The sequence below is a fragment of the Nycticebus coucang genome, chromosome 18 (assembly GCF_027406575.1).
Source record: "Nycticebus coucang isolate mNycCou1 chromosome 18, mNycCou1.pri, whole genome shotgun sequence".
NCBI lineage: Eukaryota > Metazoa > Chordata > Mammalia > Primates > Lorisidae > Nycticebus > Nycticebus coucang.
This window is the reverse complement of record NC_069797.1, coordinates 68,369,611-68,513,789: the sequence shown is the minus strand read 5'-3', so window position 1 is coordinate 68,513,789 and position 144,179 is coordinate 68,369,611. Positions and strand designations below refer to the sequence as shown.

Here is a 144,179-nt window from a genome sequence, read left to right as displayed (position 1 = left end):
ATAAAGGAGACACCTGTATAAAGCCAATGACTTTCTTTTATAAATTCAAAGTTGGTGACCATAAGTAAAAATATTAAATCACGATTACGCATAAATCAAATTAACATTTAAAACAAGAATGAAATAGTAAAAATATTACAAAATTCAACATTATATGTCAGTTTATGATAATTTTTTTTTTTTTTGCATTGCTGTTTTTGTGTTGACACTGGTGCTTTAAGTAGGAATAACTTAGTCTATGTAGTAACTTTTTTTCCTGTTCATTTTAGGAGGTGGTTTTTTTTTTCCTGGTGGTTTTTAGGTCACTCATTTATCCCTTGTCATTGCATTCAAAACTTTCTTGATCCACCAGTAATTTTAATCACTGATAAATGAATTAGTTCATTTAAAACTATCTCTCAGTTTTCACTGGCACTTCCTTTTTGTCTTATGGAAAAGAAAAAAAAACAACAACTATTCCTTCTCCTTTTCAAGGCTATTTTATAATTTTGCTTCTGAAATAATCCTCTGTTATTCTCTCCCCCACAGAGCAGCATTCCACCCGTTGATTTTCCTATGTTTTCTACATCTTCTGCTTCACTTGCTTTCTAAATGTTGTTTTTGAATAAAAACATTCTGCGAACAACTCATTTGGACTATCACTCAACTGATGACTTTTCTTTCATTACTGAGCTTCCTGAAAATAAATAAATGATACTATGATACTTTTTGTTTCTGCTTCCCCACCTCACATTGAACCTTGTACATTTAATATTAAAACATAACATATTGAGTAACTTTCATGTTCCAGGAGATCTGAAGTGTGCAGCAGTAAAGAACATCTGAAGTGTTCAGGTGTTTACCACTTGTGCTGAGAACAAATGAGGAGCATAATTATCTTAAAATACAGTGAGGTGCGTACTATAATAGCAGTAACTATGGTGTGCTAACCACAGGAGCGGCTGGGGAGCATGCAATCCACATGGGACGAGGGTAGGAATGCCTCCATGGGAAAGCAGAGGTGAGAGCTGAAACCCCAGGATAAGTAGGAATGAGACAAATAGATGTGGTCACGGAGGGAAGGTGAGTTGAGAGCTGGGGCTAGTCCCAGGAGAGCACAGTGAGGTGAATGAGACCATGAGGCATTCATTAAAAATTAATCATGCTAAGTATGGCTAGACACACTTAAGGATGGGGACAAGGCAAGGGGGAGGGTGAAGACCAAAGCAGGAACCAGGCAATAAAAATCCTTGCAAAGAAAGCAGAACACAGTCAAGGCAGCGATGGGAATGATGCAATGAAATTGTGGGTCAGAAAGATTATTTATATGCAGTGTAGAAATGAATTACTTTCCCATTTCAAGATGACAAGTGAAGGATAGACACAAGGACTGCAGAGCTCAAATATCTAGTAAACTTCCTAGAAGAAAGCACAGGAAGACTACAGGGGAAGCAACATTTGACAAAAGTATTAGCTAAAGATTTCCCAGAACTTAAAAAAAATAAGACACAAGTTCTTTGATCGCAAGTGACCACAAAGTGCCATGTTGCACAAAAGTCAAAAGCAAATTGTTGGCGGGGCACGTGGTGGCTCACGCCTGTAAGCCTTTGCTCTGGGAGGTCAAGATGGGTGGATTGCTCGAGTTCACAAGTTCGAGACCAACCTGAACAAAAGCAAGACCCCCATCTCTACTAAAAAGAAAAAAAAAAACTGAGGCAAGAGGATCACTTGACCTCAAGTGTTGGAGGTTGCTGTGAGCTTTGATACTACAACACTCTACCCAAGGAAACAGCTTGAGACTCTGTCTCAAAAAAAAAATGAATTGTACACCTCAGCACACTGTTGTGAAACTTCATACACCTATAGTAAAGAGAAAACCATAAAATATCCCACTGAGAAAAACAAAATACCTCAAATTTATGAGTACCAAAGTTATGTGAGCATTCTTACTGGCAAAATTAGATAGGAGGAAGAAATAACATTTAATTTTTTTTTCGTTTTGCAGTTTTTGGCCGGGGCCGAAACTGAACCCACCACCTCTGGTATATGGGGCCGGCACCCTACTTCTTGAGCCACAGGCGCCGCCCAACATTCTATTTTTAAAGTGAAAAATCTAAGACATTTTTCAGTCAGAGCCAAAACCAACAACAACAACAAAAATCCCAAACTAAAAAAATAGTAATAGAACAACAGAGAAGCAAAAATAAAGATAGAAAAAATGAACAGAATCTTTTGACTGTAATAAGTCCATTTCTCTGGATTTTTGGTCATTGCATAAGTTTTTTGAGAGAAGTGGATTTATTATAGTAAAAAAAAAAAAGTACACATGACCAAAAATTATATTAAAATGTGCTTGGCATCACAACTAATCTAAGAAATGCATGTTATTAAGGTAATACTATATTTTTATCAATCAGGTTGGTAAAATTTAAAAAAAGCTATTCCAGTTTTGACATGGCCCTGTAGACTGTAATCACTAGTATTTACTGAGAAATCCCTCATCACTAGTTACCATGCTAAATACTTTATATGTGTTGTTTCCTTAAATCCCTACCATCCCCTGCACCACAAATTTAAAATTTTTAAATTCTAAAATGGCATTTGACAGATACTGTTATATCCTCTGTACTTCACAGAGAAGAAAATTGAGGCTTCTGGGGTAAGTCACTTACCCAGGATGGCACAGTCAGGAAGGAGTAGAGCTAAAGATGTTAGTTCTAATATGCTAGAGGATTTATGCCAAATGGAGCAGGAAGGTGGGGGAGAAAGAAGGGTAGAGAGAAAGGCTGATTTTTCCACTTGCCAGAGTAATGTAGAGTCACGTATGTTTGTTGCCATTTGCAAATAGGAATCAGTAGGAGCTCAAAATATCAATCCAGAACTTTCTGGATGAGAGGTGGGGAAAAGGGAACCTAAAAAAGAAAAAAAGGAACAGAGAACACACAATCAATGTGGAAATGGAGAAATGGAAAACAACAGGGAAGCTTCATTCAAAGAGTCAGTAAAATAAGGAGGCTGGAGGAAGGGATTGCTCATCTTAGGGACCTACAACCCGCACCTTGAGAAAAGTGCCATTTTACTATTTTTAAGACACACCCTGGAGGTAGATGATACCTGATATCAAACTCCACCTGAGAAAGAGCAAATGAAACGGAGGGCAGGAATATATCACACGAAGGATATTTCAAGGCAAAAAAGCACAAAACAGGATCAAATAGAATTTATTATATTTTTAAGAAACAAAGAGAAAATTCTGGAGGGTATCTGAGAAAACCCTTGTGCAGACTATGCAGCTGCGTCTGAGGAAAGACAAAAAGCAAGAGCAGAAAGGCCCCGGACACAGCAGCCCTGGCAGGTCTCTCTTTATCGGGCAGCTGGGCTGCTTCATTCTCTCTGCACCGGTCAAGTTCTCCTGCCTCTGCACACAGCATGAGAAGAGCTGCACACAGGTCCCAGGGTGACCAGTACTCTGCAAATACCCAGCAATGCTCCCAAGAGGAAGGTTTTAGCCTGATGCAAAACACATCATATGAAATTTCTAAGGCAACTGAGGAACGTTGCTGCAAAATACATGAAGCAAAAGGCAAGGGAAGATGTAAATTGTGTGCAGCTAAGGAGAACTCTGGGCATTGTCTAGGGCCCTAGACTGAGCCGCTGAGCCGGACAGAGCTTATAGTGTTCGGCTTGGGCCGCAGGGAGCCATTGTGAAGGAACTGCCCCGGCAAGCTCCACCCTCAGGGTTGAAGAGCAAAAATTGGGTGGGAGCTAGTAACCTAGTGACTGAGCAGCCTAAAGGTGGGGACTGAGCTGCCTTATAGCCTTAACACTCAGGGGCAGAGTGAGACCGGTTTTGGCACACTGGAGCCTCGGGCTATGCTCTGGATAGAGTGCGTGGCATCACAGCTCACAGCAACCTCAAACTCCTGGGCTTGGCACTGCTCAGACCTCCATAAGAGCTGCACCGTGACCCCAACCAGCGACCGGCACCGGCTGGGCCTCCGCATACCCTGACTAGGAACGGCGGGAACCACGCAACCCTGTGTCCTCCCTCCTGTATCCTCTGTGCCTCCGCACTGGCCCACTCATCTGGCCTCGGACTCTGGTAGCTGCATGCCCTCCAGAGCCCTCCCTGCCTCTGTGCAGAGCCCTTCTCCTGGCCAGAGACTGCTGGAGCCTTGGGGTCTCTGTGCCAAAGTAACTGGGCACCAGGCACTCCCAGAACCGTGCGCACCACCTCCCACCCTGTTGCTGGACCCGGGTGTGTCACACTCCAGAGCTGCTTCCACAGCCAGAACTCCCTGGCCGGGGCATCCCCAGAGGAACTACACAGGGCCACTACCTACAAAGATCCAGCAACAATAGGGTGATCCCGCTGGGGTCTAATCTTGGAGAAACACTTCACCAACTCTGAGGACAGCCAGAGACAACGATGAAAAACAATCATGAGGTGAAATCAACAGAAAAACTCTGGAAACATGAATATTCAGAGTAGTCAACTCCCCGAAGGATCAATAGGGCAGACACAGCACAAGATCCCATACACAAACAAATACCTGAGATGTCAGAAATCGAATTCAGAATCTAGATAGCAAATAAGATCGAATTAGAATTCCAAGCAGTAACCAAAAAGATATCTCAAGAATTCAATAAATTCAAAGACCAAATGACCAAAGATTTTGACACATTGAGACAAGAAGTTACAGCCCTCAAAGATCTGAGAAACACAGTAGAATCCCTCAGTAACAGAATGGAGCAAGCAGAAGAAAGGATTTCTGACATTGAAGACAAAGCTTTCAAATGCTCCCAAACTCTCAAAGAGGAAGAGAAATGGAGGGCAAAAACAGATCACTCTCTCAGAGAGCTCTGGGATAATTCAAAGAAAACCAATATTCGTCTTATATGGATCCCCGAAAGCAACGAAATGGTTTCACAAGGCAAAGAGTCTCTTCTTCATGAGATTATGAAGGAGAACTTTCCAGACATGCCAAGAGATTCTGAAATTCAGATAGCAGACAGTTTCAGAACTCCAGCACAACTCAACCCAAATAAGACATCCCACAGACACATCATAATCAACTTCACTAAAGTTAATATGAAGAAGAAAATTCTGAAAGCAGCCAGACGAAGGAAAACCATCACCTACAAGGGGAAGAATATTAGAATAACTGCAGATCTCTCTGCTGAAACCTTTCAAGTAGAAGAGGATGGTCATCGACTTTTAATCTCCTAAAATAAAATACCTTTCAACCCAGGATCCTGTACCCAGCTAAACTGAGGTTCATTTATGACAGAGAAATTAAATACTTCAATGACATTCACACGTTGAAGAAATTTGCTATAACTAAGCCAGCTCTCCAGGATATTCTCAGACCTATCCCCCATAAAGAGCAGCGTAATCCTCCACCACAAAAGTAAACCCACCCAGAAAATTTTGATCAAATTCTAACTTCCACAGTCGCAAAAGGATTAAAAATGTCTACTGGACTCTCAAAAGGCTTATCAATATTCTCAATTAATGTGAATGGTTTAAACTGTCCTCTAAAGAGGCACAGGTTGGCTGACTGGATACAAAAACTCAAGCCAGATATCTGCTGCATACAAGAATCACATCTTACATTAAAAGACAAATCTAGTTCAAGGTGAAGGGATGGTCATCTATACTCCAGGCAAATGGAAAGCAGAAAAAAGCAGGCATTGCAATCCTATTCGCAGATGCAATAGGCTTTAAACCAACTGAAATAAGGAAGGATAAGGATGGACACTTCATTTTTGTTAAAGGTAATACTCAATATGATGAGATTTCAATTATTAATATTTATGCACCCAACTAGAACACACCTGAATGTATAAGAGAAACTCTAACAGACAAAAGCAACTTGATTTCCTCCAGATCCATAGTAGTTGGAGATTTTAACACCCCTTTAGCAGTGCTGGATAGATTCTCCAAAAAGAAGCTAAGCAAAGAAATTTTAGATTTAAACTTAATCATTCAACATCTGGACTTAACAGACATCTACAGAACATTTCATCCCAACAAAACTGAATACACATTCTTCTCATCAGCCCATGGAACATACTCCAAAATCAACCATGTCCACGCCACAAATCTAACCTCAGCAAATATAAGAAAATAGAAATTATTCCTTGCATTTTTCAGACCATCATGGAATAAAAGTTGAACTCAATAACAACAGGAACCTGCATATCCATACAAAAACATGGAAGCTAAACAGCCTTATGTTGAAGGATAGATGGGCTATAGATGAGATTAAGAAGGAAATCACCAATTTTTTGATACAAAACAACAATTAAGACATAAATTACCAGAACCTCTGGGATACTGCAAAGGCAGTCCTAAGAGGAATTTATAGCACTGCAAGCCTTCCTCAAGAAAACAGAAAGAGAGGAAGTTAATAACTTAATGGGACATCTCAAGCAACTGGAGAAGGAAGAACACTCCGACCCCAAACCCAGCAGAAGAAAAGAAATAACCAAAATCAGAGCAGAATTAAATGAAATTGAAAACAAAAGAATTATACAACAGATCAATAAATCCGAAAGTTGGTCTTTTGAAAAGATCAACAAAATAGATAAAACTTTGGCCAACCTAACCAGGAAAAAAAAAGCAAAATCTAAACGGTCTGTGAAGCTAGTGAATGATGCCCCATGATCATATCAATGTACACAGCTATGATTTAATAAAAAAAAAAGAAAAATCTCTAATTTCATCAATCAGAAATGATAATGATGACATAACAAAAGACCCCTCAGAAATTCAAAAAATCCTTAACGAATACAACAAGAAACCCTACTCTCAGAAATATGAAAATCTGAAAGAAATTGACCAATACCTGAAAGTACGCCACCTACCAAGACTTAGCCAAAATGAAGCAGAAATGTTGAACAGGCCTATATCAAGTTCTGAAATAGCATCAACTATACAAAATCTCCCTAAAAAGAAAAGCCCAGGACCAGATGTCTTAATGTTGGAATTCTACCAAACCTTTAAAGAAGAACTAGTACCTATATTACTAAACCTCTTCCAAAATATAGAAAAAGAAGGAATATTACCCAACACATTCTATGAAGCAAACATCACCTTGATCGCCAAACCAGGGAAAGACCCAACAAGAAAAGAAAATTATAGACCAATATCACTATAGCAATATTGATGCTAAAATACTCAATAAGATCCTAACAAACAGAATCCAATAACACATCAAAAAAATTATACACCACAACCATGTGGGATTTATTCCAGGGTCTCAAGGCTGGTTCAATATACGTAAATCTATAAATGTAATTCAGCACATAAACAAACTAAAAAATAAAGACCATATGATTCTTTCAATTGATGCAGAAAAAGCTTTTGATAATATCCAGCATCCCTTCATGATCAGAACACTTAAGAAAATTGGTATAGAAGGGACATTTCTTAAACTAATAGAGGCCATCTACAGCAAACCCACAGCCAATATTGTATTAAATGGAGTTAAATTGAAATGATTTCCACTTAGATCTCGAACCAGGCAGGGTTGCCCATTGTCTCCATTGCTCTTTAACATTGTAATCGAAGTTTCAGCCATTGCAATTAGGGAAGAAAAGGTGATCAAGGGTATCCACATAGGGTCAGAAGAGATCAAACTTTCACTCTTCACAGATGATATGATCGTATATCTGGAAAACACTACGGATTCTACTATAAAACTTTTAGAAGTGATCAAGGAATACAGCAATGTCTCAGGCTACAAAATCAACGCCCTTAAATCTGTAGCCTTTATATACACCAACAATAACCAAGCTGAAAATACAGTCAAGGACTCTATTCCTTTCAAAGTAGTGCCAAAGAAGATGAAATATTTGGGAGTATACCTAACAAAGGATGTGAAAGATCTCTACAAAGAGAACTATGAAATTTTAAGAAAAGAAATAGCTGAAGATGTTAACAAATGGAAAAACACACCATGCTAATGACTGGGAAGAATCAACATTGTTAAAATGTCTATACAACCCAAAGCAATATATAATTTTAATGCAATTCCTATTAAAGCTCCATTGTCATATTTTAAAGATCTTGAAAAAATAATACTTTGTTTTATATGGAATCAGAAAAAACCTCGAATAGCCAAAACATTACTCAGCAATAAAAGCACAGCAGGAGGAATCATGCTACCAGACCTTGAAACTGTACTATAAATCGATAGTGATCAAAGAAGCATGATATTGGCACAAAAACAGACAAGTAGATGTCTGGAACTGAATAGAGAACCAAGAGATGGATCCAGCTACTTACTGTTATTTGATCTTTGACAAGCCAATTAAAAACATTCAGTGGGGAAGATTCCCTGTTTAACAAATGGTGCTGGGTGCACTGGCTGGCAACCTGTAGAAGACTGAAACTGGACCCACGCCTTTCACCATTAACTAAGATAGACTCTCACTGGATAAAAGATTTAAACTTAAGACATGAAACTATAAAAATACTTGAAGAAAGTGCAGGAAAAACTCTTGAAGGAATCGGCCTGGGTGAATATTTTATGAGGAGGACTCCCCAAGCAATTGAAGCACTATCAAAAATACACTACTGAGACCTGATCAAACTAAAAAGCTTCTGCACAGCCAAGAACATAGTAAGTAAAGCAAGCAGACAGCCCTCAGAATGGGAGAAAATATTTGCAGATTATACCTCCGATAAAGGTCTAATAACCAGAATCCACAGGGAACTCAAACGTATTAGCATGAACAGAACAAGTGATCCCATCTCAGTGTGGGCAAGGGACTTGAAGTGAAACTTCTCTGAAGAAGACAGACGCATGATCTACAAATACATGAAAAAAAGCTCATCATTCTTAATCATCAGAGAATTCAAATCAAAACTACTTTGAGATATCACCTAACCCCAGTAAGAGTAGCCCACATAACAAAATCCCAAAACCAGAGATGTTGGCATGGATGTGGAAAAAAGGGCACACTTCCACACTGCTGGTGGGAATGCACACTAATACGTTCCTTCTGGAAGGATGTTTGGAGAATACTTAGAGACCTAAAAATAGACCTGCCATTTGATCCTATAATTCCTTTACTAGGTTTATACCCAGAAGACCAAAAATCACAATATAACAAAGACATCTGTACCAGAATGTTTCTTGCAGCCCAATTCATAATTGCTAAGTCATGGAAGAAGCCCAAGTGCCCATCGACCCACGAATGGACTAGCAAATTGTGGTACACGTATACCATGGAATTTTATGCAGCCTTAATGAAAGATGGAGACTTTACCTCTTTCATGTTTACATGGATGGAGCTGGAACATATTCTTCTTAGCAAAGTATCTCAGGAATGGAAGAAAAAGTATCCAATGTACTCAGCCCTACTATGAAGCTAAATTTTAGCTTTCACATGAAGGCTATAACCCAACTATAGCACAAGACTATGGGGAAAGGTCCAAGGAACGGGAAGGGAGGGGGTGGTTTTGGTGGAGGGAGAGTAATAGGTGGGGCCACACCTACAGTGCATCTTAGAATGGGTACAGGCGAAACTTACTAAAGGCAGAATACAAATGTCTACGTACAATAACTAATAAAATGCCATGAAGGCTACGTTGAACAGTTTGATGAGAATATTTCAGATTGTATATGAAACCAGCACATCGTACCCCTTGATTGTACTAATGTACACAGCTATGATTTAACAGTAAAAAAAGAAGAAAAAAAAGAATAATTGGACAAAGAATCACATTGGCAGGATTTATTTTTTAAATGTATAAATTTGTATGAATTACAAAATAGCGTTTTTAATTTATGCTCACAGACTCTGGAGACGATCTGGGGTTTAATCCAGGTTCTGCTACTCACCAACTGTGTGAATTTGGGCAAGTTATTTAACGTCTCTGGGCCTCCCTTTCTTTTCTATAGGATAAGGATGATTACAACAGTGCCCATGTCATGGGATTATTATGTGAATTAAATGTGTTAATATTTAAATTGCCTGTGCATAACAAATGCTGTATTTGGTTGCAAAATATATATGCTGTGCTATAAAAGACCCTTTCATATTCTAAAATGTGTTTGAAGAGTAAATGCATGTGCTTTAAGAAAATGTTGAAAGGAAGATTGCTGAGAGTGACCTTGCTCTGTTAGAGTGCCACAGACCTTACAGCGTGTCAGGTGTGAGAGCTGAACCTGTTTAAGAAAACAAAAACAAAAACAAAAAACAAACAAACCAAAAAAAAAACTGCAAAAGCAAACATGGCCTAGGCTATCATTCATGCACTCTAACCTAGACACAAAATTTTTCTAGGAAATGAGTTACTGGAAAAAAATCCCTAAATTTTATTCTCTGTGCACAAAGTATTAGCAGTGTAATTGAATATGATCATTTTGTATCTTCTAGAGATGGCAATAGATACAGAAACAATCAGAAGTCTTTTTTTTTTAAAGTTTGACAGTCTTAGGGATTGATGAGTTCAGTCTGATTCTCCAGACTTTGCTTGCTGAATAATTTCCCAATCACATGTAATTAGTAAAATGGTAACTATTATTGACTAAATGTTGAGAAAATGGGGCATAGGTAAGGAAGATTTCATGTGATTACATTGGCCAAGGAGACCCAGATGAATGTTTGATTTAAGAATTATTGGCTTGTCAAAGATTAAATAATGGTAATTAGCTGGATTCATCACTTGGTTCTCTATTCTGTTCCAGACATCTACTTCTCTGTTTTTGTGCCAGTACCATGCTGTTTTGATCACTATTGATTTGTAGTATAGTCTGGGTCTGGTAGCGTGATTCCTCCTGCTTTGTTTTTATTTTTGAGTAATGTCTTGGCTATTCGAGGTTTTTTCTGATTCCATATAAAACGAAGTATTGTTTTTTCAAGATCTTTAAAGTATGACAGTGGAGCTTTAATGGGGATTGCGTTGAAATTATATATTGCTTTGGGTAGTATGGACATTTTAACAATGTTGATTCTTCCCAACCATGAGCATGGTATATTTTTCCATTTGTTAACATTCTTAGCTATCTCTTTTCTTAGAGTTTCATAGTTCTCTTTATATAGATCTTTCACGTCCTTTGTTAGATAAACTCCCAAGTATTTCATCTTCTTTGGCACTACTGTGAATGGGATAGAGTCCTTAATTGTTTTTTCAACTTGACTATTTTTGGTATATATAAAAACAGATTCCCTATTTAACAAATGGTGTTGGGTGAACTGGCTGGCAACCTGTAGAAGATTGAAACTGGACCCACACCTCTCACCATTAACCAAGATAGACTCTCACTGGATTAAAGATTTAAACCTAAGACATGAAACTATAAAAATACAAGAAGAGAGTGCAGGGAAAACCCTTGAAAATATTGGGTTGAGCGAGTTTTTTATGAGAAGGACCCCCCGGGCAATTGAAGCTGCTTCAAAAATACACTATTGGGACTTGATCAAACTAAAAAGCTTCTGCACAGCCAAGAACACAGTAAGTAAAGCAAGCAAACAGCCCTCAGAATGGGAGAAGATATTTGCAGGTTATGTCTCAGACAAAGGTTTAATAACCAGAATCCACAGAGAACTCAAACGCATTAGCAAGAAAAGAACAAGGGATCCCATCGCAGGCTGGGCAAGGGACTTGAAGAGAAACTTCTCTGAAGAAGACAGGCACATGGCCTTCAGACATATGAAAAAATGCTCATCATCTTTAATCATCAGAAAATGCAAATCAAAACTACTTTGAGATACCATCTAACTCCAGTGAGACTAGTCTATATCACAAAATCCCAAGACCAGAGATGTTGGCGTGGATGTGGAGAAAAGGGAACACTTTTGAACTGCTGGTGGGAATGCAAATTAATACATTCCTTTTGGAAAGAGATATGGAGAACACTTAGAGATCTAAAAATAGATCTGCCATTCAATCCTGTAATCCCTCTACTGGGCATATACCCAGAAGACCAAAAATCAGACCATAACAAAGATATTTGTATCAGAATATTTATTGCAGCCCTATTCATAACTGCTAAGTCATGGAAAAAGCCCAAGTGCCCATGGATCCACGAATGGATTAATAAATTGTGGTATATGTACACCATGGAATATTATGCAGCCTTGAAAAAAGATGGAGACTTTACCTCTTTCACGTTTACATGGATGGAGCTGGAACATATTCTTCTTAGTAAAGTATCTCAAGAATGGAAGAAAAAGTACCCAATGTACTCGCCCTTATTATGAAACTAATGTAGGACCTTCACATGAAAGCTATAACCCAGTTACAACCTAAGAATAGGGTGAAAGGGGAAAGGGAGGGGAGGGAGGGGGGAGGGAGGGGAAGGAGGGGGATTAATGGTATTACACCTGGGGTGCATCTTACAAGGGTATATGTGAATCCTAGTAAATGTGGAATGTAAAGGTCTTAGCAAAATAACTAAGAAAATGCTACGAAAGCTATGTTAACTAGTGTGATGAAAATGTGTCAAACGATCTGTGAACCAAGTGTATGGTGCCCCATGATCATACTAATGTACACAGCTATGATTTAATAAAAAAAAAAAAGAAAAAAGAATTATATGCATTTATTGTTCAGAACGAATTTATAGTGCAGAAGAATTTGACAGACTTACTGGCTATAGGTTGAAAGACAGTGGTTCTTTTTCAATTTTTTCTTCAGCCAAGGACAAACTCCACAAATCACAACAATTTTGTAACTGCTTTCTACTTATGAGATGCCCACATGAGATGCTTAAAAAAAAGAGAATAGCAGGTATTACCTGTTAAAAATGTTTCTCCACAATACTACAAAGCAGGACATACTAAAAACCAATGATTACTTGCAGAAAAAGGAGTTTTCTGGCACCTGTTACTAAAATGACAAGCCTGCAGGGATGCAGGGGGATTTATGTGACATTGCTCTCAGGATCCTCTTGTTTTCAATTCCAAGAAAGATGCTATAATCAGCACACACCCACGTGCATCTGAGATGCAGGTGAAAATGCTGAGTTTACTTTGTGACTGTGAAAAAATTACATTGCTTCAGTACCTGATTTCCAGATACAGGTTTGAAGAACCTGTGCAAGGTTTAGAGGTACTTTCTGACCTAATTTTTATGTTTCTATCTGTCATTAAAAAGTATATATTTATTTTCTTTTCTACTTTGCTGTGCTCTTCTCTGACCCAGCTTTTTACTTATCTTGTTTAAAAGATTGTGTTGGGGTCAACTGTCCCATCCGGGCCTTATATGAAAAAGCTGGCTGAGAAAGACTAGACCCTCCCTGGTTCAATGGTTGCCAGTATTATGAAATGTCCAGCCAACCAAACATCTGCAGCTACAAACTCCCTGCTGAGAAACTGGCAAGACACAAAGAAATGGAAATCAACAAAGGAGTCGCTCTGAAAACGCAAGAGCTTCTGGCAGCCTCACTGACCGGAGACCATATCCCCTTCAGAAACCAGTTGAAAACAGGACTATTTACAATGAACACGAAATGAAAAGCATGCTGTAGTAGTGACCCAGAAGGAATGTGGCTTCTTCTCCAGGACTCAGAGACCCGTGGATGGACTGTGCTTCTAGATTTTACCTCCAGCTTCTCTGAGAGTAAGTTAACCTCAGAAATCATGGCTATTTTGCCTCTAGAAATACATAATCTGACCCTAGAAATAGAAATACCAAACATTTGGATGGAAACCACGAAGTGCAGTAAGTTATTCCAGGGTTGTTTTAACTTTTTAAATAATATGAGTCTTTTACTTTGTATAACTAAATAACCAGTTGAAGAACCAAGATGCGTGTTTTGACAAATAGCATATATTACTTAATAGGCTGATGGGTGAATGAAAGGAATGTAACTTTACGTTGCTTCTTTGCAAGTACAAACTATTTTCAAAGTTATTTGAATTACTTATTCTTTCTTGTTCATTTTAAATTTTACTGGCAGAGGAATTATAAGAATTAGATGCATGATTTTTGACTTTTGAATTGCTTTTAACTGGCTTGAGAATATCCTTGAGAAAGCTTTGGGAAACACTTTTATTGATCTTGCTTACTATACTAATTACATAAAGATTTTGATCTAATTGGTTGTGCACTGCATTTGTTCTCTGAATAACAAGAATTCTATCCAAGAGAGACATGACTTGCTTTTTATAATCAATTTATTATTTCTAAATTACACAATTTCCTATTTAGGGTGATTTAAGCCAACCAGATGTTTGTGCTATTATGGTGAGCAGTATTGTTTTCCCCTGATATTTACACCAGGATATTCAGTGGTTAAAAAAAATCAATCTTAGTAGTCAGAAACAAATAAGCACATTCATGACAATTAGATTATGCACATTTTTATTTATAAATATTTTCCAGCATACACATTAATTCACTGACAGAAAGAAGAGCAGCCATGGGGCACTATGTTTAACCTTCCAGATACTGAGGTTTGCCACAGTCTTGATTTCTTAGTTGAAAATTGTTGTAGTTTGGTTTGAGCCAGAGTGTCTGGGCTATTACAGCCTGCTTGATGGCATTATGATCAGGAGCTCACCTGCATTGCTGCTGAACCTCTTTGTTAATGTTTGGACTTTTTTTTTCTTTTGAGACAATGTCTCACTATCTGTGCCTCCGTATAGTGATGTGGCGTCACAGCTCACAGCAACCTCCAACTCTTGGGCTTAAGCGATTCTCTTGTCTCAGCCCCCCGAGTATCTGGGACTATAGGCACCTGCCACAGTGCCCAGCTGTTTTTTTTTTTTTTTTTTTTTTTTAATTGCAGTTGTTGTTTGGCTGGCCTGGGCTGGGTTTGAAACCACCAGCTCTGGTGTATGTGGCTGGCGCCCTGGCCACTGAGCTACAGATGCTGAACCATTTTTGGACAATTTTTAAACAAAAGTTCCTGCCTTCCTTTGTTCCATGAATGGGATGCTTCATAAAATGAACTTTTTTCTGTCCTAAAGCCCTTGTCCCTTCTTCCAGTCTTGTTCTCAGTCCTAGAGTCTCAGACTCTGTTTTTCTCTGCCTCACATTAACTTTCCATTGCTGCTGTCCTAAATGGCCACAAACCTAATGGCTTATAACAAAGCAGATGTATCAGCGTACAGTTCTGGAGGTGAGGAGTGTGGTGTGGGTCTCACTACAAGGAAGGTGTTGGTAGGGCTGCACACCTTTCTGGAGGCTGTAGAGGAGAAACTGTTCTTGACGTTTGCAGCCACTCAAGGTTCCCTGTGCTCTGTGGTTCATGGCTTTCTCCTCCAAAGCTGGCAACAGCAGCTCAAACCCTTCTTATACATCTTCAGTTGATCTCCCCACCTGCCTCCCTATTTCTCTTTTTAGGATCTTTGTGTAACATATTCACAAGTTCCAGGATTAGAATGGGACCATCCTCTTTCCCTTCAACTCTTCCTTAACTTTCAGGAAATAAATAGCAGTACAGCATTCCTTGCAATAACATGCAGTTAGGCTCCCTCTCTGGCAGCACTGCTGGGGCTGCCTTGAGTAAGTCACCTTCCCACTTGAGCTTCCTCCTAATACCAGAAGGGGTCAGCATCTTCATGGCTTGTTTCTGCCCAGTGACTGAACCATGAAGCTTGGAACCAGGAGCAACTAAAACCACTGCAGAGAAAACAGCAACGCTGTCATCTCCATCCCTTTTCAGTATGTCACTAAAGGAGGAGACCACGGCCTTGGCAAGCCAGGCCCTCTCAGTCACCTGGGCAGAGGCCAGCTGTATCGTATTGCTGAGTTCCGATTTGATTTTCTACCTGCTGGTCTATTTTCTTCTCTTGAAATAATTTCTTCAAACATTTCTTGCAAAGCAGGCAGGCTTACTGGCAACAAATTCCCTTAATTTTTTTTTTTGTCTGAAAAATTCTTTATGATTTATTCTTTGTGGATACGACAACAGGATTCAAAATTTAGATTGGCGTAATTTTTTTCTCCCCTTGACACATTAAATACTTCATTCTGTTCTCTTCTTATTGGCATGGCTTCTGAGGAGAAGTGATACATAATTCTTATTTTCGCTTCTCTAAAGGAAAGATGTTCTCTTCCTCGGGGTTCTTTGAAACATTTTTTTCTTTAGTCTTGCGTTTCTCAGGTATCAAACAATATTCCCTGTGTGTTTAGCAAATGTTGTGCTTGCTGTTCTCGGGCCTAGAGTCCGGCATTAATCTGGGACAATTCTCAGTCTTTTGTTTCAAATATTCCTTTTGGTATTTCCATCAGGCATTACGTCACCCTCTTTCAGTCGTCCCACAGTTCTTAAATCTGATTTTTTCCAGTCTTTTTTGTTTACTTTTCTGTTTTGGATTCTTTACTGTGTATAATCGACTAATAAGCTCATCGAGGGCATTTTTGATTTCTGTTACAGAGTTGTTGTTAATCACAGGCATCTCTTTTTATTTCTTTCTTAGCATTTTGATCTAGGTGCTTACCTTGCCGTCTGTTCTTCCATGTGGTGATGTCTAAGACATATATACTTAGTTTCTGCTCCTGGCAGAGTTTCAGTTCCTGGCATGGAGCTTCTAAAACCCTTGTTCCTTCCTGAGTGATAAGCATGATTTGAGCATCTTTTGGTATAGTATTAATATCTGCGTATAATATTTGGTTCCTGGTTTCTGATGCAAAACTTCTAAGACTGGGAGTCTCTGGAGTGGTAAGAGTGTCTCTTTGTGTGTTAATGAGATGACTGGTGGCTAAAAGCCCCGAAATGTCTTCCCAACAGGGGCCAGTTACCACAGGAATCACCCAGGTGATTAGAAGGTTGAAACTTTCAGCCCCATCTCTGGGCCTCCAGGGAGAGAAGCTGGAGTTTGAATTCATCACCAATGGACAATGATGTTATTAATTGTGCCCATGTCATGAAGCCTCCATAGAACCATCCCTGAAGGGGTTAGGAAGACGTCCGGGTTGGAAAATGCATCAAGGTCTGGGGAGGTGGTGCACCCGGAGGGGCTGTGGAAGCTCTGTGCCCCTTTCTGCGTACGTTGCTTTGTGCGTCTTTTTCTATTTGGCTGTTCTAGGGTTAAATACTTGATAATAAACTGGTAATCATATGTAGACTGCTTTCTTGAGTTCTGTAAGTCATTCTAGCACGTTTTCAAAGCCAAGAAGGAGGTTGTGGGGCGGCGCCTGTGGCTCAGTCGGTAAGGCGCCGGCCCCATATACCGAGGGTGGTGGGTTCAAACCCGGCCCCGGCCAAACTGCAACCAAAAAATAGCCAGGTGTTGTGGCGGGCACCTGTAGTCCCAGCTACTCAGGAGGCTGAGGCAAGAGAATCGCTTAAGCCCAGGAGTTGGAGGTTGCTGTGAGCTGTGTGAGGCCACGGCACCCTACCGAGGGCCATAAAGTGAGACTCTGTCTCTACAAAAAAAGAAGGAGGTTGTGGGAGCCTCCAATACATAGCCAGCCTGTTAGACATACCACAGACCCAGACTTGTGATTGGCATTCGAAGCTGGAGGTGGGGTCTTCTCTTAATTTGTGGGATCTGCAGTAACTCTGTGTTGACAGCATCAAAATTAATTGAATCAGAGGTGGTGCCCACAGAGAACTGGAGGTTGCTTAGTGGGAAACCCCACATGTTTGGTGTCAGAAGTATTGTGTAAGGAAACTGTGATTTTTTTTTCCTTTTTACATATTGTCTAGTTTATCCATTAAAGCCTTTAGCGTTTTAATCATAGTTGTTTCAAATTCCCAGTCTGCTGATTTCAACATCTCTGATGTATCTGAATCTGTTCTTCTGCTTTCTCTCCTTAAATGGTGTGTTTTGCCCTTTAGCAAGTCTTGTAATTTTTTCTTGGTTGCTGGACTGCCCGACACCATGTTCTGAGTGAAGGAAACTACTGTAAATAGGCGTTTAGTAATGTGGTGGTAAGATGTGAGGAGAGGGAAGCCCGTCTATGGTCCTCTGAATCAGTCTCTGTCTTGTAGTGAGCCCGTGACTCTGGACTGTGAACATCACACATGCTTCTGTTTCTAGAACCTAAATTTCTGGGGTTTTATCAGAGCTTAACTGACGGTGGGGAGGGGAAATATCCATCTCCAGCCCCATTCCCCTGGGCGAGGAGGCCTAGAGTGGACGTCAGTGCCTCTGGAAGTGTGAGTCACAGAAGTGTGCAAACGACTGGGTCCCCTGGGGTTTTATCTCCTGGGCTTGTCCACAGTGAGTCTCCAGCAAGGCGTCAGTCACAGCCCAGGTGCCCCTGCCCTGGCACAGGGTGCCACGGGGGTTTCTCCTCAGGGTTTCTGCTCCAGTAAGTTGTGCTTCTCCGTATCTGCCCGTCTGTCTTCTCTAGTTGGGGGCAGTGATCTGCCCTGCGGTCTCACCCCCTTTGGGATCTAAGAAGAGCTACTGCTATTTCAATGTGTTCAGCCTTTTACTTGTTGGTAGGATGGAGTAGTCAGCCCCAGGTTCCCTCAGGCCAGAGCGGGAACTGCAGCCCACTGCTCTTTGACATTATCAGTGTCTGAGCTGGCAGGGCGCTGGGTGACAGTTTTATGTCACCTTTGCCTTTAACTCTGGCAGGGCTTCAGCATCCAAGCAGCATGAGAATGCACGGGGCTTCAGGGCTTCTGTCTATTTGGGGGGCCCTCTTTCACTAGTACTTTTTTGGAGAATCCAAGGTGGCTGTAGGTGAAGGAAAAATTGTATTATTATATTTTTTTCTTTGCACTTTGGGCTCTTTTGGATTTCACTGTTATACCAGCCCATCCTATTATCTAAAGTTTATTTTTTCTCCTTGTACCTGCATATACTCTGTATGGTGGACTCTCCTTCTCTGTCACCCCCAAGTACAGAAACAAGGTGAAGATGGTGGCCTTCCTTCCAGCTATCATGGGCTTGCTTTTCTTGGGAATTCCGGTTACCAGAGGTACCTTGCATCTATTAAATTTTGCTAGTGCCATGGGAAACATGGTTTTAATCTTATTTGGATTTTTTTTTTTATTAAATCATAGCTGTGTACATTGATATGATCATGGGGCATCATTCACTAGCTTCACAGACCGTTTACCAAGTTTCACATATACCCTTGTAAGATGCACTGCTGGTGTAATCCCACCAATCCCCTTCCCTCTATGCACCTCCCCCCTCCCTCCCCTCCCTTTCCCCCTTCCCCCTATTCTTAGGTTGTAACTGGGTTAGCTTTCATGTGAAAACCCTAAATTAGTCTCATAGTAGGGCTGAGTACATTGGGTAATTTTTCTTCCATTCTTGAGACACTTTACTAAGAAGAATATGTTCCAGCTCCATCCATGTAAACATGAAAGAGGTAAAGTCTCCATCTTTCTTTAAGGCTGCATAATATTCCATGGTGTACATATACCACAATTTATTAATCCATTCATGGATTGATGGGCACTTGGGCTTTTTCCATGACTTAGCAATTATGAATTGGGCTGCAATAAACACTCTGGTACATATATCTTTGTTATGATGTGATTTTTGGTTTTCTGGGTATATGCCCAGTAGAGGGATTACAGGATTGAATGGCAGATCTATTTTTAGATCTCTAAGTGTTCTCCATATCGCTTTCCAAAAGGAATGTATTAATTTGCATTCCCACCAGCAGTGCAAAAGTGTTCCCTTTTCTCCACATCCACGCCAACATCTCTAGTCTTGGGATTTTGTGATATAGGCTAGTCTCACTGGAGTTAGATGGTATCTCGAAGTAGTTTTGATTTGCATTTCTCTGATGATTAAAGATGATGAGCATTTTTTCATATGTCTGAAGGCCGCGTGCCTGTCTTCTTCAGAGAAGTTTCTCTTCAAATCCCTTGCCCAGCCTGCGATGGGATCCCTTGTTCTATTCTTGCTAATGCGTTTGAGTTCTCTGTGGATTCTGGTTATTAAACCTTTGTCTGAGACATAACCTGCAAATATCTTCTCCCATTCTGAGGGCTGTTTGCTTGCTTTACTTGCTGTGTTCTTGGCTGTGCAGAAGCTTTTGATCAGGTCCCAGTAGTGTATTTTTGAAGCTGCTTCAATTGCCCGAGGGGTCCTCCTCATAAAATACTCACCCAGCCCGATTTCTTCAAGGGTTTTCCCTGCACTCTCCTCTAGTATTTTTATAGTTTCATGTTAAGTTTAAATCTTTGATCCAGTGAGAGTCTATCTTAGTTAATGGTGAAAGGTGTGGGTCCACTTTCAGTCTTTTACAGGTTGCCAGCCAGTTCACCCAGCACCATTTGTTAAATAGGGAATCTTTTCCCCACTGAATGTTTTTAATTGGCTTGTCAAAGGTAAAATAACGGTAAGTAGCTGGATTCATCTCTTGGTTCTCTATTCTATTCCAGACATCTACCTCTCTGTTTTTGTACCAATACCATGCTGTTTTGATCACTATTGATTTGTAGTTTAGTCTGAGGTCTGGTAGCGTAATTCCTCCTGCTTTGTTTTTATTTCTGAGTAATGTCTTGGCTATTCGAGGTTTTTTCTGATTCCATATAAAACGAAGTATTGTTTTTTCCAGATCTTTAAAGTATGACAGTGGAGCTTTAATAGGGATTGCATTGAAATTATATATTGCTTTGGGTAGTATAGACATTTTAACTATGTTGATTCTTCCCAGCCATGAGCGTGGTATGTTTTTCCATTTGTTAATATTTTCAGCTATTGCTTTTCTTAGAGTTTCATAGTTCTCTTTATAGAGATCTTTCACGTCCTTTGTTAGATAAATTCCCAAATATTTCATCTTCTTTGGCACTACTGTGAATGGGATAGAGTCCTTAACTGTTTTTTCAACTTGACTGTTGTTGGTATACATAAAGGCTACCAATTTATGAGTGTTGATTTTGTAACCTGAGACGCTGCTGTATTCCTTGATCACTTCTAAGAGTTTTGTAGTAGAGTCCCTAGTGTTCTCCAGATATACTATCATATCATCCACGAAGAGTGAAAGTTTGATCTCTTCTGACCCTATATGTATACCCTTGATCGCCTTTTCTTCCCTAATTGCAGTGGCTAAAACTTCCATTACAATGTTGAAAAGCAATGGAGACAATGGGCAGCCTTGTCTGGTTCCTGATCTGAGTGGAAATGATTCCAATTTAACTCCATTCAATATGATATTGGCTGTGGGTTTGCTGTAGATGGTCTCTATCAGTTTAAGAAATGTCCCTTCTATCCCAATTTTCTTAAGTGTTCTGATCATGAAAGGATGCTGGATATTATCAAAAGCTTTTTCTGCATCGTTTGAGAGAATCATATGGTCTTTGTTTTTTAATTTGTTTATGTGCTGGATTACATTTATAGATTTACGTATATTGAACCAGCCTTGAGATCCTGGGATAAAACCGACTTGGTCATGATGTATAATTTGTTTGATGTGTTGCTGGATTCTGTTTGTTAGGATCTTGTTGAATATTTTTGCATCTATATTCATTAGTGATATTGGTCTATAATTTTCTTTACTTGTTGGGTCTTTTCCTGGTTTGGGGATCAGGGTGATGTTTGCTTCATAGAACGTGTTGGGTAGTCTTCCTTCTTTTTCTACCTTTTGGAACAGGTTGAGTAATATAGGTACTAATTCCTCTTCAAAGGTTTGGTAGAATTCAGACGTGAAACCATCTGGTCCCGGGCTTTTCTTTTTAGGGAGGTTTTGTATGGTTGATGCTATTTCCGAACTTGATATGGGCCTGTTCAACATTTCCACTTGATTCTGGCTAAGTCTTGGAAGGTGACGTGCTTCCAAGTATTGGTCAATTTCCTTCAGATTTTCATATTTCTGAGAGTAAATTTCTTGTAATATTCATTAAGGATTTTTTTGATTTCTGAGGAGTCTGTTGTTATTTCGTCTTTGTTGTTTCTGATTGATGAGATTAGAGATTTTACTCTTTTTTTCCTGATTAGGTTGGCCAAAGGTTTATCTATTTTATTGACCTTTTCGAAAAACCAGCTTTTTGATTTATCGATCTGTTGTATTATTCTTTTGTTTTCAATTTCATTTAATTCTGCTCTAATTTTGGTTATTTCTTTTCTTCTACTGGGTTTGGGGTTGGAATATTCTTCCTTTTCCAGGTGCTTGAGATGTCCCATTAAGTTGTTAACTTCCTCTCTTTCCGTTCTCTTGAGGAAGGCTTGCAGTGCTATAAATTTCCATCTTAGAACTGCCTTTGCGGTGTCCCAGAGGTTCTGATAGTTCGTATCTTCATTGTTGTTTTGTTCCAAAAAATTGGTGATTTCTTTCTTAATCTCATCTCTGACCCAGCTATCATTCAGCATAAGGTTATTTAACTTCCATGTTGTTGTATGAGTATGCAGATTCCTGTTGTTACTCAGCTCAAGTTTTATTGCATGGTGGTCTGAGAAGATGCATGGAATAATTTCTATTCCTTTAAATTTACTGAGGTTAGACTTGTGACCTAAGATGTGATCGATTTTGGAGTAAGTTCCATGGGCTGATGAGAAGTATGTGTATTCAGTTTTGTTGGGATGAAATGTTCTGTAGATGTCTGCTAGATCCAAAAGAATCTAAGATTTCTTTGCTTAGCTTCTTGTTGGAGGATCGATCCAACACTGCCAAAGGAGTGTTGAAATCTCCAACGATTATGGAGCTGGAAGAAATCAAGTTGCTCATGTCTGTTAGAGTTTCTCTTATAAATTGAGGTGCATTCTGGTTGGGTGCATAGATACTAATAATTGAGATCTCATCATATTGGGTATTACCCTTAACAAATATGAAGTGACCATTCTTGTCCTTCCTTACTTTTGTTGGTTTAAAGCCTATTGTATCTGCAAATAAAATTGCAACACCTGCTTTTTTCTGATTACCATTTGCCTGAAATATGGACTACCATCCTTTCACCCTGAGTCTGTATTTGTCTTTTAGGTTAAGATGTGATTCTTGTATGCAACAGATATCTGGCCTGAGTTTTTGTATCCAGTCAGCTAACCTATGCCTCTTTAGAGGACAGTTTAAGCCGTTCACATTAATGGAGAATATTGATAAGTCTGGTGAAGTTTTGGGTATCGAGTTTTTCAAAAGTCCAGTGCCCATTTTTAATCCTTTCACCAGTGTGGAAATTGGAGTTTGATCCAAAGTTTCTGAGTGAGTTTACTTTTGTGGTATAGGTATGGGTTGGTCATTATGGGGGATAGGTCTGAGAATATCCTGAAGAGCTGGTTTGGTTATGGCAAATTTCTTCAACATAAGAATGTCATTAAAGTATTTAATTTCTCCATCATAAATGAAACTCAGTTTCACTGGATACAAGATCCGGGGTTGAAAGTTATTTTGCTTTAGGAGATTAAAAGTCGGTGACCACCCTCTTCTGGCTTGAAAAGTTTCAGCAGAGAGATCTGCAGTCATTCTAATATTCTTCCCTCTGAAGGTAATGGTTTTCTTTCTCCTGGCAGCTTTGAGGATTTTCTCCTTCGTATTAACTTTAGTGAAGTTAATTATGATATGCCTGGGGGATGTCTTATTGGGGTTGAGTCGTGCTGGGGTTCTGAAGCTGTCCGCTATCTGAATTTCAGAATCTCTAGACATGTCTGGAAAATTCTCTTTCATAATTTCATGTAGAAGGGCCTCTGTGCCCAGTAAGGCCACTTCATCTGTTTCTGGAACTCCTATGATTCGGATATTCGCCTTCTTCGAATTATCCCAGAGCTCTCTGAGAGAGTGATCCGTTTTTGCTCTCCATTTCTCTTTCTCTTTGAGAGTTTGGGAGCGTTCAAAGTCTTTATCTTCGATGTCAGAAATCCTTTCTTCTGCTTGCTCCATTCTGTTACTGAGGGATTCTACTGTATTTTTCATATCTTTGAGGGCTGCAAATTCTTGCTTCAGTGTGTCTAAGTCTTTGGTGGTTTTGTCTTTAAATTCGTTAAATTCTTGAGACAACTTTTGAATTTCTCCTCGAATTCCTAATTCCACTTTGTTGATCTTGTCTGCAATCCAAATTCTGAATTCGATTTCTGACATCTCAGCCAGTTGTTTATGAATGGGATCTTCAATTGCATCTGCCATATCTTTCTTTGGGGGGGTTGATCTATTCTGGTTATTCATGTTACCAGAGTTTTTCCGCTGATTCCGCCCCATGGTTGTTTTACTCCCTCTGATTTTTTCCCCTGGGGCTTTGTCGAGGGCCCATACAGTGTTGTGGCCTGAGAAACTGGGGCCCTGTCTGGTGTGGTGGGGCTAAATGGTTCTGTCTTGTTTTCAGCTGGTTTCTGTTCCACCCTAGTGAAACAGATACTTTGGATTGAAGTCTCAGCTGTGGAGAAATATCAGCAATTAAGTCACCCCGCCCCCCACTGGCAAACAATTGGAAAAGAAAAATCAAACCTTCCTACCACCGTGCACCTAGGGCACCACCTGATTTGTCCTCAGGTGATTGGTTCAGTTCAAAAATGTCCAAATCAATTGTCTCAGTCTGCACCTGTCTCAGGTGAGAGAGTTTAAGAGGTCTCGGGGAAGTGGATCACAGGGGTCTGGTCTTATTTGGATTGTTGTTGTTGTTGCCATTAATATCAAGGTGTTTCTCTTATGCTATGCCCCACCTTTGGTGTTGAAGGAAACAGAGATATTTTTGAATTTTTTGATTTTTTTTCATTGTTGGGGATTCATTGAGGGTACAAGAAACCAGGTTACACTGATTGCATTTGTTAGTTAAAGTCCCTTGCCCCCATGCCCACTCTGCCTCACGCACGCCTCCCCGACATCCCACCACATTGGTCAGACCCCAGGGTTCTGTCCTGGCCTCTGTCACCACAGGTGATGGCATGTTTAGGGCTGTTGTATTAGGGTTTCAGTGCTTTCCAAATAATTTTAGATTAATGAGCACATTTTCATCAAAAGAATTGAAAAAACTCCCATGAGTATTTTCTTTAAGTTGAGGCAAATTTAAACAATTTGTCTGACATTTGTGTACACGTGTGTGTGTGTGTGTGTGTGTGTGTGTGTAGGGAGTGAGTCTGCAGTCCATGGTTAAAGTATTTTCTAATTTTCTTATAAATGGATATTTCTTCTTTTTAAATTTTGTCCTTTTCAGTGCACTTGTAAGGAGGAAATTGAGCAAATCACACGTTTTCACTTCCACCTTAAAGCTAGCAGGCTGCTTTCCGTTTCTTTGCAAACTGTTTCCTTCCTCCTGAATGCCACCCTTCCCAACTTGGTTCACAGAGACATTTTCTTTTACTCTCAAAATGTCATTTTTTGCTCATTGTATCTGACATTTGGATAGCATTTTTTGGAGACGCATACTATTGTATCTTCTTACCTTTCTGAAAGATTAATTTTCATTGTACTTTTTACAATGTGTTTTCGTCAATGTATTTTCTACAACATATTTCTCTTGCAATTGTATTTTCTTTTACAAGAGTATCTCATTACTAAACACATTACTTTGATTTTTTTTGTCTATTATAATTATTTTTATTTCTCGTTATTTTCAAGTGTGTTCTAATTTTCTTTGAACATTTGGGAGGCTTACAAAATTTCTCTCTCTTTTGTTGGCAGATTTTATTTATTTACTGACTTTGATGAGCATTTTAAGTGATATTTGCTTTTCATTTTTTTCTTTCCTGTATTTTTTTTTTTAGGTATTAAATGCAAAATTTGAAAACATTTCTCCTGATTATCACAATGAAGTTTTCTTTCTAATAATTCTGTATTTTCTCTTCCTCTTGAGTGTAATCTCTTTTCTTATGTTCCAGCATCTTAGGGCTCCTGATAATGACAGCGCACACTGATGCCTGTGAATAAACAGCCAGAGATGTTTGTAGAAATCTGTGCCCTTGCCCTGAATGGAGAATCGCCCTGCACATTCCCTCACTAACTTCCTATGCCAGCATGGCACATTGGTTAAGAGCGAGGTCTCCGGAGTTACAGCCCAGCTTCTGCCACCATTAGCTATGTCTGGTGAGTCACTTTGCCCATCTCTGCCTCATTTTCCTCATCAATGGGGAGAACAATAGGATCTATGTCAGAGGGTTAAACTTATTAATTTTTAGAAAACTTTTAGAATTACCTGGATGACAGGAAGTCATCCTCAAATGTTAGGTAGTATTTTTCCTCATTTTCTTGTATTCAAACTACTCCAATCTCTTGGTTCCAGTCAGACTGAACAATATGAAATTCTCTGAAATTCCCATGATGTTTTCTCCCTATTTGCCTTTGAGTTTTGTTGCTTTTGTGTTTATTGTTTGGGAATTTTTTTCTCTTTTATGATTGTGTTGGAACACTTTGGAACTTCAATTATAAAAGGTCAATAAAAGGTTGAGTTAATTATAGTCTTGAGTTCATGGCACACAAAACGTTTGGTTTAAAGAAAGCTCCTGTCTTATTTTGGTTATTTATTTTATTTCAAATTCCCGCTTTACACCCACCCTCCATTCCTGTTTCCTCCTGCCAAACATAACAGCTTCATCATATTTGATGGTGACCCTTTAGTTCCTGGATATTTTTGAAAAACATGTATTGTATGTAGTGTGGATTAATATAAATAATATTGTGATATAATTCTCAGCGTTTCCTTTTTCCTTCTTTTTTTTCTTTTTGAATTGGCACTATTTTTAAGTTTTTAAGATCTCTTCCTATGGATGGTAGATTTCAATTCATGGCTCCTGCATCCTACAGAGTACTCTTTGGACTAAATCCATCAAAAATTGTTCTGTGGCACCTGCCATATGATTTACATTATAAAGCACATCCTTGCACAGGTCCCCTCGTGAAGCCACATGAACATTTCCTTGGGGTACATACTCAGGAGCAGGAGAGATCGGTGGGCGAGTATTGCTAGGTAATAATGAATTAGTAATAAGTCACCAAAATGACTGGGGGAGTTTATCCCCCACCATCAGTGCAGAAAGCTGCTTTCCCACTAGACGGTTTAACAATGTCAGGTGTTGGGGGGACGAGAGCCCTTGACACTATTCACTCCTCTGCTTTTTGCCAGTCTAGTGAGAGAAAAATCATAGCTCATAATTGTTATAATTGTTATTTATTTTAAGACTGAGTGTCTGTTCCCATGTTTTGTTTTAATCTTTTGGCTTCCTTCTTCTCTGGACATGTAACTGGAAACAGCTGTTATAATGTTTCATTTTGGTTGGATTTTACAGTATTTTCTGCTTCAGCCCTTCACATTTACTTCCTTTCTCTTCTCTTGTTAAAGGAAACAGGTCAAAATGAGCAGGAGACACATGAGTGTGGTTCAGCAAACGTGGGCTCTTCTCTGCAAGAATTGTCTTAAGAAGTGGAGGATGAGAGGAGCCACCTTCTTGGTAGGTTTCAGGGTCTAGTGTTCTCATATCCAGAGGGTGAAAAAGCATTTCCTCAGGCAGCACCAATACTTCGTCTTCATTATTTCTTTTTTCACATGGGTATAGTCTAATTAGCAGGCTTTTTACTTTTCAAGTTCCGGGATTTGCTGTTTTTTTCAAATAAAATTTAAAATATATCACTATTATTTGTCCTACTAGAGGGGTTGTTAAAGAATTCATATTAAGATACTCCCTGGAAGATAAGGCCATATCCATATACTGCAGAGATAAAAATTCTTAACACCTGGGCTCATTTGAATCTCGTGAAGACACAGGCATAGACGTTCAGGGCTGAAGAGCTGAAGATGCAGACTTTAATCCAGAATTAATTCAGAAAGTGTCCCAGAATTTAGATAACATAAAGACAAATCGTAGTACTTACATGTAGGTATAGACAATGTCTGTTTTTAAGAAATAATGGGCATCAAACAAACTGGAAAATAAATTATTTTGAACTTTCACTTCTATTAAAATATCTTTTTCTGAGCATAAGAATGATGCAATGTACTTTACGTAGAAAAATTTAGTAAACACAGAAAAATTTAATAAATAAGTTAAAGTTATTTATTTAAATACTCATAGTTCAAGAGTTTGTATATTATCATTAGATCTTATAAATGTTTGTGTGTGTGTTTATTCAACAAATATATATTAAATGCTAGGATTTGGAGTGAATAAAGTGTATAAAATTTCCTGCATGGAGCAAGGATTGTATAAAAAGAAATATAAGAGTCAACATCCTATTGTATATACAGATAGATGTTTTACTTCCAACCTTTTAACCCTTTTCAAAAAATAAACATTATATCTATGTTTCTTTGTAAATAGATGTAGACATAGACCAACGCCTATAAATCAAAGAGGATCATATGATGAGTCTAATACATAACCCCTTTAAAAAGATTTGTGTTTAGACTTATAGCTAAATAATAAGGTGAGGACTTGCCACTGGGCTTCCAAGTCCCTTTGCTGCATTTCCAATTCCAGGATACGGTCACAGCGACAAAGCCTTTTAAAATTCTTTTTATGAGCAATATGGTAGGACTCTCCTCTTCCACATGCAGCAAGCAGAAGTTAAAAGTACAACTTCGATCTTGTTGATGGAAGCTAGATACCTTTTCCATGACCCCTATCATTTAATTATCATTGTCACTAAGGTTTTACGTGGCTGTAAAATACTGGGCATTCATGATGCAATCTAGTTTTTGTGACTTGCATAAAAGCATGGTAAACTTAGATCCTCAATTATAACTGGGAATTGTACATAGTTCGGTGTGGGAAGACAATGCAAATATTTCAACATGTGCACTATGAAGGATAAGAGAAAAATCAAGAAATTTAAAAAATTGACAGACAGACCTAACGGAATGCAAGCTACCTGTTTTAAATCATTTGTGAGTGATCAATCTGTGGTCGAATTCCTATCAATTTGCTTCCTTTTTCTCTCGTTGTCTGCAGGAATGGCTTTTCTCCTTTCTTCTAGTGCTGTTTGTACGCTTAATTTCCTTTGATTTACACCAAGTTAATGACTCTCCTCACATGCCTGCAAAGCATCTGGGACGTGTAGATCATTTTAACGATTCTGATTATGTTATTGCATTTGCACCCAAATCTAACACTACCCAAGAGATAATGGACAAAATGACTTCAGCCCCATTCATGAAAGGTCAGTTCTCTGCCTGTTCATAATGGTTTTCTTATTTGCAAAAGACACAAATTCATTTTGAGATTTCCTGGATAAGTTACATTCGATGTTTAAGTTTCTAGAGTTTATTGACTACTTTAATATGTATTCCTCTTCCGTCTCCAGGAGGTTTTCCTGCTGTGTTTCCTAGGGCCCCATGTTAAAGCACTTGTCTTCCTTATAGTAAATGCCAAAATGAGATCGACCAGGGTTATTTAAATGTTTGTGACACGATTCTGGAAATATTAGACAGTGTTTCCTTAAAAAAATCTCTTCATGTACAAAAAAATTGAGAAACTCAACAACAATATCAAAAATGCAAGGGCAATATTTAAGACAAAACCAAGAGACAAAGTGTTTCTTTGTATTACAAAATCTGCCTGGATGGGGAAGAAGAACTAAAAGCCACAAGATCAGCACAAGACCTCTCTCTAGGGGTGGGAAGGGTACATGTGGGGTTATCTGAACATCCTGAGGGCAGCCCCTTAAGAGTTAACAAGTAACCACTGGAAAGCAGAGATGGCAAATTTGAGAACACAAAGTAAATCATTTTCAGCAATTATATCGGTAGATGTTTTAGTATTGTACTACCGATATAATTGCTGAAAATGATTTACTTTGTGTTCTCAACGGGTTCAAACCCAGCCCAGACCAAAAACTGCAAAAAAAAAAAAAAACAGGTCTCAGAGACTGTTAATTGTGTACAGTGAAGTAGATCAAATAAGTTGTTCCAAAATGCACTCCAAGTCCAGGATGATATAGCAGATGGTAAGTCTTCCTTTTGAAGTTTATAGAACACACTGTAGTAGAATTCACCAGAATTGCTTTATTAGTGTTTTAAAGATCAGCTCTCCATGATTTTGCATTCTGTATTATAATTCCTTTCATGATCAAGCATGTTTTCTCTTTGAGCTTTGCTCTTCTGTTGCTTGTGCCAAGAAACCACTCAAAACTTTTTTTAAATGTTTGGAAATAATTTTAAAAAAGGATGAAAGAGATGTCTGAGACAGGTAGTTTGCAGGGTGAAGGGTCTTGTCATTCCAGACAGGGAACTAGTAAAGTTACGTCCAAAGGTCTCAGCAGCCAGCTTGGCACCAAGCAGGCTTCAACAAGGGCAATGATTTGAAACTTATCAAATATTTACTTCCATGCAGTTATAATTTTATTTAAAAAGATAATATAACTAAATTTCTACTGTTAGAGGCTGATATAGGGTTGAATATGCCTTATCCAAAAATCTGAAATCCAAAATTCTCCCCAAACTGAAACTTTTGAGTTTTGACATGAAGCACAAGTGTAATGAATACTCAGAGCTTACCTTTTGTACTGGGTCACAGTCAAAACACACTCAAAACTTTGTGTCATGCACAAAAATTATTGAAAGTATTGCATAAAATCACCTTCAGCCTATGTGTAACTTATATATGAAATATGATTGAATTTTATGTTTATACCTAGGTCCCTTCCCCAAGATTTGTCATTACAGATGCAACTATTGCAAAATCCCAAACCATCCAAAATCAGAGACACTTCTGATCCCAAACATTGTACATAAGAGATATTCAACTATAGTAAAGAGTTCTTATGAAAAGTTGTAAATAAAGAGGAAATATCAGCATGTATTGGTGGCATCACAAAATAGATAATGGAAATGTACTATTTAGAAATGTTTTCTACTAATAAAGTTTTTAAGATAACAGAACACTGCTGTTTTGAAACCCTCATTGGATCAATGGACTTGTGCACCGGGCATCAACATCTGTTAATATCTCAAAAAAAGAAACAATGGAATTTATGCAGCTCTGGGTAAAACAAAGCAGCAGCGCCTGAATTCTGGTGAGAAGGATTTCCAGCTGCTGGATTGAAGGAACCACAGAAGACAAAGGAACACACTGAATTGCACCAGGAGTGTGCACTCAGCAAAATTCAGGATCGGAGAAATTCTCATGAGAAACCCAGGCTTCAATGACCTGGGTTTGATCAGTGACATTCAGCCATTTATTGTAGAATAAACAAAGCCTCTTAAGAAAATATTTTCCAAATGTAACAGTTTATGCTATCTTTGGAAATTTAGCCACATTAAAACTATTGTCAAGTGGAAAATACATAGTGTTATAATAATATAGAATTCAATTAGATGGGTCTATCTGCACATGAATTTAAATGGGTGCAATTGTATTATTATTTCAAATTCATTGTACTTTAACTTATTGTTTAAAAAGTTCATGTGCAGGCTCGGCGCCCATAGCACAGTGGTTACAGGGCCAGCCACATACACCGAAGTTGGGGGTTCGAATGTTGGCCCGGGCCAGCTAAAACAACAATGTCAACTACAACAAAAAGTAGCCAGGCATTGTGGAGGGTGCCTGTAGTCCCAGCTACTTGGGAGGCTGAGGCAAGAGAATCACTTAAAGCCCAAGAGTTGGAGTTTGCTGTGAGCTGTGATGCCACAGCACTGTACCAAGGGCGACATAGTGAGATCCTGTCTCAAAAAAAAAAAGCTCATGTGCAAGGGCAAAATATATTTGCAATAAAAGTATCTACCATGTAACACTTCTGATTTTTATGGAGAATATTAGAAATTTGAGCTTCCCTCACCTCTGCCCTCCCTGGTCCCTGATCCAATACTGCCCAAGGGAAGAAATACCTTTAATATAAAACACCTTTGACATAATTGTATATGGGATGGTGTCTCTGGGCCACAGAGAAATCATCTTACTTAACTACTTTCTTTTTTTTACTTTGCAGGAAGAACAATCATTGGGTGGCCTGATGAAAAAGGCACGGATGAACTAGATTTAAACTACTCTGCGGATGTTGTGAAAGTCATCTTTACTGATTCTTTCTCATATCATCTGAAGTTTTATTGGGGACGTAGAATCCCCAGGATGAAAGAACACAGGGAAGAATTCAGGTAGATTTCCTAGTAGAAAATGCATTTTTTTTCTTTTGCTATTATACCTGTCACTCCAGGGGGCACATGTGGGAGCAGAAGTGAAATTAACTGCACATACACCCGACTTACACTTCTTAAACTTAAGAAGGTTCATCTTGATTAAATAATACTTACACTCTTAATTTCATTGTCTTATTAAGAAATTATTATTTACTATTTTTTTATGCCGCTCCAAAGTGAAACTTTAAAAGGGCTCTTGCGCAATGATTTCTGAACATTTAAAAAAACATTTTGAGTGGTTTCTTGGCACAAACAACAGAAGAGCAAAGCTCAAAGAGAAAACATGCTTGATCATAAAAGGAATTATAATATTGAATGATAAATCGTGGAGAGCTGATCTTTAAAACACTAATAAAGCAATTCTGGTGAATTGTCCTACAGTGTAGTCTATAAACTTCAAAAGGAAGACTTAACATTTGCTATGTTATCATGGACTTGGAGTGCATTTTGGAACACTTGAAATCTTGATTTTTTTTTTCCTATAACCAAGAGTATCCTATCTCATAACAGTGGGTATGTTCTTTTTCTAAAGCTCATTGTCAAGTAACGGGTGAACAAATCACATGTAAATCGTCAGTGTTCTGGGAGGAAGGCTTTGTTGCTTTTCAAGCTGCCGTTAATGCTGCTATTATAGAAGTGAGTATTAAGGAAAAGGAATCTAACTGCATCAGTAATTAACTTTTGGCGGGTGGTGGTTGAGTTAATCTGTTCGCATTGCTACAAAAGAATACTTGAGACTGGATGATTCCAAAAGAAATTTATTTGGCTCCCGGTTCTGCAGGCTGACAGGAAGCTTGGCACTGGCCTCTGCTACCAGCGAGGGCCTCCGGAAGCCTCCACCTGTGGTGGACAGGGAAGGGGCAGAAGCCAGAGACAGGGAGAGAGGGCACCACGCTTTTTTTTTTTTTTTGCAGTTTTTGGCCGGGGCTAGGTTTGAACCCACCACCTCTGGCATATGGGGCCAACGCCCTACTCCTTTGAGCCACAGGTGCCACCCCAGGCACCACGCTTTTTTAACAACTAGTTTTTGTGTGAACTATTTATAACAAAATGATTAATGCAATCATTCTCACAAGAAGGGCGCCAGTCGCTTCACAATTTCAGCAACATAATGGATGTCTTATTCTATCATGCATTCATTTAATTCATAAGATGTAAAATATTGAACAATTCTATATTCAAACCACTATGCTAAGTACTAGGACTCAGAAAATAAGTAGAACTCAGACTCTTTTCTCAGAGATACTGGGAATGGGGGAGATGGAAATATGGATATGTAATCACAATAAGATTTTAGGTTCTATTATAGAATTTTAAACTTTTTTCAGAGACAGGCTCTCACTGTTTCACCCATGCTGGGTGCAGAGGCATGATCATAGCTCACTGCAGCCTCAGACTCCTTGGCTGAAGCGATCATCCTGGCTCATCTTCCACAGAAGCCAGTGGCCCACGCCACTCCATTCAACTCTACCATAGAATTTTAAATGGTGCACCAGGCAAATAATGAAGTAGGAGATTCTCTGATGAGAAATATCAGGGAAGACTTGCTAACCGATCTGCCATTGTAGCTGGTTATAAAACCTAATAGCATTTTGTCCAGCGAAGATGGTAAGTAGGTATGTTCTAAGGAGTCAAGACAAAATCAGGAGTATTTTGGAACTACAAGAGGCTACAGATACACATACACAGAGGGTGCCCCAAAATGTATACATTTAAGAAAGGAAAAATCTCTACTGAGTTTGTAACACTTCAGTCACATTTGACTTCTGCAATTACAATAGGCGGTTAGCACGACTTGGGTTTATTTTTTTGTTTTCTACATATATTGAATGTTACAATTTTAATACAGTTTTTCCTTTCTTAAAATGTGTATACCTTTTTTAGCACCTTCTGTGTGTGTAAAATGTAAGTGATTTCTTAGAATTTAGGAAAAAAGCCTCATGTTATAATTAGATCACGGATAACCATTTGTTCATTGATATTTTTCTTTAGATTACAACAAATCATTCAGTGATGGAACAGCTGATGTCAGTTACTGGTATAAATATGAAGATGTTTCCTTTTATTGCCCAAGGAGGAGTTGCGACTGATGTTTTGATTTTCTTCTGTGTTTTGTCTTTTTCTGCATTTATATACTATGCCTCAGTTAATGTTGCACAAGAAAGACAATACATCAAGTCGCTGATGACAGTGATGGGACTTCGTGAGTTGACATTCTGGTAATGGCATGACTACAATCCCTCGTGTAGTGTGAATCAACAGACTGTCTCAGCTGCTTGGATGCTCAGGCCTAGAAAGTACTATGTTTAAACTTTCTTCTTTCATAAAGCAGTTCATTATAAATGAATGGCGCGGATGAACATATAGGCTTAGTAATCACTAAACAACACTTTTCATACCTCTTCGACTTAAAGCCTGTCCTGCAGGTGTCTTCCAGCCCTCAGGACACTAACAATACAGCTGATGATCTCAGGTGCTAGTCACCACGTGTGGGTGAACTCAAATATACAAAAAATTGAAGTTTCCAGTGTTCAATAGAATGTATGTTTTAAGATACCTTATGTTAGAAGTTGTGGCTGATTTTGACTCAAGGTTGAATGAGTCATTACTTTCATTAGACCAAAAAATGGCTCCTGTTATGCTCTCTCTTTCTATACCGAGACGTCTCAAGTGGAGGCGACGCAGCAGAGTCGTGAGAATCCAGGCCTGGGAGTCAGAAAGCCACGCATCTTTTCCATCTCAGCATTTTGTAGCTGAGATGTAGAAAAATTAGAAAAATTAGTTTAACTCTTTAAACCTCAGCTTTCTTTTCTGTAGAAGATTGGTAATAATATCTTATGAGTCATAAGGGTTAAAAGAAAGAGGAATATTTAAAGTGCTTTACCTAGTGCTTAAAAGTAAAACTCAATATTAGATATCAGGTGATAAAACTTTGGGAAGTGTTATGGCCTGAGGGGACAGTAAATGCAAGTTAGAAAACCATGGTTTCAATCATCAATAATGGAAGAATTTTTTTTTTTTTTTTTTTTTTGCCAGGGCTGGGCTTGAACCTGCCACCTCGGCATAGGGGACCAACACTCTACTCCTTTGAGCCACAGGTGCCACCCATAATAGCACAATTTTTTAATGAGGTTAACCCAGTGATGTGTTAAAGAAAGATTGTGGTAAAAGTGTGAGTTCTGGAATCAGAAAGCAATAGTTTGAATCTTGAATTTGTCCTTCACACTCTGTGATATTATTCTCAATGTTAAACAAGATCGTGCAATGCGCAGAAGAGTCCTTGGTGGGTGCTGCGCAGCCTTGAAGAGAATGGTAGACAATGTTGAGTAGGAAAACAGCACAGTTTTAATGTTGCTAATCTACACCAGATATATTTATTTTTCAACAGAAATGTTCAATACACTGCATGTAAAAATAGAGAAGATGGATTTAATGGTTTAGTTTAGAATGAGAATTTTTTTCTGGTTTCCTTTCTGTAATAAAATTGGGTAACTCGATACTGATGAAGATGTGGTCACTATGTTTAAAAAATCATAAAGTGCCGGAGAGGTGGAGCAAGATGGCAGCCGAGTAACAGCTTCCTTGCATCTGGGCACCGTGAGTCTGGGGATATAGGACTCCAGGCATCTCTGGCTGGTGGGATCTGCCCATCATCACCCCTGAGAGGATACAGGGAGTCAGTGAGAGACTTCTGAACCCCAAGAGGAGGACTAAAACTGGAAAACCGGCAAGTGGTCATGTGTGTTCAATCCGTCTAAACCCGCCCGCAACTGTAAGTTCAGTAGCAGCGAGACTGCAAACCAGAAAGGCCTTACCTGTGAACCGTTTTGGTGTCTTTGGACTTGGCACTCAGCTGAACTGCCTTGGGGAGAGCCTGAGCGGGAGTGCGGAGAACTTTGGCCTTTGTCTAGGGCCCCAGTCTGAGCCGCTGAGCCAGATGGAGCTAATAGTGTTTGGCTCTGGGTCACAGGCAGACATTGTGAGCGATCTGCCCCGGCAAGCTCCGCCCTCAGGGTCGCAGAGCTGGAATTGGGTGGGAGCTGGTAACCCAGCGACCAAGTAGCCTAAGGGCGGGGTCTGAGCCGCCTTGCAGCCCTAACCCTCGGGGGCAGAGGGAGACCAGTTTTGACACACAGGGTAAGTGGATAGCCACTTCAGCAGTGATTCCAGCGACAAGCACTTCCCTGAGAAAGCTTCTACTCAGTAAGTGAACAAGTTCAAAGTGCCTTTTAAGTGGGCTGAAGAGAGATTTAGGGTGTCTACCTGCTGAGGTTTGAGAAACTAGCAGCCTCCAGTCGTATCAGAACTGTGATTAACATCTCATACCCCAGAAGACCACGTGTTGCCCAGACAATATTCAATAACATATACATACTGCTTTGTTTTTGGTTGTGTTTTTTTTTTTTTTTTTTTTTGGTTTGGTTGGTTTTTTTGTTTATTTTGATATTGTGGATTGTTGTCTTGTTTTTTAAGTTCAACCTTTTCCATACAGATCGTTTTTCTTTCTCAATTTTTCTAGTTTAATTATAATTTCCTATTGCTGCCTATTTCAATAATTAGAACTTCATTTTTGTTAGTGTTTCTACCACTATTATTTGGTTTTTCCAGCCAATTTTATCCCGTAAAGTTTTCTGTTTGCTTGTTTTGGTTTGATTTATAGCATTTTTGTCTTTCCTCTCTACTTGGTGGAGGTGGGGTACTGTGTCTGATCAGGTTAGCAAAGAGCTGCTGACCTCAAGGGAACCACCCCACTGTGCACCCCCAGAAGGTGGTTTTTTTTTTAAGGTTGTATCAAAGTACCCTACTGTACACTTATATTGCTCTGTCTCCCTCTTTCTGTGCCTCTCTTCTTTTTGTCAATATTCCTTTTACCCACCCCCTCTCCTTTCTCTATTTTTCTTTTTTTTTTTTTTTCATATCACTCGGTCCTCCTTTCTTTCATCCCTTTTTTGCTCTTAAACCTTCTCACCCTTCTGGTCCTGTAACCCTTAGTCCACAGGCACGAGAACTTAAAGAGCAAGAGGAAGTGAAAGGAAAATTAGGGCAAGGAAACAGATAAAAGAAATCACCCATGAGGAAGAATCAGCAGAAAACTCCAGGCAACATGAAGAACCAGTCCAGAACAACCCCGCCAAGGGACCATGAGGTAGCTACTGCAGAGGATTCCACCTATACAGAAATGTTAGGAATGACAGAAAGGGAATTTAGAATACACATGTTGAAAACAATGAAAGAAACGATGGAAACAATGAAGGAAACTGCTAATAAAGTGGAAAATAACCAAAAGGAAATCCAAAAACAGAATCAAATAAGAGATGAATGATATGAAGAATATAAAAAGGATATAGCAGAGCTGAAGGAACTGAAACAGTCAATCAGGGAACTTAAAGATGCAATGGAAAGTATCAGCAACAGGTTAGACCATGCAGAAGAAAGAATTTCAGAGGTAGAAGACAAAGTTTTTGAGATAACTCAGATAGTAAAAGAGGCAGAAAAGAAGAGAGAGAAAGCAGAACGTTCACTGTCAGAATTATGGGACTTTATGAAGCATTCCAAAATACGAGTTATAGGAATTCCAGAAGGGGAAGAAGAATGCCCCAGAGGAATGGAAGCCATACTAGAGAATATTATAAAAGGAAATTTCCCAAAAATCACCAAAGATTCTGACACACTGCTTTCAGAGGGATATCGGACCCCAGGTCACCTCAACTCTAACTGAGCTTCTCCAAGACACATTGTGATGAACCTGTCCAAAGTCAAGACAAAAGAAAAGATTCTGCAAGCTGCCAGGAGTAAACGCCAGTTGACCTACAGGGGCAAACCCATCAGATTGACTGCAGACTTCTCTAATGAAACTTTCCAAGCAAGAAGACAATGGTCATCTACCCTTAATCTACTTAAACAGAACAATTTCTAGCCCAGAATTCTGTACCCTGCTAAGCTAAGCTTCAAAATTGACGGAGAAATCAAATCATTTACGGATATACAAACATTGAGGAAATTCGCCACAACAAGACCAGCTCTACAGGAAATACTTCAACCTGTTCTGCACACTGACCACCACAATGGATCAGCAGCAAAGTAAGAACTCAGAAATTAAAGGACAGAACCAAACCTCCACACTGATGCAAAAGATAAAACTAAGCAATGGACTCTCACCAAATAAGATGAATAGAATTCTACCACACTTATCAATTATCTCAATAAATGTTAATGGCTTGAATTCCCCACTGAAGAGACATAGATTGGTTGACTGGATTAAAAAACACAAGTCATCCATTTGCTGTCTGCAAGAAACACACCTGGCTTCAAAAGACAAATTAAAGCTCCGAGTCAAGGGTTGGAAGACAATTTTTCAGGCAAATGGAATTCAGAAGAAAAGAGGAGTTGCAATCTTCTTTTCAGATACATGTGGATTTAAAGCAACTAAAGTCAAAAAAGACAGAGATGGTCACTTTATATTGGTCAAGGGAAAAATACAACAAGAAGACATTTCAATTCTAAATATCTATGCACCCAATTTAAATGCCCCCAGATTCTTGAAACAGACCTTACTCAGTCTGAGCAATATGATATCTGATAATACCATCATAACAGGGGACCTTAACACACCTCTTACAGAGCTGGACAGATCCTCTAAACAGAAATTAAACAAGGATATAAAAGACTTAAATGAGACCCTAGAACAACTGTGCATAGGCACATATAGAACACTCCATCCCAAAGATAAAGAATATACATTCTTCTCATCACCCCATGGAACATTCTCCAAAATTGATCATATCCTGGGACACAAAACAAATATCAACAGAATCAAAAGAATTGAAATTTTACCTTGTATCTTCTCAGACCATAAGGCACTAAAGGTGGAACTCAACTCTAACAAAAACGCTCGACCCCACCCAAAGGCATGGAAACTAAAAAATCTTCTGTTGAATAACAGATGGGTGAAGGAAGAAATAAAACAGGAAATAATTAACTTCCTTGAGCATAACAACAATGAAGACACAAGCTACCAAAACCTGTGGGATACTGCAAAAGCAGTTTTGAGAGGAAAATTCATCATTTTAGATGCCTACATTCGAAAAACAGAAAGAGAGCACATCAACAATCTCACAAGAGATCTTATGGAATTGGAAAAAGAAGAACAATCTAAGCCTAAACTCAGTAGAAGAAAAGAAATATCCAAAATCAAATCGGAGATCAATGAAATTGAAAACAAAAGAATCATTCAGAAAATTAATGAAACAAGGAGTTGGTTTTTTGAAAAAATAAATAAAATAGATAAACCATTGGCCAGACTAATGAGGAATAGAAAAGTAAAATCTCTAGTAACCTCAATCAGAAATGATAAAGGGGAAATAACAACTGATCCCACAGAGATACAAGAGATCATCTCTGAATACTACCAGAAACTCTATGCCCAGAAATTTGACAATGTGAAAGAAATGGATCAATATTTGGAATCACACCCTCTCCCTAGACTCAGCCAGGAAGAAATAGAGCTCCTGAACAGACCAATTTCAAGCACTGAGATCAAAGAAACAATAAAAAAGCTTCCAACCAAAAAATGCCCTGGTCCAGATGGCTTCACTCCAGAATTCTATCAAACCTTCAAGGAAGAGCTTATTCCTGTACTGCAGAAATTATTCCCAAAAATTGAGGAAGAAGGAATCTTCCCCAACACATTCTATGAAGCAAACATCACCCTGATACCAAAACCAGGAAAAGACCCAAACAAAAAGGAGAATTTCAGACCAATCTCACTTATGAACATAGACGCAAAAATTCTCAACAAAATCCTAGCCAATAGATTACAGCTTATCATCAAAAAAGTCATTCATCATGATCAAGTAAGCTTCATCCCAAGGATGCAAGGCTGGTTTAATATACGCAAGTCTATAAACGTTATCCACCATATTAACAGAGGCAAAAATAAAGATCACATGATCCTCTCAATAGATGCAGAAAAAGCATTTGATAAAATCCAGCATCCTTTTCTAATTAGAACACTGAAGAGTATAGGCATAGGTGGCACATTTCTAAAACGGATTGAAGCTATCTATGACAAACCCACAGCCAATATTTTACTGAATGGAGTAAAACTGAAAGCTTTTCCTCTTAGAACTGGAACCAGACAAGGTTGTCCTCTGTCACCTTTACTATTCAACATAGTGCTGGAAGTTCTAGCCAATACAATTAGGCAAGACAAGGAAATAAAGGGAATCCAAATGGGAGCAGAGGAGGTCAAACTCTCCCTCTTTGCTGATGACATGATCTTATACTTAGAGAACCCCAAAGACTCAACCACAAGACTTCTAGAAGTCATCAAAAAATACAGTAATGTTTCAGGATATAAAATCAATGTCCACAAGTCAGTAGCCTTTGTGTACACCAATAACAGTCAAGATGAGAAGCTAATTAAGGACACAACTCCCTTCACCATAGTCTCAAAGAAAATGAAATACCTAGGAATATACCTAACAAAGGAGGTGAAGGACCTCTATAAAGAAAACTATGAAATCCTCAGAAAGGAAATAGCAGAGGATATTAACAAATGGAAGAACATACCATGCTCATGGATGGGAAGAATCAACATTGTTAAAATGTCTATACTTCCCAAAGCAATCTACCTATTCAATGCCATTCCTATCAAAATACCAACATCGTGCTTTCAAGATTTGGAAAAAATGATTCTGCGTTTTGTATGGAACCGGAAAAAACCCCGTATAGCTAAGGCAGTTCTCTGTAACAAAAATAAAGCTGGGGGCATCAGCATACCAGATTTTAGTCTGTACTACAAAGCCATAGTGCTCAAGACAGCATGGTACTGGCACAAAAACAGAGACATAGACACTTGGAATCGAATTGAAAACCAAGAAATGAAACTAACATTTTACAACCACCTAATGTTTGATAAACCAAACAAGAACATACCTCGGGGGAAAGACTCCCTATTCAATAAATGGTGTTGGGAGAACTGGATGTCTACATGTAAAAGACTGAAACTGGACCCACACCTTTCCCCACTCACAAAAATTGATTCAAGATGGATAAAGGACTTAAACTTAAGGCATGAAACAATAAAAATCCTCCAAGAAAGCATAGGAAAAACACTGGATATTGGCCTGGGGAAAGACTTCATGAAGAAGACTGCCATGGCAATTGCAACAACAACAAAAATAAACAAATGGGACTTCATTAAACTGAAAAGCTTCTGTACAGCTAAGGACACAATAACCAAAGCAAAGAGACAACCTACACAATGGGAAAGGATATTTGCATATTTTCAATCAGACAAAAGCTTGATAACTAGGATCTATAGAGAACTCAAATTAATCCACATGAAAAAGGCCAACAATCCCTTATATCAATGGGCAAGAGACATGAATAGAACTTTCTCTAAAGACGACAGACGAATGGCTAACAAACACATGAAAAAATGTTCATCATCTCTATATATTAGAGAAATGCAAATCAAAACAACCCTGAGATATCATCTAACCCCAGTGAGAATGGCCCACATCACAAAATCTCAAAACTGCAGATGCTGGTGTGGATGTGGAGAGAAGGGAACACTTTTACACTGCTGGTGGGACTGCAAACTAGTACAACCTTTCTGGAAGGAAGTATGGAGAAACCTCCAAGCACTCAAGCTAGACCTCCCATTTGATCCTGCAATCCCATTACTGGGCATCTACCCAGAAGGAAAGAAATCCTTTTGTCATAAGGACACTTGTACTAGACTGTTTATAGCAGGTCAATTTACAATCGCCAAAATGTGGAAACAGCCTAAATGCCCACCAACCCAGGAATGGATTAACAAACTGTGGTATATGTATACCATGGAATACTATTCAGCCATTAAAAAAAATGGAGACTTTGCATCCTTCGTATTAACCTGGATGGAAGTGGAAGACATTATTCTTAGTAAAGCATCACAAGAATGGAGAAGCATGAATCCTATGTACTCAATTTTGATATGAGAACAATTAATGACAATTATGGTTATGGGGGGGGAACAGAAAGAGGGAAGGAGGGAGGTGGGTGGGGCCTTGGTGTGTGTCACACTTTATGGGGGCAAGACATGATTGCAAGAGGGACTTTACCTAACAATTGCAATCAGTATAACCTGGCTTATTGTACCCTCAATGAATCCCCAACAATAAAAAGAAAAAAAAGGGAGAAAAAAAAAAACAAAACAGAAAAACCACCGGTGCTCGGTAAATCTTGCTTCTTATCATTATTGCTGCTAACATTATTTTTCCTGGGAATGCATCAAAAGAAGCCTCTATGGAAAAAATTTAGCTTTGACTAGATCATGGGATCAGCTGAGCTAGAAGCAGGAGCGGTTCTTATCTCAAATAAGCTCCCAGCCTGCTCAGATGCTGTGAGCAGAATATCCAGGTGGGGCAGGGCCTAAGTGACACCGCAAGATGGGTGGAGGTGGGCTGACTTGCTTCTTATTCCCCTTTAGGGTCTAACACCTTGTCGTAGAAAATGGGGAGTATGGGGAATGTTCCAGCTCTGAAACTCCCCCCTTTCTTTCCCGTCTGAGTCAAACACTGCTGGTGCTGGAGGCAGAGAGAAGGATGGGAGGTGGAGGTCACCCTGTGGAGATGGTACCAGGAGACATCCGTGCTTTCTCTAGTTATATCCACTCTGGTGGCCTCTACTGACGTGGTCACCACAGCCCAGGTGACCCGTGTGAGTGTCCTGACCCCAGTCCCTCCTGGGGATGAGGGCACACTCATGGTGGGGGAGCAGAGTTTCCTCAGGCTGCTGCAGAGAAGCTCACACCATCAAGCTTCCTCCAGCCTACATTGCTCATTTTCCACGTGGCCCTCGTCCAGGGCATTCCACGATTTCTGCCCTTGCTTTAACCTCTGTTGCTTCTTCAGAAAGAGCTACGAGAACTGCTGTGTGTTTCTTGGGTGCTGTCTGCTGTCCAGTGTTTGGGGGTGTGAAGGGGGTTGGCACATCTTCTCCAAAGCACATCATACTCTGTCCTTTCAAACCACATTTCAACAGTCCTCCTTCCTCCAAAGATCTCTTGGGCAAAACCAGATATTTACCTTGAGATTTATATGTATTGGCATGTTTAAATGCCCAAACAGGATGTTCAGTTAGTTGTTATTCTTTTTCTTATTATAGTCTGTATATCCTTTATTCAAAATACTTAGCACCAGAAGTATTTCAAATGTTGGACATTCTCAGATTCTGGAATATTTACTTATACCTAATGAGATATCTTCGGGATAGGAGCCAAGTCCAAACACAAAATTCATTTATATTTCATATATCCCTTATATAAATATACTGAAGATAAGCTTGTACAGTATTTTTAATAAAATATTTTTAAGAAACTGCATGTTGTACCACTGTATTTTGACTGCAACCCATTATATGAGGTCAAATATGGAATTTTCCACTGTGACATGATGTTGGTGCTCAAAATGTTTGGATTTGGGAGCATTTCAGATTTGGGATGCTCAAGATCTATTATTATTATCAGACAGCTGAGGAAACTGGAGGATGCAGAGGTGCCAAATGTGTTTTATTATCTGTTAGACTCATGTGGACTGGTCCATCATCTGCATAACCAATTACAGGACATTCCCAAAAATGAGCAAGCAACCTGAGTTGCCTCACATACAAAATATTTGCTACTCATCAGCCCAGCTGACCTTGAGCTCAGATGTAGATACATTCTCTGTCTTTGAATTGCCAATGCTGGTTTCCCTACCTGGGACTTGGTATTCTCTTGCAATTCTACTTGAACCTGAAGCACAGGCTTGCTATAACCCAAAGCTTTGCTTCCGACCCCACTTGAGGATTTTCACCATTTATCAGAGTGTGCTAAAATGCTCCCACCTGGTCACTACCTGTTGCAGCCACTCATCTCATATATTTGCCTGTGGACACCTGCCCAAACTACCCAGTTGGTACCAAGTGTCTTTCTGTGGGTCTCCTTCAGGCTGAGCTGCATCAGACTCTGACTGTGGGTGGGTAAAATTAAATGTGGACATAATATATTGTTTATGAACCAAGCCACGGATAGGAGACTGGCTGTTGAGACGCATTGTGAATTTTCCATCCCCAGAGACCTTTCAAATCAAGAAAAACACCAGTGGTGTCCTCAAGCAGGGATATGAGATGGGTCTTTCGTGCCCTTTTCTCCTCTTCCAGAGCCTTATTCACCACATCTACGACTTTATTCAAGTAACTCTCATATGCTATAAGATCTCAGAGGGGTGCCAGGTTGTAGGAAGAGGTACAAGGAGGGAGAAATATGGAGACTGAAAAACTCATGGTAGAGGTGACTTGGATGTGGCAGAACAACTGGTCATAGGCAAGGCTTGCTGCAAAACTCAAGGTTCTCCTTAACATGCACAGGGGTTTGGTTTTTTTTTTTTTTTTAAATCAATGCCTTTATGTGGATCACATGTTGACCATTTTTCTCCAAGCTACATTACTCTTCTTTCCTAACATCTTCCTACTCATTCATTGTTAATTTATGGAAGCATCAGTACGGCTGTACACAGCAGCGCATGTGGTACGGCAACCACAGGCCAGGGAGTGGCTCTGGTTCCATGCCTGCCTCACACATTGTTAACTGTGGACATTCGCCAATTCATATCACTTTCTTGACTTTGCTTCTTAGTAAGTAAATCAGGATACATGTTGAAAATATCCAAGTTGCTACAACACAGGACTGAAAAAGCACACGGGTAAGAAGTTACACCTAGGAGCTCGGGAAGTGCTTTGAGTGGTTATCGCAATTCATTTATTTTAGTAATTGAGTTAAGAAAGTACAACTTTGTTGGACAAAGTACAACGTCAGCTCACCACGTTCTATTTAATTTCAGAAGGATGCTGGGTATGTCTAGCTGACTCACGCCCTCTTCTGGATCCCCCTGGCAGCCTGCTTCTCCCCGTACATTGCAATGAGCAGCGTCACTGACCACAGCGTAAGAAGCATTAATGAAGTCTTCATATGTTTTCAATGTCCCTTCCCCACCCCAGGGCCATAAATCGACATGCAAATGGTAGAGCTAATTTTTGTGCTTGATCTAGTAAATAATCAAGCACTTTAATAATAAATGGCCAGATATAAAGAAAATGCTATTTTTCTTAAACAAATGTGAGACCTCAGGAAGGACAGCCTCGTGGATCTCACCCGCTAAGAGAGAATGGCAGCTTTTAATTGTGTAGCCCTCAGAATTTTATTTATGGGCACTCGGCCACTGACATAATCACCTCCCGTCTCCCAGTGGTGGTTTCCACCTTCCAGATGGTGGGAAAGCTGCTTTGTTTAATAGCTCTAACTAACTCACCACAGCACTTTGAGTTATTCTTGGGAAAAAATTGTTGCTATACATCTTTATTTTTTGTGATTTTTTTAATGTAAAATTCAAGAAGTCCATCATTGACTCTTTCTGCCTCTCTTTGGTACTTCTGATGCCACTGTCCCAAGCCTCTGAGTCCTGGACATCATCAGCTGCTGTGCAGGAGACATTTCTGAAGGGCTGAATTCATTTTAATTTATTCTGCTCTTTATCTGTCCCCATCTTCAGCAAATTTTTTCATGAGAAACACAAAAATAATATTCTTTCTTTACCACATATTCACCTTTTTCTCCCTATAACTCTTGTCACTTTTTCCTCACACATTGTTCTGAGTTAAACTTCCCTGAGTTAAATCCTGAATCTTCCCTTGTCAGGCTGTGTGAACACTGATTAATCCCCCTATGCCTCATTTTTATCACCTGCAAAGTAGACATAATAGTTTCACCTATTAGTAAGGGATTTCTGAGAGGCTGTGGTGGAATAGTACCTGTGAGTCACCTGGAGCCATCCTTGGCGTACAGTGACCTCCTCACGGATGCTGGTGCTTGATGCCCAGGTATCCAGGGTTTGGTCCTAGGGCATCTCCATTCTCCACATGGTGACAGCGTAACGTCTTAGGAGCACAGAGCTGACCATGTTGGCTCCCTGCTAAATCCCTTCAGGGGCTTCTCATCATGTGAAGGAGCAAACAAATAATGTTTTCATAACTTTTTTTGTATGTATTTTGGTGAAAATGTATATAAGTACTTTGAGGTATAAACCTAACAATGGAATTTTTATGTCATAAAGTACTCAACTTTATGGTTAGCTTTAGTAGATATTACCAGTTTTCCAAAGTGGTTATACTTACAGCAGGGTAAGATAATTCCAATGGATTATCTGAAGGATGCTTCAAATCTGCCCAGATTTGGAAGAATGTAAGATAAAACACAATGAGTAAAAGCAAGTTATAAAACAAGGAAAGACATTGATTTTTTTATTTGAGTTAAAAAATTGAGCTCTATATTATTTATAATACATCTAAATTATCAGCAATGACTTAACAGGCATTTTTTTAAAAATAAGAAAATTATAAGTGGCTACACAAATAACAATGAAACTTGAATTCAAGACCTAGCTCTTAAATATGGAAAAAGAATATATTGACAAAATGTGAACTCCATGAAGAAGATGGAAAGCTCACATTCTGTTAGTAAATAACACACATCGAAATACATAACACAATCATCTCTAAAAATCATTTGTTTGAGAACTGAAAAATCAGGTGGGAAAAAATAAGTCAGCATTTAGAGACTTAAACATTACACCAGTTTGATTTGGTTATATGTGCAGACAGAGAACATCTTTACAAGTAGAGCTAGGTAGAACAAAATAAAGAAAACCGAAGTAGAAATGTGGTGGCCAAGGAGAGAAGTCACTGACGTGGAGTGACAACTAACTCCACTTCCGCCCCTGACAAGCAATTTTAATGAAGAAAGTTAGTTGATAAAATATTGACAATTAGCTCTGAAAAGAAGTATTAGAGTGCCTGAGTTGACATCCTAGGCAAAGGTAAACAAAATCCATTAGGAGGAGATGTCTTACCTGGAGAGAGGGATGCTGAGGCTTGCTACTTTACAGGACTCTGAACTGGAGTGTGGTCCAAGGACCAAGAGTGTGCACACCCTTTGAGATGCACTGCCTATTAACTAGATAAAGTGAAAAGTGAATCAAAACATTGGACATGACTAACCGCATAAAGCCAGAAGTCCCACCCAGCCCAGGTTTCAAAGATGTTAATGGAAAACTACACCTTACATCAAAATATCTTGAAGGAAAAGATAAGTAGATGATTGCTAAGAAAGCAAAGGTGTTCGAGAGAAATCATGAATCTATTTGAGTAAATAGACGGTCTTAGTAGAGCCGCATATGCTAGAAATGTTCAACCTAAAAGATCGTCTATGACAACTCTCAAACACACAAAGCAACATAAAATATCCAAAGTTAGAGGAGCACTAATGACAAAGAAGCAAACAACGATATTCAAAAAAGGCGCAGAGCAAATTAATCTCCACTGGAGCTTTTTCTGTAGTTTTGAAAACAAGCATGAATTTAACAAGACAAAAGCTTAGTTTCATGATGATAGAAACCTTGAATGGAAAAAAGAGATTTCAGAGCTGCATAAGCACACTAATCATCAGTATAATTTCTGAAATAATTGTGAATTCTAAAAAACGGCTAAATATCTAATTATAGATATGAAATAAAGAATTAAGATAATCCCCCATGAAATCCAAAAAATAAATGCAAAAATAAAGCTGATCCAAGAAAATAATGATCAATTTTAATGTAGTGAGCCCATTAGGTATATATATATAATATAATTCTTTAAACATAATTTAATTCTATGTATGAAATTATAATAGAGAAAATATCCTCTAAATTAAGAAAAACTCCTATAGAATGATCATCACTCATCAAGATAAGAAATTTCAAAATGAAGTCATCCAAGAAGTAAATAGATATCAAGCATGAAAGAGAAAATTTCAAATTCTCAGATTTATTTCTTATAGTTTTGCATGTCAGCTATCACAAGCCTGTGGAAGGCAAATGAAATCCTCCTCTGAAATTAAATGTACCCAAGTTGTAGTTCTAGGAAAGATTAGACTTAACTGAAATATGAACTCTGGAAATGAAGCTTTACAAAGCCCCTTAAAAAAAATCACACAGTCTACTTAAAAACCTACACACGGATGTTTATAGCAGCTTTATTCTTGATTGCCAAAACTTGGAGCAACCAAGATGCCCAAGGTAATGAACTGATGCTATATATCCAGACAAGGGAATATTATTGAGTGCTAAGAAGAAATGAGCTACAAAGCCATGAGAAGACAATGGAAAAAACCTGAGTGCATGGAAACAAGTAACAGAAGCCAGTCTGGAAAGCCTGCTACACACTGCATAGTCCCAACTGCATGCCCATCTGGAGAAGGCAAAACTATGCAGACAGTAAAAATGTCAGTGGTTTACAGAGGCTGGGGGAGGGAAGGATGAGAGGTGGAGCACAGAGGATTTTTAGGGCACTCAAACTGCTCTGTATGACACTAGAATGGTGGATACATATCATTATACATTTGTCCAAACCCACAGAATGTACAACAAGAGTAGGGTCTAAGGTACATTATGGACCCTGAGTGATAACCATGTGTCAACAGGTTCATTAACTGTACCCACTGCTGCCCTCTCTGGTGTAGGATGTTGATAACCAGGAGCCTGTGCATGTGTTGGGGTGGGGGCAGGTGGGGAAGTTCTGTACTTTCCACTCAGTTTTGCTATGAAGCTAAAATTGCTCCAAAATAACACTCAATTGACCACTGCCCCCCCCCAAAAAAAAAAACGGAGGAGAAAAAGAAAAAAAACACTCAGGAACAAATATAGTTCTATGAAAGATGAACTACTTGAGATTAAAATGAAAAAAATCAGCACATTGGACCCCATAAATGCACTAATGTGCATAGTTATGATTTGATAAAAGAATAAATAATTAAATAAAAAATATAAAATTAATCCATTTAAGAAATAAATTAAAATAAAGAATTTAAGAAAAGAACATTTGTTGAAACACTGGTAGGAGCCACAGAATTCAGTTAAATACTTATGAAGATTAAATAACTTTCAGATTCATGGTTGTAGTATACTTAAATATTTAAGTGGAAAATATTTTTAAAATTGAATAGCTCTTTTTATAAGCAGGCATAACTTTAATAATAAAACCTAAGAAAGCTTAAAAAAGATCCCATTGATAAATTCACTTGGAAAAATTAAAGACAACTCTCTAAAGATATAGCTGAGCAAACACTGAAATAAATTAAAAGAACAATAATAAAAACTAGTCAGATATGAGTTATTACAGAATGTAATGATGGGCGACTTTTAGAAGCTATCAAACTCAAAGAGGAAACAATCATCGGTCAAGAAAATACCACATAGGTCCTTAAAAATGCCTCATAAAAGAAAATATGAATAAAGGAAGGACAAATGACCAGCACCCAATGGTAAATATCATATTAAATGATAAATGGTAAAATTATATCAGATTCTTTACCTACTGTCAGCAAGGACCCTTCCTGTAATTAATTATGACATCCTGTGTCAGTGAGGCATGCAAAATGGTCACTCTGATTCACCTCACTTACTATTTGGGAGACAAAGGATGTCTATGGTCTACTGTGAAATGAAAAAAGAAAAATGCAGAATAATAGGTAATAATATCTTCCTCTAAATCCGGATTTTACCAAGAACTCCATCTGATTTGTGAAGTCATTGAGTTTGAGAAGCACTGTTGTCTCTTTGAAAACATTTGTAATCGATCCCATTCAAAATGGTAGCACAATCCCATGTTGCAAAGAAAGAGAAGTGACGGCAATACTAGCTTGGGGGATGACGTTGAAAATAAGAAAATCTGCAAGACCAATTTCTACCCTCTTGAAAACGTTCTGAAGTTCAGATAGTTACAATTTAGTGACACTGTGTTATGCTTTTGTCTTAGGTCACCATCTTCACCATATTTGCTGTTGATATAAATGGAAATGGGTTTCTAGGGATATTTTTCAGCACAATATTAATGCCAACATACACATTGATTGGCACTTATTTCATTTTTTCTAAGGTAAATAGTCCTATACCTGTCCTACAGTCATGAAAAAGCCTTTTGAGGAAGCATTGAATATTGAAAAAAGGTAGGTAGAGTCCTCAACTGTGCAAAGTGTCCAGTTTCTGTTTCTGGAAAGCCAATTATCTTCCACAGGCAAGAGGCATGTTCTCATTCTGAAAGAAGCCGCGTCTTGGTTTAAGAAGGTCTAAGGCAACTCAAGGGAGTAGAATTTTATAGCTCTCATGACAATGCTCACTCCTGGGAACTCTGATCGTGAGGCTGAAGAGATTCCCCCTTTGTGTTAAGTTTTGGGCATGTTAGATTTAAGACTCCTGACAGACATGCAAAGAAAAATGTCCAGTAGCCACTCAGATGTACAAATCTGGAATTCAGTGTGTCCGGGCATGTGGAGATTGTAATTAAAGCTAAATAATTGAGATTCATCAGTTTATAGATGGTATTAAAAGCCCTAGCACTGGATTATATGACCTACATAGTGAGTATGGGCAGAAATGAAAAGAGGGGCAAGGACTTGATCTTGAACTCTAAAATTCAGAGGTTAAGAAGAGGAGGATCCAATCAGTTTGAGATGGAGCTAGGGGGACAGGAGAGCAGAAACGGCAGACTCCTGTGGGCCAGAATCTCTGCCCAGAAACTCCTCAAACACTTAAGTAGCCATATGTAAGAGTGTGTGGCAGAAGGCAATAAGGAATGCTTTGGAAAGGACGCAGCACTAAATTATCAGTGCTGCAGAGAGGTCTAGAAAGATGTCAGCGGACTACATGGAGGTCATTGGTCATCTTAACAAGGCTTATTTTAACAAAAATCCAGTAAGAGTAAGTTGAGTAGCAAATGTGAGGTGAGGAAATGGTGAAAGTGGGTGCGGGAAATACGGGGTGGCCATAAAGTCCTTGTGCAAATTGAAACAGTGCACGATTTAAATGGCCACCCTGTATTTCCAGGAATTTTGCCAAAAAGGGCAGCAGAAAAATTCAAGGGCTGATGAATGGGGAGGGGAGGTTTTGTCTGTCTGTGCTGAGAAAGTAGCTTCACTGTGCTGATCTGATGGAAAGGAGAGATGGAGGCACCTCAGGAGTCACGTCCTTGAATAGCTGGGAAAAAATTGTGCATTCAGGGCAGAAGCAGAGGGGTCCTGTCCACAGAAGCAGGAACTTCCCACGTGCTGAACAGGAAATCGTGACCAGAGTGAGTGAGCACAGAGGCAGGGAGTTGGTGTTTTTGCTGGTAGAAAAATGAGCTGGTTCTTCTCTACCCGATTTTACCTCCTGGGGAAATGAGAGGTGAAATCCCAATTGATGGTGGTAGAGGAGTCTTGGGATTCTGAGCGTTAAAGATGTGGAAAGTAGTTGATGCTGTCTGCAGGATCAACAGGCAGGGCTCAAGTCCCCGTGCCCCACTTTTCAAGTGAAGTCAGCAAATCTGAGGGGTCTTACTGAAGTTGCTTCTCATTGAGGTTTGGGAAGGCAGGGAGTTGCATTCATTCAGGCTTGGAAAGTTGAATTCATTTTGGCCGAGTCTGACAAAGCAAAGGATAAGCGAGCTGTGGTCTGTGCAAGGAGGGTTGTACTGTGTCTTCTAAGCTGGACAATGTCCCCTCAGGTCGTTGGGGGGCTGTGAACAGTGGAGAAGAGGTTGGCGTGTTGGAGGGTCACCAGCTCCACCTTCTGTGGTAAGGACACTGGGATCAGGAAGCTGGAAAACTGAAATGTGGTGGCAGAGGGGGGGGGGCCCAGAGTTCATTCTGGATGGGCAATTACTGAAAGTGGACAACTAAGGCACTTTAGAGGACAAAATCATGTGAAATGCTGTTAAGTTGTGCAAATTACCAAAAAAGTTATCTGGTGGATGGTGGATGGCTGTGATGGTTAAAAATTTGTTACAAAGGGCTTAAAATTGCTCAGGAAAAGTCTAAATGAGTGTAGCTCTAGGAACAAAATTAGCCCCTTTAGCCTTTACTCACTAAAGATGCAGGATGCTGGGAAAATGTCCTTACATGTACCCAGGTGAAACTCTGGGGCAATCACTTTGCCTTCAGTGTGAAGGGATGTCATGATTATTTTCAAAAGCGAATGTCAGAGGGCAAGAGCAATGTAGCAATTCCAGGGGTCCGAGTGGAAGAATAGGGAGAAAGAGCACAGGTGAGGAAGGACCTAGCGGGAACGTACAGAGTAGGAAGTTCTGGTGACCTGTAACTGATTTGGGGCTCATTACCATCTAATTAGCATAGCATGGGCAGCGTTTTCACAAGGGATTTTGGGAGAATGCAAGAGTAGTAAGGAAGCTGTTATATAGCCTAACCTGTTAGGTAATCTGTTACATAACCCCAATCTGTCAGTCACTCAAAAGGCAGAAAATAGCAACAAATCCCGCCAGGAGAAAAGGGGAAGTCAGGGGAGAGGGTTTGTCTTAAGTCAAACTTGGAGGTTGCTTCAGCGCGTCGTGCCAGCATTAGCTGTGGGTTCTCCTAACAGGGCAAACCCTGCTAACTCACGGTGTTATGCACAGAAGCGTCTCAGCTTATAGACGAGCACAGGTCGACAATTCACTGAGATACCTTGGAAGCAAAGACAACATCTACACAGACAGACCTGGGTGTTTACCTGGTCCTCGAGGGAGGATCTGGTAGAATTGTCCTAAGGCCATTTAATAGACAGTGACTTGTCTCAAGTTGGGCCAATTCCATGAACAGATAAAGGTCCATCTGAACACACTTTCTCCTCACTTAACAGGTTTCTCCTAACTCCAGGGATTACTTGGGAGAGTCAGAGTCTCAAATCGTATACCTGGCACTGCTCCTGGTGAGAAGGCATCTCCTTGTCAATGTGCTCGCATGAGGGAACACAGCCGTGTATGGTTTGAGTTTCTTTGAATCACATCAAGTGAAAAAGTTTTGGTCATTCTGGGCATCTGAAGCAACAGATATGCACACACACACACACACACACAATGAATTTTAAATGTGTATCACTATCTTTACAACAGCTGTCTGATGCCGAGTGTGAAGCCTCAGCTCTAAATGGCTTGAGTCCTACTGGTTTCATCCTGTTATTTCTATGATTCTGTTAAGTTCTACCTGGATAGCAGTGAAGTTAGTTTGGGGAGTTTCATAAAATATTATGTAGATTGTCTTTCAATCTCATGAAAATGTTATCAAGTCTAGTTTTATGTCCTATCACTCTGCTTAAATCAATTCCAATATTGAAATCATTGTTCATATGGTGACGTTAATTTTGATTTTCTTTCTTTTTCTGTAGCCTTACCTTCATTTTTTCATTTTCTTCTTCATCCTGAGATGTCTAGAAAAGAACTTCAGGAAGCAATCAATAAGAAAGGATCCCGTGTTCAGGTGGAGAAAATTCAAATTCAATTCTAAAATGCTTAATTGATTTTGTAAAAAGTACTTCAGAGGATGGTGTTAAAGTTATTTTTGTGGTATACAAAATTACTATTTCATGGAACTCTACTGAGCTTAAAATCCTGTGCAAGAATTCACATGAACACACTTGAGGTGATGAAAAAATCAAGGCAGAATAGAATTTCACTGCTGAGGAAAGTTATATGTGAGAAGCAGAATCTTTAAAATAATGAGTAAGTCTCAATAAGCCCTTGGGTAAGTGTGGCCAGGAAGCGGGAGTGGTAGTCTCAATAGGACAGAGGCTGAGACGAATGCCCTATTTTTGCAGATTTGAGAAGGCAGCTGGAGCACTCTGGAAGGCTTGTCTTGGGAGATAATAGAAAATGCAAGTGAAGCCAGCTATCAGAGGGTCTTGCAATAGGGAAGTGTAGGGAAGTCTTTGTAAACTATATAATGAGAAACCAAGGCTCAGGTGTATCTTGATAACCTGGTCTACCATCCACAGTAGAAATCCAGCTCGATCTAATGTCGGTGTTAACACAGGATAGTGACAAGATGACAGCCATGCTTTAGGAAACCAACAGACGGCAGCAATTTGGGGTGGTGTTAGGTCAGCTGGAGGGTAAACATGTGGCAAGGAAGTGGCTAAGGTAAGAGGACGGGAACCAAATTGAGGCAAGAACCTAGTGGGAACATACCGAGTAAGGAGTTCTGGTGACATGTAACTGATTTGGGGCTCATTACCATCTAATTAGCATAACATAGCATAGCTCAAGGGATTCTGGGAGGATGTATGTGGAGTAAGGAAGCTGTATATAACCTAACCTGTTAGGTAATCTGTTATATAACCCCAACCTGTCAGTCACTCCAAAGGCAGGAAATAGCAACAAATCCTGCCAGGAGAAAGGCAGGACAAACTGGTGAGCTCATGAAGCCAGCCTGTGCTCAGACTTGGGAATCTTCCTCCACTTGGAGAGAATGACCAGCCTTTCCCTCTGAGATGCACTTTCCCTTTGCAATGAATGTGTGTGTGTGTGTGTGTGTGTGATATTTTTTTATCTGTGATCACTCTGGTGTCGGCTCTACTTGGTACAGTACTCACTCCTGACACTGAGAACTGGGAGACCAGACAATACCCAGGAGACCTAACTGGGGCAGGAGAGAAAGATGTGGGAATCAGCAGGAGTCAGTGGTGGGTGATGAAGGAGAGAACTAGACTGGCGGAGTGAGGAAAGATTGATTCTGACACATCTTCCCCCAAACTGGCTGTGCTCAGTAACTGATCAGATGCTGCTATGGTGATTAGATGTCCTGGATTTTCTGTACCATAATGCTGATTCCAAATCTTTAGATACCTGGTTCTCATAAAGCCTTCAAAACTTTAAAATAGCTGTATCAAAATTACAGTTCCTGGACCTCCTCAGGCAACATTGCTTCAAAACCTTTTGCCAGAGGATGGACATCACTTTTGTTCTTTGGAAAAATAATTACTATCCTCACAAGAGAAATAAAATTTAGGTTAAAAGCAAAGATAACATAAGAGTAACATCATTTGACTCAGATGGTGCAGCCTACAAGGACAGATTATGTTGAGCTCATAGCGAATCTATTCAAATTATTAATAACAGTTTATAGAAAATTCTTATTTTTGCTACAGGTTTTTCAACTTAAAATGATGTCATTATCACACTGTTTCGATTTTAGAATTTCTCCAAGAAGCAGTGAGTTTTTCTCAAACCCAGAAGAACCAGAAGTGGAGGATGAAGATGTTCAGATGGAAAGAACCAGGACAGAGAACGCTGTGACTGTCACAGACACGGATGAGGTAGAGTCACCAAGATGCCCACCCAGTATTCTTTTCGGTCAGATAAAGGGAGCGACACTCTAATCTTAATCTTTGAAAAACACTTGAAGTTCTTTCATTCTTACACACAGAGCTCATGACTCGACTTCAGTGGTTACGCGGTGCCCACAAAGGCCAGGGGACAAAGAAACACACAGACACAGACATTATTGTGTAAATTTATTGTTCAGAGTCAGTTTTGATAAGTACAGTAAACAGTGCAGTACCTGAGTAACGTTTCTGACTTCTATAACCCAAGTAAAACTTACTGCAAAACAACTCAGAGGCAGTTGAGGAGAATGAATGAAACACACGTTCATTTGAGATGACTGTGAGTTGGTTTGCATGTTTGTGTGCGAGAGGGTGTGTATGAACAAATCTATTTCTTTTCAGCAAATGTCTCTATTCCTGCTGGCTGGATAAGGACAAGAACAAATCACAGGATGCGGTGCAAATACCCTTTCCCTGCAGGAATACAGGCTGGGAGAGTTTGCTTTTAAAATTGCAGCATCTGGGGAAAGAACTAGTTTGATTTCTGGTTTAGGGAAAGGTCTGGTGAGGAGAGTACGGGGCACTATTTCCAATCAAGGTGAGAATAAAACCCATTATTATTTACATGTCTCTACAGAAACCAGTCATCATTGCCAGCTGCCTGCGGAAGGAATATGCAGGCAAAAAGAAAAATTGCTTTTCCAAAAGGAAGAAAAAAATCGCCACAAGGAATGTCTCTTTCTGTGTTAAAAAAGGTTGGAAACAGTAGGTCTGTTAGCAGAGCAATCCTGAGCGCTGAAGATTGGGCCTTGCAAAGGGAGTAAGAGTCCTGAGTCATCTGTCGACAAGCTCATCTGCAGGCTGAGGTTGCTCCTTCCCACAGAAAAGCCTCAGTTATAATTATAATAGAGTTTCTCTTTGTATAGGAAGACAGTTATGTCTGTTCTGTCAAAACAAGCAAAGCAACAACAACAAAAGAGGCGGTCTTTCTGTTGGGAAAGATGGTGTCAATGTTTAAGTAAGAATTAATTTCACAGCAGAGAATAGTGCTAAAAACCGATCCCTCTGAGACATAGTAATGGGTCTTCATTCCTAACAAATAGCACATTTTGTGGTTCAGTGCAACAGGCTTTGAAATTAAATTAATTTCAAATTCCAGCTCAGCCTCTTACTGGCTGCGTGTCTCTGGGTGAGTTGTTCGTCCTCTTTAAGCCTTAGCGTTCTCACCTGTAGAGTGAAGCTCGTGAAGATGCTAGGCGTGTGTGTGTGTGTGTGTAATGATGCACACAGCACATTTCACAAACTGCTTGATGAATAATGAGTCCTCCTATAGCATTTGCTTTTATTTTCATTGTAATGATTTGCATATTTCTGAGCATATCTCTTTCTTTCAGGTGAAGTTATAGGGTTGTTAGGACACAATGGGGTGTGAAAAGTACAGTGATTAAGATGATCTCTGGAGACACAGAACCAACCACAGGGCAGGTCAGTGAAACACACGGAAAGATGGTCACTGATGCCGCCTGGGGCAAACGTGACAGCAGGGGCCTTAATGGCGATCCTAAAACTGGGTAGATAATTGATTAAATTAGGGAGATTTATGCATTGAATGAAGAGGATTTTTTTTTTACAGAACAACACATTTTTAAATTTTTTTAGTATTTTTCCCCCTTTTTCCTTCCCTCTCTCTGCTCTCTCCTTCCGCCCACCCCCCCACCACCAGGCACTAGGTCATTTATTGCCCTCACATCAAAACTGAGTACATAGGTTTCATGCTTCTCCATTCTTGCAATGCTTTACTAAGAATAATGTATCCCACTTGCGTCCAGATTAATACAAAGGATGCGAAGTCTCCATCTTTTTTATGGCTGAATAGTATTCCATGGTGTACATATACCACAGCTTGTTAATCCTGAATGAAGAGGGTTGATTAAAAATTTCTCTTTCTTAATAGTTAGCTGCTAAGAAGGATTACATATAACCTATGCCATGCTCTTTAATGAGTAAAAAATAGATTCATTAAAAGGTCATAGGACTAAGCTTTGCTGATTCTTGGAAACCAAGAAGTGTCAGAACTGAGCGGTCTCAGCAGCATCCCGCAGAAACCCCTGACAGATGCCGCTCATGTGTGTGAAGAGTCAAGAATCTTCCCGTGTAGTAACTGTTTGCCACCTACATGCTGTAATCACAGATTGTACGTCACTCGCGAAACAACAGGAGTCCAGGAGCAGATAAAATGTCACACGTCTTTGCATGGAGCATTCACAACAGAAACTTCCTTACAATTACTGAGCCATGTCCTGGCCCCAGTGATGTCATGGAATGACAGAGCAGCAGAAAGTATTAATATGATTGCGGGTACACTGAGGTTTCTGAAGCACAAAGTGGTGCTGGCCTAGTGAGAAAAGATTCCGGATTTGTTAAAACAATAGTGATCAGAGTGAGAAAAACCTGCTATAATAACATAGGAATACCCTTTGCTGGTGAGTCTAGGGCTAGGCCAAGGTGAGTAAAATAATGGACAGAGGTCAAAGTCTACACCTGTGAAGGGGAAATGCTGCTGACCCTTGTCCTTGCCCTGACGTCAGGGGTGTGGTTGCCCGGCGGCCTTGACCGCTGCAGAGACTCCTAAGTTGTCTTCCCACATCCACTCTTGCCTCACACAGCAGCCCCAGCAGTCCTCACGTGATGCACCCGAGGTCCTGTCACCCTCCCACTTACCACCTCTCTGAGAATTGATCCAAAATCTTCACCAGGGCGGCCACAGACCGGGCCTTCTGCAGCCCTCCCCCTGCTCCTGTTGGCCTCAGGTCCCTTCTCACCTCAGGGCCTCTGGGTTTGCTCTTCAGGGTCAGAGTGCCCTCCCTCACCTCTCCCTGTGCTCAGCCATCTCCTTGTCACTTTAGCACCTACCTCCCCCCAAGCCTTTCCCTGCTGTGTTACTAGATAACCTAAGCCCTGTCTATTACTGTTCAGCAGATCTATTTCCTCCAAAGCAGGAAGCAGAGGCTATAATCAGATCTCTTACACGCTTACTTGTTTATTTTCCGTTTCTGTGGAATGACAGCTCCATGAGCAGGGATGGCTAGGTTTCCCCTCCTTCGTTTTGGGGAAAACCATATAGCACTTAGATCAAGGGCTTGGATTCTCAGGGTCAAGTTTTAAGTCTCAGATTTCCCATCTGGACTTTGTGCGAGTTTCCAAATCCATGTGTGCGTTAGTTTCCTCACATGTAAAAATATGACTGATAAAAAACACATCTAACACACACGGGGCTTCGGTAAGAGGATAATGTAATCCAAAATGCATAAAATGCTTGGATTCCGGCAGACAGCAAGTGCTGAGTGCGCACGAGCTGTTATTATAGTATAGCCCAGTACCTGTCACATGATTAATAAATGCCCTCACGCATTTACAGGTCCCCATGGGCCACACACAGTGCTGAAGCTCCAGCGACAGTGTGGGCTGGACCCTGTGTTGGGGACCGTCCCCTGCACTGTGGGACAGTTAGAGCTGGGCCTGGCCCCCTTCCCTGATGCCAGTCGCATCCCCCTTACCAGTGTGCACACACACCAGTCATGACAACCAAGTGTGTGCAGACACAGGTGAATCTCCCCTGGGAGGAGGACTGTCCCTGACCGAGAGCTGCTTCCTTACTGGGGAATGGATCCTGTAATTACTCCTGTTTCTCTCGGGGAAGACTCCTCAGTTGAGTGTCTGTTCCTCTGAGTGTCTGGATCAGTGAATGATGAAGTGAAGGGAAACAACGGGAAACAACAGACAGTCAGACCAGCAGCCTGGATCCAACCACGGTGCCGGGACTGAGAATAGAGGCTAAAGTATAACGGATGCAACACGGTGGAGTATCTGCCTTCTACTTTCCTGTGCTCTGCGTCTTTCCCCAGAGCTGAGGGATTAGTTATTTACTTTTGTACACTTCGCACCTGTCCGCGGGAAGAGGCCACCACGGAAATACCCGCGTGCACAGGCACACACAGAACTCTGGACAGACTCTGAGAATGAGCTTATTTCGTGCAGGTGCTGTTGAAAGGGAGCGGCAGAGGAGACCCCCTGGGCGTCCTGGGGTCCTGTCCGCAGGAGAACGCGCTATGGCCCAGCCTGACCGCCGGGGAGCACCTGGAGGCCTACGCTGCCGTGAAGGGGCTGCGGAGAGGGGACGCGGAGATCGCCGGCTCATGGTACGTGCAGGGGGACAGGACGCACCATTCTCTGCTGCCGGATGCCACAGGCATGATGTTCCTTAAGGGGGAAAGGTTCTAACCAGTGGCCCCGAACTGGTGGGAGAAGACGTGGCCGTCCAGAACTGGGCTCAGGACTGTTTTCTGTTGCTTCATTCCCGGAGAGGAAAAGGTTATTCTTACTGTGGAGAGAAAGGATTAAAGAGATGACCAGGAAAGGCTCCTAAGGGAGCGGAGCAGGGTGGGATTAGTGGCCTGAGGGCCCTGACTATTCCCAGCAGCGTCCCCGCACACAGTCCCCAGGGCGCAGGGTCCCGCGGCCGACTCGCTCTGTGCCCCTCAGGTTGGCTGATGCGCTCAAGCTGCAGGACCATCTGAAGGCCCCGGTGGAGACCTTATCGGAGGGAATAAAGAGAAAGGTAGGGCCGGGGCTCGGGGCTGCTCTGTGCACCCGCAGACCGTGCCGGACGCGCTCTCCCTCCCCTTCCAGCTGGGCTTCGCCCTGAGCGTCCTGGGGGACCCGCCGGTGGTGCTGCTGGACGAGCTGTCCACAGGGATGGACCCTGAGGGGCAGCAGCAAATGTGGTGAGCAGTATCACGAGTGACTTCTGCACGGATTTATACCCTCTGACAGTGGCCTTCACGGTCGCCCTTTACCTGGAAAGGGAAAGACCCCAGGTCACCAGGAAGGGCAAGATTGAGAGAAAAAATCACCTAATGTCATAGCACAGCCAGTCTTTACTGAGCAGAGAAAGGTTTGTTCCCTCACCGCATAAACATTCTAAGAATTTTGTTTTTTCTTAGATCTGTTAGGTCTGCATGGAACACTTTTATGCTCCGTCAAATCAATCTCTTATGACAATTTAAATTTTTCTATAGCATTATCTGATACACAATTCTTACAGTGGAAATAAAGAAACATTCCCAGTCTTCCTGAATTCTGTCGTTTGGTACCTGTTGGGCATATTTTTTGATTATCGTGCATTTTAGTCAGTCTTTCTTCTCACTGCCTTCTCCTAAGTGTCCCCTAACTTACCATTTTTCTAAACAACATTTTACTATAATCGAACCAAGCCACGTTCTGAATTACACACTCTAACTAGCAGTCTGGTTGTTTTCCATGCCTGTCCAAAAACTCCCTTCTTTGTCTAATCTCACTTCTTGCTTCATATGAGTGTCGGTGGAAACTTCTTTTTAAAAGTTCCACAATACCCTAAATGTTCCTTAAATTAGTTAACATTTCCCTCTACTGACATTCAGGCAGGTGATGGGGGCCGTGTGCAGGAACACGGATAAGGGCGTCCTCCTGACCACCTAGTACATGGAGGAGGCTGAGGCCGTGTGTGACCGAGTGGCCATCATGGTGTCGGGGAGGCTGAGGTGAGTGCCCACCCCAGCCCACACTGGGCCCCAGGCTGTGTGCTCTGAAGGAAGGACAGATCCCTGCACAAGGCCACCCCCTGGGAGGAGCTGGGCTGGCCGCCCTTCCCGGGCTTCAGAGAATGGGCGTCCCCAGCCACAGACTCCGCCTTTTCTTCCTTGATCTCATCCTCCTCCCACCTCCAGGTGCATCGGTTCCATCCAACACCTGAAGAGCAAATTCAGCAGAGAGTATCTGCTGGTGATGAAGGTGAAGACCCCCGCACAGGTGGAGCCCCTCCACACAGAGATCCTGAGGCTCTTCCCCCAGGCTGTTTGGCAGGACAGGTGAACACACGTGTCATTTTGTTTCAACTGGGTCTGTGTTTCTCTTATGGTGATAGAAATAAAAGCTTTATCTTCTCTCTCTCTTTTTCTTGAGGGGAGGGGTGTAATTCTTTGGTAATTGTGAGTACTTTAATTGGCAGAGAAAATTCAATTCCCAGGGCACCACAGAAGGGAAGTAAGAGAACATAGAGCTGACCTACCCCTGGCTCTTACAAGGGAAGGCGTGTTCATGGGGGTCGCGCAGTGTGCCAGCTACAGGAGTGGGCACGCACGCAGGTCGGCTCAGAGGTCCCTTCTAGAAGGAAAACCGTCCTGCATTAAAGGAGATCACCTGTCCAGAGCCTGCCAGAGTCCCAGGCATCCGTCAAAACTCAGTGGAGGGGATCTCAGCACTGTATTATTAGCAGTGGGGAGTGTGAGGTTCAGAGTGGGAGAAAGAGGGATTGACCCTAGTTCTTTTTACAAAAATGCTCTCTTCTGGCTAAGGAGAAGGGGAGGATCTTGCCTCTTCCCTTCTTAAGGAGCAGCCTCTGTGATTTTCTCCACTTTGTCCTCTTGTCCCCTCTGAGCAGACTGACTTCTTGTGGTCAAAGAGCCTCTGCTCTCAGTGTCCCCACCACAGAGCTGCACTTTAAACAAACCGATGACCAGGTGTTGCCCCTTTTAGATGTGCACCTTACGGGGTCGCAACCTGGACACCCAGAGTGCAGCCTCACCCCTCATCTTCTCCCCAGATGCTCCTCCCTGATGGTCTACAAGTTGCCTGTGGAGGACGTGCGACCTTTATCCCTTTTGAAGGCTTTCTTCAAATTAGAGATGGGTAAGAGCGGCTGTTAGAGAACAGACTGTGGGGAACAGCTAAGTCCAAACCTTACATGCCACCAGTGGTAACAAAACACACGAACATTGTCAATAAATGACTAAGCTTCTAATCCACTGGTCCTCAACAAGGGTGATTTGATGATGGTGGGATTATTTTTGACTCTCACAGCTTGGGTTGGGGGGGACACAGCTGACATCTAGTGGGCAGAGGCCAGGGATGGCCCTAAACATCGCACAGTGCACAGGTCAGCCCCACCAGAAAGAGGGATCTGAGCAGACACCCTTAGTGCCAAGGTTGAGGAGCCCTGTTGTAACTGATCCAGGCTCCTGAGGACAGAGACCATGGACATTCACGTGATGGGGCAGGAAACTGTGGCTAGAGATCCACAGATTCACACAACAGAACTTGGCTTGTCCCTGTGTATTCCTCCATGGTGATAGATCCAGATGAGGAGGCTCCTCCCTGTCCAGGCACGCTGACCTGCGACTCTCAGTTAGGCCCTTGGACCCGGCTCTTTGTATCCATCCGTCTGGGCTCCGTGTCTGCCCGCTGTGTTCGTGTGTGGAACCTGAGAGCCGTGTGTGGAACCTCTGCCTCCTCCTGAGCCCCCCACCTCCTTCAGCAGAACCCTCGGGCTTCCTCGTTTTTACAGAGACTTTTCCTGAGACAGGGTTAGGGTTATCCTGATGGGTTTTCTTTCCATCTTCTCATCCTGCTGGTCAACCTCACTCTGTGGGTCACATGGCCAGTTTCCATGCTGACCACCATGACCCTTTGGCCCAGTGGCCAGTCTTGCATCATTCCTGTGGGAAGGGTTCTGACAGTGGGATCAACAGGGAACGTTTTATGATGGATTTGGGGCAGGGAGGGTGACGTTCCAGGAAGGCCACCTCCCTGGAACACAATGGAGCCTTTTCTTTCTTTCTTTTTCTTTTCTTTCTTTTTTTTTAAATTAAGTCATATATACATAGATCATGAATACATTTATGCCTTTGTGGAAAGCCTCCTAATGTTGCTGCTTTTAGAGCTGCCCCTCCCCAATTCCTCTGCTGTGTTTAATTCTAAAATTAAGGTTCTCAGAGGCAGAAATCCCTACTTTTTATCACAGTTTCCTGCCCCATCATGTGAAGGTGACACAAAGTATGACATGTGGAATGTAAGCAGCCTCTTTTCTCCAAATGTTCTTGGACTTTGTTCCATACTCAGCTGTAGCACGTGGAATGAGCGAGCGAGGCCAGCGTCCTGCAGGCTGAATGCTCACGTCCTGACAATTCCTGTGCTTTGCTACGTAGACTCCTTCCTCCTCACCACCTACACCTTGGGTGATGCAAACTGCAGTAAGAGCCGCCTGCCCCTTCCAGGCTGGACTTGCCTGGTATCTGAGACCTGTAGCTAGATGGAGGGACGGTCACTTTTATCTTTTCTCTTCCTTCATTCTCTCCTTGACTCACAAGCTAATGTGCTGGGCCTCTCCAGGGCAGAGTGTAAGGGAAGGGAGAGGAGAGGAGACGGCAGTGAAGCTTGCCTTGATCACTGCAGCGGTAACACAGCATCAGGGCCTGCCGTGTAAAAATGCATCTGGTGGCTGTTTCTTTCACGGGGTGCTTCTGGGGGTCTTGGAGTCTCCCTTTCCCTCCCACCTGTAACCTCTGACTACTGCTTCCTGGGACGTGTGATCCCACCCTCCTTTTTTTCAAAGGACCCTTCCTTGAGATTCTCCTTCCTGGTAATCCTTTTAAGGCACCTCTCCTTCACATGAGAAACACACAAGCATCTTGACTTCTCCAAACCCTAAAAGGTCATGGCAGTTGGCCACCTGTGGTATTTCGTTGTCACATGTTTACAGACACCAGACGGGGCCAGTGCCCTTGTCCATGGTGAGAAGGAAGAAAACACCACAGTGGTCTGACACTGTCCAGAGGAGATCTTTGCTTTCCAGTATCACCTTTCTAGTCACTATTTCCCTGCTCTTACGTATCGACACATTTGAGGTTTCAGTCATAGCCCACATTGGTATCAGATGGTAAACTCAGACTAGCATAATTAGAGGAAATTTTGTTTGTCAAGGGAATATTTGCAAAGGTACAAGGGACAGTGCAATTACCCGGGACTGGAAGCAGCAGGACTGTTAGCGTTCTCGGGGCCAAAGGGGCTAAGCAAGAAAGCAGTGACCTGAACATGGGGGTGGAGTCAGGTGGAACTGCCCACCTGGACAGGAGCCGTGACCTTCAATTAGGGGCACAGTTGTTGTCAGGGAGGGAGTGAAGAAGTTAAGGCTGTGACCTCCCTGGTCCTCTCCCCCTCCTGCTGGACTGCCATTGGTGGAACCCACCAGGAGACCTGACTCATGTCAACCTCTGGGGTAGACAGTGGGGCAGAGGACAATGAGGGCAGGTGTGGAGGGGCACATGATTTTCCAGCACAGAAAGTACCCAGATTCCATCTCTTAGCTTATTCTGCACAGGTGTTCTGGAACTTCTCATATTATTTTCTGGTCTTGTGGTGTCTCTGCAAACATGTAGGAAAATGGGACAGTATTTCCATCCTGTTGTGTGACTACATGGTGCATTTGCTTTTCCATATTTAATCTAAGTATACTTATTACTTTATCTTTTTTTAAAAAATAGCTTTTGTGTGTTAAAGTATATAATTTTAGGAATTTTATTATATTCACAAAGTTGTGCATCTACCACCATAACCAATTAAGAGTATTTTCGTCACCATGAAAACACCCTTTCACCCCATCTTCTTCAGTCCTAGGCAACACTAATCTACACTCCTTTCATATCTTTTCAATATTATCGTATTTGATTTTTTTTATTGTTGGAGATTCATTGAGAATATAAGATGTGTCACACACTGAGACCCCACTCCCTCCCTCCTTCCCTCTCTCTGTTCTTCCTTTCCCCACCCCCTCCCTCCTTCCCTCTCTCTGCTCACCCCTTTCCCCACCTCCACCGTGTCATTAATTATTATTAATTGTCCTCATATCAAAATTGAATACATAGGATTCATGTTCCTCCATTTGTTTACATCCTCTGCAGTTTCTTTTCTCAAAGATTCATAGTTCTCCCTATAGAGGTCCTTTATTTCCATGGTCAAACATATTCCTAGGTATATTATTTTCTTTGTTGCGATTGTAAAAGGTATTGAGTCTTTGATTTGATTCTCAGCTTGACTGTTGTTGGCGTCTAGGAATGCTTTTGATTTATGAATATTGATTCTGTAACCTGAGACTCGGATCAATCTATTCACAAATTCCAGAAATTTCTTGGCAGAATCTTTGGGGTTTTCTAGATGTAAGATTGTATCATTAGCAAAGAGTAATAATTTGACCTCATCTGTCCCCATTTGGGTAGCACTGTTTTCCTTCCCTTCTCTGATTGCTCCGGCTGGGACTTCCAGCACTTTGTTGAATAGGAGTAGGACAGTGGGGAATCTGTCTAGTTCTAGATCTGAGCAGGAGCCAGGCTGTAGTAAGGTGGAGGAATTTGGGGCAGGAATACTTTATCTTTTCAGATATATTTGTATACTTTTCACATGACTTGGTAAACCTCCCTGAATTAAAAAAATTATATATGTAAATTTTAAAAAATTTTCTTAATTTAATTTTTTGACATGTACATATATATACCCCAAATTTATACATACAAAACTCCTAATGCATGTTCATTCCTAAGCAGTTAAACAGAACTTGGACCTGGAGGAGTACAGCCTCTCACAGTCCACCCTGGAGCAGGTGGGTCACTGTTAGTGACTTTATATCATCCATGGAATATAAGTATTTCTTTTTGTGTGCATACTGTTTGCACTCACTTGGAGCTATAGAAGATAGCTTGACATCCCTCTCCTTTAAATTTTTTTTTTTCCATTACAGGTTTTCCTGGAACTCTCCAAGGAGCAGGAGTTGGATGATTTTGATGAGGAAATTGATCCTTTAGTGAAATGGAAGCTCCTCACACAGGACGAGCCTTAAAGCTTAATATGTATACCCCATGTTTCTTGTTAAATGTACAACTGTTTTTAAGACAATATTTGGTAGCATTAATGTACCTTATCTCTTACATGGTACTGAATACTTTTGAGAGTCATGGCATAATTTTTCCCCTTAGTATTTCTCAGAGCAGGATGGGGAGTGCGTCACTCAGGGCAATGGCAGACTACCAGACTCCACACCAGCATCTGAGTCCCACGTTTCACACAGGATCCAGCTTAAAGATGCATTTATTATCAAATTGTTTACATTTCTAAAAATAATGGAGATTGTTTAATTATCTTTCTCTGAACTTCAGATTATTGATTATTTTCTTAGTTTTTTTGACGAAAGTATAAATTAAGATATCAGTTTTATATTAGGGAAAAGGGAATCAATTTGTTACATAGAAGCACAGTATTCATTCTTTTTACTTCTCTCTCTCTTTTTTTAACCTGTTCTTAATTCACTGATTTTCCTTTCCCGTCATTTTACACACTTCAGATTGTAGAGTTCATGTTTTTTGTTTGTCATACCTATAAAGGAAATTTATAATCTATTACATTAGAAAATTGAAATAAGAATTTGAATAATCAAATTAGTGAAAATTTAAAAGTATATATTTTATGTAAGAGTTTGAAACATATTTCTGATTTTATGTTTCTTATGATGCAAGGCTCTACTTTTATGCAAAGCACAAAAACATCATAGATCTTAATTTCCTGTATGTATGCTTTTTTCAGACCTATCCAACTGGTGACTCTATAAACACCTCAATGTAAACACAATATACTTGTACACTCTTACCATTTAAGTGAGTTTTTGTTGTTGATACTACTATTATGGTTGCTAACCGAACATTTGAAGGAAGATATGTGAAAGATCTTTATTTTGATACTACTCGTTCCTTGTATCCTCTTAGTTTATGAAGGTAAAATATTGCCATTAACCTATGAGACTACTTCTAGGAGACCTTGGGCAAAAATTTCCAGATTTTTTATTTTAAAAAGAAGACATTGACCAGGCAGCGTAACTCACACCCATAATACCAGGACTTTGGGAACCTGAAATGGGAGGATCACTTGAGACCAGGAGCTCAAGAGCAGCCTGAGCAACATAATGAAACCCATCTCTGCAAATAAATAAGTCAGTAAATAAACTGTGTGGCAGCGTGTGCTGTGGTCCTACCTACTCAGGAGATTGAGGTGAGGGGGCAGGACCACTTACGCCCAGGATTCACAGTTACAGGGAGCTGTGATTGCTCACCAGCATGGGGCAGAGCAAGACCTTGTCTGAAAAGGAAAAAAAAAAGAGAGAGAGAAAGACAAAGACATTAATATTGGTCATACTGATTCACTTCACTCTTACAAAGCACAAAGGAGTTGATACAAGTTAAATGTTGAAAACTGTGGTTCACTTGACTTATATTATTGGTAGAGTAAAATATTCCTTGCAATGAACCAAACTGTCAAAGACTATGCCATTATCATTGTACATAAGGATTGCTCCTAAATAAGACATAGTTTTTAAAGACTTGATTTAACTGGACTAATGGCACTCATTAGAATGAGGACTTTAGTGAAGCATTTTTCAACAAGAAAGTGTGGATGTTTTATGTAAGAGTTTGATTTTATGTGTCTTGTGATGCAAGGCTTAGGCTTATGCCATTTTAGTATTCTGAAAGTATGTTCCCAAAGCTAAAAAAAAAAAAAAAAAGAGAGAGAAGAAAAGCAATGCTAATAATCTTAATGAGAGTTTGTCAAGTAAAGGATTTATATATAACAGTTCTGTGTAAGAAACTGAAAGAGTAAATGTGTCACATAGAATTTCAGATATACAATGATTTTAGTAGCCTAGTATAGTAATGGCAATGTTATCATCATTTATAAGAAGTCTAAATATACATTATCTGCCAGGTTCTGTACATATATTATTTTATGCAGGCCTCACAATAGTATTATGAATAAATATTCTTACTCATATTTACCACTGTGGGAGACAGATTTTCTAAAATGGCTCAGTAAAGGTGCCCTGGCCTTATCTCTGGACCCTGTAAAGATGATGTGTTATTACAGCGTTGTCTCTGTTACGCAGCACAACACATGTGACATTAGGACAGAAAGATTATCTGTGTGGCCTGATCGTGTCATCTTTAACTGTAGAGAGCTACTTCCAACCAGTGGCAGAAGGGAAAGTCATAGGGACTTGAAACAGGAAGGGGACTTGCTACTCCGTGTCTGTCTTTGAAGATGGTGGGACCACATGAGGAGAAATGAGGGCCCTTCTGCTGTGGTAGCTGAGAGGGGCCGAACCAAAGGGGAAAACTGAGCTGCCATCGAGCACTCTGTGGGATTAAGATACTGAGACTGTTGAGATTTGGGGACTTCTTACAATGACAGTTAGCATTACGTTGATCAGTACCGTAGTTCATGTATCAGTCAAAATGGTAAGATGGAAGCACGGGGCATGTGTTTCTCATGCAGGGCTCTGATGCAATTGCCAGAGATTTTCATGCTGTCTGACGCTGCCGGTCTCCACCCTGCCAGGTTGCCCCTTCCTGCTGTCTTCTCACAAGTGTGTCTGTGATGACTCCCTGACTGGTTGACATATCCTTCCTCTCAGTCCATCTGCACCCACATCCTCAGAGTGTCCATCCACGCAATGCTAACTTGTCTACTACAGATGCTAGTATAGATGCTTTTCTTGTTTTGATTGATTGATCTATATCCATGGAAATTTCAAAGCTAAGGAGCTGAATTCTTAGGTTACAATTGCTGGCTTGAAATAGAACTCTTATTATAAAGGATTGGAAATACTTTACTGCCTTCTCAAAGATTCTCATTGGGCAGAATCCAACCCAAGACACTATAACTTGAGTGAGTTCACCCTTCCTCTTATTATAAAAAACCGGAAGGAATGTCTCAACTTACATACACAAAGTTACATTGAAGTACAAGGTAAGAATAATTTATTCTGAGAACTTAATCAATGAAAACATTATGATTATGAATAAGTAATTTAAATGACACTAATCTTATTTATTCTTACATAGATGGGAGTTTCTTCACAGTGGTGTGATTAACATTTTGTGCTGGAAAATCCTTTGTTAGGGGTGGTGCTATAGAATATTTAGTGTACTATACAATATTAGTGTACTAAGAATAGAATCATTCATTTTATAATCCAGGTGATTTTCATTCTCCCAGTTGATCAATGACTGGAAGCTAAAGAAGGCAGGTCAAGAGAGTTTGTCTCTTAAGCTGGGCTCTGAGCTGGCGGCGCCTCTTCAGCTGTTCCATTTCCTGGAGATCCCAAGTGTCCCTGTAGCAGCATCTGTCACGCTGTGACCTGCAGGCACTGGGAGATCTTAGGGAGGACACTGGGACATCCCGGGAGCTGGGAAATGAGGCTCTCATCCAGAAGGGGAGTTAAAGGACAGAAATTTAGCAAGTAACCTGGTGGATTAGAGCTGCACCAAGAGAGAAGGTTGAAGGACACACATCAACTCCGCTGAGGCAAGCTGTGACCCCAAGAATACAAACAAAAGGTACAAAATCCATCCCCAAGTGGACGGGAGTCCACTCCCCCATGAGAATGGCTGGGAGTGCCCCACAAACAAACAAGCAGAGTTCAAAGGTCCTCCCACTACACTCCAAAGGAGAGACCCTCTAAAAACTGGACCTACCTCCCCTACTAGGGTGCCATGGCATTCTCCTGCCAGGCATAAAACTGTATAAAACTGTATATATTCTCTACCTGCAACTGTGAGCTCCCAGCACTCCCCTCCACTCTCACTCTGAGGCCTGGGGGCCTGTCCCCCAGGAGTCCAGATTCTCGGGTGATTTCTCGAGGGGTGTGGACAGGGCCTAAACTTCAGCTGGTCAGTGCTGACTCTGCAGCATAGGAGTGAGGAGAGGACGGTCCGCTGAGAGGGAACCAAGCCGGAGCGGTGGTGCCCCAAGGCGCAAAGCAGCAGCCATCTTTTGGTAACAATAGGGTTCACTCCCAGATATTCCAAAGCCAAACCCCTGTCTCCCTAGGTAACCAGAGGAGGCCAGGCATCTACTCAGGTGGCAACCATCACGGAACAGATCTGGGATGGAAATGTAGGTCCTGTGAGTAAAGGGTTTGTCTGAGGCGGTACCTGGGTGGAGCACAGGGACTAGAAACGCACGCACAGAGCCAGGAAGTTCCCAAGGCGGGGCTGACCCAGAGGACCGCTTTACTGAGCCTAAGACGCACCCGGCCCTCAGGGGATTGTCAGCCTATAGACAAAGGAAGACAGGTGGCTAGAACTGACAGCTAACTGGATACAAACCTGCAGGAGCAAAGACAGGGCCTGAGGTGCAGGCTCTGTGAACTCAAAACAGCTTCTCTTCTTCAGGGGAATTTAGCAGGGACAGAAACAAATTGCTGCAAAGTTGTTCTGTTCTGTACTGTCAGTAACATCAATCAGGGGTGGGGCTGAAACTCAGTGAACACCCCCCAGCCTCCATCAAGCACCAGTGGTTGTCAGGCCTCACCTCCCCCTGCTAGACAGAGGCAAAGTGCAGTGGCCTGCCTGAGCAGAAATAGATTTCCTTGTGATTCAGGCAGGTGCAACCCTCTGGAGTATCTGTTCACTACAGGCAACTGTGTCACCGCCCGGTGTGGCTATCAGTGACTGGGTGTGACAGGGGTGCAATGTGGGGAAGGAGGTATTAACCTTCCCAGACTGATCTATTTGCTGGGCGGGTCCTCCTGACTCCATGGAGCACCAGAACAAGCCATATCTAAGTAGTCACCAGACCCCTGCAATCCAGTTTCCAGAGACCTTTTAAACTCTCCCCCCTGAGACAGGTGCTGAATGAGACAATTGATTTGGGTTTTTTGAACTAAGCCAATCGCCCGAGGACTATTAGGTGGTGCCCTGGGTGTATGGTTGTAGGAAGGTTTGATTTTCCTTTTCCAATTGTTACCTGTGGGGGGTGGGGTGACGTAATTGCTGGTATTTCTCCACAGCTGAGACTTCAACCCAGAGTAACTGTTTCACTAGGGTCGAACCGAGACCAGCTGAAAACAAGACAGAACCATTTAGCCCCACCACACTAAACAGGTCCCCAGTTTCTCAGGCCATAGCACTGTACGGGTCCTTGACAAATCTCCAGGGGAAAAATCAAATGGTGTAAAACAATCATGGGGCTGAATCAGCGGAAAAACTCTGGTAACATGAATAACCAGAATAGGTCAACCCCCTCAAGGAAAGATATGGCAGATGTAACTGAAGATCCCATTCATAAACAGCTGGCCGAGATGTCAGAAATGGAATTCAGAATTTGGATTGCAAACAAGATTAATAGAATGGAGCAAATTTGGAATTAGAAATTCAAGGAGCAATTCAAAAGTCGGAATTAGAAATTCAAGGAGAAATTCAAAAGTTGTCTCAAGAATTTAACGAATTTAAAGACAAAACCACCAAAGATTTTGACACACTGAAGCAAGAATTTGCAGCCCTCAAAGATCTGAAAAATACAGTAGAAGCCCTCAGTAACAGATGGAGCAAGCAGAAAAAAGAATTTCTGACATTGAAGACAAAGCCTTTGAATGCTCCCAACCTCTCAAAGAGGAAGAGAAATGGAGAGCAAAAATGGATCATTCTCTCAGAGAGCTCTGGGATAATTCAAAGAAGGCTAATATCCACCTCGTTGGAAACCCTGAAAGTGATGAAGTGGCCTCGCATGGCACAGATGCCCTTCTCCATGAAATTATGAGAGAGAATTTTCCAGACATGCCAAGAGATTCTGAAATGCAGATAGCAGACAGTTTCAGAATCCCAGCACGACTCAATCCAAATAAGACATCCCCCCGGCATATCATAATTAACTTCACTAAAGTTAATATGAAGGAGAAAATTCTGAAAGCAGCCAGACGTAAGAAATCCATTACCTACAAAGGGAAGAATATTAGAATGACTGCAGATCTCTATGCTGAAACGTTTCAAGCCAGAAGAGGGTGGTCATCAACTTTAATCTTCTAAAGCATAATAACTTTCAACCCTGGATCCTTTACCCAGCTAAACTAAGTTTCATTTACGATGGAGAAATTAAATACTTTAATGACATTCATATGTTGAAGAAATTTGCCATAACCAAACCAGCTCTTCAGGATATTCTCAGACCTATCCTCCATAATGATCAGCCCAATCCTATGCCACATCCTTGTGACCTAAAATGTGATCAATTTTGGAGTATGTTCCATGGGCTGATGAGAAGAATCTGTATTCAGTTTTGTTAGGATGAAATGTTCTGTAGATGTCTGTTAAATCCAAATGTTGAATAGTTGAGTTTAGATCTAAAATTTCTTTGCTTAGCTTCTTATTGGAGGATCTATACAACACTGCTAAAGGGGTGTTAAAATCTCTGACTACTATGGAGCTGGAGGAAATCAAGTTGCTCATGTCCGTTAGAGTTTCTCATATAAATTGAGGTGCATTTTGGTTGGGTGTGAAAATATTAATAATTGAAATCTCATCATATTGAGTATTGCCTTTAACAAATATGTAGCGACCTTCCTTATCTTTCCTTACTTTTTTTGGTTTAAAGCCTATTGTATCTGCAAATAAAATTGCAACACCTGCTTTTTTCTGTTTTCCATTTGCTTGGAATATAGATGACCATCCCTTCACACTGAATCTATATCTATCTTTTAAGGTAAGATGAGATTCTTGTATGAGATTCTTGCCGCAGATATCTGGCCTTAGTTTTTGTATCCAGTCAGACAGCCTGTGCCTCTTTAGAGGATAATTTATGCCATTCGCGTTAATTGAGAATATTGATAGGCCTGGTAGAATTTTGGGTATCGAGTTTTTCTCAAGACCATTTGACATTTTTAATCCTTTCGCTACTGTGGAAGTTGGAGTTTGATCAAAAGTTTCTGAGTGAGTTTACTTTTGTGGTAGAGAATTGTGCTGGTCATTATGGAGGATAGGTCTGAGGATATCCTGGAGAGCTGGTTTAGTTATGCCAAATTTCTTCAACATGTGAATGTCATTAAAGTATTTAATTTCTCCGTCATAAATGAAACTCAGTTTAGCTGGATACAGTATCCTGGGTTGAAAGTTATTTTGTTTTAGGAGATTAAAAGTGGATGGGCACCCTCTTCTAGCTTGAAAGGTTTCAGCAGAGAGATCTGCAGTCATTCTGATATTCTTTCCCTTGTAGGTTATGGTTTTTATTTACATATGGCTACCTTTAGGATTTTCTCCTTCATATTAACTTTAGTGAAGTTAATTATGATGTGCATGGGGGATGTCTTATTTGGGTTGAGTCATGCTGGGGTTCTGAAACTGTCTGCTATCTGGATTTCAGGATCTCTTGGCATGTCTGGAAAGTTCTCTTTCATAATCTCCTGAAGAAGAGCCTCTGTGCTTTGCGAAGCTACTTCGTCACCTTCAGGGATCCCTATAAGGTGAATATTCATTTTCTTCGAATTATCCCAGAGCTCTCTAAGAGAATGATCCATTTTTGCTCTCCACTTCTCTTCCTCTTTGAGCATTTAGGATCATTCAAAAGCTTTGTCTGTGATGTCAGAAATCCTTTCTTCTGCCTGTTCCATCCTGTTACTGAGGGATTCTACTGTATTTCTCATATCATGTAAGGCTGCAACTTCTTTTCTCAATGTGTCTAAATCTTTGGTGATTTTGTCTTTGAATTCTTTAAATTCTTGAGACATCTTCTGAATTAATCCTACATTTTCTAAGTCTATCATTCTGTTGATTTCATTTGCAATCCAAATTTTAAATTCAATTTTGGACATCTCAGCCATCTGTTTGTGAATGGGATCCTCTGGTTTGGCTGCTTTGTCATTCCTTGGGGGAGTTGAACTTTTCTGGTTATTCATGTTGCCAGAGTTTTTCCGCTGATTCTGCACCACGATTGTTTTTCAGTGTTTAGCTAGATGAGCAAGTAAGGTGAAATTGGATTGGAGACTTCTGGGGTTAAGGTTGACCAGCCCTTCACCAAGGAACTGGGATTGGTCACTGCAGCTTTTCCTCTACAATTTTGCAAAGGACCTGTACAGTACTACAGTCTGTGATTTTAGAGGCCTGTTTGGTGTAGTGTGGGTAGGTGGCTCTGTCTTATATTCAGCTGATCTCTATCTGGTCCTAGTGAATCAGTGACTCTGGGTTGCAGTCTCAGCTTTGGAAAATACAAGCAAGTAGGACATCCCTTCTCCCACTGGTCATACCTGGAAGAGGACAATGAAACCTTCCCACTATGGCAAAACTGGGGTACCACCTTGGGGGGTCCTCGGGTGATTTGTTCAGTTCAAGAGTTCCAAACCCATTGTCCCAAACAGCACACACTCTCTGGCTGGAAAGTTCAAAAGGTCTCCATCAACTAGATATTAGGAGACTATGGGTAGCCCAAGTGTGGTTTGAGCACCTCTGGTGCTCTGAGGAGTCAGAAAGGTCCATCCTGTAGGAGGTTTGGAACAATGGGGGGTTGATGCCACTTTCCCCACCTTGCTCACCCTTCACCACTGTACTCTGGTCACCCCAGTCTTTGGTAGCCCCACTGGCAGTCTCTGTTAACCCAGTCTCTATAGCCCAGTTCTGTCCAAAAAGCAAATGTGCCAGGGCTATATGCCTGCCAGAGTCAAAGTAAGGACACTGCCTCCACTTCATGGATACCACAGTCTGTCACCATCCAGCAGGGGAAGCTGAGGTATGCCTGCCTCAGGTGCTCAATGGCAGCTGAAGAAAGTTCCACCTGAGCTCAATCTAAACTTGAGGGTATCTAGACAGCAAAAGAATTTCTCCCTCAGCCACTGCACCTTTGTTGCCACTGTTCTTCAGCTCTGGTATCCCTGTAGGGTGAAGTCTGGTTCCCTCTGGCAGGCCATGGAGAGATGACTCTCCAAAATTAGACCCCAGCAGGATCACTCTATCAATGCTGATGTTGGGTGGGAGGTGTCTTCTCTTGGGTTCGTGCACCTCAGGAGTTTCCAAGCCTCCACTCACAGTGCAGAAACCCAAGCCTCTGTCCACTGCTGAGATACACTTTACCTGGGCCAGGTCATTCACCTTTCCCTCTATGTCTTTCTGTACTGGATTCACAGATATAGGCCAGCTGTACTGCCTCCATCTATGCAATGCCCGATCCTAGCCAAGAAGTGCAGACATTGTGTTTTATGCATGGATTGGACTTCTAGACTACCAGGCCAGGGGAGAGGGGTTGCCTGGAGGTTCAATGTGGCAGGGAAAACATTTGTTCAAACTTCCTACCAGATAAGGGAATTCCTGGGCTCACGGCAGGGGCTCTCTGGAGAAGGAGTCCCAACTTCCAGAAATTCCCTCCAGTGGGGTCAGGAAGGAGAGCCTCAGTTCATCACTCATTGGTAGAGATCACACAGCAAGCAAACAACTCTCTTAGGGGAGGAGACGGCCACACAACCTCTTTGGGATGAGATATGTACCTGAAATTAGTTTCTTTGGAGTCGAGGCTTGCCTCAGCAGGGAAGATGAGCAATTATCTATCTCATCTCTCAGCTCAGCTCCCATCCTTCGACTTTGTTGGGTTCTTTCTGGCAGTTATCTCTCCCTCTGGACTGGAGCTTCTGTTGAAAGCTGGCTCCAGTTAGCCATCATCCCCAGTTCCACCTTGTTCTTGTTGAATGTGAAAATTGGAGTTAGGGAAAGTAGCCAACCCATGGATTTAGCAAAACACAAAACACACTGAAAGCAAATGAGCAAATAAACAGATAAAAAGGCTACCAGACACATAAGCCCACAGATGCACAATCAGAAACACATAGACATACAAACAAAAAGCAACTACAACAAAAATAATGATAATCATAAAATAATTGAAAAAAATAAAAATAAAACCTCTAAAAAGAGGAAGAGAGAAAGGAAAAAAATTATATTAATAAAAAAGTTACAAAAGAAGAAAAAAATAAAAAATAAATAACAATAATTCCTCCGAGAAAAGGATAAAAAAGGAGAGGGAAAAAAAGGAAAAAAAAGGCACTCACCAAAAAAAATTATATACACATAATTATACCACTATACATATGATGTAGGGGTCAAGTTTAGTAGGAATATATTTATATTGCAATATACTTTCTGAACACCAGGTGGTGTTATGAGTCGTTCCCAGGCTTATACCTGATTCACAGTTTACACTGTTACCAGTAGTGACCATATCTGGTCCTTTGCCATTTTTGAAGTTTCAATATATGTCTGTTTCCTAACTGTTGCCTAACCTCCGCTGTTCTGTTCCAGATGGCACCCCTATCTGACCTCCAAACTTGGTGCAGGAGTCCATGTTTCACTAATCTTTCTACTCAACTCCCAGATTCTCCATGAACTGGGAACTGCTGTCATCTGTGGGGGAGGGGCTGGTTGCCACTGGCTCCCGCAGCCCCATGGCTCAGAATCTCACTTTTGAGTCCAGCAACCTGCCAGTTCACCACACACCCCGAACTGCAAGTCCGCACCAATATTCCCCTCCAGGAATGGTCCAGTCTATTCAATCACACCTGTTGTTCTGAGAAAAGGTGTTGGCCATTTCTGACATTCAAAATGTGTCTGTTTCCAGGCGGGATCCTTTCCGCTTAATTTTCTATCAGGCTGCCTAGCCCCTTGCAGCTCCGAATGGCACCCCTTTCTGGTTGCCAAACTTCACTCAGGAATCCACACTGCTCTGAAATTTCCATCAAATACCTAGGTTTCCCCACAAACTGGAACTGCAGACCTCTGTGGGGGAGGGGCTGGCTGCAGGAGCCAGCTGCTGGTGCAGCAGGGGAAATTTCTACAACAGAGTCTGTGGCCTTGGATTACACCTCAAATACAGCAATCCACCAATTCCCAGCACACCTATCCACAAAAACACTCCACAGGGAAAAGATCTAGAGCCCCCTCACTCTCATCTGATGATTTGGGAGAGATGGGCTAAACATCTGACCCCTCTGCCATCATGCTCCACCTCTGCCTGCAATATTGTTCTTGATTGAGTGCCTTGGCTGGAGTGAAGTTGGGAGAAGTGACAGGGATGCTCAATTTCCTTTACCCATCATGATAGATTCCTTATCCCATAGAACAAGGCTCCAAGCTGCAGGTTATTCCAACTGCCAAATACAGCAATTGTAGCAACATATTTGATAGAGAAATGACCACTGGGTATGTCCATAGACCCAATGGGACCAGAGAGGGCTGGATTTGAAGCAGAACTCCTTTTATTACCTTGGGTTTATACTCCCCCAACAGTGAGAACAAAGTGATACTTTAGATATCCAGGCATCAATGTCCACTCCAACTCTGTGACCAATAACCCTTAAAATTTATGAGGGTTTCACTGTCTCCATGGCATAATTGCCCAAGGAATGGCTGTAGGTCCCTTTGAAGAAAGGCTGGGAAGTATAATCATCAGAGTACATACTTGTCAAGATGTTGCTGGAGACTTTCTTTTAAAGGCCTGGCTTGTTCTTCAGCCAGCAGGTTCTGCATCTGAAAATTAGCTCAGAACTGAGAACTGACCAAGAGATTATGACATTTTATGAGGGTGATTTTGACCATGCTGACTCTCTCGCTCCTTCATTCCTGCCTGTTTTAGTTATAATTATTAAGCAGTGCTCTTTTTAGCTTTCTACCTATTTTATCTCTATATAATGGTGAAGTTTATGTATTTCACTTACAATGGTAAAATGTTGATTCTAAGTAGACTTTGTAATCCCTAGAAAAATCACTAAAACAACAACACAATAGGTGAGGTGAAAGGAATACTATAAAAAGTTCCAGTAACCCCAAAGAAGTCAGGAGACGGGAAACAGAAGAATTAAAACTAGAAAGAAGAGAGAAAAAATTACAAACTGACAGTCCTGAATAGAAAACATCAGTAACTACATTAAATATAACTGGTCTAAGCACACTATTTAAGAGACGTATATTGTCAGATTAGATCTAAAAATAAATAAAGACAAAACCCCGCAACTCCACTGTGTGATGTCTACAAGAAACTCAGGTCAAATACACAGAGAGAGACCATGAGCAGTGGTATGTACCTGTAGCCCCAGCTACTCAGCATGCTGAGGTAGGGGATCACTTGAGTTAAGGAGTTTAAATCCAGCCTGGGCAACATAACAAGACCCCATCTCTAAAATAAAGAAGCAAATAAAAATACATACATGTAGGTGAATATAAAAGGATGGAAAATCTACACCATGCAATCAATAATCAAGGGAACGTCAAATGGCAAATTAATATCAAACAAAGTAGATTTCAGCACACTGAAGTTCCTAGAGATAAAGAATTGTTACATGATAATAAAAAATTCAATAAACCAAGAAGACTTAATAATTTCAAATATGTGTGTGCCTAACAACACAGCTGAAAATACTTCAGGAACAACCTGCTAGCACTAAAAGGAAGTTTAAAAATCCCTAATTTTTAAAATCTTCAACATTCTTTCCTCAGTAATCAACAGAAGTAGGAGACAGGAAACTAGTAAAAATATAGAAAAACTTAAAAATATTGTCAACCAACTAAATCTAATAGCTATTGACATGATATTCCACTCAACAACAAAATATACAATTTTTCAAGTGTATATGAGATATTCACCAAGATAGGTCATATCCTGTGTCATAAAATAAAACTTAAAACATTTGACATAAAAGTTATGTTTTCTGACCTTAATAGAATTAAACTTGAGGTCAGTCATGAAAAGATAACAAGACACTTTTCAGACATTTTAAAATTAAATATTAACAATTCTAAATAATCCGTGAGTAAAATAAATAGATAGTAGTTTAAACTGAATGAAAATGAAACTGGGAAAAGAGAAAAGAACATCTTGATTACTTAAAATGTCAGTTAAGGCTAAGCTCAGGCTGCCTAGCCTAAAGCTCTGGGTAGAGAGGGAGCTTTCCTCTGATTAAGCTGTTTAACTTTCTCAGTTTAAAGACAGTCCTTTTAATTTTCGTATTAGCCACAAACATCTTGAACATAGTAGAGAAAAGCTTACAAGTATTGAATTTCCTCTGTAAGATCATTCTTTATAACACGATACAGCCAGGCAACCAAGTATAAATGTCATTAGCTTGCAGGAACTGGCTGAATATTAATAAAAAGACAAACAGTCCAAGAATGATCATGTGAAACTGATGTTTGGCAAAGCCAATAGAATTGAGATCATAACCTCCCCTCTGAAAGCAGTCTTCACAGAAACATTTCATAGTAGTCAAGTAGTTAGAGCAAATTCTAGAAATGTGGTAGAGACTAGGGGAAAAAAAGCTGAATTATCTTTTTACAAGGAGACCAGTGGATAATCTGTACTTCTAGACGCTTTTCTTAAAGTTTCCAAATGTAAGTTCATTAAATTTTTCTTCCATTTTGCTTTGTGGGGCTTTTTGGTGTGTGTGGTTGTTTGGGGTTGTTTCTCTTTTTAAAATTCCTATCACCAGATTATAAATAGGTCCTTGTGAACTAAATGCCACCCATGTGTGGAGAAATTATTTTGAAAATTAATGGGCTATTTTTAAGTTTTTGGATATCTGGTGTTCAATGTTAGAAGATAAATGCAGTGGGTTAAAAGCTTTTAGGAAATTATGCAACTATGATAGTGTTTTAACCAGAGACTAAGAATAGGAGTAAAAAACCAAAATTGGCTACAAAAAGTATTATAAAGCACTTAGAATTTTGTGACTTGGTTTGCAAGGCTGGATTGTTTTTGAAGTTATAGTTATTTGCTTTTATTGTGCAATAATTTGGTGGCATTTTGGATAATTGTTTTTCTGGCTTTGGGACTGTTTACCAAGAGAATTTGCAAAAGTATTTTTGTTGTTTCCATAATTTATTCTCAGGCTATGGCAATTTTAGAAATGTAAGGCCCTTTCCAGGATCTTCTACTGATTGAATGCAATGAGCTGAATCAGAATGTGAACTATTTAGCTTCTCCTTATCACAAAATTATTTTAAATGTACACTGTGGCATAAATAGAATTTCATGCTTCCTATAGGATAAACATTTTGTCCTGAATTTAACAACAGTAGTTACAATTTGAAACTATTTGCCATGTGTACAAGAAATGTGTGTTGCTAATCTTTTAATAAACTGCAGAACATACATGGACTGGGGAAAAACAAAGTAGGAAAGTCTAGGGGGTGTGAGGCAGACAGAAGTATCCACACTGTCTGGAGCTGTGGCTGACTCCATAGAAAGGTGATCACCTTGTTTTTTGAAATTATCTTTTACTTTTATTTATAAATATTAGTTGTCTATTTTTGATACTTAAGTGAGAATAAGAAGTTAACTGATGACTCCATGCTGAATCTCAGAGTCAAAGCATTCTATAATAGACATACTCTTATTTGACAATGTGAATGTTACTTTCTTTGCATTATTATTATTATTATTGCTTAATATTTCGATGTAGCAATTGTCTGATTCCTTTTCTGAATGTATTTGTTTGTTCATTCTTTACAAGGTTTTTGCTTCTATTCCTTGTTTTAAACATTGTTATTGTTATTAGATTTCAAGTCTTTTTAATTTTGTGAAGGCAAAAAATGGAAAACTAATTACCACATGCATATGTAAAAATAATAAAAAAATAAAAAAGAAAGGAGATCACTTTCTCAGCCTGTCCAGCCTTCTGGAACAGGCAATTCTCCTTTCTTACAGGAGGGAAAGGCATTTCTGTAAAAAGTGTCCATACTGAATTTTCTGCACTAAGATCCACCTATGTGTATTCCCACTCTCCCTCAGCGAACACTCTGACCATGCTGTTCATTGCGAGCTGTCTTTCCCTCCTTCTCCCATCCCCGGGGCTTCCTCACCTTTATAGTTGGCTTCTCTCTAGACTTGGCTCTCGGCCCACGAGGCTGTCACCTGTGGGACCTACACCTGACAGTACTCTCTGATGCTGCCCTGGCTAATGTGCCTCCAAGTGGGTTTGGCCCTGGACACCCCATCTGAGCTTTGACTCTAGGAAGTAGCACCTCACTGTGCAGGCCCCTGTCCTCTGAATGTGATGGTGGCTACACTGGGACACACTCGCCCCTCACCATTATGCAGGATTTCATGGCAACCATGTGGTTTCCATCCCTGACCAACATGGCATGAGACTGGGGGTGGAGACCAGTTGCTTCACAAGGCAGGACTCGGCTTTGTGCTCAGGAGTCCTGACCTGTTCTTCCAAGTCACGTCCCCAGACTGCTTCTTGGAAAACTGATGCTTGTTTGGCTTTGAATCTCTTTCCTTTCTATATTTCAGCTTAGACACCCTTCTCTCCACCCCGTGAGAGCACTGAAGTCCTGCAGTTTTCAGGAAGAGCTCAGAAAGTCCTATTTGTGTAGTGTTGGTTCACTGGGGCTCTGGAAAGATGTGGGGTTATTATCACCCTCCGAGGCACTGCCTTCTGGGAAGTATTCTCTGTCCCTGCTGAGATGGCATGTGTGTGTCACTTCCTCTCCTAGGACAGCCCCACACCCTCGTCTCATGTTCTTTGCTAAATCCGTGCTTTGCTGCTCCTACAAGAGGGACGGGATGTCCACAACTGGACTTCTGCTCTGGTTGCTGAGGTAATATCTATGGAAGAAAAATGCTGCTCTCTGCAAAAATTTTAAGTAAAATTCATGGGATGTTTTCACAGTGACCTACACGCAAGACCAAAGTCCCAGGGTCTTATCCCAGCTGAAGCCACCCAAGCCAAGTGCAGGTGAAATTTCTACACTTCACCTCAAGCACAAGCCCCATTATACCACAGCTTTCCCCACAGAAACATACAATTCACTGGCAAATTTAATTAACAAATAAATCTGATAGTGGCCACTGCTATCCTAAATAAGTATTACACAAAAGCAAGGCTGGTGGACAGGCCCTCGAAGGACCAGCTGGGCCTGTGTGCTGCTATCTGGAGTTGTTTATTCACTTAGAAGGCTTTCTGTCATAGATAAAGTGAGGGGACTGGATGCCCCAAGTGCCGGCCAACAACCCAGGACACTTTAGGCACTTAATACAATACTGAGGAGCTACGAATCTAGTCTACAGTAGGAATGCTTTGAAGATGTAACCACATTGACATCAGGGAAGTATTTTGTAAACTTACAACCTATGGGGAGGAGGATCTGTTTAATCTATACTATGATGATTAGTGACATTGCCAATGTTTGCTTTTGCTATGAGAGTATTTAAATAACAAAGGGAAACAGGAAAGCAGGGAAGTTCTCTGAGGAAATATCCTTGCTGTTGTCTAGAGTTACAGGCATTTCTGCAAATAAAGCAAAACTGTTCAGTTCTCATCCACTTCCCCTTTAACTGGCTTGGGTGACAGGTGGATGGACTCCTTAGTTCAGCAACAAATCTACTTTGTGTGATCTTTACATTAAATGTTCAAACTGTTTTTATATTATAATAAACAGGCTGACCAGGTTGGAATTCAGAAGAGTATTAAAGGATCTAGAGGGCATTTGTTTCTAAGAAGAAGATAGAGGCAATAAATGTTGTTAAGTGTTCATGAAATAAGTTATTGTTTGCTAGAAAAGTCCAAAATTTAAGATTATACATTAAGGGAATATAAATACTTTTTATATCTTCAGAATGGAAGAAGAAGTAAGGGGGAAGGAAGGAAAATGTCATCAATGTAATCAGGGTAAACATACAGACAGAACTGGAAAGACGAGACAGTGATCTATCAGTTTAGATTTTTAGACATACAGCAGCTGTGAGGGTTTCACACATTAATCAAATTTTTAAAAATTTCCCAACTAAAGTTAAAAATGAAAAAACACTTGGTAAATATTAACCTAAAGAAATCTAGAAGCCATTATTGAAATATATTTTCTACACCTAAGTACCTAGCATTTAAATGCACATGCTAAAAACTAACACTAATATAATAAGAAATTATCAAACCATTAATTTAACTCCATTATCACTGGAGTTAAATTTTTTAATTCAAATAGAACTCTATCATGAAATGACTGATGTAGTAACTATATCATTGAAAGGGATGCTGAAGATTTGAAGAATACAGTTAGATTAAATAGATATGTACAACACATGTAACCTAAATAGTGATATACATGTATTTCAAGCATACACAGGACACCTCCAAATATTAAAATATGCTGCACCACCTTGGAAGTCAGAAAGCATCCCAAAGAAAAATACCTTATGAGAAGTCATTTCTCTGATCACAATTGTTAGAAATCAAAATTTAAAAATCAGTAAAAACAAAGAACAGTCAGTATTATGAAAGCTAAAAAGGCAATCCTAGGTAACCTACGTTTGTGGTCTATTGCTACATTTACATTGCATAGCAAAAAGAAGCAAAGAACCGCTAACTTGCAGCAATAAACACTTATGTCTGTGATGCTGCAGTGGTTCCTGAGAGAGGGCTGACTCCACGTAGGCTTGACCGTATCTCTGGGAGCTGACCAGCCATCACCCCAACCGGATGGCTGTGATGACTCAGCTTCACTCACATGCCTTTCCTCCTCCCACTGACTCCACTAGCTCTGCTTTCACAGCAATGGAAGAACCACAGAGAGCAGGGAGTTCTACCCAAGGTCTTGTACAGTGGAGGCTCAGAACTGGCCTATCATCACTCCTGCCTCTTTCGTCTTGGCCAAAGTAACAGCCTGATTTTATGAGAGGAAATCCAAAATTATCAGGCAAAGGGTGTGGACATGCAGTGGTAAAGAATTGGGGTCAGTGGTGCAGTAAACCAACCAACATGATAGTCCACTCGCTCCAGGCTCCGTGTCCCCAGCCACTGTGCTCAGAACCCACCACTGAAGCCAAGACGCTAAGGGAAAAAGCAACGAAACTGACATCCAAAGCATAGTATAAATAAAACCACAATCCAGTAAGAAGAGAAATTAATAAGATGGAAAACATAATGAACAAGCAAAATGGTCAAACATTAATAATGCTATTTTTAGACTATTGATAAATTCAAAATTTTGGCAAGACTAATAAGAATTGTAAAAGTTTCAAAAAAAGAAAATGTAAAAGTTTAAAAATAGAAAAAAATACATACAGGGTGGACATAAAGTTCATGTGTAATTTAAATTAGTTGACTATCTTTTTAATTGGTTGGGATTAATTGAGGGTACAAAGAATTAGGTTACACTGATTGTGGTTGTTAGGTAAAGTCCCTCTTGTAATTGTGTTCTGCCCCAAGAGATGTGTCATACACCATAATCCCTATCCTTCCCAATCCTTCATCCCTCTACCCTCAACCTCGTATTAGATTATCTACTGAATTGAGTACATTGGATTGGTATATGTATACCATGAAATACTATTCAGCCATTAAAAAAGATAGAGACTTTATATCTTTTATATTAACCTGGATGGAGGTGGAAAACATTCTTCTTAGTGTACTATTTAAATTGCACACAACCTTTATGTCTACCCTGTATATTATGAGGTTTTTTAATAGGTATTTCTAGTTATAGATATTTTAAATTTCATCTTTGTGCTAATAAATCTACATATAATGAATACCTTTGTGGTGAAAATTACCAAAATTACATCAGAATAAGCCAACAACCATTAATTAATTGATGCTTTGTTCATTAACAGCAATCTAGCCCCTCCCCATCCCAGAGACTATACGCTCATGAGGTTTTATCAGCAAGTTTAGTAACCACTTAGGATCAGATCTTCGCATGTGTGACCAACTGCACTGGAGAATTGAAAACGATGAAATGCCACCCATAAAGAAGCTAAGATAACTTTGAGGTTAAAATCAGACCAAGACAGTAGATGACAAATTATAATTAAATTATAGTCCACTGTAATTTATGTTTATAAAGAATCCTAAGTAGAATATCAGCAAATTCAGCACAGTAGGATTAACAAGAAATTTTATGAATCTTATAATATTTTCTAGAAAACATAAGAGACTATGTCTAGCTAAATGATATATGAGCATATTACATTAGACTCAATCACAAAAAAATGGGAAAGTATTTACTAAAATGCAAAATTTATCTATGAATCAACACTTTAGGACAGCAGAACAGCAGTTGATGGTCCTATATTCTAACAGAAACCATTTAACAACAGTGTGTAGAGAATATCATTTCTTCTTTTAAACTTTTAATAGTAACTTTTTAATCAAATTCATTTAAAAGAGTGCACTAGTTAATATAAATAAGACTCTGAGAAAAAAAAAAACTAACCAAGATTATGGCTCAAATAAAATAGAATGTAATTTTCTGCTCACTAAACCATCTAAGACATTTGCTTCTTATTGGTTGGTTTATTTCCTGTGATGATTTAGGGAACTGAGTTACATCCATCTTTTGACCCTGCTGTCTCCTAAGCCATATGTTTGGCAGAAGAGGAAAAGAGTGTGGGGACGCACCTCTACTTCTGAAGATTCTGACTCAGACATGCACATATTTCTTCTTTTCCTATTCCCTTGGATGGAATCCAATATGTGTCATTGTCAATGGAGCCTCAGAAAGACAAAGAAACATATTTTCATGAAAAGCTAGCAGTCTCTACCACAAGTAGAAAAATTCTGGAATAGCCAAGACATTAATTTTGGTAAAAATGAATAAGAAGGGCTTGTTCTAGCATTTCTAAAGGTTTATTATGAGGTTCTAGTAACTAGGAATGTGTGCAAGAAATATAAAAAGAGATTACTTGAAAAATAGAATAGTTCAAAATGCATATACACATATAAATATATATTCATATGCATTAACAGATATACATGTATATATATGTCTGGTATATGAGACAGGAGGCATAGCAAATGAACAGGGAGAGAGTGAATCAGGAAGTAAGTGGTGTTGGAGCAATTTGCTTGACAATGTAAAAACAGATCACCAACGGCAGCTCAGTGGACCATCTTAACATCTTATACAAAAATAAGAGGTACACATGATTAAAAAATACTTGAAACTATCAGAAGAAAATGAAGGCATGTGTCTTTACAGCTTCAGAAAAGGAAATTAATTTCTAAACCAGAAAAACACACAGAATACATGATCACAAGGTAAAAGGTAAAAAAATTTTGACTGTAACAAAATTAAAACTTGAGTATAATTAAGGTACATTTTAGATTGATGAAAATTATTAGCTAGCAACAAATAATTATCTAGAATACATTACAGACTCCCAAAATTAGGTATGACTATTAGGCCAGACTTTGGTGATTTTCTATCTCTACATTTTAATTTTTCATAAAAGAAAAGTGAAAAGTAAATTTTCTTTCACTAAGGAAATTTTGTAGTCATTCCACATCAAATTAGTATAGCATGCATTGATTTCTGCTAGAAATAATGAAGATCCCTTGAAAATACCTTAAATCAATTCCTAAAACTGATTATTCAGGTTCTTAATTAAACAAACTAAATATAGATAAATTAAACTGGGTGTACAATAGTCTGTTTATGAAAGATAAGAGGGGTGTATGTGTATGCCTTGGGCTAGGAAGAATCAGGAGACACAAACCACAGAGTAATTAAACAATAGGATTTTAATAACAAGAATTATTTAGTAATGATAGGAGAATAATTATAAAGATGGGCTGAGAGCCCAAAAGGGAATCCTGAGACTGACGGGGAATATTCAAGGCCAAACAGACTTGGGTGGGAAGACAAGATGTTGGCAATGTGGATAAGGTGTGATTGCAGCCCACTGACTAGTGAAGAAGCTGGAATGGGAGACTATGGGCACGAGGACTGGGGTGCACTGCCATTGTAATAGGGGGTCAAAGGAAACTAAGCTCTGGGAAAAGGAGTCTAGCTGCTAGGTTTCCCACATACACTACTGAACCCTCAGTCAAGAGGTCGAAAAAATATACCATGAAACATGCATCTTCCAGGCAGTTTGCATTGGAGAAACCCATTAGTTTGAGCAGAACAGTGAAAATACATTCTATAGAAACTCCACAAATGAACCACTGATACCAGCAAGGGGAGCCTCTTCTTCCCGCAGTGTCTCTACAGTCCTCTCCTCTGATGAAGCATAACATCATGCCAGCCGGCAAAGAGAAATATTTCAAAGGCCCAGATCCATTTTCATAGAGCAGGCTCTGAAGGGTGATTTGGGAGCTGAGAGGGAATAACCTGATTACTGTCATGGTGCATCACAAATAAATGATGGAGCAAAGATTCTGCAAGTGGAAAAGATAGAGGAAGAGTGGAATGCATAGTAACAAAAATGCAAACATGAGAACACTTGGGATTCTAACCACTTGTTTGTAACCCTGTAGTTATTAGGCTACTCTTTTTTTGTTTGTTTGTTTGCAAGATGTTCCTTCTAATGAGGAACTTTGCATTGACTTTCTCTTCTTCCTTATTTTTCTCATTGACAGGGCAAAATGAGTAAGAGAGAGATCAGTGTGTGTCAACAAACTTGGGCCTTACTATGCAAGAACTTCCTTAAAAAATGGAGAATGAAGAGAGAGTCCTTAATGGTAGGATTCAATATCTGTGTCACTTTATCTTTATGATGGGAAAATGTATTTTGCCTTACAAATATTTATGCCTTGTCTATATCCTACTATATACACACCAATAGAAAAAATAACAATAAAGCACCTTTATACAATAGCAAAAGCCATTCTTCAGACCATCAATCTGTTTGAAGACATTTCAATTGACATAAGCTCATAAATTGAGGTTAAAAAGCACTGAAGCTGGTGAGCACTTGAGAATTCAATAATTTTTTTTAAAAGGCAAAGATCACAGTGTTTACTCATGTTCCCACTTACAGATAGTTGGGTCAAGGTACTGGTATTCCACACACATGTGAAACAAATCCACCCACGGCAATAGGTAACTTGCATTTTCTCTGTGAGACCTCTTTATCTTTTAAAAGACAATTCCTTTTCTTCAAAAATAGTAGAAAAGTCTAAAATGTATTAAGTGCCAAGAAAACAGTCAGCATTAGACCACATAACAAAAATCTTGGTTAAATTTTAGTAATTTTTTTCCTTTTATTAAGTCATATACACATAGATCATGAATACATTTATGCATTTGTGGGGTACAATGTGTTGATTTTTTATACAATTTGGAGTGATTACATCAAACTAATCAACATAGCTTTCATCTCATTTACTTAATTATTGTGTTAAGACATTTATGTTCTATTGATAAATTTGACTTGTACCCTTGCAATATGGTCCATAGGTGTAGTCCCACCATTCACCCTCCCTCTATCACACCTCCTCTCCCCTCCCACCCCCTCCATTTCTCTCCTTCATCCTGGGCTATAGTTATGATTCATCTTTCATATGAAAGTGTGAGTGATTATAAATTGGTTTCATAGTAGTACTGAGGACATTGGATATTTTTTTTGCCATTCCTGAGATACTTTACTAAGAAGAATATTTTCCAACTCCATCCATGTAAACATAAAAGAGACAAAGTCTCCATTTTTTAATGCTGCATAGTATTCCATGGTATACATATACCACAATTTTTTAATCCATTCATGGATCGATGGGCTCTTGGGCTTCTTCCATGACTTGGCAATTATGCATTGAACTTCAATGAACAAACTGATGCAAATATCTTTGTTGCAAAGCATTTTTTGGTCTTTTGGATATACACCTAATAGGAGAATTGCAGGATCAAACAGGAGGTCTACTTTTAGATACCCGAATGTTCTCCAAACTTCTTTCCAAAAGGAACATATTAACTTAAAGGGAACACTTTTGCACTGCTGGTGGGAATGTAAATTTTGATATTTTTAAAAAATCAGATAGAGATAGCTAGGTACCATATTTAACTAAATTGGAATTATACTATTATACCTACTTTGTGAGGTTTTTTCTAATATCATGCATTTTGAAAAGCAAGTGTTTTCTTTTTAAGAGTTTGCCTGCGACCCAAATTTATAAATACATAACTAAGACAGTATCCCTCAGGTCACTGGGATTCTGCTGTGTTTCCAACTCCAGAATCCTGGCATATAACCAGCATACCATTATTAAGTGAGAAATTCCTTAAAACCGTCTCTCACAACAGCTAGACTTCCAGTAGAATCAAACATAGTGTGAGTGGGTCACCAAGGTGATCCTGGCTGGTAATAATTTAAAACAGCTTGCTGCTGTGGCATCTCATATTTTTTCAGATCAGTATATGCTTTCTCATTGGCAAGGAGGCTCAATAAATCTTAATTCTCATTTATAGCTCATTGAACTAACCCACACCACTGAATTTATATTGTACATATTTCAAACAGTTTGTACTATGGCATATATTGACATAAGAGTAAACAAAGATACCAGCTCTACTCCAAAATGATTGTGGATGACTAGTTTGAGATCATAATTGTCTCTACCCTTTCTCTTGGATTGTGTAGGAATGGATTACCTCATTATTCCTTCTACTTTGTGTCTACCTATATCCTCATGACCATGAAGTTGTTGATTTGTCTTCACTGCCAACCAAGGACCTGGGACGGGTAGATTCATTTAATGATTCCACATTTTCTATTACATATACACCTGTCACCAAAACAACACAACAGATAATGAAAAAAGTAGCCTCTGCTTCCTTCCTGTCAGGTGAGTTTTCTAGCAACTTAAGAGGAATGTCTGGCACCAATATCTGGTTCCTTGGACAGTAGACATGTGTGGTATTGTCACTGCCCATTTGTAAAGTTCCCAGGTACCACATGAACCACACTATATCCAAACCAGAGGGTGTGTGAAGGGTGAAAGGGCAGCATCCACAATGAATTTTGGTGTGTTTTTACTAGAAGCATAACTAGATGCCAGCACATAATAAGAACATAGGCTCTTTACAACTATAAATTCATGCTTCAAAGGGGAATCTATTGTAATTGCCTCATAATCCCATTGTAGGCCTCTAGCTAGGGTGAAGACTAAAATTAAGGCTGTTGTAAGTATAAGTTTTAGGTAGTTTATTTGAGATGCTCTGGGTAGTGGTAAGAGGATAGTGATTTCTAGCATGAATAGTAAAAATGTAATGGCTACTGTGAAGAATTTTATAGAGAATGGCAGATGGGTTGACATTTACAGGGCTTGATGTTTTTCCTTTAAATATTTAGGTGTTGTAATCAGAATTCAATAGCTACAAGTAAAAATGCTAAGCAATGTGTTAAAAAAGTTACTGCAAAGATAATTATTCTTTTTTGGATACTATCAACCTAATTGATTGAAAGACAATGGTACTAATAAATACTAAAAGGAGATTCTCACTGTAAATAGAGATGTACTGGGAACAGTCAAAATACTACAGGACTTCAGCACCAGACAGCCCTTCAAATCCCAAATGAGGTTCACATGGAAAGGGAAATTTTTTTTTTTTTATTAAATCATAGCTGTGTACATTGATATGATCATGGGGCATCATTCACTAGCTTCACAGACCGTTTGAAACACTTTCATCACACATGTAAAGTGAAATTTTGTTTGATTAGTTGAGTTATTGTAAGTTAAGTTATAACTTTAAAGTAACTGAGAGCTTGTACGACTTTGTGAGTATACTAAAAGCCATGAACTTGTACAATTAAAGAGGGCAAATTTTATAATATGAGAATTATTGCTCAATTAAAAAAGAATATAGAAACATGACTTAGAGGACCCTGGCTATTAGTTTTAAGCAATGTAATCCCCCTCCCACCCCCCCCCACACACACACATACACACAGGATGTTATTGTAAAGGGAACCTATGGCTCTTGGCCCATTCCCGTCACTGGAAGTCTGTATGACCTCTTTTTGTCTTTCTTTATCCATCTCTGTCCACAATTCCACTCTGTCCCAGGGAACCATTAGTGTTGTGCTGAGATTCTCACCCCTTTCCTGGATTAAGTATCCAGTAATCTACCCTCTCTGGTGTCTGTGTTCAGCCACATGGTAATTGTAGCCTCCTTGGGCCCAGTTTCCAGAGCACATTGGATTTTCCTTCCTATCTGTGACACTGGCACACCAGCTGGACATGAACCCTCCCAAATGTGCTTTCCCAGGGCACCTCACCAACCACCCCACTGCTACACCTGCGTCTGAATGTCTACGCTGCACATCTTTTCTACTAACAATGTATCCACTTTATTCTGTAGTAACAGAATCTTATTTTGTAATAATAATATTGGTCTATATTATTCTGTCCTCTGTGTTAATATGCTGTAATAAGAATAGATATTATTAAACTTATTTTACAAATATAAAAATTAAATAACAAAGATAAAGTGACTTTCCCAGGATGACACAAATTCAAAAAATAAACTCCAGAATAAAATTCAGTTCTATCCATATACATTGGCCTGTTCTTTCCATGTCCAATCCAGGACTTTGGAGTCTTTTTCTTTCCGTCTTAATGAAATGTCTACTAAATGTGGAACACAAAATCTACTGAAAAGGGCATTTTTTATAGTGATGTCAACATAGGCACTTTCCCTGTATTTAAAATAATTTTCACTCTTTTTTGAACTTATTAACCATACCATCAGTGTTGTTCAAGAAAAATAAATTTTGATAACTATTTTTCACTTGATATAAATCAGTGCCTAACGGCAATGTACATATTTATCTATCTATATCAATCTACCTACCTACCTATCTCTACCACTTTAGACTTACAAGAATACTAATTCTTCTGTGAATAGTCTAATTGGTATAGCATTATATGTCATTGAAATTGGTTCAGTATATCAAACATACATATGAAAATAAAGTGATTATCATGTATTTCTCCTGATTGTGTATAAATGGAACTTTAGAATGATCTCTTCTCAAACGTTTTATCTATATGACTTTCTCAAAGTTAATCCTCGATTTTGTTTTACTCCCGCAAGAACTCTAGCCAGAGCAGTTGTCCTTGACCTCCTGAGGTTGTGTCTCCTTATGATTGACTAATCATAATATCCCTTACTTGTATGGCAGATGAAAAAGTCTTGGGTATGCCTGATGAGGCAGTTACTGGAGAATTAGCAGGAAGTTATCCTGAGGAAGTGGTAAGAGTCATCTTCACTGATACATATTCGTATCATTTGAAGTTCTTAATGGGCCATAAAATCCCATCAAGGAAGGAGCACAGAGCCCACACAGGTAATTTTCCAGCTATAAAATTCTGCTGTCTTCTGTTTCAATTATGTTATAAGCCATGTGTGGGCATAGGGGTGTGTCAAGTTAGACAATCCCTGTATCCCGTGGCAATGTCCACGTGTTATGCCACACACCCATTGGTTACATATGGTCTGTGACTGACTTCTCACTACAAAGGCAAAAATGAAAAGTTGTGACGCAGCATCTGCTACCTGGCCTTTCACAGAACAGGTCTGTTGATCTCTGCTGTGGGGTGTGTGACAGGCATAAGGAATGCTCAGCTATTCACAGAGTGGATGCTCTTGCACGTCCTGGGTTTCTGTTTACATGGCATCGAAGAGAGACCTACTCTGTCCCCTTTGTTCACTCATTGTACTTAGTACGCTCCTGTCTTAATGCATTCATCAGCACTTCCACAATTCTGTTAAATAACGTTAGAGATTATTGCTGTTTTCAGTGGAAAAACTATGATGTATTTTTTCACACTATGGTGGAGATTGCATAATTGTTTAGTGTGCTAAGTGAATAATTCCTAGCTTTCTAAGCTTCTGTGATCAGCATAATGTGGAATCTTATCTTTTTTGGATCATTGACAGGGCAATATGATGCTAATATAGTTGAAAATGTGAAGTGAGGGATTTCACAATGGTGAAAGTCAGGGAGGTGGAGTGGTCATTTTTAGAATTCTGCCTAGCACAGATAGGAATTCTGACCAAATTTCTTCATGGATATATTCTAATTCCCCCAATAAAACCATAACAGATATTTTCTTGTAAATCGACACATTCATCTAAAATTTACCTTTAAAAACAACAACAAAAAAAAATAGTCAAGATGCTCTATCAAAAAAGGAAAATGAAGTTAGGAGAAATTAAAACAGGATGTTGCAGCGATTGATAAAATAATGACGCAGAAGAGACGACCGTGGGAAAGGCTCACATAAACATGAAGACTAATACCGTATTGAGAGGACGCCGCAGATCAGTGCGGGGAACTGCTGAGGCTGTTACCTCTCCATAAAAAACAAGACGATATTATTTCACATGAAACAACCAGTTCCAAGGAAATATTTATGTGGAAAAAGCTAGCCTATAAAACCTTTAAAAGCCGATGTACAAAAAGACCTCTAAGGGTAAAATAGAAAAGATTTTTTGTAACAAACCAACGACTAAACTACAAGGGAAAATATTGATGAATTCAAAAATATATGAATTAAAGAATTGTCCTTCTGAAAAGTTGCCATAGACTAGTGAGAAATAAGGGCAAAACTTACGGTTTTCACCCTTGTGAAATCCCTCACTTCACATTTTCAACTATATTAGCATCATATTGCCCTGTCAATGATCCAAAAAAGATAAGATTCCACATTATGCTGATCACAGAAGCTTAGAAAGCTAGGAATTATTCACCTAGCACACTAAACAATTATGCAATCTCCAAAAATTACGGTAAAATATTTATAACAATAATATTAACAAAAAATTACTTTCAGAATATACAATGTTTCCTCTGACTAAATGAAGACAAAAAGGAAAATAATGATAAAACAAAAGTAGGAATTTCATAAAGCAAGAAAGCCAGACCCAGAATAAACACAGAGAGATGTTTCCTTGCATCTGCATTTCTGAAACAACAATGATATTATTTCACATTTATCAGACTAGCAAAAATTAGCAAATATAACATTAAAAAGTACTGCCACGGCGGGTAACAAAGAGAACATCTATCCAACCTTCTAGGACTTTTAAACTCCACAAAAATTGAGACATTTTATTTTAAAGCTGAACTATGCATCATTTATTGGTAGAGTGTGGAGTCAGCTAGGAATAACCAGGGAGGAGGGAACAGAAACGTTAGTCTCCAATAGCCTGGCATGAACAGATCTAAGGAGAAGAAAAAAGCCATCGATTTCCACAGGTTACACAGGTACAAAGTGCTCTTTCTCCCCTTGTATCACGCTTGCATGAGTTAAGGTTGTGTGTTTTGATCACCCTACCTGCATCCCTTGTGAGAAAAACAGGAGAACTATGAATAAGGATGAAATGAACACTGATTGCCCAGGCTTCTTTTTCACTTCAACAAGTAAAAATTAACTCACACAGGATAAAAGATTCAAATCTAACACATGAAACTGTAACAACTCTAGAAGAAAGGGTGGGAAAAACTCTTGATGATATTGACATGGTGGAAGATTTTATGAAGAAGACCCCATTGGTAATAGCAAGAAGAACAGAAATAAATACCTGGGACCTGATCAAGCTTAAAAGCTTCTGCACAGCTAAGGATTTTATAAACAAAGCAAATAGGCAGCTTTCAAAATGGGAGATGATATTTGCATGTTATGAATCCAACAAAGGGCTAAAAACCAGAATCTACAAAGAACTCAAGCAAATCAACAAGAAGAGAGCAAACAGCCCAATTAATCACTGGGCAAGAGACACGAACATTTCCTTCTCCCGAGTATAGATAGATGAATGGCCAACAAACACATGAAAAAAATGTCATCGTCCCTAATCAACAGAGAAATGCAAATCACAACCACCTGGAGATATCACCGAACCCCAGTGAGAACAGCCCACATCACAAAGTCTCCAACCTGCAGATGCTGGCGTGGGTGGGGAGAGACGGGAACACGTACACTGTTCGTGGGATTGGAAATGAGTGGAACCTTTCTAGAAAGAAGCCTGGAGAACTCTCAACCAACTAAAAGTAGACCTTCCATTTGATCCTGCAATTCCATTACATATTCTTTCTACCCAGACGAAAAAAGGTCATTTGATCACAAGGACATTTGCACTCTAATGTTTATAGCAGCTCAATTCACAATCCCAACGATGTTGAAACACCCAAGTGCCCATCAACCCTTGGGTGGATTAATAAAATGTATATATACACCATGGAATAATATTTAGCCATAGAAAGGAAAGAGATCTTATATTTTTTGTATTTACCTGGATGGCATTAAACGATGTTCTCCTTAGTAAAGTATGCCAGGAATGGTAAAGCAAGCCCCCCATGTGATTTGAAACAGTAGATGAACAACTACAAGCCCACACAAGAGAAAAACACGATTACATTTAAGGGGTCAGGAGGGGAGACCCCTGAGGTTACTGAACTCAGTAAGCTCCCACCTAATGGCTATAATGTAGGGGTGTACGGGACACCTCCTGGGTGAAGGACTCAACTACAAATTGGACACCACCTAACAAATGCAAACCACGTAACTCAATCATACATACCCTTATATTAATCTGAAAACAAAACAAAACAAAACAAAAACCAGGAACGACTCAGGGTCCAGGGCAGTTGCTATTTCCAGCCTGTCCACTCCCTTTCTGGGGAGTATACTTTTGCTGCTGTACAAGCCTTTTCTGTGCCTGTCTGCTTTCACTGAATAAACGTGCCACCATTGCTGGAATCCCTTTCTGCAACATTAGCAATAACCTTTACGCCCCGGTGCTATAACCCAGCATCATAGAACTTCCAATAGCGAAACTCTCATACCTACCTACCTGTGTTACAAACTTGCAGCTTATTTTTCTCTCATTTTTGAGGGCACAGAATAATTACTAATTGTAGCACTAATCGGATAGCTAGAGTCCAAGTGTTTAAAGCCCAGGTGTCTGCTTCTGCAGACTGAGGGGTCAGTATAACAGACACTACAAATACTAGTTGAACAAACTCCTTGCGTCTTGGGAACAGAGCAGCCCTACCCCCAACCCCATGCAATCCTCAAGCTGAATTAGCAGCCTGAGTGGACAAATTTGTACTATCATAAATCACTGTAAGTTAGGGATTGTTTTCCCTGTAGCATAAAACAAACTATCCTGACTGCTACATGCATATTTATAAGAAGATATATAAAGATTTTCACAGCAGCAGGCTTTTACTGATAACAGTAAAAAGAATAAAGGAATGAACCAAATGATCGTCAATAGGAGAATGGATAAGTAAATATATCAACTCGCATTTCTGTGATGGGATTCTATAATCATAAAGAGAAAAAATATGTACAGGGCCATTTCTCTACACGTCAAAGTGATAATATAGAACAAATAGATGAAGTGTAGAATGATAAACATAATGAGATGTATGGAATAGGAGAGGTTACAATATTTAAATATCTCTAATACAGTTTAATATTTAATGGATTGGTAGGCCTGTTTCTTAATAAATAAACCATTTTCTCTCAAACACGTTCTGGTTGACATGATTTAAGTTGTTACCCTATTTGAACTTCCGTTTGTCTAAGACGCCTGTGTTATCTGTCAGAAAAAGGTTTAGTTCAGTGTTTCTCAATCCCTATCATAAAAAGATACCATTTTCACAATACAAAGAAGAACAGAGATTAACAAAATGCTTGATTGGAAAAGAACAGAACGTAGTGTGAGAAAGCACACGGTATTATAATTTAATGAGGAACTTAATTTCCTAAGAGTGTTCTGCCCGGCTCATTCTGAGAACCATTATTATAATTTATGCTTTCACAGGCTTCAGTCAAAATAAGAACATTCAGAATTGGGGGCCATTGTCAAAGTCACTGTTTCATAGAATTAAGACTGAACCACCCGTGACGACTGTTATGGTTTCTTTTTTTCACAAAGGTCATTGTTACCAAGCAGGCGAAGATGCTGACTGTGAAGTTTCGTTATTCTGGGAGAGAGGTTTTGTGGCTCTTCAAGCTGCCATCAATGCTGCCATTATAGAAGTGAGTATGACGGGCTCAGCGCAAACTGATATTTAATGCAAATTAATATTAGAGGCGTCAAAAGTGTCACGGAAGAAAATACAAGTGGCTAGCCCTGTTCTTTCATTTACTCGTTCTTATCCTTACAGCAAAGCTTACTAATTTTGCTGTATGTCATTGGGGTATAACACAAATGGAAGAAAAACCTCTCCATGGACTCAACCGTGTCAGGAAGGCAGGTGTATAATAAGAAAATTATTAGAACAGAAGTAGATGAACATGGAGGTTTCAATGAAGTCTTTGAAGTAAATCAGCAAGACGTTCTTACTTTAGAATGCAATGGAATAATTTTGAATTGATTACATAGTATCATTTAAACTTGAAGCTAGAGGTGAGAGGTTGATAAAGTAATGTAAGCACTTAGTAAATTCTAAGAACTCTACATATCACACAGCGCCTGAACTCTGAGCTCCAAGTGGGCCGATCACAGGAGACGGGAGTGGGAATTTGGGCTGGCGTCAGATCCCAACAGGCAGTTGAGCATTCCTAGGAAAACAGGTGACTGAAGGAAAATGGACAATGCTGTTTATTAATATGCCAGTTTTGTTCATTAATGTTCAGGTCACAACAAACCATTCAGTGATGGAGCAACTGATGTCAGTTACTGGAAAATATATGAAGATACCTCCCTTCGTAAGTCAAGCAGGAGTGGCCATGGATTTGCTCCTTTTCCTCTGCGTCATTTCCTTTTCCCCCTTCACTTACTACGCATCTATTAATGTCGCAAGGGAGAGGAAGAAGATGAAGGGCTTCATGGCGATGATGGGTCTTCGAGATTCAGCATTCTGGTGGGTCAAATGGAGCACACGCAAATAAATGGGAGGGCAACTTTGCTGCATCTTTATTAAAACCTAATGATAATGATTTCACACTTTCTTTACACCTATGAATGGAATAAGTTGTCCTGGGTATAATGTTTGCTGGGTGTTACTTGATTCTCTGTGTGACAAAAGAACATCAGGGTGAGGTGTGATGGGTGATTGTCAGGGAAGGATGTTGGAAGACGGCCACAGCAAGAGGGTGCCGGAAAAGATAGACATCAGTGTCTGTGCCAGGCAGAAGCAGATTTCAAGGGAGGATGGGACCGAAAGGGGAAAAGAAGCCAAAGATCAGGAGCTTTTTTGAAAGTGAAGAACGTGGTAGGTGTATCTGAGGGAACGAGCTAGCAAAATAGCATTGTGAACAGGAGCTGGGTAGTGTGAATTTTAAACGTGAGTGGTTGAGTGATTCCAGGCATGGACCAAGTTCTGGGTAAGAATTTGTGAATAATTGCTCTGAAGAGCATGGAGGTGGTGTTTGCAGGGAGGAGGGATAAAAGGCAGAGAGGCAGGGGAGCCAGGTGGATTGTGCAGATAGCAACAAATTAGAGGTCCGAAGAGTTCCTCCCAGCATGGAAACCCTGTACCTCAGCAGTGACCTCTTCACTGAATCTAAAGATTTCACTCTAGAGCCAAAATGTCTGAACTTGAAACATAGTTGCTTAGCGTCTTTGTTCAGTAAGTTCTCTGTCAATAAAATGAGGAAAATACGGCTCTTTCTGTATAGGGCTGCTGTGAGAATAAAACGATTTCATGCTTAAGTTCTTGAAATATTTCCCAGCATGTAATAATGGCCACATGTACTGGCCATTATCTTGTTGGTTCTGCACCTGTTTTTGTTTTTGCTTTTTAAAATTATTATTATTTCATCATACCTTTCAAAGAATACTGTAAAACAAAACAAAAAGTAAATGGATGAGGAAAGGAAAGTGACCTGTTTTGAGATCAAAGAAGTGAGATCCTGTTTTAGCATTCTCTCTTAGCAGAGAAATGAATGGAATTGAAGATAAGTATGTAGGCTATTTGGTGTGCATATCCAGAAAAAGATGACAACAGCATTTGAGAAAATGACAGACACCACAGAACTGTAAAGAAAAATTTCTTATCTGCAAGGAAAATGTGTGATGCTCTTCAGCCCAGAGAGGCTCCAGGGAGGAGAAAAGGATCTGAGACTCCTGGGGGGTGGGGGTGGGGGGGCTACGGCATCGGAAGACAGTGTCCAACCCAGACACTTTACTGAGTCTTCACTGCAGTACCATTCCTAGTGTCTGAGCAGTTACAGAGCTTGTCCAAGGTCACAGAGTAAGGACACAGCACACAAAATGTCTAAACTAAAATCTATCAGACCAGAAGCCTCAGTTTTCTTTTTTTTAATTTTTCTCTATTAATGCATGTGTGTGTGTGAATGCGTGTATTTCTGAAATCAAGTGTAGGGGGTAATATTCCTTATTCCTCAAGAACGTTCCTAATTCCTCAAGAATTCTGACTCCATTTTTATCTTATATTTATATATCCTAGAACATTCGATAAACATCTGCTTACGGAGAGAATGGATGAATGGTTAGAATCTATTTCAGGTCCTCCTTTTCAGTTGAACATAAAATACTAAAATATCCGTGTTGTTTCCACACTAGGCTTTCCTGGGGATTGCTGTACGCTGGTTTCATCTTCATCATGGCCCTTTTCTTGGCACTTATTGTGAAATCTACCCAGTTCATCATTCTGACTGGCTTCATGGCGGTCTTCACCCTCTTTCTCCTCTACGGGTTGTCTTTGGTGAGTTGGTGAATTAAACATTTCCCGGTCCACCGGACAGCCTGAAAAAGCCAGAGTTGGCTTCTGATGAAGTGTTTATATCCCTTCCCCCATTTTTCTGTCTGTTCTGTTTGCAGGTAAAAATCCATAGACAGGCACAATTTGATCTGTGGTTTTTCATCATGTCGATTTTTAATACAATTTGCAGAACAAAACTTTGTGTGTTATATACAAAATAAGGACATAACTATAATTATGTCTATTAAAATATTATTTGTCATGCTATTAATAATTTCAAAGAAACATGAACCAATTAGATCCTCTCTCATTGTAGATAGCTTTGGTTTTCTTAATGAGCGTCTTGGTCAAGAAATCTTTCCTCACCGGCCTGGTGGTCTTCCTTCTCTCTGTCTTTTGGGGAAGTCTGGGATTCACGGCATTGTACAGATACCTTCCTGCATCCTTGGAGTGGATCTTCAGTTTACTTAGCCCTTTTGCCTTCATGCTTGGAATAACCCAGGTGAGAAGCAATCTAATTGTTTATTCATGGCCTTTCCAAAACATCTTTCACTTCTGGGATTCAATGGGCTGCAGTCATTTTTATCCTCAGTGTTGTAAAGCTTAAAAGTCTTGTGAGGTTGTAAAGATGAGTTTTAAAAAATTTTTACAATATTTAGTCCCGCAAAAATAAACCACTTTTACAGTGAAAAAAATGGAGAATTAATATGCAATTCCTTACAGACAGTATATAATGTTCCCTTAGGCCATCAATTATAGGTGTGATGTTGCAAATCTAATTCTGAATACCTATTCCAGTTCATAGGTATTTACTTAGTTTTTGAAGGTTACAGGAAAATGAAATAAAATTAAGTTAAAAATTTTGAAAATTGTTTCTGTTCATAAACTATCTTTTCTATTCATTTGATTCCTATTTAGTCCACCCTGCCTTCTCTCCAAGTAAGTGGTAATGCTAATCCCTAAATATTCACTGCTTAGTAAAAGGATTAGTAATTACAAAGAGCTCATTAATGTGGACATTATAGACAAGCCCACTGGCTTTCCTTAAACACACCAGTGCCTTTTCCCACACTGTAAATTCTTCAGGTAGCATTTAAGAAAATTCACCACATCTTTTGACTTTGCCCCATTTAGTGAAAGTTTATCTGAGCCAGAGCTCTGATGTCATTTTTCCCCATACTTCTCTACCTCCTGGTCATGTTCCAATTTCATTCATAACATTTTTATCGTAACAACTGCTATGAATAAAATTTAGTAAAATTGGTCACAAGTTCGAGCCTTGCAACAGATTTGAGAACCAGGAAGCAGCAAACTCCTTACTTCACATCTGTGTCCAGTTTGAAGCAGTTAAGTAGTCATGTTATTCCTATCCTAAGGCTAATTGTTTACAATTTATCATAAATCTACTTTCCCTTAATTAATTACTTTGCAATTTTCAGTGCTTACGTTCGGACTATGATTTGAATTCTAACGCACCTCCTCATCCATCGGATGGCTCCAGTCTCCTCATCCTGATAAATTTCATGCTGGTATTTGATACTTTCCTCTATCTGGTGTTGGCGATTTACTTTGAAAAAATTTTGCCAAGTGAGTAGTGATACGATTAAACTCAAACATCATTTAAATAACGTTACTTCCAGGCATGAATCTCTTAACACACCCACCAGTTATTTTCTAAGAGCTGCTTTGTGTATGAACAGGAAGATGAACCTAGTCGCCCTCCTGGCTGGTTGAGGATTTCATTTCACTCCTGCAACTGGACTTTCTAGAACTGAAGCCTGAATTTTGTTTTTTGAATGACTCTTTTGTTTGAACTTCACTCTGAAGTGTGAGGCTTGTTTCTCTTAAAAGTGACGCTTAGAAAGCTGGTCTATCAATGGGTGTGGAGCTGCTTTGGTCTGACTGTTTAGCTCAGTGGTTCTGAGCCCTGGCGGAACGTCCGAGTCATGTGGAAAACGTAAAAGGAATGCAAAAGCTCAGGTCACCCTCAGAGATCCTGACTCAATTGATCAGTGTGGGGATCAGCACATCTATATTTTTAGAAACCTCCCAAGAATTTCACAATAGGGGGAAATGAACATGTCACGAATTTTCACTGTTATCACCACGGAACTGACAAAACATGAATTCCACAAAAGCAGGGGTCTGTTTTCTTCACAGATCAAACCCAAGCACCCCCCACAGGGTCTGAGACAAACTAGGGACTCCGTGAACACTCCTGGGGGAAACGTGGGCTCACTCCCCTCTCCCTCCTTTTATGATCAACAGCAGGGCCTGAGTCTTTCCCCTTTGCATTTCCTATTCAAGACAGAATGTCAAGGGCCCTTTATTAATAAAGCGACAAATAAACACTTGTGCCAGGAAACATCCTCAGGGGGAGAATAGGCCCTCTTTGTGTGTGCGTGTGGGCATCTGTGTGCCTTTGTATGTGTGTTTATGTTTTAGATAATCATTTAAGAAAGATAATTTAAAGGTAATAAATATAAATGACAGGAAAAAAGTTAACTTGAGAAAATGCCATTATTACACAGTGATAAATTGTGTGGTAATACACATTCAGACACGGCTGCGTGCTTCTCTTTGCTAGATTGTTGCTTTGAAAGGAAGAGCTTGGGACTAGCTAAGAGTATGCCGTACACCAGGTCTGCAGAGAGTGCTCGGTGAATATTTATTGCACGAGCGAGGGACTGAACAAGTAAAAAGTTCACAGAAGTTTGAAAAACCCGTCTATCTCACAGTGGTCAGTTGCAGAATATCAATAAAACGTGATTCTTCTGTTTCATAATGTTTCCTAACATATAGGGAAACAGGTGATGATACAGTGCAAATACAGCATGGATTAATTTCCAGGAAGATGTTTCAAATACTGTGTCCTCAAAGACTATCGTAAATTTGCTGCAGAGGGAAGTTATTGTTTGGGGATGAGATGAGCAGAAATACAAAGTAGCTCTTTTTTTTTTTTGCAGTTTTTGGCCAGGGCTGGGTTTGAACCTGCCCCCTGGGGCATATGGGGCCGACGCCTTATTCCCTTTGAGCCACAGGCGCCGCCCCAAAGTAGCTTTCTAAACAATCCTACTCTTTTAAGTTTCTATAAATCCTTTCGCTCCACCCTCTCCCTTTCTTACGTATGTGTCATTTATTTTCTTATTTTCTACTCTGTCTCCTCTTGGCATATTTATTTTGTATAGCCAATAGTCCCTTCTCAATGTCTTCCTCCTGTGTCCGTGTGAGGCCACCTGCTTTCCCAGGTGGAATTGAGGACGTCGACCCATCTGGCATTTACGTTTCAGTATCTGGCTTTACGTTTCAGTATCTGGCTTTACTGAAATTAAGAAAATTCTGAGCCTTTATTTAAATCACCTTTGAATTTTTTAGTTCACTGTTTCATTGCTTCCTATAGGGACAATTATAAGAGCAATATGTTAGTGATACTTTTCCTTACAAAGTTACACACATCGAAACACGCTCGTTGTTTTGTGTTGACCGTGCGTTAAGGTTTAGTGACAAAGGGACAAAGGAGTTGCCTTGCCAAGTGATGTTATTGTGACTCTCTCTCTCTCTGAACCTGGTGATTGACCCAATGTACTTGTCTCCTGGTCCTGTAGATGAATACGGACATCAGTATTCACCCCTGTTTTTCCTGAAGTGCTCATTTTGGTCACAGCAGCAGAAGGCTGAACAACACATGGCCCTTGAAGATGAAATAGATTTTGATCTTTCATCCAGTGACTCTTTCGAACCAGTGTCTCCAGAATTCCATGGAAAAGAAGCCATCAGGTAACCAAGAAGCAAGGGGAAAACTGATAAAAGGCTGGGGAGCTAACACTTACCACCGGCCCTGTGCAGAGGGCTCTTTTCTGTCTTCGGGCAGTTCCCACGGGTCCTCACCCACGCTACACTCTCACTTCTCACGTCAAGGAAACATTCCCTGCCCAACTTCTTCTTCTTCTTTTTTTTTTTTTTTTGTTTATCAGGCCCCAGCCTGTGGGTCAAACCTGCCTTACCAACTTCTTGAAGTCTTCCATTATCAACATTCACACGTAATAAAAACTTAAATTTCACCAACAAAGATAACTCAGCGAAAGCCTCGATTCTCGGGGTTGTGTCTGTCCTTTCTTCTCTCCCTGCCCCGGCCTCCTTCATGTCTTTGCCTCATCTCATTTATTTACACTCTGTTCCCACTTCATTTGTTATGCTCCTTGTTTTTCTCTTGTATTTAGTGCCTTTCTTTTCTTTTTTTTTTTTTTTAACTCTTCTTGTCGTCATTCCCAATATTTATTGTCTTTTTAAAAAAATTTCAGATTAACACAAGGGTACAAATGGTCAGGTTACAATGTTTGCATCTGTGCGGTAAGGCCCCTGTTGTGCTGTGCCCCTCACCCAGGAGCTGGGCCATCTCCCCTGACACTGTGCCCACTAGGTGGGAGCACAACAGTCCCCGTCCCTCCTCTCCTCTCCCCTGTCCCCCCTCCTCCCTTTCTCCAACTTGGACTAAATTGAGTTCTTCTCTCATGTAATCATTGGCTCATCTACTGGCTTCATATGGGCATTGAATACATTGCATACTTGCTTTGCCATTCTTGTAACACTTTACTAAGGGGAATGTTCTCCAGCTCTAGCCAGGTTAATACGCCCTTGGGGGGAGTTATTTGTTGTCTTTTAAAAGGAGATGACAGAGTAGGACAGAGGAAAGGAATAAATGCCCGGAGATAGACATAGGGGAGGCAGGAAGAGGTACTCTTTGGAGTCACGCTCATCTGCATTCTGTAGATGTGGTGTTGGTAACCGCTATTTCCTACCTAAGAAGACAAGAAGAGGGTCCTCAAGGTCCCTGATGATTCCAATCTCACTCATCCGTCCGTGACCAGCTGTGTCAGTCTCCTGGGAGGTCTTTCAGATTTTATTGAAGTCTCCCAGGCGACTGGGCCTCTAGAGCCGGTTTCATGTTTCTTTGAGCCTGTTCCATGTTTAACTTCCATACACTTATGTCTGCCCCTCAACCTGAGCTAGGTTTAACTCCCAGCACATCCGTTCAGAGCAAAGCAATGCTTTATTTGACGTGTCTGTTTCTTTTTGATTCTGTTTGAGCTCTCTCTCTTTTTCTTTCTTTTTTTTTTTGAGACAGTTTCATTTTGTCACCCCTTGGTAGAGTGCTGTGGCGTCACAGCTCACAGCAGCCTCAAACTTTTGCACTCAAGCAATCCTCTTGCCTCAGCCTCCCAAGTACCTGGGACTACAGGTGCCCACCACAATGCCCAGCTATTTTGAGAGACTGGTGTCGAACTCCTGAATGCAAGCTATCCATCCACCTTGGCCTCCCAGAATGGTAGGATTACAGGCGTGAGCCACCCTGCCCAGCCTCTACAATCTCTTTAGCACCTCACCCAACTAAAAGTGAAATGGGCTTGAAACAGAAATAAGAAGATACAGTAATAGTTTAAAATGAATGGCACCTAAATCATTTGATGAAGAATAGATAACAAAATAAGAGACGCAAATTGAATTTGGCTGACAGATTATATACGTAAGTGGTAGTATAAAATCATCCAGATAAAGTGCCACAAATTATAGACCTATCATAGCTCCCAGCGTCTGCTGATTCCATTCCTTGCTATTACTATAATCTTATCTAACCAATATCATCTATATTTACTATACCATGAGGCGAGCGCTGTACTTGCAAGATGAAGTCTTTTGTTTGTCCTCCAACACAATCCTGAAGCAGTGCAAATTTTCAGGTTCTGGAAGCTGAAACTTAAGCGGACCTAAGTGCATTAGTTGGGGTAACAGACACTAAAAGGTACAGCTGGGCAGGACTGGGAATCCCATGTTCTTGATATTATGACGTATCACTCTCCTTCTTATGAACATCTGGAGATCTTGACTCAAGCTGCCCACACATACCTCCAATCCGTGCCAGTGGTTCACAAGGAGACCTTCCTACGGGGTATGCACATTATCTCTTGGTCTAGCATCTTCAGCTTTGCAGTTCATGATGACCCTGTTCTCTAATATTAGTATTGAGTTACGCTCTGATCTGTGGCATCTGAATTCCTGCTAATGGGTCCCAAGCACAATTAAAGTTCTAAAACACCTTGATGATGCTAAAGGGCCGGCAGTGTGGGCAAGCAATATTTTAGTTGATTCTGTCACACAACCATGACTGTGTGTGAGTGAAGTCTCAGACCTTCGTGTACCCTGAAGCGAAGATTCATCCAATCCCATCAACCAAACTCAGAATTAGAAACTGAAGAATATTGTCACCTTGAAGTATTAATATCTTTCCTTTTTTTTTTCCAGAATCAGAAATGTTACAAAAGAATATAAAGGAAATCCTGAAAAAATAGAAGCTTTGAAAGGTGAGAGAGAGAGAAAGTGGGAATATTTAGCTATTATATTATTTATTTCCAGATTTAATTCAATTTGTTTTATTTTTGGTGAGTAATTAGCAGTGGCATTTCAGACTTAAAGAGTTATTTGAGCCACATGAGGAATTTTTCCATCCAACACGTTACTTCTACTTTGTTTTAAAATTACATGCATTTAAAGTCTATGCTGTATAACATACATTTTAGTTTATTATATACACTGTGTAGGTAGCCTAATAATATTCTAGTTTTTTTCCTCCAAACTCAATGTTTTCTTCTATAATGCAAAAGCCATTGGTAGATATTGTAAGTTTCTCTTTTGTGCAGAAAAATAACTTACCTTAAAGAAGTTTTAGGCATGTAAAATTTGTTATTAATCTATTCTTCATTCAATAAATATTAACATCTACCTACCATATGCCAGGCAATATCAATTGACCCAGGAGATAGATATGTTCCATTATTTTAAACTAAGTAATTTCAAAATTAAGAAAGACCATTTTGAGAAATAAGTTTATAAATGTTTTTTATATTTTATTTTGAATTGAATAATATTCATACATGGAAGCCAAGTAACAATTCATTGGCTCTGGAATAGAATTTTATACATAATCTTAATTGTTTTTCTTGCTTCCACCCTTCTCCTTCCTTCCTTCCTTTATTCTATCTTACTTTCCTTTCCTCCTTTCTTCCTAGATCTGGTCTTTGACATATATGAAGGCCAAATCACTGCAGTACTTGGTCACAGTGGAGCCGGAAAGTCAACACTGCTAAACATTCTTAGTGGCTTAGCTGTTCCCACCAAAGGTAAGAATTTGTTTCTCCCTAAGTCAAGGTAATAAATAAATTAGCTATTAATAGCAAACCTCCTTATCATTAATCACACAGATACCTAGGCAAGGCATGGTATTTTATTTACAGTGTTAATCTACAGAGGTATATAATAGTTCCTAGGTATACCATACATGAAATTCGTGTATTACATCATACTTATTTGCATGGTTATAAGTTACCTTTTGGCATTCCGATTTGTATCTGTCAGCTCTTGCTGCATAACAAACATTCTCAGAATTATTAGCTTAAAATAAAAATGTTTTATTGTTTCTCATGATTTTATGGGTGATGGACAGCTTTTCTGTTCTGGATCAAAGTGACTGGGGCTATACGATTTCACATGGCCTAACTCACAAATTGGGGGCCTCAGTTACAGCAGCTGAACTTCTCTTCCCACATGGAAGTTCACCTTCCAGGAGGCTAGCGTGGGATTCATGAGTGCAGCAGTAATAGAGGGCACATCACTGCATGGGAGCTCCTCTTCATCCCTTCCTTCTATCACATTTCTTATGGCCCCACTGGGTATGCAGCCAAACCCAAGTGTGTGGGACAGATGAAGAGACTCTACATCTTAATGGGAAAACCTACAGATGGGAACTTTATTGTTTCAATAGATTATGAAACTAAAATGGAAGTTCATAATGCCTGAATTGTATAAATCTTAAAGATAGATTTATACACCTCAAATTTAATTAATCGATAGATTGTGATTTTTATTTAGAAATATTCTAACATAAGCATCATACTGATACTAAATTTTAAACTTTGTTATAGGTTCAGTTGCCATCTACAATAATCAACTTTCAGAAATGGCTCACCTAGAAAATATTATCAAGCTCACTGGAGTTTGTCCACAAGCCAATGTACAATTTAATTTTCTCACCGTCAAAGAAAACCTCAAGCTCTTTGCTAAAATAAAAGGGATTCTGCCACAAGAAGTGGATAGAGAGGTACATAAATGTGTTAGAACTAAGGAGTTGTTCAAAATCAGATTGCTAAAACCTTTTTGTCTGAGTTTTTGGTTTTTCATTCATTTATTTGTGTGCACATCATAGAATGAAGAAATTCCAGTTTAAACAACAGCTAACATTTATGTTTATTAATAATTTGCATGTACCAAGAATATCCTCAACTTTAAATGTAATAACTCATTTATTCCCCATAGTCATCCTATGAGATAGGTGCTAGTATAATTCCTATTTCATATCTGTGGAAGGAAGCTGAGGTTCAAGAGGGCAGGTAACTGGACCAACGTTGTAAAGCTAGTTTAATGCGAGTGGCACAAAAACCTAAGCAGTTTGTTTCTAGAAAACAAGCTTTTTTTTTTTTTTTAATTTCAGCTTGCTTGTTCGTTCTTCTTCATCTGAAGTACTGTTTTTTTCTTTTTTTATTCATTTTCTTTCTTCTTTTTTTTAATGTTCTTCCTTTGGCGATTCTCTTTCCCATTGCCTCCCTAGTAGCTGGGATTACAGACGCCCACCACAACGTCAGGCTATTTTTGATGTTAGTAGAGACGGGGTCTTACTCTGGCTCACTGCTGCGCATACTGGTCTCGAACCTCTGAGCTCAGGCAATCCACCCGCCTCGGCCTCCACAGAGCTGGGACTACAGGCGTGAGCCACCACGCCCAGCCAACAAGCTTTTAACTATTATACTCTACAGCTTTGTATTTGTCAATTTAAAAAGGAAAAAAAGAAATATTGGCTTATTTCATAAATGTTGTCTTTTGGTTAGATACAAAGAGTTTTGCTGGAATTAGAAATGAAAAACATCCAGGATGTCCTCACTCAAAACTTAAGTGGTGGACAGAAGAGAAAACTTACCTTTGGCATTGCCCTTTTAGGAGACCCCCAGGTAAGTCAGGCTAAATGTACAGGGGAATTCAAATTTTAACAACTGAAACTTTTGGTAAAAGTTCAAATGTTTTACTTGCAAAGGACGTGTGTGATAAAATATTTGTGATAGAACACTAAATAACAGGAACAAAACCCTAACTGTAATGTCCTCTTACATATGAATAGTGTGGTTTCTACATCATATCTTGGAGCAGCTTTATCTCTGTAGAAAACTCCTTTACACATGTTCCTCCTCTGTAGATTTTCCTATTGGATGAACCAACCGCTGGCTTGGATCCCTTTTCAAGACACCGAGTGTGGAGCCTTCTCAAGGAACGCAAAAAAGACCGTGTGGTCCTCTTCAGCACCCAGTTCATGGATGAGGCTGACATCCTGGCCGGTAATTGCTGGTTTCCTTTACGTGACAACTTCAAGACGTTTAGATTGATATTCTGAACAGCTGTATCTTGCACTATGCTAATCGCTCTGACTCTGGTAATCTGCACAACGAGTGATGGTAGGAACTGGACCCAGAGCCTCTTAACTCTCAGCCACTTTGGGTTTCCTGCAGAATTTTATGTCATTGATCATGTGCAAGTGTGATCTGCCAGGACACTCACTTTTACAAAGTGAGAGTGAGGGCTGTATTCCACGAATTTAATTCTTTACTCAAAATTGAGGTAAATCAACTGGAAATACTCAGATAAAGTTAAAGTTTGATTCATGAAAATAAATACTAGCATGATTCTCTATATCAGAATACGTGTCCATGTCATGTAATCTCCCTGATGAGCTGGGCAGCAACACACCAGCCCGAGGACACAAGTGAGATTAAGATGTGGAATTGATTGCCTGTCTTTTCTGGGAAATGAAACTTTTTCTTTCTTTCTTTTCTTCCCTTTCAGATAGGAAAGTGTTTCTCTCCAAAGGGAAGCTGAAGTGCGCTGGTTCTTCTTTGTTTCTAAAAAAAAAATGGGGGATTGGCTATCACTTAAGGTAGGGCCGTGTGAGAAGGCTGGAAGTGTGTGGCCCAGGCTGGGGTAATGCGCGGTGCTTGACGTGAAGCATTACAACCCAAAGGGAAGCTTTTGTCATCTCACCCCGGGGTTTGTACACACGTGTACACATATATGTGTGGAGACATCTATCTAGCCATTTGGTATGTACACATAAGAGAGAATCGTTAGGCAGACTTTAGAGACTGAGAATATGACAACAAAAGCTTAGATAAGTGGTATAGAAAATGCATCTACAACACACTGGTTGTGCAGGAAGACGTGCATGAAGGGCACTTTTTCAGTTGACACATGTGTATTTCACACACGCAGACACCCCGCCTCGCTCGTCCAGGGTGTTGATGCAATTTCTTAAGTCATCTGCTTGTTTCCGCTCCTCCTAAATCTCATCTTCCTTTGTTTCGTCCTGCTGATCCTTTTTCATCTTATCATTATTTGTATTTTGAGCAGCAGCACATTCGAGCTGTTACTTGTTGAGTGATTCGGAGATACGATATTCAACATTGTTTTATTTCAATCTTCTATTTTTTGAGATAAGAACTGTTGTTACTTTTACTTTACAGATGAAATTGCCAGTGTGAGTGCTAAACAAACAAAAGAAAATTAAAAAGAAAATAAAAGAAATTATAAGCTCCCCAAGTTCTTACGTGGTAGAGCCAGGAATTGGGACTAGATACTTTTAACTTCAAAATCCAGTGTCCAAATCCATATTTTAAACTAATTTTTAACTGCTATACAATTGGTTAGTGTTTCTGAATTAGGCCACCTCTACTTAAAAAAAGAAAAAAAGGGAACAAATACGTAATGGCAACAAGAGAAAGCAAATCTGGGCGGTTTCCTCGAATCCTTTCCCCCTTAAGTTTAAGTCCTGAAGTATTATTTGAATAATATTTGTCATTGACTTTGTTAATTTTTCAGTTCTGTGTAATGTCCCCCTTTTTGTTTTCAAATTTCCTAAAGCACTTTGTTTTCATTTCTTCTTGGAAATTAATTAAAGTCTCTGAAAGTATATTTTCTCAGCTATAAAATAGGAGTAACAATTCCTGGCTGCAAGTAAAGGTTATAGAAAATAAATGAGATGCTGTCTTGCATTTGCAGGGCAACATAACATGTTCTCAAAATTAGAAGTGCTAGTTAGGAAATAAAATTATATCAAATATGCTTACTTTTAATTTAGTAAGAAATCCACATTTTAAGAAAAAATATTAAAACCTATTATAAACATGAAAAAAAAAACAAAATAGTGCTAGTAAGAATTTCTGTCCAATGCTTGAGCCTCTTCATGGGCTCCTGGCCAGGAATTTGTGCAATTGGCTTATTTTCTTCTCAACCAGAGGTCAAGAAACTATGGCCCATGAGTCAGATTCAGCCCATGTCTTGTTTCTGCAAATATGGTTCGACTGGACCCCAGCCACGCCCAGTCTGTGAGATAATTCTGTGTCTGCTTCCACATCAGGACAGCAGAGTTGAAGAGTTGCAACAGACATCTGATAGCCTGCAAATTCTAGAGTATTCACTGTCTAGCCATTTACCTCAAAATTTGACCATACCCCCCCTTCTAAGCTATAAGCTCCTGGAGGAAGGGTGCTGTGTTCCACTCATATGGCCCCCACAGCCCCCAGCACAATTTCTTCTAAGTGGCCAGGGAATATTTCTTGAACATTCGTTGTTGCGGGGAGGTGGGGGAGGCAGCATTATAGTGAACAGCTATGATTTTTTTTTGGTTTTTTTGCTTTAATCGTTCAGTAGATCTCACTGCTTCAAAAAATACCATATATTCTTATAAGTTCATACATGCCCTGTGAGTAAGGAGAATAATTTTGACTTACGCATTTGGTTAAATCGGATAGTTACCATTTTAATGACTTTCTAAGTGAAAACATTGTTATTCAGTTCTTAGAGCAACCTTAGATGCAAGGAACCATTATTCCATTTTACGAATGAGGAAACTGTTCAGGCAGATTTAACAACACCTTTTAAGTGACGAAACCAAGTTTCAAAGTTTGAAAATATAACTACTGATATATTATCTACTGTATACTATAACCTCAATTGATAGATTTTTGTCTCTGTCTGTTTTTCTATAATAGAGAAATATCTGTGGTGTTTTTGAATGTATACACTGATTTTCTCAATGATAAGTTTTTCTTAGAGTCCTGGGGTTAGCACTATAAGAAAAACAAAAATTAGGGATCCCATCGCCTCAAACCCAAATTTAACCGTGATTAATTTCTACCTCTAACCGAGTTTTCCTTTGTTGCACTTATTATTATTGATAATTGTTTAGTTCTCTGTTAGTTCATTTATTTTCCTCCTATCCCTTCCCCATTAGACAATCCATTCCCTAAGAGCAGGGCAGTGCCGTTCTGGTCCCCTCTGCACCTTCAGCACTTACTGTAATGTTTGTCCCACAATAAGAACGGAGCACATTTATTTGCCTTGGATGACTAAATTGAACAACTGAATTTGTGTGGCATCGTGCTTGCTGAAAGTCCCTTATTCTTTTCAACCAACACAACCAGTGCTGTTTTCCAACTTGAACTGCCTTTGAACATAATCTTGACCATTATCCAAGTATGGTCAGTCCTGATCTTCGCTTGAGGACCTCAATCAATATCCCAGCTTCCCTGGGCATGACCCCCGAGTAACCTCACCAGTAATTCTGAGTCATTCTTTGATTCCCCCCATGATATTTACATGATCTGTGTGGGTTTTGGGGTCTCTTATTTCGTGTTTATATGACATATTTCTGGGATTAGATTTTAGTTGATTTTTTTGCCCTAGAGAGGGCAATAGTCATTTTTGTCATGCTATTGGAGACTGTATCAAATAACATATACCATTTTTTTAAAATATCAGTTTGCAGTTAAATGAAATATGTCTACAGGAAAACATAACATCACTTGTTAAACAGCACATCCCTGATGCCAAATTATCGGCCTCAAGTGAAGGAAAACTTGTCTATACGTTACCCTTAGAAAGAACAAACAAATTTCCAGGTAATGTGCACAAACACCACAAAAGAAAATATATAAATAATTTAATAATAATACTAATGATATTTACTACTAATACAACTAACATTTGGGGGGGTTCTGTGTGTTCAGGTATTGAAAGATGATCAAAAGATTAGTATAAAAACTGGATTATTTGATGTATAGTGGTAAATATTATTACATTCTAATAGTGTAAGGTGTGGTGGGCACTTAGGAACCTTCTTCTAGTCCTCCTTTCAGTATACAGCACAATATTCTTATATTTATAACGGTACATGAACACAGATGTTTGAAAACCTCTGGCTTAAGCACTATATTAAATAGCCCTTGATGTGGCTGTTTCTTTTTTAAATTTTTCAATTTTGGCGGGGTGCATCACAGTTGCATAAATTTATAAGGTACATGTAATATTTTGATACAGGCACACAATATGAATTCATTGAGTCAAGGTACTTGGGGGATGCATCACACCAGCCATTTAACATTTCTTTGTATTAGGAACATTCTAATTCCACAATTTTGGGCAACATTTTTGTGATAGCTTTGGAGCTTTCAGGCTAATACATAAAAATTTACTAATGACATACACTATTCAGGGAATCTGTTCCCCCACAATGGGACACCAGGATGTCCTGCGTGATTAACGAAGACTTATAAATTACCCCCACAAAGTCATTCAAATGTACATTTTATGGGGACAACACAAGTATGACTTAGAATCATTAGGCAAAGCGTTAATCAAATGCTTATTATTAAGTTAGAGAAAACTTGAAAAAGTTTTAGGTGGAATGAAGGCGAATGCATGATGCTCAGCATTTAAATCTGACTTCTCTGCTTTTTGGTAGAAGGTGCTCTAGTCAGGACAGAAAGATTGTAGATTATCATTTTGCCCCAGTAGGAGCATCCAGTTGAAGACGTTGGACTTCTATAACCAATCTAGAATTTAGAATTAGGTGTTCATTTAAGCTTTATGTGACTATCCACTACCATTCAGATCCCCCTAGGCGGGGCTATTTGTTCATTGCTTTATGAACAATGACTAATAAGTATTTTTTTGTGAATGAACTAAAGAATCAATGGATACAAAATTTCTAGAAAGTCATGGTTATTCAAGAAAATTTCCTGAGTCAACTTTTTCATTTTCTATTATGTGTTGCAATGTTTTTCTTCCATTGTCAGGAAAAGAGTTCTTTTTTTAAAATGGCTTTTGTTCTGTATCTTTTTTTGGAAAGGTTTTTTTTTTTTTCCGAACTGAAGAAGATTCTGCACCACCCAACCAGTTCTCAAAAAGTTAGTTCATCCTTTTTCATCAAGTATAGCATAAAGGTCTCTCATTCATATCTGTTCTCTGGAAAAGACTTTTTAATTAATGAGGCCGAGAGTTAGAAAATTCAAGCTACATAATTAACTAAATTTTAAGAGCAATTCAGAGAAAAAGCTAAATGAAATTTTGAATAGAAGTGTGAATAAATATAAATTAATATTTGATCACAAGAAAGTAATACGTGGACTACAAAACAGTGTAAAATAGAAAAAGCAAGATGGAATTTGAAGAATAAGGTTGCTTATTGTAAAGTGTTAATCTAAAAATGGTTTTGACTTCTCACAAGCTTAATTTCATAGATGAGGTGTCTTTAAACAGGTGTTTTCCGTTCACTTCTGATTTTTATGTTTTGGCTCACTGCCCTGTGTTGTATCTTCAGAGCTTTACAAGGATCTTGATAGCTGCCCTGGCCTGGGAATTGAGAATTATGGTGTTTCCATGACAACGTTGAATGAGGTTTTTCTGAAACTAGAAGGAAAATCAGCAATTGATGAATCAGGTAAATAAAATACATGAAAACTGTCATGTAAAAGTACTCACAACATCCAGTGCAGTATATATTTCAAGAAGATAGTGTTGCACAAACTCAGATGCTGTGGTTATGTTTTTCCTTTTTTTTCCTTCATACTAGAAATTGGAAAATGCCTATTTACCTGTCTTTAAGGTCACAGGTCTCCCCTCTTTTTCTGAAGCCCAGCTGACAAATATTTCTGATACTGTTTTCCCCATTGTAACATCTGTTTGATTTCATTTGTAGTTTGGCGTTTTCATTTTCCCATCTGCTCACTAATGTTGTCATGGAAACACCATAATTCCAGTAGATCTTACAATATATTTATCATAGTTCTTTTTTAAATTGCATGTTTTAATTCCAACATGAGACCATGTGAGCAATGACCCTTATCAGTAATTGAGTATAACGGATCTGTGTTTCTTATTTTCTATGGGTTAAATTTCTATCCCTATTATGAGCATCTTATAATTTTTATTTTATTGTGGGATTTACTTAAAAAGAAAAAAAGTAAATAACGGTAAATGCTGAAATAAGCAGTGCACAGAAAATGACTCTTACTCCGTCACCCTGCTGCTGTGACGGCCAAATCCATCTGATTTGTCTTTGGCAAGTGGCCAGGCTTTTGCACAGCTTCTATTATCTTCGGTTTCCCCCAGCTACAAATGTTTTAGGGGTAGAATCCAGTCTTTCCCAGGAGAATCATGTTGATTTTCGGCATGCTTCCATTTTTTTCTGTTTTATCTGTTTATTATTTATCAGTATATCTGTGTCCTCTCTCTTGTCTGGCGACTGGCCCGCGGTGGACTGATGTGTTACCCAGAGGACGGCCCCAAGCGCTTTGCTGGTGTCTTGAGCAAGACCCCCTGAACCTCCGTGTCTCTCTCTGGTTTTCATTCTTCCTTCTGCCCACCTGCTGGGGATGCTGTTCCCCCCGCCGTCGGTGTACTGTTTCTACACACGTAGGGAAAGTTCCAGGGGGGAAGAGTTGGTAGATGGCTTGAGCTTGTGTTACGGCTCCAGTGTGATCCCAGACAATCATACCAGCTCGCCCGCGAGCGTAAGAGTGTGTTTAATCTGCGCTGCTTTCTCCATATTCGTGTCGGTTTCCTTATTTGCCTCCTTTTCTCTGCTGCTGCTGTGCCCTCAAGGCGAAATCTTCTCCCATAGGATGGCCCTTCCTTTTCAGGAAGTTAGTCTTTTCAGCTCTCTTTGTGCCCTCATCTAGCTGATGGATTAAAAATAACGAAAATAACGATAGTTTATCCTCTTGCTAAGAGGGGTAACAATGTCTTGCAACTACCTAGAAGTAGATCCTTGAATTACTCTTTTAACTTACTTCTGAACACTGTCTTAAAAGCTGACTCTTTATTTGTACTGTGTTTTTGAGTTCATGGCCGTGCCTGTATGTTTACGGGTGTCTGCTTTTTGAGGTTTGATGTCAGACACATTTTAGCATCATACAATGGACATCATCCTGGGTGTCTCCAGATTGTACAGAATATACAAAAGAGTGTAGTTTCAAATACTGGGAAGAGCTTTGAACTCTCTACAGGAACAATTTACTGTTCTCCTGCAGTTTGTAGCATGTCAATTTGTAGCTTAATTGGACATGTCAGGTAACTGCTTTCTTTTTTTTAACTAAGTTTCCCAGTGACACTTAGACACTGCAATAATCTTGCATATTTATCGTCTAAGAAGTACATCTGAAGTGGGATTTTATGAATTGCTTATTTTGTGTTTTGCAGAAATTGCTATGTTGGGAGAAGTACGTGTGGAGAGTGCTGGGGACACAGGAAGGCTTGTTGAGATGGAACAAGTTATCTCTTCACTTAAGGAGATAAAAGAGACAATAAGAGGCATGGCTCTGTGGCGACAGCAAGTCTGTGCCATTGCGAGGGTTCGATTATTAAAGTTGAAGCATGAAAGAAAAGCTATTTTATCACTGTGAGTAGCAGAGTGCCATAGAATTATGTTTAGTCAATGCATTAAAAAGGCAAACATACATAAGGTGTAAAAGCAAGAGAAAAAAATAAGAAATTTTCATGTCTACAAACCTATATAGAGTATAAGGGCCAATTTAGTTGATAGTCCTTGCAGTTTTCTGATAGGAGCCTGGCCAGTGGACTTTGTAATGTTTCAGAGACAGTTCTAGACAGAAACTCCAGTAATGTGACCTTTCCTGTGCTATTTCCTCTCTGCACATCTCCATTTCCCAGAGCTCTCTTTCAGCTGTGTGGTTACCTTACTGACTCTTCCCTGGGGGCCTGACTCTTCCACCATTATGCTATTGGCTTTTCCCTGGATGTCATAACTTCCCTCCTGCCCACTGAAGGGAAAGTTGATCATTCTGCATACCTACTGTGTGCCTTATGGGTACCATTCCCTGGCCCCAAGAATTCTATCACTTCCCCTAGCACCCTGGAGCTAATGGCCTCATGTCAGAGCCCAAGGAAACGTGTCTGCCAGTCAATACCTAGGAGGAGAGAGGAGAGAGGAGGCTTGGCACACAATCAAATCTCAATAAATACTTGCTAAGCAAGCAAGTAATGAGAATTGACTGAGGAGTTTTAACAAGGAAATTAGCATGATTGGAGAGTACTGGGGACACAGGCTTGTTGAGACGGAACAAGTTATCTCTTAAGGAGATAAAAGAGACGATATGAATATGACAATATGAATATGAATCTGTCAACACACGATAGAGGGTCTGCAAAGAGTGAAGAATGGATGGATGCCAGCCATTTAGCAAGATCTCAGCAAGATAGGAATGGAAGTAAAAATATAAGGACAGTATAATAAGATGTTGTGATGTATTTGAAATAGGAAATATAAGAGACTAAGGAGTGAGTGAAAAGTAATTAAAAATTTGAGCCTGGAGACTAAAGAAATCGTGTGGTCACTAAAGGAAATAGGAATTATGAGAAGAGGAGGTCATGTGCAGAAGATTCAGACTAAAGTGTCCATGAATAACCAGAGAAAGGGGGACTGTGACGTGGTAGCACAGGGCACAGGCAGAATCTGGACACGTTGTTCAAGGACAAATGTCTGATGAAATTGTAGGGTATGTCACATGGCCAGGAATGAGCATAGGATAAATTTACAGTTTATTAACTCCAATGTAGAAGGAGGAAAAAGAAAAAAAAATACCCAAGAAATAAGACAGACAGTGATGTGTTTAATTTTCATAACTTCTTGATGTGCTCTGACAGTTTTAGGTTAGGAAATGACGTTGCATTCACATTGGCAATTTTTTTCCGTCTAGGCTACTGATTCTATTGATTGGATTGGCACCTCTTCTTGCACAGAATATACTGTTGAAAATGTATCAAAACATTTACACTTGGGATCTTTCCCCGCATTTGTACTTCCTTGCTCAAGGACAACCACCACGTGATCCTCTCACTCAATTACTGATCATCAATAAAACAGGTAATAACGTGGTGAGTGCTGGATTTCCAGCTCCTGTTGAGAGCATCAGTTAGGGAACATGTTCACCAGGAGGAAAAGTGAGCTTTTGTGTTCTTCAGTGTATGTTAAAAACCATTTTACTAGACTCGGGGATAATGTATGCAAGCCCTCAAACTAGGCAGGAAGTAACTAAGTGTTGTCCAAAGAAGAAAGAAAGAATCTGGTGGCAATTTGAAAATTAAAGCATTTGCACCGATAAACAACCGTTTTTAATAGTTTAATTGGGATATAATTTAACATGTCATACAATTTATCCATTTAAATGTATGTGGGTCAATATGTAAGTTTTGAGATACACAAAAGTCGAGAATCATAAAATCTAGGTAGACAGAAACAAATGGAGCCCTCCCAGCAACACCGATAAGCCCAACAAGTTGAAACTTCCACAGGTAAATCAGAAAGGACACTCTTGACTGGGTTTCTTGGAAGTGAAATACTGGACCATAACACAGTCTGTCTCAAAACTTAGTGGTGAACAAGTACAATTCCATAACCAATAGCAGCTGTTCTTATTTATTCCCTCCCTCGTCTGAAACAACCACAAATTTACTTTCTATTGATTGGCCCATTCTGGACATCAATTTTCTCAGTTTTGTGATATCTAATATGTTTAACTGCTCCCTAGGGGCAAACATTGATGACTTTATACGGTCTGTGGAGCATCAGAACATAGCTCTGAAAGTGGATGCCTTTGGACGTGAAAATGGTACAGATGACCCAGCTTACAATGGCGCCATCACGGTGTGTGGGAATGGAAAGGTATATGGACTTCTATTTCATAATTTTTCCCAAAGGTATAAAAACCTAATATGACATTTACATACCCATACTTCGAATTTAAAAAATAAAAATCAAACACTGCTTTTATTATTTAATGAATTATATTCATTGCCATAAGTAATTTATTCAAATAAGGATCACCATCTGCCAACACAAATGGTGTGTGTTAGCAAAATACATACTATCCACTGTCCAATGCATGTTAAAGTCTAAAAAAATCATGATTTCCCCTCGAGTATTTTATAATACATATATTCTGAAATTTCTGTTTTGTTCTTAAATAATCAACATATGATTCTAGCCTCAGACACAACACCCGTCACTCTAAAATCAGACACATGATTTTGTTTTACCATATGCATGTTCTGTTACACCGTAGATTTAAAAGATTCTGCTTTGACTTACACGTTATTTATACTTATACAGCATTTAGTTTCTTGTTTTGATTACCTAGCACCATCTTAAAAACATAACCTCTTAAATTAAAATACTGTATTTTGACTTCCTTAGAAAAAATTGAAAATCTTTAAGAACATATAACCTCACCTGTTATATTTCAGAATTACAGATTTTCCTTGGCATGCAATACCAAGAGGTTGAATTGCTTCCCTGTTCTGATAGACGTTCTTAGTAATGGGCTCCTTGCCATGGTTGAACCCGCGGCACCTGAGCGTATCCAAACTGACAGAAGCACAACTGGAGGGGTAAATATCCAATCGTACTTGTCATCTCTGACTTTCCATCAGCAATCTCCCGGATTGCTGTTTCAAGTGCTGGAGTCGGATTCTTGCTGAATAAACCACTGCATGATAAATTAGCGTTTGAGTCATGCTAGTTCTAGGGTTTGAGACATCCATACACTTTTCAGAGCTTCAATTGTTTAAAGGAAAGTAGAAATAAGAAAATGTTTTTCAACGAGAATATGAAGCAAGAAGGGGGGAATTGTGCAGCCCTGTGACTAGCATAAAAATAATGAACAGACAAAAGGAGGAAAGAAGGAAGGAAGGGAGGAAAGGAGGGAGGGAGGAAAGCAAAGGCTTTCTTATTACTCTGAGAAGTTCTGCAAAAGAAAAAAATTCAAGACAAAGTTGAAGCTAGAATTGCAGAAGGTCTACTTTAGACTTACTCTACGTTCTTGTTCAATAAACTATTTTTTTTTTTTTTTTGCAGTTTTTGGCCGGAGCTGGGTTTGAACCCGCCACCTCCGGCATAGGGGGTTGGCGACCTACCCCTTTGGGCCACAGGTGCTGCCCCATTTTTTTTTTTTCTTTTTGCCTATCTTAGACTTACCAAACCATGTTCCCACATGTGAGGCAAAAAAAAAAACAGTCTTGTTTTTAAACAAATGCCCAACATACTACAATATGTATAGCCGTCTAAGCTTAGAAACCAGAATACCTATCACAGTTTGAAATAATTCTTTCTTCTTATTTTGTAAACGTGTTTCTCCCTATCAGAGGGTTCTTTAAGCACTGGTATCATGTATTTTTAACACTATATAAATACCTTGTACCTAGGAAAAGGCTTGGAACAGGATAAACATTAAATAACTTGATTTTTAAAAGCAAGTTATAGCAAGCATAAAGCAATGCCAGAGCCATCAAATTTTCAATACTCAAGTCAACTCTAGGGTTTTAAGATGATATACGTGGCCAATAGTCATTAACCCATATGTATTAAAATGAACTACATATTCATGAATATTCTTTATATTTCAATAAGTTCTTCAGTCACCTTCTTCTGCCCTATCTCATAGTGTTCTCGGGAAATGTAAATTCCCTTTATTAAGGGTATGCAAGAGACTTAATCATTAAAGTAAAAGGTTTTAGTCACTCAACAAGTACTAATTGACTTTAGAATATATGTCATGGTTCATTTAATTAACCTTTTATGATCATGAAGACTTTTTCAACCTCCTAGTTTCTGAGAGCAAGATACCATTCAGGGGTCCTCAAACTACGGCCCGTGGGCCCCATGAGGCGATGTGATTGTATTTGTTCCCATTTTGTTTTTTCACTTCAAAATAAGATATGTGCAGTGTGGATAGGAATTTTTTCATAGTTTTTTTTTTTTAACTATAGTCCGGCCCTCCAACAGTCTGAGGGACAGTGAACTGGCCCCCTGTTTAAAAAATTTGAAGACCTCTGCATTGCACTGGGCTTCCTTCTATAAATGAGCCTAATATCAACCATCTCGGTCAGCATCGTATTTATGTGCTCAGTATATTAACTTTTCCCAAGTCTCAGCAACTCATTTTATTCTCTATTCAAATGCACCTGTTTGTTGCCTCCAAAGTAAGGTTTTCTGGATTCTTAAACCTTGCTTCCGTCCTGCCTAAGGTCAATAGCTGCCCCACTGAGTACTGCACCTGCCCAGCTCCCACAGTGTTCTGGAAGCATCTAACAATAGGCTTTAACCTCACCATTCAGTGGGCAGCAAGGGTCTTTCTGATGACCACGCTGAAGACAGCCAGGCTCTAGTTAGAACTTTTTTTCCAGTAAGGTGCTTAACCAAACAATAACTTCGCAAATCACAAAAGTAACATAGGACTAATTTTCAACAGAGTCAGTGAATCTTCTATCCTTAAAGATTGTTACAAACACTCAGGAGTAACAATAGGTGTAACTAAGGGTAAAGACTTTCCTTTTTTTTTTTTTTTCTTCTCCCTCTACTGTTTCGTCTCTACTTTTTCGTTTGTTTCTTTGTTTCTTTGTTTTTTTGAGACAGAGTCTCAAACTGTGGCCCTGGGTAGAGTGCCGTGGTGTCACAGCTCACAGCAACCTCAATCCCTGGGGTTTAAGCAATTCTCTTGCGTCAGCCTCCCAGTAGCCTATCAGAATGCCCTGCTATTTTTTTGGTTGCAGTTGTCATTGTTGTTTGGCAGGCCAATCTGGATTCAGACCTGCCAGCTCCGGTGTTTGTGGCTGGTGCCCTAGCTGCTGAACTATAGGCGCCGAGCCTCATCTCTACTTTTGAATCCTTAACTAATATTTACCTGGTCTCAGGATGTATCTAAAAAGCTAACTTGTCGTTACTGTGCCCATAAAACACTTAATAAGATGTTTGAGTCAAGCTGTCACCTTTGATATAATTAAAGACCTGTGAAGAAATTGAATGTGTCGACTGTCATTTATTTGGCATCATAGTGAATTTTAGAATCAAAAGTCAAGAAAATGGGAAAATCTCTACTGTTATTACTTTCCAAATGTTGTCAATTCATTCATCTGTTTTAATCACTTTCCTTATCTATAGATCTGAGTATAAAGTCAAAACATTCAAGCTTCAAAACTGGAAGGATAATGAGAGAGTATGGGGATTTAAAAGAAGACTTTAGTCACAATTATATACAGTTAGCTTGAATGTTTAAAGATGTATTCCAGAAAATAAATTTTGAATTTGTTCATTTGCAGTTCATGCAGTATGATCCTTTTGCATACGCAGCATATACCCTGTTCTGGCTGGTCTTGGCAGCGACTTGCCCACCTTACATCGCCATGAGCAGCATTGATGATTATAAGGTAATGTTGAGTAACTGCAGCTTCCATTACTTCACATACTTAGAAGCTGAAAGTGCAATAGAACTATAGGATTTTTCATAAGGATGATTGTATGTGACTAATTCAGCAGCCAACTCAGGAATAAATTCTAAGTTATAAAAATGAAAGGAAGTTTTATAAATGGAAATACAAATATGTAGATAAAAATGTTAGAGAATGATTCTAGAATTCGTAAGGATATCCAAGAATAGGCAAAATAACTATATAAAAAAGTTAGAAGACTTATGCTTTTAACTTTAAGACTCACTACAATCTTACAGTAATTAAGACTGTATTGCATTATTAGAAATAATTATCTAGATATATGAAATGTAAGAGAAAGTTCAAAAATAAATCTACACATATGTCATGAACTGATTTTCAATTAGCTGCCAAGAATTCAAATGTGGTTAAGATTAGACTTTTAAGCAAATTACGCTGGAACAACTTAATGTTGGTATGAAAAATAAATGTTCTTGACGTTCACCTCACATCCTATGCAAAAGTAATTTGAAATGAATCATAGACCTTGTGATCAGCAAATTTTTTTTTCAGATGAGATAGAAGCATATGTATACCATGAAAAAGTTAACTTGAACTTCTTCAAAGTAACAACCTTCTGTTCCTTGTGAAACGGTGCAAGGCCAGGCACAGACTGGGAGAAAATCATTATGGATCTATTTGCCTACCCTGTTTTCCCGAAAATAAGACATTCTTTGAAAATAAGACCTACTTACAGGAAAGATAAGACGTCTTATTTTCAGGGAAACAGGGTACCTAATCTCTCTACCTACGTGTGTATATATCTGACGAAAGATTTGTATTAAGAATATGTAAAGGGTGCTTTTGCCTTGGTTATAGAAGACAACCTAGCTTTAAAAACAAAATATTTGAACATATCTGTACTTCTCCAAAGAAGATATACGGATGGGAAATACTGTCATGAAGAGGGGGCTAATGTCATGAGTAATCAGAGAAATGACCTTAAGAAAGGTAGCTCTACATACCAAATAAAAGAAACAGTGCTAGAATGAGTGACAGTACCAAGAGTTTGAAAGGATGTGTGGAATCTAGGGCTCTCATGAATTGCGGGTGGGTAACTAAATTGTGTGATCGCTTTGCAAAACAATTTTGATATTTCTTATAAAGTTAAAAATACACTTGTTAGGACACAATCCTTCTTCTACCCAAAAGAAGATAAAACATCTTCGTACGTATAAACTTGTGTGTGTGTGTGTATGTGTGTGTGTGCGTGCGTGTGTGTGTGTGTGTGTGTGTGTGTGTGTGGAGAGAGAGAGAGAGACAGGAGTCCTTAGGATGGAAAGTTATTTACTTCAATGAATAATCTCTCCTTCTGCTGTCCGCCACCACCCCGTAAGTCCTTAACTCACTGGTAGCTGCAGTGTTCACGCCTTGATTCCTCGGAGATCTTTTGCGTATTTCCACTGGATGTAAGGTGAACGTCAATGTCATTTATTATATATTATTTTTATAATATTACTTATTATTTATGTTTGGAACTATCCATCTCCCTTAGTCCAGATAAGCTGTAATCCAGAATTATACAAATACAGATTCTGTTTGACCTGTTCCTTCCATATCCACTTTTTCTTATCCTCACGCTGCAATGCTATTGGGTGTCCCTTGTCTCCTAAGCAGAACAAAGCCTGGTCCCAGCTGCGGATCTCCGGACTCTTCCCCTCGGCCTACTGGTTTGGGCAGGCGCTCGTGGACGTGCCCCTCTACTTCTTCATCTTCCTTTTTATGTTTCTCATGGACTACATTTTAAACTACAAGGAATCTATGTTTACGATTATAAATTATATTTTTCAAGTAAGTGACAGCATTCATGGAGTAAATATCATCGTAAGATTTAATCAGAGAATTTAAAATTTGGTCTTCACATGGCCATAAATTAAATTACTGTAAAATTTTGTGCAAGGATGATGTTTTGGATTCTAAGTGTTTTCCCAGATTGGGGTTTTCTTTAACCAAGATTAACATTCCTGTCGCTCTCAGATCCTGTGTGCCATCAGCTATACCTTAGCCCTCATCTTTGTGACGTATACGATTGCGTTCATTTTTCGCAAGGGGAGAAAAAATAGTGGCATTTGGTCATTTTGCTTCTTTGTTGTAAGTATGTTTCTTGTGGACTTTGACTGTATATACTGAATGTAAAATTTCAAGCTGATACTCTAAATTCTTCCCTGGATAGAATGATAAATTAATAGCATAGTCTAAAATATTTTACATTTGCTTTACATGGAAATCCTTTCCAAAATCTGCACACTTTTCTTCCCATTTCCATCCTTGTCTTTCTTTAAAAGTTGTAAGATTATTTCTAGAACCATAAAATATTCAGCTAGAAGGAAACCTGGAGACATCCTAAATCCTCTTTTTACTGAAAATGAAAACAAAATAAGCCGAAATACCTCCCAGATATAACAAATTCTGTTTCAGCAGCATTAAAACTAGAAATGACTTATCCAGAATCTTTCCAGAAAATTAATACTACAAAACTCCATTGCTTTTGTCTAAATCAGCAGGAAAAAGTTTGTAATTAGAGTATCTGCTCTAATTTCCTATGATTTCAGGAAACAAAAGAAATGAATTATTAATACAATAAACAATTGTTGACTTCCACAGCATGTCACAAGTTAAGATTGACAATGGAAGAAAAGGTATTAAATAGACTGTTTCATCCTGGAAAGAGATCTCAAAGGAAATTTGTGATATCTTTTTACCCCCTTTTTACTGGGTAAAAAGTGCTGTGGCATTATAGCATACAACAAACTCTTGTGCTCAATCAATCCTCTTGCCTCAGACTCCCTGGTAGCTGGGAGTAGAGGCGCTCACCACAACCCCTGGATATTTTCAGAGACTGGTCTTGATCTTGCTCAGGCTGGTCTCGAACTTCTAAGCTCAGGCCATCCCCCTCCACCCCCTACCGCCTCAGCCTCTCAGAGTTCTGGGATTATAGGCGGGAGCCACAGCACCCAGCCTAAAAACCCAGTCTTAAGAAAAGTCTTACCTGTAGATATTTTTTCAATCCGGAAAGCTTGTTACAACTGAGTAACAACGAGGTCCTTAGGAAGGTTTTCTTTAAAAAGTGAAACCCCAAACAAAAAAAATAAGATAATGCAGGCGCAATGAAGTCATTGTCCTAGTTACGGTGAAAATGATGGCTGGCAGCGTGACCCGCCCTTAAAAGATGTGCTCAAGAATTTATTCTGTGAACTGTGGGCTGCCATGCAAGCTCATAGAACAGAAGGGAAATATGATCAGAGACAAACTTAAGAATGCTTTGACAGCCATAAAAATGGTGGCTTATGAGGCAAACGTGAGAAGCACAAGAACCTGTAAGAAGTCATTGTAACGCTTTAGAAGACAGCGTGTGCGGCTGCAATGCACCTGTCACTTTCTCTCACTCTGTATTTTGTACTTCTGCTAAGACAGTCCAGGTTGTTAAAGGCTATTTCTCCACTGGAATATTCAGAGAAGTCTCCTTTCTTCTTGTTGTTTTACCCTTGTTACTGTTTCATTCCTCTTCTATATCAATTTTAATTTTTCTCTTACGATTTTTACTAATCTTCTCTTTCAAATTTTACCTCCAAAAAAAGAAATACACACCATATTTTTTCTTTTTCTATATTTAACATGTTCCAGATTTATACAGAGAAGTCTTATTCATGATACTTGGCCAAAGAAATTTGGATAAATCACTAGGATAAAATGTTAATGGAGAGGGACTGATTTCGATTTGGTTTGTGAGGTCAGAGACGAAAAGTCCTCAAAGTGAGTCACATCAATTTGAAACTCATTGCAATCCAGAAGGATTAACTTTCCTGTTTGTGTTTTTTTTTAGGTCACTGTACTCGCTATAAGTGGATTTGTGTTTGTTATCTCTGAAAGTAACCTAAACTTTATTGTCACCTTTTTAATACCACCTGCCACACTGCTTAGCTGTCTGCTCTTATACTTTTATGTAAGTGATGCCCCATCTGTCCTCTGGCCCGGTGTCCCAGAACTCATGACCAGTTGCGAAAACTTGCCCCATGTTGGTCCTTTATTATGGGCCAAACCTGCCCACGGTTTGCAAATTTCTGCCTCGGGGATTCCTATTGGTTTCTCTCCCAGGGAGGACAGTGTGCTCCAGCTGACCTGCAGTAGAAAGCCTGGACCTGGGCAGTGCACAGGGAGGAAGGGGAATGGGTGATGGGAAATAGAGTGGCTTTTAGTCTCCTTTGGGGCTGTCTTCACTCCTAGGCACATTCAGCATGAGAAGGAGGCAAAATAAAACGCCCCTAAACTTGGGAGTTCAAGGTTCTAGAGAAGCGCCCAATATAAATCAAATCCCTTCCCCTCTTCTTTTCTGGCTGACTGGTACCTGTCCTTTTACCAAAGGAAGGAAGGGTCAGTACATGAGTGCAGGTGTATCTGCGGGGAAGGGGAAGGAAGACAAGGGACCCTAGAAGAGGAGCCCAGGGCACAGGAAGGGCTGTCAAGTTCTGTGCAACAAGATAAACACTGTTGTTCAACTTGGGGGAAGCTACACAGATTCCCAGAATACCAAGTGATCGATCGTGGATAAATCCTATTGCTTGAAATAAAAGCTCAGAGGCCTTGGGAGGAAAGAAGATAGCCCCTGGCTATGCAGTTTAGAAAAAAACACTTAACCTGATAACCTTGATAAAATCTGGAGAAATGTTAGGAGAACTGTTTAGGACCAATTCCCCTGTATGTGGATAAAATTCTTGAAAGGAAAACTTCCTACTTACCCATTGTCTTTTCTTTGCAGCTATTTCTGACTTCTGGTTTTTTTGAAGAGGCAGTGGGTGCAGAGTCCTATTTCATATTCCTCATTGTAAGAACACACTCTACATTAATTTGTGCTTTTTATTATACTTAATTTTAATTCCTAGACACCCTATGAAACTTATTAAGGTAGAGGTAGCAAATATTTGCAGGCCTTGTTTGAGACATGTTTGTAAAATCTGAAACAAGTATTTTTATAAAGGTCGGCTGACCAGATTATGTGCTACCCAGAATTTACGAACAAATATCTGAGAAATGATAAAGAAATGGTATCACATGATTATAGTTATTTCCAATGTTTCTGTAAATGACATTGCAAATGAATTTGACAGTTTCATAGTTTGCCAAACAGATTATGGAAATTTATAATGACCTCACAGAATGCATTTGTAGAAGTCCAGTTCTTCCTAGTTATCTCTGATATTGAAACAATGATGTTTTTGTGTTTCTAATTGTGCTTCTCTCTCTTTATTCCTAGCCTTTGATTCATTTTATCATTTTTCTTTTCATTCTTCGATGTCTGGAATGGAAGTTTGGAAATAAATCAATGAGAAAGGATCCTTTCTTTAGGTTGTTTTTTGCTTTATTGATCGATACTGTAACATGCTTTTTTCATGCATAAGCCAATCCATTAACAAGCAGGTGCTAGTGGTAGGATAGGCTGGAGTTGTAACAAGGCCCAGTACAAATAGTACAGACCCAGTTGCCTAAACCAAAGAAGATTAAGATCTAGTGGAAGAAACAGAACTGAGACAATGAGCGTTGAGGGCTCTCCCTGACACTATGCGCAGTGGATCACGGGACGGGGGGAGTTAAAAGTGGCTGGTTCCACTTAAAGAACAATCCATTTGAGCAGACTGGCATTTGAAGGAGTGATGCCCACCCAGGGAGATGGAATGAAATGATCAAAAGGCCAATGACAGCTCTTCCCTGTGGTGGTGGGAGACCTAACTGGTAGGTCCCAGATCGGTTCAGTTGTTAATGGGGCTAAATGTGAGACTTTTTATTAAATCCCATAAAAATACAAACCGCAAGCACCTTCTTCCCTCCACATCCCCCAAACTACATGGGCTTCCTCTTTCCCTTTCACAGATAGTTGGATGGGAAACGTCCACATCAAACGCTCTTTTAAAAAATCTTAGATCAGTATGAGGAAGGAAGTCAAGGGAAAAAAGACCAGAATGAATTCTAGATTTAAAGGACCAGACTTAGAATGGAGGAAAAAAGTAAAGCTGATAGTTGACTTTCTAAACAAATGGTCTGGCTACAGACAGCAAGATTCTAACTTGTACTTTCTGACACAGTTCTGATTATACGTATTCCAGCCCATTTTCCCCCATGAAAACATAATAACGTCTTCATGTTGGTGTCAAAGCTAGGCTTGTAGGAAAATTACTTCATTAAATTAAGATATGAAAATCTTCTGTCAGATATTTGACTGCAAGTTAAAGTGACCCATTGATACTGAAAAAGAATATTTCTTTTATTTTATTTTTATTTCAGGTTCAATGAAGGTACAAAGAATTAGATTACACTGTGTTTGCTAGGTTAGGTAATGTACCTTTCATAGTTGTGTCCCACCCCCCAAGAGATGTGCCCTACACCCCCATCCTCCTCCCTCTCCCCCATCCCTCGGTCCCCCACTCCGCCACCTTGAATTGATTTGAGTTTTTCTCTTATATGGGAACATGTTAGCTCATCTACTGACTTCAGATTAGTATTGCATACATTGGAGTCTTACTTCTCCATTCTTGTGATACTTTACTAAGAAGAATGTGTTCCAACTCCATCCAGGTTAATACCAAAGATATAAAATCTCCATCTTTTTTAATGACTGAAGGCTATCCCACGGAGTACATATCCCACAACTTGTTAATCCATTCCTGGATTGGTGGGCATTTAGATTTTTTCCACATTCTGGCGATTATTACTTGAGCTGTGATAAACAGTCTAGTGCAAATGTCCTTATGATAAAATGATTTTTTTTTTCCTTCTAGGTAGATGCCTAGTAAAGGGATTTCAGGATCAAATGGGAGCTCTAATTTGAGTGCTTTGAGGATTCTCCATACTTCCTTCCAAAAAGGCTGTATTAGTTTGCAGTCCCGACAACACTGTAAAAGTGTTCCCTTCTCTCCACATCCACACCAAAAAAGGATATTTCTATAGACAAGTAGAATGAAAGATATTAAAAACAATGGGCATCGAACACAGTGCTGTTGACAGATGACAGAGGCGAGGGATAAGAGTTCTGAAGAGAGACTGTGGTGCTTTGTTGATTGCCCAATCACCTCAAGCGTGAGATTTAAAGAATGCAGTAGTATTGGTATGAGGACGAACCCCCAAATCAATTATTAATGGTTCTGATTCTAGAATTTCTCCAAGAGACGGTGATGTGTGCCAAAATCCAGAGCAGCCAGAAGGGGAAGCTGAAGATGTGCAGATGGAAAGAGAAAGAACAGCTACCGCCTTGAGTTCCACGAATCCCGACGAGGTAAAACCTTCAGCGTAGTTATGCCATCCAATAGCACACGTTTTCCCCTCACTCTTTCTGCCTGTCTAATTCTCGGATGGTTTTGAGTTTCTCTGTTCTGCACAGATGAGGGTTGGTATTTTACTAGGTAGTTTCTGTCTTCACATCTAAATGAGTAGATGACAAGTCAAATGAACTCTTCTAGTCTTGCACAAATAAGTAAAAAAGTAGAGTGCACTTGAAATTACAGAAGCCACGAGTTTTAGAAACTGGGCTAAATGACACACATCACCGCTTCTCGGACAAACTGCCCGGTTCAAACTGCCCGGAAAAGCCCAGGCCACAGCATTCGCTTGGTCCTTTTAGTGTGTTCGCAAGTCTCTTTGATCCTGTTCTAAGCGCACAGGGAGACTGAGAAACTGTCTTTGAAGGAGAGGACGACGACAGCCTCTTCTCTCCAAAAATAAGTGCTAGGACAGGGGAATGGCGAGTGACCTTAGAAAAAGGTCATCTATGACAGCTCGCTGCAAAGGGTCGAACCCCCAGGCGGGTAGCTTTGTCGACGGGAGCGCAGTGAGAACTGCCACGGTCTGCGGGGTCCACTTGTTCTTCACAGAAGCCGGTCATTATCGCCAGCTGTCTGCGCAAGGAGTACTCAGGGAGGAGGAAATGCTGCTTGTCCAAGGGGAAGAATAAAGTAGCCGCCAGAAACGTCTCTTTCTGCGTTAAGAAAGGTGGGACCCAAGGCCCTTCCTGTAGGCTCAGAGCTGTCCCCACGGCTGCACGGTTCCTCGTGAGAAGGTTCACTCACATCTCTTGGTTCACTCACAGATCCAGCTGGAGAGGGCCAAAGGCAGCTCCTGTCACACGTTTTACTTTTTAAGTTCAATAGTTATCTCACTCCACGAAGGTAACAAGGCCAATCCCATTGAGACCATAAGCTCTCTATTAAAGTGAACCCTTGAAGTCACGACATTTCTGTTACGTGAACATAATAATTTCTTAACGTTCATTATTTTCCACAAGAGAGCTAGCTGCGGACGTGCCAGCACATTCTGAAGTCTTGAGTGGCAGGTGTTAGATGGTCTCCATTTCTGTCATTTTCCCACAGTGGTTAGGATGGCAGGAAGCAGAATCTGACCCGCTTAGCTTCCACAAGTATCTTTGCCACTCCTCCTCAGAGTGGCCTTGGGAAATAACCTCGTCCCCGAGAGCTTCTGTCCCCAAATATTTTAAGAAGGGACTGTGATAAAAACTCAGGATGATCATGGCAATTTTATGCGATGCTATAGATAAAGCAGGTAGTGAGACTTCAGACTATGTTTTATTCTTAATTTTACTATTAAAGTAAATTAATATTAAGTGTAACCTCTTCTTTTTCCAGGTGAGGTTTTAGGATTACTAGGACACAATGGAGCTGGTAAAAGTACATCCATTAAGGTGATAACGGGAGACACAAAGCCGACAGCTGGACAGGTAGGTGACTTACGTTGAAAATATGTTAGCCGGGATACTACAGATGGGTGGGACGGTAAACCTTAGACACAGCAACCGGCTGTGGAGTCTGCAGATGATGGAAGCAAATAATGCAAAATACAAGAGAATAAATTCACAAATTATCCCACAAAGGGTCACGAAAATTAAGCACTGACAGGGAATGATTATTCAAAGATAATAATGAAGAATGTCTAATATTGCAATACTCAGAACCCACACAAATCCTAATAATACAGCCGGAGAACACATGAATGTTCACATTTGGGGAGTGTGTGATACTTTAGTCATGAGTGAAATTGGTAAAAAAATAATATACATTTATTAGGAAATTATATTCTGTGTCCTTCACAAAATGCTTAAGTTATTTAAATATTCATTTTATTGCAAATACACTGTTTCCTGGGAATATTTTCAAGGAATGACTCAAAAATGTACAAGAGTGGTGAAGTCGACTTTAATTGTACTTGTAGTTTAATTGTGCACAGTGTCCAGGGAAACAGATAAAGGGCTCAGGTTCATCAAAGAGAGAGATGTGACTGGGTAGAGATAACGTGTTTTCTTCCAAATTTTATGGTAGAAGATAGAAAATCTTAGGAAGTTCTTTGAAAATCTGACCGGAGGAAGTACAGAACAGAAGATAAGGCCGAGGTCTGTGGACATGTACTCTGGGAGAGGGGTTGGTAGTCAGCACAAGAAGGGAGACACAGGCCAGGCTGCTCTTGATGAACATCTCACTGAAGGGAGGGTCTCTGGGGGCCAAGGCAGATGTTCCTCAGGCCCCCTCAATAAGCGCGGGTGATGCAGCCATGCTTACAGACTCCCTAACTCAATCACCGCCTAGACCCTAAGCCGGTATTTTATTTCTCACTGAACTTGGGAGAAAGGGAGATAGCTGCTCCTTGCTATATTGGAACGGACTATTTTAAAAGGTAAGTAAGATCCTACGTATGACGCCAGCTGTTTGGGTGTCACGAAATGAGCTTAACCAGATCAGCCAGGGAGACTCCTCTGGCGCCATGTCTTTCTCCTGATTCAATCCTTTCAGCCACTTCTCTCTGCACTGTGGCTGGAAGGACACCTCCCTTGCCTCTCAGGCGGCTGCAGCAGCTAACTGCCCCGTCCCCTCTGCCATATCCCTGCCCACCCTTGATCATGCAGCTCCAGGCCCCCTGCCTTTGCCTTGGGTCCAAGAACATCAAGTTCATCATCCCTGCTCCTGTCTCTGGTCTTGCTCTTTGCTCCAACTTTCTTGCCTCTGGCCTTTACCATGACTGGCACTTTTTCCTCTTCTGCTAAAAAGAACCCTCATCAGACAGGCTGTCTGGTCCCCCTCCCTCAAGTCACTTCCCCTGCTATTCTCTCCCCCAGCCTCCTGAATTTTCACAACAGCCTCGTGTCTGACCCGTCTTTATTCCGTTATGTCATTTCTCTGCTTGTTTCTTAACCTGATTCATTCATCAGGATGAAAACTCCCCAGAAGAGGAGAGCTAGTTATTCCCTTCTCTGTCATCCCTGCAGGAAGCATAACCTCTGTCACAAGGGGGCTCTCAGAAAGACGTTTGATCCGTGAGTGAATTTAAATACTGAGTCACAAGTCACCACACTTCATTCCAACAGGGATGGATAAACTGGATAAAGCCTGTTTGCCACGAAAACAGGCACCACCCTCCACGGCAATTCAATTTTCAGCTGAGATTGGGTCGTCGGCTGTGCACACACTTGGTTTCATGTGTTTGGTTTCTGATGACCTTTCTTTAAGGCAGAATAATTACAAATTGATGAACTCAATTAGGCCTTAGCATTTCTCTATAGTTTTTCTAGGTTCATGAGGAGAAAGGTGTCATGGAAATATTCAAGAGAAGCAACACAGGACACTGGCTCTGAAAGGCAACTTTCACCCACAGGTGCTACTGAAAGGCAGCGGCGGAGGGGACACCCTGGGGTTCCTAGGGTACTGTCCCCAGGAGAACGCACTGTGGCCCAACCTGACGGCCAGGGAGCATCTGGAAGTGTACGCCGCCGTGAAAGGGCTGAGGAAAGGGGACGCGAAGACCTCCATCTCACGGTACTCACCGCCCCTCTCTGCTCCAAGCCCGAGGGGACAGTGGGGAAAGCTGAGATCAAAGGTCTTCACAGAACACTCGGGATGACCCTAAATGCCGCCCCAGGTTGCACTTGGTAGATTTGCAACTGGAACCTGGCTTCCCAGATTTCGAAGTGTGAATTTATTTTTCTCTATTAGTTACAAAAATTTAAAAAATAACAATTCATTGGTAAATTGCACCAAACATACTAAAAAGTTTGGGGGAAAGAGAAGTTTACTTCGATTCATTGATTTATGCAAAGACAGTATTGGTAATAGGTATGAAGTACATATTTTTATATTTTTAAGTTTACAATGAATTTTCCATTTTGAAAGGTTCAGGATTTTGTGTTTTCACTTTACACTTTTAAATACTTAAAAAAATGAACAGACAAATAAAAGTTTATTCCTTTACTTTTCCTTAAGTTCATATTGGGATATTTAGACTTCACTCTGAAAGTATTTATTCTAGAACAGGACATCCTTCTTACATCCAATGACTGTTTGCATATCATGACTTGTGCTTCTAGTCTTTCAAAAGACCACATTATCTTTTGATGGAAAACAAGCCAATAATATGGCCTCACTCACCCTACTACCACCACATCTATTTTAGAAACACATATTTTCTTTCTTTCTTTCTTTCTTTCTTTCTTTCTTTCTTTCTTTCTTTCTTTCTTTCTTTCTTTCTTTCTTTCTTTCTTTCTTTTTTCTTTTTCTTTCGTTCTTTCTTTCTCTTTTCTTTTCTTTTCTTTTTTGTCTTCCCCTCCCTCACTTCCTCCCTCCCTCCCTTCCTTCCTTCTTTCCTTTGTTCTTTTCGTTCCTTCTTTTCTCTCTCTCTCTCTCTCTCTCTTTCCTTCTTTCCTTCTTTTCTTTCTTGAGATTGGGTCTCACTATGTTGCCCAATCAGGTCTTGAACTCCTGGCCCCTGAAGCTATCCTCCTGCTTCCTAAAGTGTTGGGATTATGGGCCTCAGACAGAACTGCATTTCTGACCCCTGCTCTCCCTTCCTTGCTTGGTCCACCTTCCTATCAGCTCCTCTTTGTCAGAAGGCTGTGAGGCTCTACTGTGTCTGTTTCAGGTTAGTCAACGCACTCAAGCTGCAGGACCAGCTGAAGGCGCCCACCAGGACCTTATCAGAAGGAGTGAAGAGAAAGGTATGGGCAGGGCTCGGGGTCACTCTGCAGGGTGGCACAGACGGCTGCCGGATGGGCTGTTACTCTTGTTCCAGCTGTGCTTTGCCCTGAGCATCCTGGGGACCCCATCGGTGGTGCTTCTGGATGAGCCTTCGACTGGGATGGACCCCGAGGGGCAGCAGCAAATGTGGTGAGGAGCTTTGCTGGGGTCCTCAAACTGGCCAGCGGGCCACATGAGGCTGTGTGACTGTATTTGTTCCCATTTTGTTTTTTTACTTCAAAATAAGATATGTGCAGTGTGCATAGGAATTTGTTCATGGTTCCTTTTTAAACTATAATCCGGCCCTCCAACGGTCTGAGGGACAGTGAACTGGCCTCCTGTTTAAAAAGTTTGAGGACCTCTGCAAGTTTAGACAGTCAGGGCCAGAGCAGATGCCTCGCAGGGAGTTGGGGAAGGATTCTACTGCAAAAATCATCCCTTAAACTGTTTCTCAATGTGGAAATAAAAAAAAGAAAGGTCAATATCGTTAGTAAAGCCAATACTTTGTAAAAAATTCTCCTTCCCTGGAAATATTTTATGACCGTTTCTCACGGAAGGCAGAACACCCATTGCGGGGCCTGCAGGTCCACACTGGGTTGTGTGGTTGCTCACTTATCTTATAGGTTGGACACGGTGCCCAAGCACTGTGTCCGTACTCAGCTTGGCAAAAGCAGTTCTCATGACGTGGTAAACGTGGGCATTGTATGTGTTTGCTGTGCCCTTGTTGCCCACTAGGTTGTGACAAGGCTATTGTCCGTTTTGCGTCTGTCTGCCCCTGTCACGCGGCCTGTTCACGCGCACGTCTCTTTCTCAGCGTTTCTCTTCCGGGGTGGCCTTGTAAGGGCCGTGCCCTGCGCACGCCCGTCCTCCAGTGCGCCTCTCAGTGTGAGCTCCCAGCAGCCCGCCCTGCTCATCTCACCGCCCTCTGTGCAGCAGCCCTCAGCTTAATCCCCTCTGCTAATTGTTCACATGCAGATCAGTTCTTGCTTCATTTCTCATGAATTAGAGGAATTCCAAATTGCAAATAGTTTCTTGGCGATGTAGGCAGGCGATCCGGGCCACCTTCAGGAACACAGAGAGGGGCGCCCTCCTGACCACCCACTACATGGCCGAGGCCGAGGCCGTGTGTGACCGAGTGGCCATCATGGTGTCGGGGAGGCTGAGGTGAGTGTCCGTCCCAGGTGCATGGCTGGAGGGCTTTGTCTGTAAAGAGGGAGAGATCAATGAGACAGCTGGAGCTGCTGGCCCAGGTCCAGCAGAAAGGACCCAGTGACAATGGCAGTAGCAAGTCAGCGGCCTCGAGCTCTGAAGTGCACATATTTTCCTCCTTTTTCTCACGGACTCGTCCTCCTCCAACCTCCAGGTGCATCGGTTCCATCCAACAGCTGAAGAGCAAATTCGGCAAAGATTACCTGCTAGAGATGAAGGTGAAGACCCCCGCACAGGTGGAGCCCCTCCACACAGAGATCCTGAGGCTCTTCCCCCAGGCTGCTCGGCAGGAAAGGTAAAGACAGGGGCTGCTTTCTATACGGAGCCAGATATTCACTTTTCCTTGTCACTTACATTGATTTGTGTCATTCAGAAAAGAAACCTAAGAGGAAAGAGATTATTTGTTGCCTATTGCAGGAAGTAAACTGGAGAAGAGATAGCAGATGTAAAAGCTGACATAGTGAGTGCTGTGGTTACCATCCTGGTCCCACTGTGTGCCAGTTACCACCCTGTTCGCACTGTGTGCCAGTTAATGTCCTGGTCACACTGTGTGCCAGTTAATGTCCTGGTCCCACTATGTGCCAGTTATCGCCCTGGTTCCACTATGTGCCAGTTAGCCCTATTCCCACTGTGTGCAATTACCGCCCTGGTCCCACTCTGTGCCAGTTACCACCCTGGTCCCACTGTGTGCCAGTTAGCCCTGGTCCCACTGTATGTCTGTTACCACCCTGTTCCCACTATGTGCCAGGTATTACCCTGGTCCCACTATGTGCCACTTGCCCTGGTCCCACTGTGTGCCAGTTAACATCCTGGTTCCACTGTGTGCCAAGTAGCCCTGCTCCCACTGTGTGTCAGTTACTGCCCTGGTCCCACTGTGGGCCAGTTAGCCCTGGTCCCACTATGTGCCAGTTAAGGTCCTAGTTCCACTGTATGCCAGGTATTACCCGGGTCCCACTGTGTGTCAATTAATGTTCTGATCCCATTGGTACTACCCTGGTCCCACTGTCTATCAGTTTCTTCCCTGGTCCCACTGTCTGCCAGTGAATGCTCTGGTCCCACTGTCTGTCAGTTAATGCCCTGGTCCCACTGTCTCCCAGTTATCGTCCTGGTCCCACCGTGTGCCAGGTACTCCCCTGCTGTTTGTACTGTCCTATCCAGTACTCAGACAGACTTTTCAAAGTCGATGTTATTATTCCAATGAAAAATGCCAGACTTCAAAAAAGCGTTGTGAGGGTCTGGCCTTTACCAAGTTCTTCATAAATGGACTCAATTATTACCTTTATGAAAAACAGGTTAGATCTCTTGACTGAGTTAACAAGCTGCAGAATGAGGAAGTAAACCTAAAAATTATTTTATTTCAAATCGATTAATAGTTCCAATTTTATGTAAATTCTGGTAACAGTACCATCCATACACAGCAAACAACAAGGATCAACTTTATGGTTATTTTTAATATTTAGAATTTACTGAAAAAGATATGATTTAGGAGTTAGAAGAAGAAAAAAGATAATAAGGAGAAATAGGTCATAATGACACTGTGGGACAATATATTTCTACAGTGGAATGTAAATATCAAAGCAAGGCTGTAACTCACTGAGCAGCCCACGACTGAATAGAAATATATCATAAAGGTACAAGGAGTGGGCAACGTGGGTGAGACTCATTGTCCCATAAATACACAGGGAGACCTGAAATGAAATATAAATCTCCCTGATTTTAAAGTAATGAAAAGACATTTGTTTGAGAAACAAATTATTAAAGTATTATTGTTGCTGACATCATCTGGCTCTCAAGTCCTGGCCTCCTACTCGGAGGCTCCATTACATCGTCTTGTGTTAGGAGGCCCTTTGAGTAGGTTGGTGGAGAGGGAGAGGTACGGGTCTTACAGGGAATACTGGGAATTTTAAGAAACTCAGTTCCTGCTGGAAGGATGAAGTCGAAGATCCAGTGTTCAGCTTAGAAAATAAGGTGAAAGGTGAGTCTGGCAAATAATCATCATCTGGGCAGCACCTACCCACCTTCATCCAAGGAGCCAAGGGCACTAAACTGTCTGAGTCTTGTGCTCACTTTGCCCAGTTCTCCACGTGATCTGACCCCTAACTGGCCTTATGTGGGGCATGGCTGTGCATAGGAAACTTCTGTGCTCTAATAGCAAAAAACAAAAGCCTAATAACAACCTAAAAAGGGACAGTTTAGAGAATAAACATAAACTTTAGAGAACAAACATTTCTCTAAAGAAGATATAACAATGGCCAACAGGCCTTTGAAAAACTGTTGGATGTCATCAGAGAAATGCAGGTCAGAAGGACACTGAGCTATGACCTCACACCTGTTAGGACGCCGCTGTGGTTAGAGTGTCCCCTCCAAAATTCATGTTGGAATTACATTGCATTGTGAGGGTATTAAGAGGTAGGACCAGGTGGGGCCTTATGTGGTGATTAGTTCAGGAGGGCTGTCCTCTGATGGATGCATTAATCCATTCCTGGATTAAAGTATTAATGAGTTCTTGCAGAAGTGGGTTGGTTATATCAAGGGTGAGTCTATTATCAGAGCGAGTTTGATACCCTCTCGAGCGCCTTTCCTGTGACACCTTCAGCCGTGTTATGACAAAGCAGGAAGGTCCTCGTTATATATGAAACCCCGGACTCCCCAGCCTCTAGATCTGTAAGAAATAAATCTCATATTATAAAATACCCAGCCTGTGGTGTCGTGTTATAGCAAATGCACTGAGAAAAATGGCTATTCTAAAAAAAAAACAAAACACACAAGCAAAAAACAGACCAAGAAGTGGAGAAATTGGAGCTCTGCACACTGTTTATGGAAATACAAAAGGTACATCTGCTATGAAAACCAGTATGCTTGTTCCTCAGAATGTTAAAATAGAGCTACCTTATAACTCAGCAATCGCACTTCTGGGTAATATTTAAAGTGATTAAAATTGGGACCTTGAAGGGACATCTACATCCCCGTGTTGATTGCAGCACTGTCCAGTCCAGCCAAGATGTGCGTACAGATTAAGTGTTTGTTCACAGATAAATGGGTAAAGAAAATGTGATATCTGCAGACAATGGAATGCTGTTACGCATTTTAAAGGAAGTCAGTTCTACAATATGTGACAACTTGCATGAACCTTGAAGACTTTATGCTAAGTGAAATCAGACAGTCGCATAAAGAGAAATACCATTTGAGTCCCCTTATCAGGCACCTGAAAACAGTCAAATTCATAGAATCAGACTGGAATATGGTTTCCAGGAACTAGGGGAGGGAAAGATGAGGAGTGACCAAACACAGGCGCAATACTCCAGATGAGCAAGATGAACGAGCTGGGCAGTTTGCGGTGCAACCTTATACCTATGGGCAAAGCTACTGTATTGAGCAATTAAACATTGTTAAGAGAGTCGATCTCATGTGAAGTGTTTTTTACCACTTTTATAAGAGTAAAAAGGGACAGAGAGATGGCGGCAGTGAATTCCCGTCTGCCGTGGGTGGCTTCACTCTCCCCGCTTCTGCTTCCCCCCAGGTTCTCGTCTCTGATGGTTTATAAGTTGCCAGTGGAGGACGTGCGACCTTTAGCCCAAGCTTTCCTCAAATTAGAAAAGGGTAAGAACTATAACCTTGGCAAGAGGATAATTCCAAATCACAAAACAATCTGTCTACATGTCAAAAACGAACTGTGACCTATGCATCACATTTAAAAGTGAAAATCTCAAATTGACTTTTAAGAACACGAAACCAAGGAGGGGAGGGAGTCTGTGTGTGTATTGGAGAGAATGGAGTGATTTTTATTTTGCTTTGTGAATTTTTTTCACGTACTTTTGCATAAATACAAAATGATATACATGTCATTACAACCTAAGTCAAAACACAACTATATATGCATTTAAGAAGAATATTTTTCTTTGGAGCATTGAATCTTGCACATTTAAAATTAATTTCTATGTAATTAATTCTATGTATTAATTTAAAATTAATTTCTATGTAATTAATTTCTATTACATTTCTATGTAATTAATTTCTATGTAAATTCATTTAAATTTAATTTCTATGTAATTTCCACCTCTATGGACTGGCCTATTATTTTATTGCTGTGGGTTGTGAATGAAGAAACTAACTCCTGCCTGGTTGTTGAAACAATCTTCCAAGTCTGAGGTCTGCTGTGCTCTGTACCTGCATCTCGCATAACAGATCCTTTTTCCCTTGCAATTTGGGGCCATTTACTCTGCTGCTCTGAACTGTGCTAGTCAGAACACCCTCTCTGTGCTGTTTTCATTGTCACCACTCAGGGGTATGTCTTTGCTTGTCACCTGCCCCAAGGAAGAAATTCAAGTTTCCTGGTTCCGGAAGACTCTCCTGCCTCTTGCTGATAACATGAGTCAGGAGACGTATCATCTTTTCACTGTCCAGCTGAGCACCCCACTTTTCTGGGCCAGCACTCCCTGGATTGGCACCAAAGCTCTCTGCTGGCCGGGAAATTTGGTGTCACCCTTCTGATCTGCAGAGCTCCTGTCAGAGCTCTCAGGGTCCCACTCAGTCTGTTTTCATCAATAAGAAGAGTTTTCAACCCAATGAGGGGAAGCTGCAGTGGCTTTTAGGAAAGAGACCTCTGAAGATATCTGCTCACCAGGAAACCTCATGCCCTTCTTGAGAACTGACACGTCCCTTTTCAAAATGGGTCTCCCTGCCACATGTTCCTGTGCTGAATGTGCAGAGAAGTCCAGGCTCAGTTACAGAGAAGTTCCTCCCTTAAAGACAGATCTCAAAATCGCACAATATACAAACATAACACAAGCACATCCCGCCCCCCCCGCCGCCCGCCCCCCGCCAAACGAAGTAAAGGGCCTGGTGTATTTTTAACTGAATGATGTGTTTAAGATGGGGATAAACATTACCTCAACCTATTTATAAATATACGAACATTTAAAAAAATACATCATTTGAAGTCTATACTGATTTGCCAGACCATACAGATGTAAAAATGTGTATACCTCTAACGCGTGCCCATCCTTCTACAGTTAAGCAGAACTTCGACCTGGAGGAGTACAGCCTCTCACAGTCCACCCTGGAGCAGGTGGGTCATTTTGGGGCTTCTGTATCATCCGTAGAACATGAGCCCCTAGCAGGTGTGTCTTTCTGCACTCGCATGGAAGGGGTACGTGGGAGCAGTGCATATGGGAGGCACAGTGACATTTTTCCTCCCTCTTGATTTCTTTCCTCCCCTTCAGGTTTTCCTGGAACTCTCCAAAGAGCAGGAGCTGGATGATTTGGATGAGGAAATTGATCCCTCGGTACAATGGAAGCTTCTCCCGAAGGAAGAGTGTTAACAGCCCAAATTCTGTGCTCCTGTTTAAGCCTCTGTTTTTTTTTTTAAAGACATTTATTTTTGTAGCATCAATTTTATATTTTTAGAACTATGTTATAAGCACTGCAATGGTCTTCTTCTGTGGTAGGGACGAGGATCAAGTGACCTTTAACCAAGCTGACCGCCCATCACAGCCCCTGTGTCCCTACAGGTCACCCTGGCCCCATGTCTCTGCACAGTGCTGACTAAATACGTTGACCCTTGTAAGATCATGCGAGTCTCTGAGTATGACAAGCAAATTTTGTTTAGATTTTATTTTTTATAAAAACCTTACAGCACTGTTTTTCTAGCCTAGGCTGACAAATCCATACATTTACTTTTCTGTGAGTTTGACACCTTGAAAAGTCGATGTTTTCATAAGAATTTAAAAGTATCATACTTTTTGAAATAGATTTTACTGTTTTTCTCATGGCAAAATATACTAAATATCATTGATGATAATATCTGATATCAATATATTTGATAACATATCCACTGGTAACACCACAATACAGTCATGATCTGGAAATTAAAAACTTACTATTAGAAATTGTAACATTTTTATTTCTGTAAACCAACTGTGTGCTGTTTTGATTATACTTTTAAGTCTACACCCTAGAGTCAACTGTATTGTAATGGATCACTAGTGTTTCTTGTCACTCCGTTCCAGAAGGTTGATGAATGAAGTAATAGGTCAAATGACTAAGTAGGTGGAAAATGTAAAACAAATCTCATATATGTGCTTTTCAAACACGCTTTCTATTTCGTCTATTTCATGTGTTTTATTTCATAACATAGTGGCCTCATATTTGTAAATTGCACTGATGCTTCATTAACAGGAATCTTTAATATAAACATAATTCCTGGACATTAAGTCTATCACAACAAGATTTTCTGCTATACCAGCATTTAGACTAATGTTTTGGATATTGGTCTAATTATTACCCTTGTCTGTCGAATATAACAATTAAATACCAATTCCAGTTACCTATACCTCTTCGTGATTCTAACCATAAACCAGGCAATTAGCATACAGGCCAATACTCATATTTATGTTTACTTGGGCTTAAGTTTCGCTCTCTAGTTCACTTTTTTTTTGTTTTGTTTTGTTTTGTTTTTTTTTATTGTTGGGGATTCATTAAGGGTACAATAAGCCAGTTACACTGATTGCAATTGTTAGGTAAAGTCCCTCTTGCAATCATGTCTTGCCCCCATAAAGTGTGACACACACCAAGGCCCCACCCTCCTCCCTCCATCCCTCTTTCTGCTTCCCCCCCCATAACCTTAATTGTCATTAATTGTCCTCATATCAAGATTGAGTACATAGGATTCATGCTTCTCCATTCTTGTGATGCTTTACTAAGAATAATGTCTTCCACTTCCATCCAGGTTAATACCAAGGATGTAAAGTCTCCATTTTTTTTAATGGCTGAATAGTATTCCATGGTATACATATACCACAGCTTGTTAATCCATTCCTGGGTTGGTGGGCATTTAGGCTGTTTCCACATTTTGGCAATGGTAAATTGAGCTGCAATAAACAGTCTAGTGCAAGTGTCCTTATGATAAAAGGATTTTTTTCCTTCTGGGTAGATGCCCAGTAATGGGATTGCAGGATCGAATGGGAGGTCTATGTTGAGTGCTTTGAGGTTTCTCCATACTTCCTTCCAGAAAGGTTGTACTAGTTTGCAGTCCCACCAGCAGTGTAAAAGTGTTCCCTTCTCTCCACATCCATGCCAGCATCTGCAGTTTTGAGATTTTGTGATGTGGGCCATTCTCAATGGGGTTAGATGATATCTCAGGGTTGTTTTGATTTGCATTTCTCTAATATATAGAGATGATGAACATTTTTTCATGTGTTTGTTAGCCATTCGTCTGTCGTCTTTAGAGAAAGTTCTATTCATGTCTCTTGCCCATTGATATAAGGGATTGTTGGCTTTTTTCATGTGGATTACTTTGAGTTCTCTATAGATCCTGGTCATCAAGCTTTTGTCTGATTGAAAATATGCAAATATCCTTTCCCATTGTGTAGGTTGTCTCTTTGCTTTGGTTATTGTGTCCTTAGCTGTACAGAAGCTTTTCAGTTTAATGAAGTCCCATTTGTTTATTTTTGGTGTTGTTGCAATTGCCATGGCAGTCTTCTTCATGAAGTCTTCCCTAGTTCACTTTTTATGTTATAAAAAATTCTCAGATTTGAAAAACTGAGAATCTAAGACTAGGTAGGCCTATTCTATTTATTTTTTTAATTTATTTTTGTTGCAAATTAGTATGCAGGTACAAATTTTTAGGTTACATTATTCTCACTTCCAGGATGAAGGTCCATTTGTAAAGAGCCCCTCACCCAGGGGGTGCGTTATACACCCTCACAATGGGCACATTAGTTGAGGTCAGTTGAGGCCCTACCCCACGCCCTCCCTCTTCTGCCAATCATCCCCCTCCCTCTCCCTCCCCCTCTGCTTCCCTCTACCTCCAAATTAGACTATTTTAGTGTTTTATTGTTCTTACAAGCATGTAATTGTTTATATATTGATTTCATATTAGTATGGAGTACATTGGATATTTATTTTATTTTAGACAGATGTGTACGTGTAAAACTCACAACTTTGCCAAACCTTAGTGTATTGCACTATTATTAGTGCAAGGATCTCAGGAGTTAGACTCTTCTCATGCTGATGTATGTAAATCCATGTTCAGGGAGGTTAAACACAATAACTTAACCAAGATCATGCAGCTGGTAATGAGCCCATCCGCCCTTCCTTCACGTCTGAAGTCACATTGCTCCCACCACCTCCAGTTGATTCAAAATCACCTGCTGATTACCCAGTTCATGATCATGTGGACACGGAAGACCCAACTGCTGCTTCCTGATGTTCTCACAATTTAATCAGAAGTAAAAATTGTACATACTTAATAGAAAGCAAAAAGATAACAAAATAATATAAAATGAAGAATCACATTGCACACTGTCAACCAAGGTGCTGTCTACAAAATACTGAAGAACATTCAGATCCTTCATCGTATAGAGTCTGGGGCTTGTTCTGGATTAGCGTTTGGGTTCAGGCAGTATTGTCAGGCGGTCTTCAACATAGACCACTCAAACTCTCTCCATGTCAGCAGGAAGGCTGTCTGACTTTTTGAATCATTTGCATGTTCAGTGCAGTAACCCTTTAATTTCTTTCAATGACGTTTCCTTTTCATTCACTACTTGGCTATCTGTGTGGTGTAAGAGGCCCAGATTTTGACCTACCTGGGTTGCAATGTGCCTTCCTCGCTAGGCTTAATCATTTTTAGTTTTTGATCTACAATGAGAGATTTGCAACTCTTCTTTCACTTGGACACCAAGAGGCCGTTGCACAGTTACTAACTGGCCTGATTTCAATACTGCTGCATCTCGGGGACTTAGAGAGGCCTCAAGAGGAGGAGGAGAGACAGGGAACTGGGTGATCAGGGAAGCAGTCAGAACACACACAACATTTATCAATGACGTTTGCCATCATCATACTAATGTGTTGGCAAGGTTTGTGGTGCCCTAAGCAATTACAGTAGTTACATCAAAGAACACTGCTCACCAGGACCAGACACAATAATAATGACAATTTTTACATGTTGTGAGAATTGCCATTATGTTAAGGTTGTTCTCCATGGCATTTTAACATTCTCTACCCACCCCTTGCCTCTACCAAGTTTTACAACTGTTGTCATCAAGAGGGTTAATTTAACACACAGCTGCTTTGTCACACTGGAACTGGTACTGATGAAGGTGTACGTTGTGTTTTGCACTTGGAGGAGGAAGACAGGACTTTACAAATTGGCA

The 144,179-nt window shown here is 40.0% G+C and overlaps 1 protein-coding gene, 2 long non-coding RNA genes and 1 pseudogene across 6 annotated transcripts; all 4 read left to right on the top strand.

Annotated features, from left to right (window-relative positions):
* The first annotated feature begins 12,795 nt into the window (after nucleotides 1–12,795).
* On the top strand, nucleotides 12,796–24,305 carry LOC128571185 (uncharacterized). Its single transcript, XR_008375692.1, has 3 exons — nucleotides 12,796–13,048; nucleotides 13,166–13,558; nucleotides 24,114–24,305. It is a non-coding gene; the product is annotated as an uncharacterized LOC128571185 (long non-coding RNA).
* A 13-nt stretch (nucleotides 24,306–24,318) lies between these two features.
* Nucleotides 24,319–31,793, top strand: LOC128571186 (uncharacterized). The gene is made up of 3 exons (XR_008375693.1): nucleotides 24,319–24,338; nucleotides 27,063–27,171; nucleotides 31,643–31,793. It is a non-coding gene; the product is annotated as an uncharacterized LOC128571186 (long non-coding RNA).
* An 18,083-nt stretch (nucleotides 31,794–49,876) lies between these two features.
* Nucleotides 49,877–65,747, top strand: LOC128571144 (ATP-binding cassette sub-family A member 9-like; annotated as a pseudogene).
* A 13,098-nt stretch (nucleotides 65,748–78,845) lies between these two features.
* On the top strand, nucleotides 78,846–141,381 carry LOC128571184 (ABC-type organic anion transporter ABCA8-like). Of its 4 annotated transcripts, XM_053570854.1 has the most exons (40): nucleotides 78,848–79,089; nucleotides 81,199–81,303; nucleotides 87,063–87,164; nucleotides 89,060–89,264; nucleotides 91,607–91,771; nucleotides 96,373–96,476; nucleotides 97,077–97,303; nucleotides 98,968–99,109; nucleotides 99,423–99,608; nucleotides 100,546–100,693; nucleotides 102,712–102,883; nucleotides 105,407–105,465; nucleotides 106,171–106,281; nucleotides 107,083–107,258; nucleotides 108,043–108,162; nucleotides 108,405–108,543; nucleotides 109,049–109,139; nucleotides 112,019–112,158; nucleotides 113,859–113,978; nucleotides 115,739–115,937; nucleotides 117,256–117,422; nucleotides 118,087–118,220; nucleotides 118,802–118,945; nucleotides 121,652–121,759; nucleotides 123,434–123,610; nucleotides 123,797–123,910; nucleotides 125,643–125,762; nucleotides 126,576–126,641; nucleotides 127,071–127,162; nucleotides 128,963–129,083; nucleotides 129,679–129,796; nucleotides 130,447–130,538; nucleotides 132,464–132,624; nucleotides 133,724–133,799; nucleotides 133,874–133,968; nucleotides 134,863–134,982; nucleotides 135,182–135,322; nucleotides 138,548–138,627; nucleotides 140,040–140,095; nucleotides 140,250–141,381. In XM_053570854.1, the coding sequence occupies exons 3-40, from the start codon at nucleotides 87,069–87,071 to the stop codon at nucleotides 140,346–140,348; spliced, it is 4,881 nt and encodes a 1,626-aa protein (XP_053426829.1). In that variant the 5' UTR covers nucleotides 78,848–79,089; nucleotides 81,199–81,303; nucleotides 87,063–87,068; the 3' UTR covers nucleotides 140,349–141,381. The 4 variants fall into 4 exon arrangements, with proteins under 4 accessions (XP_053426832.1, XP_053426829.1, XP_053426828.1 ...); XM_053570853.1 differs by lacking the exon at nucleotides 81,199–81,303; XM_053570856.1 differs by lacking the exon at nucleotides 81,199–81,303 and having other exon boundaries at nucleotides 78,850–79,089; nucleotides 123,437–123,610.
* The last annotated feature ends 2,798 nt before the right edge of the window (nucleotides 141,382–144,179 follow it).

Coding starts and splice junctions, on each gene's coding strand:
- LOC128571184 (XM_053570853.1), top strand. CDS start 87,069: ATGAGTAAGAGAGAGATCAGTGTGTGTCAACAAACTTGGGCCTTACTA. Junction 112,159..113,858: donor AAGAACAAACAAATTTCCAG/GTAATGTGCACA, acceptor TTGTATCTTCAG/AGCTTTACAAGGATCTTGAT. Junction 140,096..140,249: donor CACAGTCCACCCTGGAGCAG/GTGGGTCATTTT, acceptor CCTCCCCTTCAG/GTTTTCCTGGAACTCTCCAA.